This window comes from Coturnix japonica, chromosome Z (assembly GCF_054131305.1).
Source record: "Coturnix japonica strain WE chromosome Z, WE-NBRP24, whole genome shotgun sequence".
NCBI classification, from domain to species: domain Eukaryota; kingdom Metazoa; phylum Chordata; class Aves; order Galliformes; family Phasianidae; genus Coturnix; species Coturnix japonica.
Window position 1 is genome coordinate 51,284,230 of NC_140702.1, and position 126,190 is coordinate 51,410,419.

A 126,190-nucleotide genomic window follows, 5' to 3' on the forward strand; every position below is an offset into this window, starting at 1 on the left:
AAGTCATTGTCAGGAACAGCATTCTCAGTACATGCAGCATGCAAATATAATCCAGTCTTCTACTACTTATGGCTAAGAATCTAGAGCATCAGTGAAACAGAAAACCATTACATTACTGTTAGAATTATTGTTTCTTCTTCCTTTTGAGAGATGAAATACAAATTCAGCCTCGGATTTCACTGTTAAACAAATAGTGAATTAATGACTGAAAGGATATGACAGTTGAAAAAGTTCATTATTCAAACATCTTAATTTCAGATATTTATCTATGAACTATCAACTTACGAACCAGTAACAGCGTGCCACTGTCCCTGCTATCTTTGGAAGGCCAGATAGTATAGGGGAAAGTATGTGCACCAGAGAGCAGTGGACACGGAATGGGCTGCCCAGGGCAGAGATCATGGTCCTGAACTGCCAGAACTCAAGGGGCATTTGGACACTGCTCTGAGGGGCAGAGTTTGAATTTTTGTTGTTGCTGAGTATAGTGAGGGGCTACCTGTGTGTTCCTTTCAGCCCAGGTTATTTTGTGTTTCTGTGATTAAAAACATGAAATGTTGCTTGCAAAATGATGTAACTACAGCAAAACACAAAGTCAGCTGGTGCAGACCAACATTAAATGTTATATTCTGGGTGTCCAACCTTTTGGATTGCTTGGGCCACACTGAATTGTCTTGGGCCACATATATAAAAACATAATATATTCTAATATGCGTAAGTAACGAAACATATTTTTTTTATTTTAATGCTTGTTATTAAAATGTAAAAAAAACAAGAGAGCAACAAAATGCAAAACTAGTGACATATTTGACCTTGTTGTTTTGAAACTAATGTATCAGGCTGGTTTGATGGCAGTGGCTGCACTTCTCTGTGAGTTCTCAAGGTGATCATCAAAGAGTTCTGATGAAAATTTATTTTCACTGTGCTTCATCCTTGAAATCAGCTGCTCACAAATGTACATACTGCCAAGAAGAAGTGACATGAATTTTGCCCTGACTGGGAAGTGAGGGGTATTTCTCTCTGCAAAAGAGATGTGATGAAGTGTTTGAGCTGAGTATCTGATTGCAGCCCTGTACATTCCATTTGAAAATGCACAGGTGATACATTCATGTCAAGTGAAAATGCAGGTGCAAATACGTAAAAAAAAGATAATATTTTTAGCAATCTCTGAACATATTCTCAAATCTCTTTATCAAAACAGATAAAAAGTATTTATATAATAGCAAAAATATTTTATAATAACAATATATTCCTTGCTTTAACTTGAGTTAGCACTTCACTGTGCCTTCCCTGTGTCCTGGTTTCAGCCCAGACAGTGCCAACCACAAACAGATGTTTGGTTGTTGCTGACTGATGAGTGCATGCCCAGGGCTGGGATGGGCCTCTCAGCAGGGCAGAGCTGCCACCATAATGGAGTAGGACAGGGAGCAGCTGCAAGACAGACCAAGCTGGGCCATATGAGGCCTGAGAGTTCAACATGCCTGAGCTGCAGTGTTCTGTGGTGCTCCTAGTTAGGTCAACTCCATTTGATTTAAATAAGCAACTTGTGTGTGAAAGATTTTTTTTTTCTTTTCCCCCTCTTTAGCTGTCCATTTCACTTCATTTTAGGCATCTTCCTAAGTGCTGCTTTTATCTGGAAATGTAACTTTACTCAGTGTTTCTACTCATAATACTGAAGATCTGTAAATAAAGTCAGTAATGTTCAGTGATTCCACACTCCAGCTCCACTATTTCAAGCAAGGAGACACAGGGAGCTGTAGAGATTTAGGTGAGAAAAGGGAGAGAGCTGCTTAAGGACAAAAGGCTTCAGTATGTGTGAATAACTAAGGACTTACATTGACAGCATCAAAATGATTTAGGTATTTAAACACAGCACTTTGCATCATCTACAGGATTTCCTTTTATCACAGTAAGAATTCAGTTTTAGACTCCATCCCTCATTTAAAAACCCTTCAGTGTTTTCCCCAGAATACTTTTGAAAATCTTTTCCTCACACATTTTTCTCCCACTTTTATTTTTATTTTATGCATGACCATGTTTTTTGCATCCTCCACAGCACTTTGACATTTCTTTTAGCTCCAGAAGACTGACCAGTCTGATAACAGCAGGTCCTACTTTAATAGTTATATGTGAACCTTTGGAAGTTAAATAATCTCTTCCAGTGTCATTAGAAATGCCCCAGGAGTCCTGATAAACCTTTCTCACTTTTGCAACACAATTCTGAGGAGAAAAAAGAGCAGTTCTTCTCATTCCAGCCATTGCGTATACAGCAGACAGTGGGATGCAAAAAAAAAGTCATTGTGCTGTGAGCTCATTTCTTTGTGTCCTGAGAGCACTGCACTGTCAGCCAAACTCCTTGAATCATCCGCAGTGCTCAGAGGAACAGAAGTGTAAGAGTGCAGGAGGGAGCGCTGTGAAGCACAGTCAAGCAACCTCCATTTACCAACAGGTAATCATGTCCATTTTCAGTCCTGCTGCCCACAGTCCCAAACCAAGTATCATGCTGTGTCCCTGAACAGTTGAACTGAAGTTTATGAAGTGCTGATCCTTCTGGTGCCAAGCAACACTGAAAATGCCTTGCCTTTGTGAGCCATTTATTTGTGTGCCTGTGTTCAGTTTTGTGTGTCTCACTCAGATATGAACATTTTACTCTATTAATTCCTCCCCTCCCTCTCCTCTCCCCCTGGATGATATGTGTTTAGGCTGACATTTAATGGTACGTTCACAGAGAAGAACAGACAAGCTGTCTGAAGCACGTAGAGAGCAGTTAATCTCTGCAGTAAACTCTTTAAGTATATAGAATCATGCCTCCCTTTGCTGGAAGGAACAGAGTAAAAGGGTGCTTTGTATCTAAATCTTATTGAGTGTAGTATTTGTTTTAATTATGTTTTTATGTGGAGTGCCTTGGGACATATGCACTGCAGACACTATAAAATAGAGATTGGGTTAGACTAGCAAGGAAATGACAGTAGTGTCATATAGCAGCTGTCTGGACTCAAATAAGTGCAGAAGATGGCTGGGACAGTTCAGTTCTGTTACTGCCTCTTTTATCTCTGTTAACATGGGAGAAATATGACAAAGTTCCTTTCTTTTACAGAGAGTGTCATACAGAGGAGTTTTATCCATGATCCAGTGGTGATTTCTCATTTGGTGCCTAATACAGATCATTTCACTAATATGAATAGGTGCAGTGAGATTTCCCATTCTGCAATTTGAGCTTGTCACTGGGAACAGGATGAGCATTAACAAACTCAGATTGTAAAGAAGCAGACTTTTGTTAGACATTGGAAAGAACCTTTTAACTGTCCAGAATTAATTGTATGAGGAAAACATGGCAATTCTGAAAATGTAGTCAAGACAGACATGCTGTCAGCTATGATGTAGAAATGCTTTGGTTTGGGGTGGTGAAAGGGATGATCTACTGATACTCACTGAATTTTAATTCTTCTTTCTAAGTAGGTTCTTTAGGAATATTTTTGGAACAGGATATTTAGGGATTGATCTCCTGTCTGTTGAAGTTTCTATTTGAAGCTATTGTGCCATGCCACAGAAGCTAGGAGCTGCAACTGGAAATCAGAATGAATAAATCACCTCTGTAAAACAATACATCAATGCCAGATTCTGCTGTTCATTCTCTGGATGTTTTTTTCCTCTCTAATCTCACTCGAGAGGACACTCAGTTTTAAAGCCATCAAGACTTCCCTCAAAGAGCAGCATCAGCCAGAGCCATGTCTTAGGGGTGAATTCTAACTTTGATACATCTGCAGCTGAGGCCTCAGACTGTACAGGACTATTCTTCTGCACAGCACACTGGAATATTTTGTCAACCAATGTAAGTTAATTGTCAGATAATTAAAGAATTCTGAATTTGCTATGTGGCAATGAGAGAGAAGAGTTTATTCTGTTCATCTGTTCCATTGTGAACATTATAATTTCCTCCTTAATGAGATAGAAAAAAGTATTATTTTTATTTAATATTTATTTAATTATATGTTTTAACATTAGTAGAAGCCTGCCTGGGACAAGTTTATTTTCACACAGTGAATCTGTTTGTATAAATTCTTCCAGTGGCTTACTTTAGTACCACTTTTCTAATAATTCACAGGAACTGGTCACCTCTTGAACACTGCCAGGGATGGCAACTCCACCACCTCCCTGGGCAGCCATTCCAGTGGATCATGGCCCTTGTGACCATACATAGATGTCTAGTTCTTCCAGTTTATTAGATATTATTATTTTTTGATATTTATTTGGTTTATTAGATGTTGTTTGAATTGATTGCATTAGAAATTTATTAGATATTATTTGCATTGCAGCAAGACAATTTTTTCCCCTTGATATACTTGAAATACTGTTTCAAAATCAAATCCTTTAACAAGAAAAAAAACACATATCAATGCAACAGTATAATACAATCATTCCAGCCACTCCACTAGAAGACAGGACAAAGAGAACTTACATTATGTTTGAAATAAAAGCAAATATCAGCAGTAAATCCTTCCCCTCCCCACTTCTCCCCCCGCAGTTTCAAATAATCTGAGAATGTTAAAAATACCAGCAGTTTTGCAGGAAAATGCAAATGAGTTTCTGTTTTAGTTTATCTCCTTTAAGTCTCTGTCTACAGGACCAGAGGAATTTTTATAGCTCCAGTGTTGTGAATTCCATAAGCTAAGCAGTATTATTTCTGTCAAGTATTGCAAAAGACTCACACATCTCCTTATGAGGTTCACAAAATCCATGCTTAGGAGCAGTTTTATCTTGGTGTGGGCTTCCCTCACACATAGTGATTAGTGATTCTTATACATTCTTTCCCAATCTGGCTTCTCACAGAGGCAGGGTTATTTCAGTGATGACTCATAATCAGTTTTGCCTTGTCAATTCCTCACTGTGTTAGTGCAGAGGGAGATATTTTTGGTAACTTTTTTCCCCCCCACTTAGCTAAAAATGCTGGGCTTTTAATATTTTTTTCTCCTTACATTTTTGTGTGCAGCATACGGTATGTGAATTTTACCTGCCACAAAATGCTCTGGACTATAATCCATAAAACACTTGGGACATTTTCTGATATTCTTGTTTGCTAAGGTTTCTTTTCCTTGGCTAAATGGTTTATTATTATTATTATTATTTAGAGTAATTACAATAATTGTGTCCTATAAATGAATTTTCTCAGGCTGAAACCAACTGTTCCTTTTGCAAACTTGGACATGGGACAGTAGCATAACTATTTTAGTTCAGACTTGATTCCTTCATTTTTGCTTAATATATCTGTGTTAAAGATCCCAGTGGCACTGCTCATTAACACTTCCTCCCCAAGCAGTTGTTCAGAAGAGGCCATATTCTGTTGCTATGTACAAGGGAATAAGTCAGTTGAAGCTTACTAGTCTGAGGCAAATTAAAAGAAATGATGACACAGAATTTGGATGACAGAGGATTAGAATACAATTATCTCCATAATTTTAATTTAATGAAAATAAATCTTGTTAGCAGGATTTATTTATTTATTTTCCTGAGAACGCTGTAAGTTAAGTGGCATAGTTTTAATAACTCGGCTTTTATTAAAGGTTAATTCACAACTACATAATATTCATTTTTAAAGTGTTAACATCAATAGATTAAATGTCAAAGAACATCAGGAACTGATTGACAGATCTTCAAAAATTTAGTGAGATTCAGTACCAAAAGGGTTCATTTCCTTTCAGTGTTTGTGACAGTAACCTAGAAATAGGTTATAGACGTCATAAAATTGACATTATGGTATTATTTAAAGTAAGTGGAAGAATAAATAATGAGAATAGAGTCAACTTCAACATTAGGTATTGCAGGCTCCTTAAAAGAAAATATCATGTCACGCACCCAATCACAGTGTTATTGAGCTGGACATAAACAATGGTTTTTCATACAATACACTCTACTGGAAGATTTGTGGAAATCTGGAGACAATACCTTTATATGAGCTCCTAGGATGATACCGTGGCAGCAAATACAAAACAAAGTTTTGGTTATTGAGTACCAGAAAAAGGGCAATGACTGTGTCTGTACATGTTATTGTTGAGAATGATGCTGAAACATTACAGTACTTTCCTCCATAGATTTAAGAGATTGAAAGCTTCACAAAAATAACTTATGAGTTGAATGACAGCTTTCAAATGCAGATGTATTATAGGACACAACCTATAATACACAGAGTCAGAAGAAATTACCTGGCCCTGTCAGACTAAATTGTAAGTTGTGACTTCTTCTTTGGAGTAAGATATAGTTTAGGTACGGATTAATTTCTCTTTAAAGTCATTTGTTTGTACTGAACATCCTTTTGATGCGAAGAAGTGTATGTAAGAATGCCAAAACAAACTGCTCTGCTTTTCCTTTGCCTAACTACTGGTGATTTCAGCGGAGGTGGAGGCCTTAGCTTCAGGTCTGAGGTCTTTGGAGGCTTGTATTGGGTCAGAGGACAGAGAGGGCATCATGCCAAACCAGTGGGATGTTCAAAACCTCTTCTTTCATTACAACAGATGAGGTTATAGATTTTCCTCCAGTTGGCACTGTAGATCATTATATGAATAACAACAATAATATTTGTTACTTCTGAGCTCTGCCTCCTTGAATTTAAACACTGTCCCTGAGCAAAATAAAGTTCTTTTTATATATTTTCATTTTCAAATGCAGTTTTAATTTTGTTCTGCATCACTTAAGCAGTACAGATGCTAATATTTAAATTCAGCTCTCTGGCTGCCAGCCTATTGAATCACCTTTATATTAGGACAGGTTATTATACTGTCCTATAAAGTACAATCTGCAGTCTGTTGTCAGTCGCTTATATCAGTGAATCTAGTAACTCTAATTCAGGTTCTTTAGTCTGAAGTCAGTCATGCTCCTTAATCTTTTAGAACAGCTACACAATGAAACCTTCTCAGCCTAATGGATTCAGGCATATCTTTCCTTGGCTGATACCCAGAAACTGATTCTTTATTCTTTTCTTCTCCAGTTAAATGAGAGAACTGACTTAGAGCAAAAACCCCTTTTCCAACCTCAGGGAATGCTGACTTTATCCATTCAAGACCAGATTCCCCAGCTTTAGGTACTGACTGTACTAGCAACGGTAAGAGGGAGATAGCTCTCCCTTATACTGATGAGCATCCTTTAATTCTGCAGCCTGCAATGCCCAGAAAAATCATGCCTATTTTTGTCAGTCCCCAGTGAGGTTCTGTGGCTAGGAACACTTTCCATAGTGAAACGAATACTTTTTAAAAGGAAACCAGGCTCTTCTTCCTAACAATTAGTATGAGCTAATGTAAGTCTGTTCAAAGCCAGAACTGTTAGAAATTCAGATTTCTTGTTCCAAAGCTTCTGGGGAAAGGCAATACTGTTTTTTAAAAGTCAGAGGTATGCAGAAATTATTGCAGATTTTGACTGAACATTAATTCAATAAAGTCAAGTGTGTGTTTCTCACCTCTCCTGCACTGAAAAGCTGTGTCTTTGGCCTTTGTTCTGCTTTCCACTGGGAGCTATTTCTCCTTCATTAAAGAGAAAGCACTTTCCTGTATTAAAATCACCCTCTCACCACTATCAAAGTGACTGATGGATTTTTCCTCCCTCTAGCATGCCTTCATAACTGATGCCAGATTCATGCTAATTCTTTCTATATATATAGCCCTACTTTGAGTACTGATGCTTAGATCCAAACACAAAACTTAAGTGCTGAAGGGCAAAGGTGATTCCCCATTCTCCATATGGTTCTGAAATCATGAGCATTTTGTGGACTGGGTCACAAATTTCTTCCTCTAAAAGAGTATGTGTTAATAAACATGCACAAAACTGTGTCAGCCAGACCCAGTTCACCAGACAGGCTATAGGGATGGGTGGAGAGAAAATACACAACATAAACTTCAACAAAGAAAACTACTTTATTATTATTATTAATATTTACTTTTGTTTTTCGTGTTCTTTTGTGGCTGTTACTCTTACAACACACACGGTATCTGCATAGGTTGCTCTGAAAGTAATATCTCCTATTTATTTTAATGGAAACTGTAACAGATACAAAGGGCACAATAACACTATTTGATAGAAAAAGTTCACGGCTACACTTTGCTATTTTTCAACAGAATCACCACTTTTACCTATGCATTTTCACCCGCAAGGAACAAGAGCCTGTGATGAAATACTGGTGGTAAGGTTCCACTTCTACTCCCATGCCTTACCATCAAAATCTGATGTTGTGGACCAACAGAATAAAATAAGAGGGATTACTTTTGGAGCATCCCTCTTATCTCATATCTCAGATTTCAATCACCTACAGAAAAGTAATTCAGTACTCTGCACAATGCAAATATTGTAACAGATAGAGATTATATAATCTGAGTTATGTTAATTCCCAGAGTCATCCTTTTACTTATTTTACATTTTTGGTGGCTTTCAGCATTTCAGTTTTTTTTTAACACCCCACAGTCATTAAGGTTGATGTCTTCATTCACTGCAGGAAGGAAGATAAGCAATATTATCTCTAAGTCTCTACCAGTTCTCTGGCAGCTGAGATGCAGGTTTGGGACATCTGAAGTCTAATAAGGATTTGGTGAGAAAATACAACCAACATCTGAATTGTCTCTTGCATTTAGAACTTTAAAACCATATGGATTTGAGTTGCATCTCTTGGGGTGTAACATTCAGAGAGAGCAGAGGAGGCACTCAAATCTTGTTCCTTGTTCGGTTTGTTTCATATAAATATTCTGAGTTCAAGGAATGCTGTTATGAATTTTCCTAAGACTTGCTGTAGTTGGAATTAGGTCCAGTATTACTTGAGTACCTCGTCTTGCAATGAAGTGTTGGATTGAGCAATCTTGGATTGATAGCAGCAAAAAACTTGTTAAGTACTGGTCAGTAATAAAGACAGTTAGTGTTATTACCATAGGATAGATTTAGTAGGATATTATTTATATTAAAAGGCACCGACTGAAATCACTTCTAAGCCTTATTTAGTTACACAATTGCACTGTATGCGTAATAATATTCCTCATATTCACTGTTTTTAAAATGAGGTTGCTAAAATATGTTTAATTGAAGTTAAACGATTTGATACTTCTAAAAATAATTGAATACATATTCATGGAAAATAATACGGCTTTGAGCTGATTGAACCCACGTTTTGAGTGAGTACATGCTGTTCTCCATTAGCCAGATACAGTATGACCTACTCTTGGGCAATACGAATTTTAACACTGGGAGAAAATTTACTGGAAATTGAAGTCAGGAGTGATGCTGCAGTGTGTCAACTACTCTATGACAAATCTGTTTGTACTCAATCTTATCCTGAAGTAAATGGAGGTAGCTTACCCCTCAGTGTGCATGACTGACTGAAAAACAGTTTTTAATGGTGTTAAAAGCCACCTAATCTGAAGCTTTTGTGAGGGAGTTTTGCTCGAAGTGATTGAAATGGACAATGGGAAAATAATGAAAACTACAAATAGAGATACTTTCAAGTAGTTTGTTTAGTCCAGTAAAAACTTTAAGTATATCCCATTAGTTCCTTTTAGTCTTTTCACATTTTAATTTTTTAGAATTTTTCTTAAGTTTTATCGCTTGGCATTTACTTGTTTCTTCCTTAATGATACCATGTTCTGCCAAAAGCCACAGGGCAACAAGAAGTTTAGAAGAGCACATGAATAGAAATCATCTCACAGAACTTTGAGAAATTCAAATTCACTGTGATCTCAAAGTCCTTAATTACTACAAGTGCTACCGCAGTCAAGAGTCAAGTAACTGTGTAATTACATTTGTTTCAAGTAAATGAAGGTCAAGATTTAATGTCTTACTTAAAGCAGAGAAAACATCAAAGTGAGATAGAGTTTTACAGGGTTTTCAGGTATCCCAAGGATTCCACAAATAGCCCGTGGACGGCATATAGCCTTCTTGTGAAGAATATGTTCTTATGTGAAGTACGTGTTTGTTAATTTACAGTCTGATATAAAATTAAGATTTTGTGGAAGAGGTACTTCTTTCTTAAACATGGTGATAACACCAAGCATTCTCTTATTTAAATTCTATAATTTACTAAAAAATAACCTCATGAATCAAGTACAGGTGATTACACCAAGAGATGAATCGAGAAATAACAAAGACGTTATTGTTTATTTAAAATAAATAGACAAACAGGCAAACAAAATAACAACAGTGAGCCTCCAGGCTGAACAGCCCCAGCTCTCATAGCCCCTCCTTGCAGGAGAGGTGCTCCAGTCCCTTCTTCATCTGGTGATATTTTGCCTAATACAGTCAAGAATACCATTTTCATGCTTAGTGTCAAGAGCACCCTGCTGACCCATGTTCATCCTTATGGCCAACAAGACTCCCAAGCCCTTTCTACAGACCTGTTTTCTACCTGGTTGGTAGAAAAGCATGTTGGTGATGCTAGGGATGCAAGAGAAGAGGAAACATCCACTTAAGGTCACAAAGAGTTTAAGATGTTGTGGTCACAGTGAGTATAATACTGTTCTCTCAGATCCTACCTGATCAATTTTAGGCAACAGCTACGCAGAAAAATCCTCAAAATAAGCAGGGAAACATCACAACTGCATAATGAGTTTGTATTTCTGTATGTTACTCACTTAATTAGGAATTTTCTACACACACACACACACACACACACACAGATTCTGTAAGTTTAAATCCAAAGCATCTAAAATCAGAGGTTTGTGAAACTACTTATGTAGAAGGCAGAATCAAAGCTAACCATGCTAATGGTTCATAGCACCAGTGAACATTTTAGTCATAGTGCTGCAATTCATCTTAAAAGACTTTATCATCTTCATCATCTTTATCACAAGATCTCAAAAGGAGACAAAATACTCCTTTACTCTCTCACCACTTCTCATGAATTTCCTGACGTACATCTATCTGTGTATTCCGCCCAGTGTAACAAGACACTGTATTACGTCTTCACATATAAGAGCCATTTGTCCCACCACACTCTTTACCCACTGTTAACTTGAACAGACACAGTAAGTTACTAAGCTCCTACAGTTATAAGAAGATTTAACAAGTACCTGTTCTTGGGATAAGGATTACATGAGTTTCCAAAAATGTATTCCAAGATACACACAATCTTTAAGTCGCGGTATTAAAAGTGTTACTGTACAGATTTCTCCGAGTTACTGTGACAGACAGAGATAGGCATAAGGATGTAATTGCAAAATAAACAAAAATCAGACAGTGCAATACGGAAATTACCTAAGCCCATGCAAATTTTGCATTCAAGGAGCAATTTTCTCTCTGTCCTGAAAAAGGGGATAATTTATTTAAAAGAGAAATCCTGCAATACATGCGGAAGCTACTAAGTCTGATGGAACACTGGAACAAGTTGGCCAGGGAACTTGTGGAGTGTCTGGACATATTTAAGATCTGTCTGCACTCCTACCAGTGCAATCTATTGCAGGGTACCAGCTTTGGCTGGGGAGTCGGACTCGATGATCTGTTGAGGTCCCTTCCAACCTCTGTGATTCTAGAATTCTGTGATTCATGGGAAAACCTCGAAGGAATAAAACATTCTAAGCTAGCAAGTTTCAATGGAACTGTAGCCTATTTAATGAAGATGCAGCTTTTTCTTCCTCCACTGTGAGATTAAAAGAATTAATAATCATTTCCACTAAAGTATCTCACTGTATATCATTCAGACAATCAATTCTTATCTATCTGGAAGAAACTTGGTTTAGTTCATTACTGTCAAAACCTACTTTTCTTAAACCTGTGATAAGGAGCCTGAAGTCATTTCCAAGCTCTTTGATATACAGAAGGTGTCCTAGACCTGGCACGGTCTAGGTTTAGGTGAAAATATGGAACAGGAACACCGTTCACTCAGTGTCAGATGTTATAAAGCACACAGACCTCCATGAATCAGTCAGTTATTCCTGAGCCGTCTCTCATAAAATGTTTGAGGATGATTGAGGAATTCTAGACAAAAAAAGCGTGAAACTTTCTTAGTTTCCTTCTCTCAGTTGTGCTGAGAAACTTTATCTCACTCACCTCTGAAGTCCCATCAAGATTAATTTTCTCTCTGGCTCTGTTAACCATGTGTGTGTGTGTATATATATATATATATATATATACGCACAAAAATTACTGACTCAGCACTGTAGTTTGAGTGTGCAGTTGCATGCTATTTTCTCTCTACTATAAAATGGACAATACCATGTCATTCATACACCTTTAAACCATGCAAAAAATATGAATATATGAATCAACTGGTTAAAATAAAAGGCACAAAAAACAGGCTGTGCTGATTGCCAGAAGAAAGGGCTCAATATTTGGATTCCTTTGGACTGGAGAGCCATCATTAACTTCTTGATTTCTAGCTTGCCAGTAGATGTTGTTCTGTTGACCTTAGTGTAGCATGATCTATCAGTGGTGAACAGTGTGAATACTATCTTGAAAAATAATAACTAGTTATATGGTGCATATAACTTTTCTGTTTCCCAACTAAATTTTAGCAATATAGTAGGAAGTTGCCAGGCCTTGTGACATGCAGGGCAATATTTCACTTTAACAGCTGTAGCACATCATGTCTGATCTACATTCTCCCTGCTGATTCTCCACAGTATACTGAGAAATCACTCGAATGTTAACTAAACCTTGTCCTTACCTTCAAGACATCCTTTTACCTACCTTTTTGTGATATGCAGATTACGAGGCATGTGAATTGACAGAAACTATTCTCCTTAGAAATAATGGGATAGGCATCAGCAGATATAATGTCCTTAACGTCCCTGCATGCAGAAATAAGAAAGTCCTCAGTGAAAACATTGGAATGACTACAGAGGTTTACCTGCTCTTGCTTGGAGTACAAGTGGCTATGCAGATGTAGAGAAATAAAAGAACTGTTAAAGGTTAAGATCAGAAAATTTCTTATAACCCTAATTGCATTGTAACAACCCACACTGCACTGCAACAACAGGAAGATTTCTTCTTTGTACCATAACATATTTCTCGCGTAAGTCAGCAGATGGTAATCTGAAATAATTTCACATAATAATAAAAATACATAATGTATAAAATATTTAATATCATCTAAGTACAGTATACAACATAGAAGATGTAATACATATCACCTATATGTATATATATATAACACATACATATGAGTTTCACGAAGTGTGAATTAGTTCAGTAAGAGATGGAAAATAACAGAGACCCAGAACATATGATACACACATAGAATCAGTAAGGTTGGAAAAGACCACTAAGATAATCTAGTCCAACCATCACTACCATGTCCACTAATCATGTTTCTCAGTGCCAGATCTATACATTTCTTAAACACCTCCAGGGATGCTGACTCCACAACCTCCATGGGCAACCTGTTCCAATACCTCAGCACTCCTTCTAAGAAGATTTCTTCTCCAGACAGAACAATCTCAGTTCCCTCAGCTGCTCCCTTTAAGGCTTGCACTCTAGACCCTTCACAGTTTTGTTGCCCTTTTCTGGGCATGCTCTAGAGCCTCAGTGTCCTTCTTGTACTGAGGGGCCCCAAACTGAACACAGTACTCAAGGTGCAGCCTCACCAGAGCTGAGTTCAGAGGGATGATCACTTCCCTGCTCCGGCAGGCAACACAATTTCTGATATAAACCAGGATGCCATTGGCCTTTTAGCCACCTTCCTTCTCTGCACAGCTTTCCATCCACACTGCCCCAAACTCGTAGCATTGCATGGGGTTGTTGTGAACAAAGTACAGGACCTGTCATTTGGTCTTGTTAAAACTCATACAACTGGCCTCAGCCCATCCATCTAGCCTGTCCACATCCCTTTGTAGGGCCTTCCTACCCTCAGGCAGGTCAACACTTCTACTCAACTTGATGTCATTTGCATATGTACTGACAATGCACTCAATCCCCCCATCCAGATCATTAATAAAGAAATTAAACACGATGGACTGCACTACTGACCCCTGAGGGTCAGAAATAAAAAGGAAACTTTACTGTTCTCCTAATTTTTAGCATATGGAAACAATAATTTTCCCACATCGTAAGGGCTATTTGGATAGATTAGCATATTTGTCACATATATAAGCTTCTTATATTTATACAAAGTTTAAACAAATCCATGCAAGATCTAAGCTTTCTGAATGTGTATAAGAAATGCTGAAGGTTTAATGCTAACATAAAAGGTTCTGCCCATTTTGATAAGTAAATAGAATGCAGAATGTTGATTCTTATATTTATAAATTTATTCTCTTATAAAAAAGATAAAATACAGTTAACTAAGTACTAAAATATAGATAAAGTTAGTGAAAATACCTTTGCTACAAGGAATTATTGACTTGATTTTAGTATTCATAGTTAGGCACAGATATTACACAATATATACCTCCAACTGTTGGAGGAAGAAAATTTGGAATTAATTCTTTTCGCATTTTTACAGCACTTCAATAGCTTGTGAAATAGCTTTGAAAAGATTAAATGGCTCCTGGAAGTAAACTCAAGCTATTAACATACATCTTTGCTTTTTCCATTACCAGGCATCTACATAAAGAAGCAACTGGCAAAGACATAATTGAGTTAATTTCAGCTTTAGATTGTACATACTTGTTCAGAAAAGCACACAGGAAAATTCAATTTTAATATTTCATTGTATTCTTCCCCAAAAATTCAATGATAGGACAACACTGGCAGAGTATAAGTTCTCTTTTATTGTGGCTTTCTAGATTTTCTCCAACTCTGCTCCTTTGATATTAGCAAAAATATATCCAGAGCTGTGCTGACGAAATAAGTCATAAATTACATACTCTTGTTGGCCTGAGAGCAATTCCACTTCTGCCTATCTACATGGTCTTCTGTACGATTTCATCTTTAAAAAGATTTTCCTCTTCACAGATCTGAGAAAGAAACACCCATCAGAGCAATTATCCCTAAAGACGTGTTCTATGATTCTATGTGTTATAAGAAAAATCACCACAGATCTGCCTGTTTCTTCCTCCAACACCTGCTCACATAGGGCTACCCGCAGCAAGGTCTCCAGGCCCATGTCCAGGTGGCTTCTGAAGATTCAAAAACATCTCTGGAAAATCTGTTTCTGTGTTCTGTCACCACACAATCTCCTCGAGAGAGTCTTCCAATCTCCTCATTTTTTCATATATTGTGCTGCTTCTTAACCTTGAACATCTGTGAGATTTACAACGGCCGCCTTTTCTCTATTGTATCTGATTTGCAGATAAAATACAGGACAGTTTATCTCTAGGGCTCCTTTGTTTTTGCTTCTTGTTTTTGCTTTTGTTTTGTTTCCAGACTCACTGTGGGTTTATCAGGAATCACATTTTAGAGCAGCTTTTTGGAAAAATCCCAAAGTGTGTTTAATGCTATAATAATCTGATACAGAGGAGAAGATTGTCTAGACTAATAAATCTGAAACTTCCCTGCATAAATTGTACATAGAGTTATACATACATGGAATATTGAGTTGCTCTATTTCTGATAACTATGTAATGTGATTTCACCAGATAAAAGAGACAACAATTTCCTTTATCCCCCTAGAATCTTTTCCTCATAAATAATCATCGCGGTAAACAAAACTCTCAAATGCATGAATATAATGTCCGTTTAATACTGCAGTATATTACAATTCCACTAGTCTTCCAGTGACTAAAATGACAGTTCTGTTTTAAGCATATAGTAACTTTGTCTTAACTGACCAACATTTTAGAGTTAAGATACCATACATTATTATGCATATTTTCAGCACCAACTCTTTCCACTTTAACAGTAAAACATCATTGGCAAGTGCCACATTTCTCAGTTTATGTCACTGGGGAAACCTATCAAAATTTTGTTATTCACGACTCTAATCAGTACTTAAAAGTTCAATGGTAACCAGATGCAGCACTCTGTGATGGACAGCAGCCCTGTTTAATCAGTGCTTTTGTAATACTTTGGGTTAATGCATTATGACTGTACTGCTGTTGCCTAACACTTAAAAGCATAAAAATCCAATTGAAGAGTGACTATGCAGAGTTGGCAGCTTCTTAGCTCATCTAATCTGCCTCTTCTGTATATTCCGAGCTATAACTTCAGGCTTAGATGTGTTTTCTCTCCTTTTTTTTAACCCACTGAAAATAACATAAATAGCATCATTGGGCTTTGCATGGGATTAGGTCTATCCAGAGCATTAACAAAGGACAAAAGAAGAGCAACTGTGCTGTGCTGTCATGAACCTTCCTGCTGCTGCTGCTGCTGCCAGCAGAAAGAAAACAATCTTCAGATGTTCAGCATTTCTGTAGTTGATATTGCCTACACATTATCCTAGGCCTCTTTATTTTGATTCACAGAACATTTATTCAGTGTACTTCGATAAACACAGGAATGACCCAGTCACGTTTTGATGCTTGTACTGTTTTTGAACGCCAGATTTTTGGTACACTCGGGTATTATTGCAGTTTAAGCACAGAAATGTTGTTTATATTCCAGTTTCGAAAGTCCAGCATCAATGACTTTTATTGATCACCTTAAAGTACACATCAGTGCATCAGACCTCATAATAAGGAATTTTGAAAAGACAAGGCTCAATTTTCTTTTCTGAGTTCAATTTATTTCATTTTTATGATTGGCAAGCAGATGTTTATACATCACAATGCATTACTTTTATTTTACGTTATGATTGTTTTCCAGTGTTTGCAGCATGGCAAGATACAAAAGGTGAGTAAATTTCCAAAATTTCATCAAATATTTTTAAAATTGAAGTGTTACAAAGTTTAAACTCTTTTTATATTTGCTTCTGCAAGTACTTGTGTAAGCTTGCTGGCCAGAATATTCTCAAAAACAGCAAATATGAGAAAATATTGGCAAAAAGTAAATTCTGTTTGTTTCAGTTCAGTAACCTTCATAGAAACACAACACTGTGTATGCCCAGCCAGTCGGGAAACTGAAGTTGGTTGTGATGCCTCCTCCCTCCACCACGACACACATTCTAAATGTCAGAAATTGGAAAAAAAAAAAAAATCAAGATAAAAATCTCTAATTAGGATTATTTAGAACTATTTGGGCAAAGTAGTGTAATTTCAAGTAATTAACAAAGAGTGGTAAGCTCAGTGCAGCCTTCTGGGGCTTTAAGATGAGTAACTAGCTTAATAGAAATCACTTTGTGTATTTGCAAAACTAATTGATCAAACCACAGCTCATACAAAATTGCTTTGAATATGTACATACACAAATTTATATGCATATATAAATGTACATAAATTTATGTACAGCAGAAACACAAGACACATAAAGCATCAAGACATTATGCATAATTAAAAACAATGTATTTGGAGTTGCATTAAAAGATTCCATTCTGTACCTGCCATTTTATTTTTTCTTTCTTTAGTTTTTGTTTACCTTATCTTCTTTTTTCTTCTGTATAGCACACCAGCTTGGCTGAGTAATATGTATTAATTCAGACCAAGTTTCATGGTAAAATAATGAAACCCTCCACTAGCTTATGTAGAGACCATAGCATCTCTGTTACTGCTGGTCTTAAAGTACAAGTTAGATTCACATGGGTATTTCTCTAATGAGATAGGTACAACTGATCCTGCTCTATGGTATGCAAGATTAGATGTCCTCTTGATTCCAGAACTGTTTTTCTAGTCATCCAAACTACATCTCAAGCAATCACTGCTTCTCTTTTAGATCTGAGGAAAAGATCTTGGCTGTGTTCGTATGTAATAAATTAGGATCAGACAATATGTAATAACATCAGTAGATACCAGAAATGGGAGCTGTTAGATTCAGAAAATAAACTTAATTGCAGAAAAAAATAAATAAATAGTTTTTGTGATTAGTTTATCATGACCAACCTTGTATGCTGTCTTCTGAAAGACTGTTCAGTCGACTTTTAGTGAGAACAAAATGAAGCGTGATGCAAATTTATGCTCTGAATGTTCCTTAGAGAACAGAAGTTCTGTATTAAAAAGGTACCATTGAAGGTAGGATGTAGAACACAAAGTTTTCCTGTTATATCTGTGCTCAAATTTATCAAAATTCTTTTTTTTAAATTTTTTTTCCCCTGTATTATTTTGTTTATGAATAAATATATTTCAGAACCCTTTGGAAGATGTTCAGGCTGGGGAAGGTTAGTTAAGCCATTTCTGATTTTCAGTGGATTAAGTCACTGCTTATTCTACAAGTATCCTTTGGATGATATCTTAAGTAGCCTCAGCATTAGCCCATTCTTTTGGTTGTTGCTGTTCTTCCCCTCAGAGTGTGAATGTTTCTGACATTTTGAGATCCACCTTATCTTGACACATTAGGTTACCTGAAGTTAATAAAATTAATGAAGTGTGACAGCGCACTGATGAGAAAAGTGCCATGCAAAAGACAGTTCATGGTTATTGAAGGAATACAATCATGTTAATTTATTTTCAGAGCCATCTCAGATATCTGTCAGCTTCTTAGGTAGATCCACCTAATATGCTTTTGCCATTAGGAAAAGGAACTTCTAGGATGAGCTTAATAAATTATGAACAGCTATTATGCTTGTAATTAGAGTCACGTTATCCTGGTCCCATGTTTTTACTGGTCCCTAATGAAAACAGATGTTTTGTTCTAACTGCCTGGTGACACAACAACATTTTAACTATAGTTAAACTGAGATATCATACACCTTGAATGTGATGCTTAGGTTGTGTAGATAATCCTGAATGAGTAATATTACAACAGATGTGTCACCATAGTATATGCATGGTCATACATAAACTTGCTGCTTTACATTAGAATTACATTTGTCTTCTTCCCTGTTTTTGTTTGTTTGTTTGTTTTTTAGATAAAATAATAAACACTGTGTTATCCAGGCATAAACATATTTAACTTAATACATTTTCTGTTTATAGATAGATAGTTCTGCCCATTCTCCCCACAGACTACTTATTCAATATCCACAAGCTCTGCAGCGTTGCCTTAAGGAATTTACTAAAATTTTCTTTTACTGCAATGTTGTTTCTTTTCCTACCATTTTATAGATGTTTCTATAATGCTATTCAGTAACTAATCCTGCAGCATTGTTTGTTTTAAGAATATCTTGGGATGACATACTGTAGCCATTAGAACTAAGTAAAATTAGAAAAATTCTGTTATGTCAACAAGAGTATAAACTGGGAGGTGAGTTAATTACTGTGCTATGCACTGTGCATCATCTTTACAAAAAAAGGGGGCAAAATAAGAGAAGTCCATGATCCACATGTGACTTCCATTCTTTTTACTCCAATATTTTTATATTCTTTATTGATAAATGCAAGGCATAGGAGGATAGTGGTCTTCAGAATTACATAGTATTGAAGCTCCCAATAATAGAAAGAGTAAGAATGAATTTTTATTGAATACAGTGCTTCGAAATGTTCTGAAGTGAGAAGAGAGGTTGACTATTCCTTTCACAATTCATCAATCATTATCATGGTGCCCTATCAATCATCAGCAACCTGCAATGAAGGAATGCAGTCCTTACATCCAGAGCTAGGTCAGAGTTTGTTAGGGTGGTACAAAACAATCAGAATCTGGCATCAAGCTTTCTATGTTTTACAACCTACTCTTTATCAAATCTGGATGTCTCAGCCATTACTGTAGTTATGCTTCCTTACCCTGCTGAAGACTCCATTTTGAAGGCATGAAACAGATGCAAAGACTTACTTGTAAAGTGTCACTGAGAAGTGTGTGGAAAGGGGAATTTTAAATGTGTTTCTGAAACAGGATTACAAATCTCAGTTCTGTAATCCATTATCTTGCAACCCTTCTGTCTAGACAGCATCAGTTCCTCCTTCGTCTTGTGCAGAAATCCTTCTCAGGAAAATGTTGTTCCACCTCCTGGTTTCTGTGTTTCTCAAACATCAGAGTGTACACTTTCTACTAATCTGCAGAGATCACCTTAAAGGATGATAACATTAAGATCTGAGTTAAGGGAAGGAAGTCTCTCTTGGCTAGTATAACCACTGGCAAGCAATAAGTAACGGAGAGACAGACGCTTTGTAGGCTGAGGAAAGGCACACAGAAACATCAGTAATGCATACAACTTACATATATAAGACGTTAGTGGCAGCTGTCTATGAAACTGAGTGTGTCTGAGTTCGGTGCTCTAAGCAGACGTCCAATTGGCTGCAATTTTTTCCTAAATCCTTCCAGACACTTTATTTTTAGTACAGAAAATATTAACAGTGTCTTTTTATTGTAATTAATAATATCTACCACAACTGTTTCCAAGTCTTCCCCTTTGTATCCCTTTCTCTGAATTCAGCTTTGCTCTGAAAATGGCAGGAAAACTGTAACTAAAATTGTATTTCAATAGGAGAGATTCTTTAAATACACGTATTTGTTTTAATCACACGTATTTCTGTCTGTTAAGCTTTTGAATTCTGTAGTATTTTGAAAGCCATTAACAGTGCTTTATTCTGTTTCAGTTTCTCCTCTTCAATTTCCAAACAAAGTACTTTTTTGGGGAAAAAATAAATAGCATTTTCACAAAGCAAACAGTTGGGTTATTTTTGTCATTATTGAGCTGATGTTGTACTTACAGTTATGTAATTTCCACTCTCCTACAATGCTTTACTAATTACACTTAAAGGGCAGCTTTTCCTTTTTGTGATGGCCTATTGATTGTTTCTTCATAACTGTAGTTTTCTGCCAGTACTGCCGGATCCTTCTTCAAACTTCTACTTGCAAAGAACTTAGATTTTCTGTGAAATGTCAAGAAATGCAATTAACCTTGCTCTGACATTTTCCCCTCCTTAAGTGTACTGCTTTGGGTTCTGTCTATAACAAAGTGTCATCTTCTGCACTGTAAAAACATTTAACAATCCCAAATGTTGAGAATAATCCTCAGCACAAATAGGGTGCATGTATTGTTATGCATTGGCATGTGTATGTACAGATCTGTAAGTATAGCATACAAAAACATATATATGTATGCATTTGTATTCATAGGCATATATGTAGAGTGGATTGTTTATTATGATGATGCATGTAATGTATACAAAAGTTGTCAATATACTCCTAGAACCTGTTATTATTTGTTATTATTGCAGGTAAGCTACTGGGAAAAAAAAAAATTTAAAAAATAGTCATTTCTGTGAGCTTTCTAGAAGAAACTGCTGATGTAGAAGGCTATGCAGATAAAGTTAGCAGTGAGTACACCACACAAAGGGAACACATGTGGTTGTAAGTAGATAGAGCATTAGAAACAGAGGCAGCTGGGAGAATAGTTTGTGTGGTGTTGCTCCTAGCAACAAAATACTCTATTTTGAGGCTATGATCATTGTGTGTATTTAGTAAAATGTCAGTAAATGAAGGAAACTTTCTAACTATTTGAAGTATCCCACTGTATTTAGTGTTAGTGCAGCCTCACCATCAATAATGATGTATGCAGTTCTGGGTTCCATCATATGTAGGAGGTGTTAAAGCCCTTGAAAGCCTGCAGAAGAGGGAACAGAGCCGTAGCAGGCATGTCCTGTGAGGAGAGGCTGAGGACACTTGGGTTCCCCAGCCTACAGAAGAGGAGGTGGGAAGGTGACCTCAATGCTACTGTCCTGTTACAAGCTGATTAGGTTTGGTTCTTGAAGCTATGTTACCCTAATGGTAAAATAAATTAGACTTCAGCTGGGCTTTTTATGCGTGTTTTCTCATTCTGGAAACAAAGTATTCTTAACTAAAATAATGTCAGAAAGAAAACTACAAATTGAAGATCAGCAAAGGACAAATGGAAAAGGCACTCAACTCAAAAAAGAATAATCTTAATGCATAAAAAACGTGCACTAAATATTACTAGATTTGTTTAGCAACTTCTTTGATTGTGCGTAGTTTTATAGTATGCAGACAACAACACATCAGCAGGAGTGCAAAATAAACATCAGAAAGCCATAGTGTGAAGTATCTAGTCATGTCAGTGAACAGTTAGTCACATGAATATTTAATTACAGCTCCTTAACTGTTGCCTACAACACTTAACGTGAGTAACTGTTCAATGGTGTTTCAAGTCTGGCCTTCAAAGATTCCATGGTAATTCTGTGCTTGTGAATGTTAATAAGTCAGCAGAATGATATCTCTTTGTGCGTAGGTGTTGTATATAGCTGATTGAGATAATTCTGGGATAGGTGAAAAGAAAGCCAGAGTTTGACTTACGCCTTCTCCAGCTGTGGCCACATTTGCCTCACAGCAGATTATCTGTACATTTTGGACTTATGTTGATGAGTCACCCAGAGTTTTAGACAAGCCATAAGAAACCTTTTTCTTTAAATTAGAAGCTGTTTAATGGAAGGACTGTACAGGCACAAAGAACCTTTCCCTAATTTTGAAATCCTTAATCAGATCACATTTTAAATGAGACAGTCCTTTGGAACACGTTATTTGCACTCACTGACACCCATACACTTCAGCAGATCTACAGCACAAATCTATACTTGCTAGAAAGCAAAAATCTCTGCTCGTTTCAATGCAATGAAGGTTTGGCTCCATACCCTTAAGTATGAAGCAGCTCAAGGGTTGCTCACCATCACAACACTCATACCCTACCCATAATTTAACTTCAAACTGATGTGCCCTTTTTTCTAGCATGCTGTAGTAATAGTAGTTGGAGCTGAAGTTCATGACTGTACACTTAGGATATTCACAAATTAGATGTAACTCACAAAGCAAGGATAGTATGAAATCTACTGGGAATGATGGAAATTGGATGCAGTGACCCCGACTTTCAGCTTTACTGTGATTTCAGTTTTTGCTTATACACATGGATATTCAATGACAATTTGGCTGCTACACTTGATGTACAGATTGTACCACTATGTACAACATTTGCCCCGCAGCACAAGGAAGACAGTCTCACTAGGGCTCAGTGGTGCCAGATATTGTACAAGTATATAAATACATACAGAATCTGTAACACTTTCTATCTTGCTACAGAATTTAGTACTGATTTTCACCCTTTTGCCTCAGGTTTGCATTACTTTTATATCCTTTTGTACCAAGAAAAGAAGAACGATTAAATTCTATGAATACTATCAGTTACAAGACAAGGCTAAATGTCTGTTTAAAAAATCACCTACTCTTACACCTGGAAATCCTAGACCACATCCTACATTCTTCTCTATTGCTTTTGATTGCTAAAGTTTGCTGGAGTACTGTCATTAATTTCAGTGTGAATAGCCATAAGGTCCTAGACTATATGAAACTGCCTCTGGTTCAAGGTGATAGGTAGGTATAATGAGAGCAAGATTTGGTCTCTAATTTTTATTCCTTTGAGCTGAGTGGCCTTTTACAAAAGTAGTATTCAACAAAAGCATGTTCCATTGCAGATATGTTGATCCTAGTTTTCCCTTTGTGAACTGTGGTCAGTCAGCTATTCCATTGGTGCGAGTGGAGATACTCCAGAGGAAAGTGACATCAAGAGAAAATTTCAGCTTCACTTTTAGAAGAAAAAGATTTCCTGTGGACCCTGAGGTGACCAGATCGACCAATTACAACATGCTTGTGGAGCTCACTAACCTCATGAACCCTTTTTGAGTCGTTGTTTTATAGAACTTTTTCACATTATTATTTTGAGAAGTAACGTTTGAGGCTTATAAACAAGTAGAAATGTGTTCTTTTAGTAAATATAGTTTTTGACATTGAAAAACACTGCAATTCAATATATTCTTTCTTAGTGATGTAGTACTAGTGTCAGCCTTTGGTAAGAATAGAGGAGAGACGAGGAAAGAAGCTAGGGAAGGGGAACTGGGAGGGTGAGGTGGGGAGCGAAGGAGAAATAATGAGTTTATTATAAATAAAGAACCAGATAGTCATGAAATAAGCTGTCTTTTAATATAGGTTAGGTGTCAAATGAAAAGACTTCCAAAAATGGGGTTCAAAAAGAGCCTTTATATGAGGTTTTAATAAAAGTTCAAAATCTCCCAAGATGGGTCTGGAAGAAGAAAAGAAGTGGGCCTGGACTCTGAAGTCCTTTATGCTCAGAGTGTTAAATCAGGGAAAGACTCTCAGAGTCACTTGATCAATTTAAAAAATTCCAGGAAAATCAGATTCTTTTGAACCTGATCCAGAATAAATGCTTATGCAAGGCACCCTTGAGGTGTTTACTGATGTTTATTTCCTTCCACTTCTCATAACAAACTTTATTGTAGCCCACAGTCAGCCACCCACTTGCATAACTACATACTTTGTACAGATGTATTTGTTAACTCTTGTTCGCATTCTATTTTCAAAATATGTTTCTTATGACTTGATTCTGATCTCTGATCAGTTTATCTGTGGATTCAAATAATGGAATAATACATGAAATGAAAGACCCCCAAAATCTTCTGTGGAATTTGTATCAGCCCAGAATTTGTTTTGTCTCAGAAATTCAGTAGGAAAAGTATGGTCCTTTTTAAAGATTTCAGAAAGGTAAGAATGAATAAATCATAGAATCATGGAATGGTTTGGGTTGGAAGGGACTTTCAAGATCACCCAGTTCCAACCCTGTGCTATGGGCAGGAACATCTCCCTCTAGACCAGGGTGCTCCAAGCCCCATCCAGCCTGGCCTTGGAAGATTCCAGGGAGAGGGCATCCACAGACTCACTGGGCAACATGGTCCAGTATCTCAACACTCACACAGTAAAGAATTTCTTCCTAGTATCTAGTCTAATCTCCTCACTTCCAGGTCAAAACCATTTCCCCTCATCCTGTCACTACAAGCCCTTATAACATCTCTCCACAGCTTTCCTGTAGAACCCCTTCAGGTACTAGAAAGTATGCCCAGTACCTGACCTATATAAGCCCCATGGAGCCTTCTCTTCTGTCTCCATTCCAGCCCTCTGATCATCTTTAGGGTCCTTCTCTGGACCCACTCCAAATGTTCCATGTCCTTCTGCTGGAGGGTCCAGAACTGGACACAGTACTTCAAGGTGGGGTCTCAGGAGAGTGGAGTGGAGGGGGGCAGAATCATCTCCCCTGACCTACTGGTCACACTTCTCTTGATGGTTCAACACTCTTGGATATTATATACATGATTGCAATACCCCCAGGAGGACTGTGAATTCACCCATGAGTGAATGATCAGATTATTTAAATGATTCATTTACAGGTTTTTAGTTATAAGTGATGGTATTGAGGATACCTTTGTTTAAAAGGTGATCCTAGCATAAAATCTTTATGTTTTCACGTAATTTATCTAGTCCCAAACAACACACCCCTGGGACTGCAAGTGTAATGAGTACTCCTTGAAAACAGGGGTATTTTTGCACAACCTTTAGTATAAATCAGTACTGGCCTCAGATAAGATGAATGCATGTTTTACATTTTTTCTTTAGATTGAAATACAGCATCATTTGTGTGCCATGTCCTAGCTGAAAGAATGACTTTAAAAGGGATTTGCACCAGTCAATCATGTGATAATACAAATTGCTATTTGTTTATGCTTTTGCTTTGTTTTAAAGAAGCAGATAGGTGTAAGATGCAAAACTGATGATATGCATTAAGAGATACTTAATGTAAGACACTAACAAGTTAAGCTATAGCAGTTTTCAGTATTCTGGACTGTATCACTATACCCACAGAAGAAACTGTTCTCTCAAGTCACATTAACTTGTATTTCATAGAATCACAGAATTGCAGAATACTCAGGTTAAAAGGGACCTTAAAGGTCATGTAGTTCCAACTCTCCTGCCCTAGGCAGGACTGACACCCACCAGATCACTGCCCAGGGCTCTATCCAAACAGTCTTTGAACTTCTCTAGGGATAAGTATCCACAGTTTCTTTGGGCAGCCTGTGCTAGTGCCTTACCACTCACTCAGTACAAAAATTCTTCCTAACATCCAACTTAAATCTCCCTTCTTTTAGTTTAAACAGTTCTCCCTTTTCCTATCACTACCAAACCATGTAAAAAAGTTGGTCAACTTCCTGTTCATAAGCTCCCTTCAAGAACTGGAAGGCTGTAGTGAGGTCTCCCTGGAGCCTTCTTTCCTCCAGGCTAAACAAGACAAAATCTCTCAACCCCTGTTCATAGGCAAGGTGCTCCACCCTTCTGATCATTGCAGCCTTCCTCTGGACCTGCGCCTACAGCTCCCCATCTTTCTTGAGCTGGGAGCCCTAGACCTGGATGCAGTACTCCAGACAGGGCCTTACGAGGGCAAAGTGGAGGAGGACAATAATCTCTCTCTCCCTGCTGGCCACTCTTCTTTTGATGCAGCCCACAATATAGTTTGCCTTCCAGGCTGCAAGTGCACACTGCTGGATCATGTCCAACTTTTCTTTCACCAGAACCCTGGGGGGCACAACTATTGACTGGTCTCCATCTGGGCAAAGAGCCATGGACCACAATTAACCCACTCCTTATCGACCGAACAATCCACTCTTGAAACCCACAGTTCTTCAGTTTAGAGATAAGGATGTGGTGCAGGACCACGTCAAAATGGCCTTGCGTAAGTCCAGCTAGACAGTATCATTTGATCTTCCTTCATCCACAAATTCTGCCACTCCGTCACAAGATAAAAAGCCAACAGATAGGTCAGGTGTGAGTTGTCCTTGGGGAAGCTATGCTGACTTTCTTAGATCACCTCCTCATCTCACATGTATCTTAACAAGTCTTCCAGGAGAATCTGTTCCATAACCTTCTCAGGTACAGAGTGGCTCAGCAGCCACATCAGCTAGCTCCTTCATTACCCTGTGATGCATGTAACCTGGCCTCATAGACCTGTACATATATTTATCTACTTTTATGTTCATCTATCTTATTATGAACAAATAACTGAATGTTGTGAGATACACTCTATTTTAACAGCCATCTTTTGCTTCCATGATTTCAGATAACTCAGCCTGGTCTATGTTAAGTTCATGTTTGAGTTCTCTGGTCAGTAACTTTTCTTCCTATTATCTGCATGCTACTTCCAATACTGAAGACAGTACATAGCAGAATGGCCTGTGCTCCAGTGTGATCTCTGCTCCAGCACTGTGAGAACCTAAAAAAATCAGCTTCTTGAAATGACAACATAACAGCATCAACATTCGCTTTTAAAAGAGCAGTGAAAACACATATGCAGTATGGAGTTTGAAAGTAAAGTGAATTTCAAATTAAATAGTTAATATGATTCAGAAGTCATCTCAATTTCATTGAACTGGTACGCACGCATAAAAAACTGCACATATATATACACATATGATCTGTTGGTTAAAAAAAGAAAGGTTTTGTTTCTTCATTGCTGAAAAGAAAAATTCTGTTTCTCTTGCTGTAAATTTAGGCCTTAATTCAGCAGAGATTTACGGCACTGACTGGGACTGTTTTATGTAAGAACTATTCCCCAGGTCTTCAATTGGATACAGTACTTAGTTAGGATGATGCAGTAGTGCAGTAGAAATGTTCTTATTAGACCTAGAGACAGATGCAATTCTAATTATAAGATCTGTTCTACAAGCAGTGCAACAGTATTATTCTTCATGTCTAAAGCTATAACATCCAAGTAAACAAGACCAGCAAAAAAGGAAAGCAGTGGCTTGAGAAATGTTTTCTTCAAGCCACAGCATCAGCTCAGCAGAAGACCCTAAGCTAGCATTTAGGAGGTAAAGGGCTCCTGATACTCTAAGAATCCATTCATTTCTGTCAGTTAGTGTATGCAATTTAGACAGCCCTGAGAAAAAGAAGATAATTCTCTGTCAAGTAGAGAGATTGTTTATTTCAGATCTGTCTCATGACCAAAAGGATTCAGGTATTAATAGTCCTCCTGTTGGTAGACTACTCAGTCAGCTCATAATGTTGCTCACATTATCAGTAAACTTATTTAGTGACTCTTCACCTTTAATTCTAGGAGAGGTAGAGGATCTTTAGATCAGTGGCAGCCTTTATCTGTCAGAGGTTTTTGTTTTTATGAAGCCAAAAGAAAACACATTTTGCATGTGTGCAAGTCAGTACTATATCTGGTGATCTCAAAAGTCATCTTTCATCTCTCAGCAAAGAAGTATCAGATTCTTCTCTTTTGATGCAGCATTTGTTTAACTTGTCTGATACTGCCAATTAAACTGAAGAAACTATTCCTCTTCTCTTAATAGAACAGGAGATTTTTCTCCTGTCTTTGTCACCTAAAACTACAGAGTTCCTTTTTGTATATTTAAGCAGTATTTTCTGGCTGTTATTTATTTGAAATGAAACTGTGCCCAAATGTCTCACTCAGGACTGGGTCCCGCTGTGTAGGTCACTGTGCACAAATGCAGTCTCAACTGTCAGTGCTCTGCATACAGCAGAATACCAAAGAACTTCAGAGGCTGAGGTAGGCTGATTGCCACAGCAGTTCCCGACCCCTTGCTGAGGCTTATCTGCAACATTTCTATTCATTTTCCATATATATGCTGTTCATTTCTCATAGCCTATCTCATTAAGTAGCATAATGTAAGTCTGGGGAAGCATCCTGTAAGACCTTGATTCTATGGAAATCCAACTTTTATTTCAGGGGTAATACTAGAAATCTTTTCCAGTTGCCATATTCATCACAGTTCAGTGGAGAGATAAAGCCAAATTTATACCCCAGAAAGGAAACTGTGAAAGAAGTAAATTAATGTTTCACAGACAAATATTGTCTAGTGAAAGTTGAAATAAAACAATGATTAAGTAAACAAAAACCCCACTTCTCCCCTACCCCCCCCCCCCCCCCAAAAAAAAAACCAAACACCTGAAACCAAAACAATGAAACAAAGAAAGAAAGAAAAAACAGACACAATTATGTTTTAACACAAGCAAATATTTATCCTGTATTTTAAAACTAAAATGGAATGAATAACTGGAAGTGTTGCAGGGTCTGCATTTTCCAATTCTTTTACAAAGGAATAATGAATAGGAATAACATCCTTGTTTTTGTTCTGTTGGCAGAGGAACACAATGCACACACATGGTCACAATTCAGGATCATTTGCTATCAGAACGCCTTGTGTTACTGGGTCTGTGACAACTGCAAGAGAATCTGTCCAGATGTGCTGTGTGCTCACTGCAGAAAGTTGACATAACCACAGATGTCATGAGCTTAACTGAATTTGGATACAGAATATGTTTTATGCGTGGAACTAAAGAGTACTCTTGAGGTAAATTTCAAGAAAGCCTGTGATCCAGGGGCAAGGAAGCTGTGTGAAATTCTAAGATCTGTAAGGCATTACTTCCATCAGAGATGCATGTGTGCAGGCATCCTACCTTGGGATATCTTTCATGGTGGTGGGGATAAGACCTGGTTCCTGCCAGCCTGCAGTTGGTTTGTGGTGGTGGAAGGAATTTTCTCCTATCATACAAAAAAATTACACGTAATGCATAGAAGATAGATTAAGGAAACACTGCACAGCTTTGTTTAAATGACTCCTCACATTCCCAGTGAAACCTTCCGGAGATGACATGGTCATTCTTATTCTGGTACTTCAGGAGGGGCTTAAGAGACAAGTGAGTCGGTCACAGGTCCGGCTGAAACCCACTGGGCTCTGGCATGCATTGTTTGTGTGTCAGGGCTGATCCTTCAGTCAGAGCCATTCATCACACCATCCCACCCCGAGGCCACACAGACAATAGAGCTGATACTGAAAAGTAGCCAGGCAGGCAGACAAGAGGAAGAGCCATTCTCTTCAGCATAGGATTACTTCAGTTTAACCTGGTCATGACACTGTACGCTCCATATTCCAAGTCATGCCATGCTCTCACTGCTCCGCGTTATTCTTCTCCTGAGCATGAGATTTTACTTCTGTAGGTAGAAACCTTGTGCTGATTCTTTAAATTCTGCCTGCCTATTTGCTACAAGAGGCATGCAAATATCTGCTGCAAACTCCCCTCTCAATAACGCAGTGGGTGAGAAAGAAGGTGGCTGCCACTGTAGCCCTCTCTGGGTGGAATCTTAAGGCAAGCCTAAAAACAGCCTTGAGTCTCTCAGTCAGTCCCTTGTAATCTTATTACAGCAATTTCTCTTCCTTAGAATTTTAGTTCTATCTATTAGAATACTAAATATGGATGAGGTTTTGTTCTTGTTGCTGTTTTGGTTTGTTTTCGTTTTTCTTTTTCAGAATAATTTGCTGTTTTTCCATCAAGAAATCACTAGGAGCATGTCATCTGTCCTAATCAATTCATTTCAGTAAAATACAGCTGGGATCCTTTCAAGTTTCACATTTTGTGTAGAAAAATGATGCTGTTTTAATTGGATAGTCAACATTAAATGGATGGTAACAACATTTTACCACTGCTTTTGTTTGGGCAGCACCCATAGCCTTTTATTTTGTCATTGGAAAATGCTGCAATCTTTGTTTTCCATGCCTGTTGTATGCAGCCGGTTTGGTTTACTAACAAGGAGGTGCTCTTCCCCAACACAGTGCAATTTTCTAATATTAGGATTACTGAAAGGGACACAAAAGTAATAGGTATTTCTTTTCTATTCTTCCTTCGTTGTTCCACACTTGACAGAGCTCTCTGCGTAGTTCATCCTGGCTTTCCCCTGGGTTACCTAATCAATAAGTCAGTTTCCTTTGCTGTTTGAGTCTTTCACACAACAACAGAGGAAAATGAAAACATTTTAGAGTGCAGGAAAACAAGTATGTAAACTCACAAATACAGGCAGGATGAGCTGTCAGAAATCACTTCAAGTTCTGCAGAAGCCATGCACCAGGCACGTGTGGAACACAGGGCAGGGGATGGGGGCTGGTAGCATCTGCCCACTACCCCACCTTCCTGCTGCAGGGAACACTCGTAGTGTAATGCATTCTGGAGAGGTAAACCCAAGTTCCCAAGGCTTGTTAACAGAATTGGTGGGACAACTGCTCATTTTGAAAGGCATTTTTAATATGGAGCCCTACCTGCTCTCTTCTCCTTCTTTCCTTTCTTTGCTTTGGTAGTATCACTGCATTGGTGTCCACATGTGAGCTGCTGCAAGAATTATCTGTAACTGTACAAATCCACATAGGAGGAACTCTTCATATTCTTTGTTCATCAGCGGCTATTAGCATCCACTACAACAAAGTAATGGTATAATTCATAGTCTGTGATACCATAGTATTAAAAAACATGGTGATAATAATAAGAAGCACAGTAACCTCCTGCTGTTCACTGACTAGAAGAAAAAAAAGACATCACAGGCTTATTTAGTTTATCTATTTCTCCCCAGACAAAGCAATCATCTTCAAACATATTTTGTTGTTGTTGTTGCTTTGGTTTTTGTTTGTTTCTTTGTTTTGGCCTTTTTTTTGTCAAAAGCCACCAACGACAGGGATTCGGCCAGCACCAAGGCAGTGCTCTTCCCGAGTCTCACCCAGGAGACCTCCAACACCTGCTCTACTTCTTGTCACCATGATTCAACTGGCAGCCTTTGCCTGCGGAGCACACGCAGCTTCACACTGTTGCTGGTAAGTGCTCATGGCACTCTACAGTAGGATAGTGGGGATCCAGTGGTCTTCAGGCAGCCATACGGCCTGTTGCAACCCTTAGGAAACTACCCTTTCCACACATTCACCCCGCTGCTGCCTGTCGCCTTTGAAACCAAGTACGTGCGTGGGCGTACTACCTATATTTTCCCCTTTTACCGCAAAAGGGGGCTCGTTCTCGTCGCCCTCGCAGGGCTTTGGGGGGGGTGGTTCCGTGCCCTGAGGCGGGGATCGCCCTCCCCGCTCTCCCACGTCCTCCATCCCGGGTGGCGGCAGCCGCCCCCGCGCCGCTCCCCCTCTCCTCTCCCCGGCGCTGCCGCAGCGGCTGCACCGCAAGGCGAAGCCCACGCCGCGGCTCCGGCCCGCCCCTCCCGGCCCGTCACGCCTGGCGGCTCCATCGGGAGGCTGTGAGCTCGCTCCCTCCCGCAGCCGGCTTCTGGAGGAGGCGGCGGGGAAGGAGGGAGCGGCAGCAGCTCGCAGCCTGCCCGGGCCCTCCGGTAAGTGATGCTGCAGGCAGCGCCCGCTGTTGCTGCCGGGCAACTTTTCCTTTTTTAATTTTTCCCTTCCTTGTCTCCCCTCCTTTTCCTACTTTCGCCCCCCTCCATTCGCATGCTTGCAGCAGGGGAGGACCTCAACTTTTGCACCGGACTTGGGAGGGGGTTTGTTTGGTGGGGAGGAGGGAGCTCAGCTTCGGGCAAGTCGAGCCTTAAAGGGAGGGCAGGGATTCCCGAGTCTCCGCTGGGCTGCTGCTCACTTCAGTTGCATCCGGCGCCCGCTCGGCTGTTCGCACTCAGACCTGGTGGCACAGATGCCGGGCGGTGTGAGTATCTCATCTCGGCTTGAAAGCTGACTGGCGTACTAAGGCTGGCACAACTTTTGCTCGCTAGAGGAGCAGAAACCCGGGGGAACAGGTTCGCAGAGACTTCAGAGGAAAACAAGCTTGCCAGTGTCCTAGAGGTAAGGATGGAGAAGAAAATCAGGCAGGCGGGAGAGATGTAGGGATTTCATCTCCTTAGGGGACTGACACTTTCTAAAATGTGTTTGAAAACAAGCAGGCTGGGTTTCAGGCTATGCAACAGAAAAGACGAAGGAAAGAAAGAATATAAACAATGTAAGAGCTTTGGAAAACTATATCCCTTTTCTCACTATAGGCTGCCTGCAAGGATCGTGATTCACACTGACTACTCTGGGAGAGCAGTTTAGCGTTCACTGCTCGTAAGGGGGAGGGGGGACTCCCTTGCTTACAGCTGCGGGAGTTTTCCAAAACACACAGTTAGTGCTTTCCTACCACTTTGGGAATTCAGACTGTGAGAGGTGTCTGGGCAGTACTTACAAAGGGAAGCATGGAGTTAGTTTCCTGGGGAAAATCTTTACTGAAATCCAGGTGCGGGTGGTAGAAAGACCCATGGGATGCTGAGTTCTTTAGGGACTGTGGGGCAGAAGAGCCAGAGGGATTCCAGCAGACAGAATAGCTGGTATGAAAGTCTGAGCAGTTGCAGGACTCCAGGGATCTCAGGACTGGGTGACAGGGGGGTAACTGAGCATGGAGGTCACTGATGACTACCTGGCTACCTAAACATGGAAGGACCATGGGTGCATTGAAATGGGAGTGAGGGTGGGAGCTGAGTCATGCCAGGTGGGGTGGTCACTGCACATCTGTGCAGAATGGGAGGGTGAGAAGAGAAGGAAGAGATGAGAAGATTGTCTCATCAAAAGATGCTGAGATCATCCAGAGGCTTCTCAGTGATTCATGGTATCCTGCTCTCCTTCCCGGAAATAGCTAGGAGGCTGATGAGTGTACCTTTGGTGGGGCTGGCAGGGATTGCAGAGGTTAGTACAACACAAGGGAAACCTACCCAGACAAACAATCAGTACTGCTGGTACTTGGTCTGCATTGCACTGCAGTGCAGGGAGCTCACAGCAACTTCTGCCTTAGGAAAGAGGGAGATGCTGAGCTGATTGGCGGAGGTGGCGCAAGCTATGTCAAAGATCATTGCATTGTGAGTTGAACTGTAAGGAGATTTTGGAAGGGACTTCTTGATGAATTTACAATTAACCTACTATGAAAGATTTTAAGAAGAAAAACAAATGCAAACAAATAAACCACCAAATAAAGTTCTCCAGCTAGAATCTTTGGGAACTGTATACTTCTATAAGAAGCGTTTTTCCTGAGTTCCTGATGTGAAAGAGCCTCCTGCTCTACTATGTCATATGTATTATTGAAGTTTTAGAATGGATTTTATTTTCATGCAGGAATGCAAATTATTATTATGCTATTTTGTGTAACATCCATATTCTTCCTTGTCATAAAGGAAGTATTCAGCCTTTTTATAGAGAAGGAAGCACCATGGTAAATTGGAGACACTGGACCTCCCCCCTCAGCTAGCCATTTTCTGAAATTTTATTGAATGATACCTTGCATTAAATCTTATCATTTCAGAGATTATTTTGCATCTTGTTTTCTCTCTCTCTCTTTCTTTCTTTCTTAAATACCTTTATCTGTAATGCAAGAAGAGTAACAATTTATTTTCTGTATTCCACAGAAACATAGAATTTTCTAAAATATAGTCTTAATACATTCCAAGTGGGCTTACGTGCATACATGGGGAGGAAAGCTTCCCACTGGCTGAGTATTGATTTTAAAAGAAAAAAGGGAAAAAGAAATGTAACAATTAACATTATTGACACACACTGTGTCTCCAAACATCTTTAAATAATACCTTAAGCAGAAAAAAAGGAACAAGTAGTAGTCCCATGCCTGTATTTTTCTAGCTGTATTCCTATTGCTAGCTCTACACAGATGACCCTGGGTATCAGTGACACAGACCAAACATAGGCTTTCTCTGATGGCAACTTCATGTAAAATCATGTCATTGCATTCTAGAGGAGCAGATTTGTGTTTGGCCAAATGATATCAAGGCAAGTGTGTTCTGATGAGGTATTTCAGAAATATACTTATTTTTTTTAGTTACAGCAAAACAAGAGTTGTGTGTGTTTTTTTCTTACTTGTTAGCGGCGTTGCAAGAAAGATGTTTGCAACAAAGGAAGATCATGTGAAGCGTTCAGTTATACGTGCAAAACACAGTGTTACTGCAGGTGACAACACGAAATCTATAATTATGATTGTACGTTCCTGATTATATAAGCTTACGTAAGTTGCTCGCAGTAATGGCTGGTGTCAAATGAATTTTTTAATGACGTGTTTCAAAGCACACAGGACAAATGTTTATCCACAGCGGTCCTCATCTTGTCCTCATCTTGCCATTAAAATCTGCGTGAGTCACGCTGTAGATTTCATTGGGAACTCAAATGAATCCCACGGTGTCGTTACATGGTATTTGTAGCACAAAAATAGCATTAATGAAGATATTTGACAATCAGTTGTATAAGAGTTGGTTTAGCCTTGCAGGCAGATCACCTGGGCTGTGTGTTACTGTGAATCCTTGCAACCCGTATGCGTCACAGGATGCATATCAATGCTTGTTTAAACAAAAGTTCATCAATTAGATTAAATGTGTTTGCAAACTTACGATAGGGAACCCACAGCTGCTGCCACTGCCCTTTTATTATGTAGTGCATATCTTCGTCTTAGAGCAGATCAGCATCCTACAGAGGACTGAATTTAGAGCTTGTTTTCTTATAAGTGTTTTTAAGAGGCTAAATGGAGAAGTTAACCGGATGTGTGTATCAGTAAGAAAATAGATATTACAGTTCTTATTTTAAATGTGCGAACTGTTTCAGTCTTGAGTTAAATGTGCTATGTTCTCTGATACCTATGTTGCAAAATGTGGTGGCCCTTTATTTCCATAGAGCACTGGCTTCCAAGTTGCGTCTGACAGGCTTTTGATCTGTATTTGTCTATCACTGTGTGTTTTTGTGTGTTTATTTTGTGTACCACCATGCAATTCTTTCAGAGAAATTCTAAACATGGAGAGTACGTTCTCCTGTACATACGCATGTTGCCAGTCTGTGATGCTCTAGTCAGGCTTGGTCTCTCCCTTTTTTATGTCACTGAGAGATAAATACATGTGCATTCAATACAATTAAAAGCAGATTTCTTAAGCATGATTATCATTGAAACTGCTGTGCCATTACCAAAAGAAAAAAATCAGATAAGGTAAAGCAAGACAAAGCCTGTCCTTTCCTTCTCTATGGCTCAAATTCTCGGTCAGCTTCCCCACCCGGAGAGGCTAATAAATGTTTAAATGCTGCAGGCGTAACAATCGAATTGCTTCAGGTGCAATACGTTTTATTGATTAAGACATACAAATTTCATTTCTAAGACCGGAGTCTTACCTCTATCTGCATTTCCTCTGATCATTTGCTGACTGTAAAGACTTGACACACATCAACAAAACATCAGACTTTTGTGATGAGATGGGCCTTCCTTCTAAGTATTTCTAACTGAACTAAAAATGCACTGTAACAAAAAGCATGAAAAACACCTCATGTGTAATGTAGCTGTTCCAGCACACAGCACATATAGCTTTGTATTGATCCGAGACTCATGAAAAATATAGTATTGCTGCAGCTTCATGTTAGCTTGCCAGAAGCAAGATATATTTAAGATAAAGCAGTATCTCCTTCTCAGCAAACTGTTTCTGCAGTCATGGCCCTATGGGTCTAGTTACGTGCTTTGTTCTAGGGCAGTAGTCTGTGTCTCGCAAGTACGTGTAGGTTGTCAACTAAAAATCCCAGCCACAGAGAGTGCAGTTGCTAGCTGCACTAAAGCATCCTGTAGGCTTTTTTCCCATTAATGGTAATACAAGTTGTGTGTAGGGCAGCGCTCTGGGAAACACATCATGGAAATAGATGGTTTAGAAGTCCAGGTAACCATGGATCTGAGAGCCGGCTTTGCTCTCAGCGTCTTACAGTGCTGCTGGATCTCTTAAGTGCCATCATTTTCATTCCATATTAAGCTGGAGGCTAAACTTCCCTTTCTGTAGGAGTAATGGTGCTAATCCCAAGGAGCAGTTTTTGCAGGCTGCATTCCACCCTTCCCCCTTCTGCTCCTCTAACCCAGGCAGACACTGCCGCAGTCATACAAATGAAGTGGTCCTCCCAGCTGCTCCTGAGGCAGAAATGAGTGGTTTCTCTGAGGTGCACTTCCAGCTGGAAACCACTGCTCTCTGACGTGTGCATTTTGGTTGTTACTTTTTTTTTTTTACCTAGATGGGTTCTGCCTCTTTATCATCTGAGGGTCTTATATCCTTGTGATCTATGAAAATGGAACAAAAGTTATATTTATTTTCATTAAAAAGATCTGTACTTGAAAATTGGATCACAGCAGACATCCAAGCACCACCAACAATACTGATAAGATCAACAGTAAATTCTTCCATTTCCTAATCATCTTGAAAGCTCTCTGCAGGGTATATGTAATCTCCTTCTTGCATAGATATGGAAGTGCCAGATACTATTGGCATCTTCCTTTTTAATTCTCATTCAATGAAGTAAATAGTTTGGATTATGGAAGACTCCATAGCAAAGATCTCTTAGATCTTTTTGACGGAATGTGTGAATCTGTGGGTGATATTGTGGGTGCTTGTAAAAGAAAGGGAAGACCAAGTATTACTGTGGTCTCCTACAACTCTAGAAGAGACAAATTCTTTACAGAGCAAAGATTTCTTTTCTTTACTGAGCTGTATTTGACCCGATTATAATCAACATAATAATAATAATAGCAACAACAACAACTTGGTAGTTGAATACAGCAAACATTAACATTTCATGGGCCACCAGCTCATTGTACCAGCATATAGCTGTGCAGTTGATGACATTTTGGCTTTTGGGTCATATTCCTCTGTGTGCCTAGATGTTACCTCTCATAGGCTGGGCTTGCTATCTCTTTATGTGTAGCTGGCACACAGGGTGCTGCCCATACCAGATTCACTTAACTTTATAATGTTTTTCTCAGTGTGTGAGTAGCATCTTGTTTTCAAATAACAGTTATTTCCTTGCAGTTTTATTAAACAAATCAAGTTCTGACAACAGAAAGGGTGTCAAAGAAAAAAGTGCATAATGATTTTGGACGGGTGACCAATAAACTCATTACTGTGTTAAGTAATTGTGTAAGAATGATCTGCTCAGGAAAAAAAGAAAAAAAGAAAAAAAAAAAAAGAAAAAGAAAGAAAAGGGGGGAAAAAAGACAAGATGTATTAAGGCTTGAGGGAGTCTCTGCTATGCAGATGTCTGCAAGACAGTTTCTGCACAATACAGATGAATAGTGGAGTAATTCCTATTTGAAGGGACTCCGTGGTGAGGCTATTTCATCCATACAACTTCCAAAAGCAGGGCTGACTTTTATAGTTACATCAGCTTTCTTATGGCTATGTCCAGTTGAGGTTTGAGAATCCAGAGATGAGGATTTCAGAGCTCTGTGCTCCCATTCTTCAGCACCCTTATTATGACTTACATTGATACAGCTAGGTGGCAAAGTCAGTCATACTGATCTTAGTGTGCTTTCACATCAGAAGGGAATAGTCACTGCGGGCAAAACTTGCTCATACATCATGGTGTGTGTATATCTTTCATCACTACAGAGAATATGGTAGAAGCACGAGTTAAAATGGCATCCATTTTGTCATAACACAGGCATTACGAGAGGCCCTGTTTTTACATGAAGACGGTATTTCCTCTCTTACAAATCATGTTGTTGTGCATGATTTTTGAAATGCATTATTTCATGGAAAATATTTTGAGCCATGTAATGCTGAATGTCTGTAAGCAGCTTGAAGTTAAGCATGTAACTGAGTATGTGTAGGGGATGGAATATCTGCAAACAAAGCTGTGCTCTGCAGGTGGCAGCGTCTCAGTTGTAAGAGGAGGGAAACCACCTGAAATTATTACACTTCTGTACACATGTATCACTAACTTATGCCACAGTACACACCCCTGTAATTTGAACGATGAGAATGGAATCATGTTCCTTGTGAGTCTGTCAGCAGAGAATTATTATTATTATTATTATTTTTTTTTTTTAAAGCATAAGAAAATGATATTTTTTTTAATAACTATTTTCTCTTTGGGTTTACATAGTGTTGTAACTACTTGGAAAATAAGGAAGCATATGACCAGAAAGTATGTGTCTTCATACCTCCTCCATATATTTGGATTACTGCATTTGAACAGAATCTACTTAGGTTACTCTGAAAGCAATGCTCCTGTTTATTTCTATGGAAAGTACAACAGACACAGAGAGCACAATAACACAGATAGAGCAAATTCTCAACTACAGCACACTGATTTTCTACTTAGCCACAACCATTTTCACCATCAATTTCTGTGCACCAGCAGAGGTGACCCAACATTGTCACCACTGCTGAAACGCACCACCCTCTGCCTTACTGTGATCATATCCAGCTGTTGGTCTCCATAAACACTTCCACGTGAGACGCCATTTTGTTAGAGTATCCCCCTGCTGCCATCTGTCACGTGGCAACCACATATAATGGGATACTGGTGGAGAGGTTCAGCCTCTACTGCCATATCATTAACATCTGCCTCTCATGTCAACGACCAACATCATAACGTTGGAGGCTGCACTTTTGCAGCAGGCCTCATACGTGTATACATAAGTAGCCATGGAAGATATATTCATGTTAATTAACATGGAAAAACTCAGATGGATGTGTTTCTCAGCACCATAAATAAAAAATGACATTTTTTTCTTTTACTTTCTGTTGTTTCATACTTATCTCAGAGAATCTCATTAAGACTGTGAAAGCATACATTCAGCTTTAAAGACAAAACAGTATGCTTTCTGAGCCTGCATTTTTATCCTTTTATAGTTGAATATTACCAGAGAAAAAACAACTGCCAGAGTAATTAAAAGCCTTTTCCTATATATTTTGCACTGTACACACTGTTAATAAATATCTGTTTTGACAGATTTCACAGATACGCTGAGCTGAAATAAAAAATAAAAAATTAAAAAAAAAAAAAAAGGTGGTATGTATGCAATCACTTTTAAACAGATTTAAAAAGAGAATACTGCTCCAGCTGTTGGCAGCCCCTTTGTCCTCATAAATGTCTAAGATGTGGGTTAGGAGAATAAAACATGATGTAGCAGAGGAACATCATTTATGTCTGTATATGTGTGCATACACTTAACTGTTAAAAAACAAGGAAAAATATCAAGACTCTGTGATGTAAAGCATGTACATCTCATATAAGTGAACAAATTTCTTTGTGATGTCTTCTAACTGAAGTGACTAAGGATCACATCAAGAGTAACACATGTCAGGCTCCTTCCTTCTACTGTATCAAAGCCTTTCTTTGGCTTATGAATCATGCTAGAAAATATTAGGGAATTTGTACCTTTGACTTCTCAGAATCTGAAGTTTCAGGAAATCTTGCTCAAATCCCTGTTGGGGACTGACATTCATTAAAAACTTTGTGTAATGGCTATTTCTTGTATTTTTCTCTCTCGCTTGCCACACTGCCACTTGTGTGATGTTCCTTCTCCAACATAGTATGACAAACCTTCTGTAACTTAATAACAACTTATAAATGATATATATAATCCATCTGAAACTGTAATGATCTTGCCATCTGAGATAGTGAGGATTTTTATAGAAATCATACATTACATCTTAGTACTACTGATGACAAGTTTTGCACTCGGTGTTTTTGTTCAACTTCGATTTAGATTTATTTCATCTGCAGCTTCATGGCAGAGCACTACCAAAAGCCAGAAAATTACTTTGAATTCCTTTTTTTTCTCCTTCTATATTTAGTAAACATTTACCCTTCATGTGTTCTTGCAGCACAACATTGAAGATTCCTTGCTATGTCAATTAAGGATAATGGGACTCTGAATAGAGAAAATGTGTTTTCCTGGGAAATCAGGCGTCTCTAGGAAGAACAAATGCTTGCTGATTTTTCTATTTATAGTAACAAATAAGTTTGGTGAATCCCTAGGCAAAACTATTTCCAGTATTTGAGAAACTGTTGTTCAGCATCTTTCAATCTGTCCATGATGGGGCTTTTTTCTACTGAATAATTTCATGCTTTATATTTGCTGACATATGAGTAGCTCAAGGTACAACCTGAAATGTACTTAACATTCCACTTAGTGATTTAAGGTGTTATTTTGGTAGTGACTGAAAGAAAATGTTTGTCAGCTGTTCCTGGTTCTTCTAGATCTAGGTCCACATACTGTCTTTTGAACAGAATTGAAAGTTCCACCCAGAGAAGAAATACACTGACAGACTTAACAGTACAGCAGGGGGCTGGGATATGTCGTGCTCAAGGAAGGGCTGTGGCTTTGCACAGCTGGGAAGAGAGCAGCAGAGAGAGGGGCCTAAGTGCTGTCTGCCATTATCTAATGAGTGATTATAAAGAAGATGAATTCAGGAAAAGGAATAGCAATTCCACTGAGACAGAAGGAAGATATTGTTCACTGTGGGGATGGTGATGCACCAGAGCAGGCTTATATAGATGCCAGGGCATCACACTAGAAAACCTGATCCAATTTTGAAGTTAACCTGGCCTTCAGCAGTAGTATGGAGTCATTAAGTCCCTTCACTTCATACCTTCCTTACACTGTGATTTTAGTATTATGAAGGGTTACTGGCATAAAGACTGTGCTTAAATCTAAGTTAGTAAATTATGGAATTTGGTGTCACTCTCCTGTGAGCACTTCTACCCCATCAAGAATAATTTCTGGTTAAGACTATGGGTTCTTTTCATATTTGCTTGCAAAATGTAGACTTAAAGATGCTCAGAGAGAATTTACTTACAGCAAAATACTCTGTCCTGTTAAACTGCATTCCATAAAATGTCCCTTATATGGCTAGAAACTATTGCACTGGTACAGACCAAGAAACAAAAACAAGATAATTACATTGATCAAAAATTTGTTTTTTGCTGAGAAATAATATTATTGTTTCTCTTCTAAACGAGCCCAATTGCAGAAGTGCTGAATCACTTAATTTTGTATTTATTTATGGAAATTCTACAGAATTTCCTTATACTCAGCTTATAAGCTGAGCTTAGAGATGGACAGGAACTGACCTCAAGTCCACATTTCAATTCCTAGGAGGCTATTCTTTGGAGTACACAAAGAAGATTTGACTAAAACTTACTGCACTTTTAGTTAGAATATTTATTACAAGTTATTACAAGTGAGGACCCAAATGACTAGAAAAACAGAAATTAACACTCCCAATTTTTTCAGAAATGTAGGAAAGAATATCTGGATAACTACAGGCCAGTGAGCATCACGTCTGTGCCTGGAAAGTTTGCAGAACAGATCTTCCAGCAGTAGATCATGCCCCACCAATCTGGTGGCTCTCTATTATGGAGTGATACCATCAGTAGATGAAGAAAGAGCAGCTGGTGTCACCCACCTGGGAGTCTGTGAGGCACACATGGTCCCACATGACATTCTTATCTCTAAATTCTCACCAGATTTGAAATATATGGATTTGAAGGGTAGACTACTCCGTGGATCAGGAATTGATTGGATGGCTGCAGCTAGAGGGTTGTTGTCAGTGGCACAGTGTACAGGAGGAGGCAGAGGGGATCTGTCATAGGTCTAGTACTCTTCAGCATCACCATCAATGATGTGTGACCATCAATGAGTGTGATCAACATCACCATCAATGAGAGTGACTTATAACTCTCAGCAAGTATCTGCAGAAGATACCAAGCTGAATGGTTCCATGGATACAAAAGAGGGAAGGGACATCATCTGGATCTGGAAAGGTTTGGAAAATGGGCCCAGCTAATGAGGTTCAACAAGGCTAAGTGGAAGGTATTGCACTTGGGTCAGCGCAGTCGCCGATAGGAGTACAGACTGGGAAAAGAACTCTGAAAGCAGCCCCTCAGAGAAGGAATTGGGTATTCTGATGGATGAATGGATATGACCAAGCAGCGTGTATCTGCAGCTGGAAAGCTGAATCCTATCTTGAGCCGCATCAAAAGAGAGGTGGCCAGGGGGACGAGCAAGGTAATTGTGCTCCTCTGCCCTCCTGAGGCCTCACTTGGGACCCCCAACACAAGGAAGGCATTTAGCTGTTCTAGTGGGTTTAGAAGTTTACTTTACTTGTATGTCTGTGATACTCGCTAATGAATATGGGACGCGTGCATTTATCAGATTCTAGAGGAGGGCCATGAAGATGATCAGAGCAAAAAGAGGGGAAATTTAGATTAGATGTTAGGACGAAATTTTTCATTCAGAGGGCAGTAAGGTACTGGCACAGATGTCCAGAGAAGCTGCGGATATCCCATATGTAGAGGCATTCAAAACCAGGTTGTGTGAGGCCCTAGGCAGACTGATCTCATGGTTGGCTGCCTTATATGTGGCAGAGGGGTTGGAACTGGATGATCTTCAAGGTCCCTTACAACCCAAGCCATTCTGTGTTTCCATAAGGCTAAAATAATAAAATAATTTGAATTAGTAGTAGTTCTTGTTTAAAAGATACAATGTTTAATTGAAAGATCCAACTCCCCTTCTCACAGGCATAGGTAATTCTTTCACTTCCTAGGAATGATGTAAGAGTTTGGGTGTGCTGGGCTGCTCTGTTTTTTCAGACTCATAGGGGCACAAGTTAGATTTTCTTGTGCGGTTTATCTTAAAACTAATGCAGTCAGATAAATTGTTTCATTTTCACCAGATGACCAAGGCGTTGCAGAAGAAGCCTGTGAGAATTCTAAACAATTCTAATCTCATTCCTGAGAAACAACTGGTGGAGAGCCCATTGCCCTTCCCTCTGGGTTACTCCTGGCATGAAAGTATGCATGCTCTCTTCTAGCTTGTACTCCTATGTTCTGTCCCAGATGAAGTCAGAGGAATACATCCGTGCTTACCAATCTTTATACACACACACACACAAATCATCTAATTTATTGCAGTAGGGTTGTTTATATGAATTATTTTACTCAAGGGCATAAGTTCTTGCAGAATAAGATCACTTGGTTGATAAAGTAGAAATCTTGTGGCAAATGAATTTTGACAGTACAATTTCCTGCCTGGAGAGACAGGTAGGAAATGGAACTGAATTACTGATTAAACTTATTCAGTCAAATGTTGATGACTCTTTATTAAATACGCAATCTACTTTTAGGTTCATTTTATTTCTGATTATTGGTTAAAACTATATGTTCTTCCAAGCTTGGAGCATTTGTTTTATGTTGTACTTGTTACAAATAAAATGAAAGGAAGCCATTATTAAAATCTCTATTTCAGTGTATAGAGGCAGGAATGACATATAGGTTCAATGCATTACTTTCGTCAGTTCCTCTGACTAGGAAAACTAATTTCTGTAAGAAGAAGAGTTCTGGCATTGTAACCTCATTCCAGCAGTTTCCTTTATCTTGCTGCATTTTTTCAACTAATAAACCAAATTTTGTTTGATATTCTAATAGAATTGGAATAAAAAAATCTGTGATGCCATTGATTTTTAGTACTTTGGTAATGTGCACTTTTTTTTTATTATTATTATTTTAATTATGAAGACCTTTCAGTTCAATTAAACTTCACAAGAATGTCTATGTCATAATTGGAACAGGGTTGATGCAAAAGGAACTGCTGTACTTCATAAGGGCTAGATAAACATGTAGAGGTTTTTAAAAAAATGCAGTTAAGTGTAAGAAGTTCAAAGCGCTCTTTGCCTGTTGGCTTAATAGCTCTGTAGCAACACGGACTGTGAGGGTTAAATACTATGGCTGTGAATTTTGTTGTTGAAATGTGGAGGTCAGGAAAAAAGTATACAGATTCCTGCAAAATTTTGGACTGAATTAAAAGCTGCCTTTCTTTTGCAGGAATTCCCCTTGCTCTCAGGCTTCAAGCAGTGAACACTGACCCAGCTCTACAGTCTGCATTACTGTGCTTTTTTTCTTTTCAATGCAAGCTGATACACACACATACAAGGAACTGAGCACTTAATCAATGTGATATATATCCCGAGGCTAACATTAGATGGTGGTTTTTAAAAGTGAATTGTAGGCTAAAATAAAGATCTGGATTGTGAAGCAAGAATTTATATTTTAATCGCTTTACTTATTAAATCTAAATATTTTTGACATCAGAATGCTGTTTTGGGTTTTTTTTGGGGGGGGTTGGGGGGGAGATTGGTTGTTTTTTGTGTGTGGTTTTTATTTTGTTTTGTTTTGCATGGATGTTTTCTTTTGCTCGTGGAAAGAAAAAGAAAAAATGAGTTTAGAGCTTGGTTGCTGTCTTTCACTAGGACTTAGTCTGCTTGTTTTACCTCCTTCGAAATTATGTCTCTATACAGATACAAGTGAGTTGTTCCTCCTTGTATGCTCTTAAGACTTATGCAGCCGTGGAGTAGGCTATTATTAGTGAGGTGGCACTGATAGCGTACACATCGTTTTCTGTCCATGAATAAAATATATTATCTGATATGAGTCATCCAGGTGTCCTCTTGAGGATGGCTGAGGGAAATCTTAATCTCTCATTTGAACAATGAAAGTGTTAATAATAGATCAAGCCCAAAGAGATGATAGATGGAAATACATATAAATGCCCATTAGTAACCTGGAATATTTTGCATACCTTACTGCACAAGTGCCAGAGTAAATGGCATGATGCTGGACACCCCAGCAAAGTGTGACTAGTGGTGCTTCAGTGTGCTTTTGAGAGTGTGTGTAATTGAGGTATTGATAAAGCAGATGGTCCACCTTATCTGTGGCATTCAGGGGATGTAATTGATGTGGCAGTGCTTCCCTGATTTATTGATACCAGCGCTGCCTTTAGTTACACAAAAAGTGAGAGTGGTACCATCACACAGGCTTTTGTATTTGAATCACTGAATCATTTGAATGTATTTGAACTACTCAAGCTTCAACTGGTTTTATTCAAGGCCAATAATAGTTAAAGGTTTAGGTTGTAAGGCAGCCTAGACTAGACTTGCTACTAGTGCCAAGAGTGAGCTTTCTATTAGCCATTCTGGTATGAACTACAGTCAGTGATTATTAACGAAAAATAATGCAACATTTGCCAACATGTGTCTTTCTTTGGCTGTTGCTGGAGATATTCTAAATTGTAGCTTTGGTCACAACAAGCTTCTAGTTCTTGGATGAATGGATCTGTATATATAAAGTGTTCTTCAGTCTTCTGGAGCTTTTTCAGATTTTCTTCTGTGGATATGGAGCCGCTTGCAGACCATTTCAGCCTTCAGGCAGTAGTCATACTTGATCTTAGCTTTTACTGCCCAAAGGATAGCCTGCACATCTCTGTGGGGATCCTGAATGTCTGAGCAAACTGTTTACCCTGCTGAGCTTCACCCAAGCTGCTGAGGCATTATCTGCCTGGTGGTCCTGAAGCTCCTTGGGCTTTAGGGGATGTGGGAGCCATGAGAAAGGAGCAGCCATGAGGAGGCTCCAAGGGGGAAGAGGAGGTGGCGGTGGGGGGAACCATAGTGTAGGTTGGGCAGCACTGTCACTGGTGGGGCATGGTCCCTGGGCAGGGGGAGGGGAGATGGTAAGAACAAGTTTCCCATCTACAGATTGGTGCATGCTGGGCAAGGTGTTGTGGTGTTATGCCCAAGATCAGTCGTGGAAAGCCAGTATGAGATTCAGGAACGGCAAGGGACTGAAGTAAAGTACCCTGAGTTTAGCTCAGTCACAGCTGGGGTGCACAGCTCTGAGAGTAAAGGGACTCCTGGGACCACAGTTGAGGCTGATCAGGGTCATTAAGACCTATGGTGCTCATAAAGTACACACAGAGAAAAATGGCTGTCATGATGTTTTAGAATGAAATAAAAATGGTTCAGAATGGCAAATTTCCTTTCTGAGATGCTTCAGCTTACCACTCATTGTTGCTGCATGGAGTTAAATACAAGGAACAGAACATTTTTCAGGTTGGTATGCTGACTGCTTTCAAAATAAGCCGAAGGAAGCTTACTGAAATTGAAAAAAGAATTGACCAGCCCTTGTATCTTCATTTGCTGCCTAGTCTGTGCTTTAAGTGGTGGAGCTCTGTGTTTGTTCAGTGGTGCTATCCACTGCTACATATTCTACCCAAGGGAAGAAAGCCACACTGAGGCAGCGTTCAGATTGCATAATGAAGATAAATTATGTTTTAACAGAGACCTAGGTTGCAGAACCTATAAACTAGAGACTGCTGCTTTTTCAGTACAGTCTGTTCCTCGGTCCTTTATCTTACTCTTTCTGTCCTCCTTTCTCACTCAGCTTTTTGAGCCTACAAAATAAAGCCTCATGAAGTTCAGTGAACCAGATAGGGATATGAAATGTAAGCCTCTAAAATATTAAATTTGTGAGTTAATGGAAGCCATGCACCTGCAGTCACTTGGATTTACTATTTACTTCAGGGCTTAGGTTTCCTTGCAGTTGCTGAAAAATTGGATGTGCTATGGCACATGTGCACTATGCAAGTTGCAATAACAGTGTAATTCAGTTTAACAAGATGAAGAGCCTTAATTAAGCATGTGCTTAGCAAATGATGCATTTTGAATATGGAAAAAGACTGAGTTTGATGGAATCTTTAGAAAATCTTTGTTTTCTATTGAGGATTGAAGCAGTGTAAACATTTTGTATAATTATAAGTCAGTACAGCCTTAAAAAAACACAGCAGGATTTTTAGTAGCAGCACTCTTAGTTGCTGGGGTTAGGTGGCTTGATTTCCTGTCTAAAGGTTATGAATTGTAAGCTAGTGGGTCAGATTTAATTGTAAAAATTCTCCACCCGAAACTCTTAATTTTTCCTCCAGGGAGAGGTAAGACTTTATGAGTGTAGGAAGTCACCTTTGTGAGTACAGCAGAACTAGCACTCCATTTGGATAGCACATTCCATAATCTTTAATATCTGAGATGCATCTGAAGCGGAGGGCTAAGTTGCCACCATCACCAAAGTTTAGTATAGTATTCACTGGATTTCTTTAACTTGTAAACAAAAGGTAACTTTTAAAAATATGTTGTTTTCCTCACAAGGGTTTTATGATAATGAGATTAGTGAGACAGATTCTGAATTTTAATCTGAGTCTTTGGAAACACAAGTCTTCAAACCTCATCCAACCTGGCCTTGAGTACCTCCAGAGCTGGAGCATCCACAGCTTCTCCAGGCAGCCTGTGCCAGCACCTCACCACCCTTTGGGGAGAGACTGTCCTCCTAATGTCTAAACTCAATTTAGTTTGAAGTCATTCTCCCTTCTGTCCTCTTAGATCACTGTTAGAACATATACAAAGTCAGTTTCCCTAATGTTTATAAGTTCCCTTCAGCTACTGGAAAGCCACAGTGAGATCTCCCTGGAGTCTTCTCTAAGCTAAACATGCCCTGCTTCTGCAGTTTTTCTTCATAAGAGGGGTGCTCCAGCCCTCTGATCATCTTAGTGGCGCTCCTCTGGACCCCTTCTAAGAGCTCCACATTCTTCCTGTACTGAGGACCCCAAGCTTGGGTGTAGTACTCCAGGATGAGGCCTCACAAGGACAGAGTAGAGTCACCTCCCTTGTCTTGCTGGGTTATGTTTAGGTGAATTATTCATTCACCAAGACCCCCAGGTCCTTTTCAGCAGGGCTGCTCTCAATGAGTTCTTCTCCCAGTCCACATTCATATCTGGAATTGCCTTAACCCAAGTGCAGCACCTTGCACCTGGCCTTGGTAAACCTCATTAGATTCTTGTGTGACCGCTTTACAAAGCCTGCCCAGGTGCCTCTGGATGGCATCCCTCCAGATGGCATCCCTCCCTTCTATTGTGTCAGTTGCTCCACAGAGCTGGCTGTGATCAGCAAGCTTACTGAGGGTACACTCAACTCCACTGTCTGAGTCATTGATTAAGATGCTAAAGAGCACTGGTCTCCAGGCCCCTGGGCGGCACCATTTGTCACCAGCCTCCACCTAGACATCGATCTGTTGACCACAACCCTCTCACTAGTTTATGCACAGAATATGTGTCATTTACAGTAATCTGTAAATGTTTTCCTACCACAACAGTTAAATACATTACATAGAGATTTCCTGAGAGCATGAGTATTGCAGATAGTACACAGACCTTGGAATTAAATTTTAAAATGACTGATGCTTTCATATTTTGCTTTACATTATGAAACAAACTAATCACATCCATTTCTCATTATTTGCTGTCTTTCATTGCTTCTTTTGCTTTGGGAATTGCATTGCTAGCCACTTCCACTTAGTCTGTTGCTTAGTTTCTTTTCTGAAATTTGAATATATGTTCCAGTAAAAACACTGCATCTGCCAGAGTATCCAGACAAAACAGAGAAAACAGGCCTAGGAAAATCCTGAAACAAACAAGATGAAATATAAAAGATTACTGCATGTTATCTTGTACAGCACAGATTTTCAGTCAAGAAATTCACAAAATACCCTATAAGAGAAAGAGACAAACGAAAGTGGTGTGAAACCAAATTTCTTGCAATATGTCTTTAGCAGACCTGGTTGTACTTGCACAAAATGTTTGAGAACTTAGCTGTGCAGTGATCTGTTCATTAAGTTCCTTCCTCTTCTAAGTGATGTATATTTGTCCATTTGGATCAGTTAACAAGAATCTTAGCAAATGAGGTAAGTATGAAGTTTGTAATTTTCCCATCAGCACGTTAGAATTAAAATAGAAAATGATATGAAAATAGTGACGCCAGTATCTTTGAAGACAGATCATCAACTTTTAATTACTTCAGAATTAATATTAAAGTCAAAGTGTACAAAGTTTTGAAGTTCTTCATTAAATGTGCAGGAAAAAAACGAGCTATTTAAGTATCTATTTTGAAAACACTGAAAATCCAATTTGCACCAGTATCTGATAATGTGAAATGACAAATACCTGGTACATACTTAATTACTATTTAGATCTGATATATTTGCCAAATGTTTCTCCAAGACCAAATTTGTATGCAAATTGGAGATTGTTTTCCTTTTCTTATATGGATAATGGCTGTTTAAGGAGTTTTAGCTAACCATTTATGTTTTGTTACTTCTAATATGAATGTGCTACCTGTCCTCCAGAGACTTCTGAGGTATTATTCACTTTCTAGGCTGGATTTAGAAGTCTCAGTTATTCTGTGAGAGATGTTCACATATTCAGTGTTTGCCATTTGATTTTCTTTTATAACAGATAGCTCATTTAATGGCAGATAATTGATTTTTTTTTTAACATGTTATAATTATACAATATTTTGTGTTTGAACATCTTAGAATAATAGAATAGTTTATGTTGGAAAGAACTTCTGTAGATCATCTAGTCTAAAATTTGCAGTTATCTCAACACTCAGATCAGGTTGCTTAGGATTTTTTCTAGGTAAGTGCTGATTACCTCTAAGGGTGATGCCTCCAAGCAGCCTTTTCAATGATTCACCACCTCATCATGCAGAGCATGATTAGAAATAGATGGAGTTTCCCTTGCTGCAATCTGTGATGTTCATTCTTTCTTCTTTGTTCTGCATACTTGAGAAGAGCCCAACACCATCTTCTTCATAATTCCTCTTCAAGTGATGGGTAATACAGTGATTCATTTCCTCCCTAAGCCTTCTCCTCTGGAGACCTAGCAAGCCTTGCTACCTCCATCTCTCCATGCAGGCTTCCTCCATTAGGACTCTAAACATTTTACTGGTCCTCTTATTTGTCATTGGCTGTTTTAAATTCTGGTGGCATTAAGGGGATAAAACAGGACATGGTAGTCCAAAATTGGCACACAAGCAGAGAGAATATATTCCCTTCAGCCAGCCAGCAGCACACTTGTTGGTGCAACCCAGAATGCAGCCTGTCTGCCAGGGCAAAACCAGCACTGTGCAGGTTGCTGTTCAGTTTCCACCTAGACCTTCACAGACTACACTTCAGCCTAACTCATGCAAGTATTTATTTAATTCAGGGAATGCATTCCCCATCTCAACTTTTCATTTTGTGTAACCAGCTTAATGAGATACAGCAATCGTACCCCTCTGTTTTAATGTTTGTTAGAGTGCACTGTTTGCTTTACCAGCAGCATTTCCTTCTTTACTATCTAGCACTGTTAAGATAAACTGCAAACAAACCAGTTCCTTCTGCCAGCAAGCAGAGGTGTTTCTTTTTTTGACTGAACTTTGCATTCAAAGTTTTTCTTATTGTTTGTCTTCAGTGAACTGTTTGATTATGGATATAAGCATGTAAACATACACATTATATATAAAATTCCAGGTATCTAATAGAGGTATACATACCTATGCATATATATGCATGATGGCTCTTGTTTGTTTGTTTGTTTGTTTTTGTTTTTGTTAGATTTGTTGCATTTCATCTTCTCTAGTCAGACTCATTTCAGTTTACAGCACACCTGGAAATCTTTCTCTCCTTCCTCTTTGTTATCTAGGTCAAGCTGATGAATGCTTACTTTCTCCCACAGCTGAACCAGAGAAGCTTAGGATGTCATTCTTGGTTTTATTATTTCCCTGTTTTAGAAAGACTTTTTGGCAAAGGTGCTAGATGAATAGTAATAAATAAATGGGTTCACAATCACAGAGAGATCTGTATCTAGCTTGTCACCTCTTCCTTTTTATTTTTCCCCCAACACAAACAATACAAACACATTTCACTGGAGGAGGAGCTGGCTAATGAGAGCACTCTCAGAGCTAGCATCAGTCTGAGGTTCAGCTTGTGAAAAAAAGTAAATATGAAGCAGTAAACTCAATAGCTGCTGTGCTAAAAATGTGGTAAAATGAAATATTTAAGAAGAACTGTGAAACTATAGAAAGGGTCTTATTTTCTGTCTTCTTATGTTCTAATTCAAACAATAGTAAGTAATAGGTACTAAAGATGAAAAAACAAATGCTTTGAGAGAGTGACAAACTGCCTGGAAAGCAGTGGGTTAAAAAACCATGGTGTTGAAATATTTCCTAACATTATGCCAAGGAAGCAGTAACCACCCCCTTACCCACGTTTCATGTCAGCAACAGCTGACAGCCTGTGAGGAGTACAAAATGAACAGTAGAGATGGAAGGAATGGCAGCATCAGCTCAGGAGGGAGTCTGGGGCCTCAAATTTGGCATTCTCAGGGATGATGCACTCCTGCAGTGTGAACCAGTACTATGACACTTCATTTTCTACTGAAACATAAAGAACTGTTTCCTGTCTGATTCCAGGAAGGAAGGAAAGGCACTTAAATCCAGTGTGTAATACAGTTTGCCCTACAAGATGCTATTTAATCTTGCCATGTATTCCCTGGGCTGCAGTGTTGTTCTATGACATCTGCCAGGCCAGTATTTGTATGTTTGCTGTTTTGCAGCACCTGTGCAATACAGAGTGCTGCAGTGTAAATCTAGAATGTGAGTCACTGGGACTAATTCTGTTGCATTTGCCAATTTTATTTCCTGACAGGTTTCTACAATGAATTACTTTTTATTTTTCTTTTTGGGTAGGATTTCTTGACTTGCTCTTAGAATTTCCTATCATATCAGTCTCAGTGCTTTTAAAATGAATTCTTCTCAATAACTACCCCTAGACTCTTTAATCTTTTGCCTCCACTGTAAGGGCAATCTCCTTTCTTCTTTCCACTTGGAGCAGTTCTAGGGAGCTTCTGGGTATCTATGGTCAGAGCAGTGTGTTGTCCTCTTTCAATTGAGCAGGAAGCATGACCATAGGGATGCTAGAAAGTGCTAGTATTTTATTTTACTTGTTTTTATCTTGTTTTAATTTTCTTTGTTTGTTTTGAATGGCAGTACTTCTATACCTGCTTTCTGCTTTTCTCTGTTGGTGGCATTGCAGCCATGCCGTGGCTTATACTGCTTTGGCAGCTACAGCCCAAGACTACAAGACTCACAGCCTGGGTGTGTGTCTCATGGTTGCTGGAACTGGCCAACAACATCTGCTTGGGCTATAAATGCCCCTCTTATAATCAACTAATATCTGCTGAAAAGAATTCTATACCCACCAGCTTTTGTGCCGGTGCTTATATAAGTGTTGAAGTTTATGTTCTTTATTCAGTCATAATGAATCAAGTACTGCTAATAAAAGAGCATCTCTTCTGAGACAGTTTTGCACATGGAAAGAGAGAGAGGAAGTTCACAGATATCCCCATAAACTAAATGATTGGAGGTACTTCTGTGTACCATGCAGGTCTGTGGTGGCTTGTGTGATTGCATCCAGTGTCAGATTTGAACTGTACCATGTGAGAATTGCTGGCGAGCTTCAGTAAAATTTGAGTCCTTTGCTAAAAATGAAGAGGCATTGATTAAAACATGAAATGTTTCTAATATTTTCTTTCTATTTGAAGAATATTCATGAATTCAAAAGAAACACAGAACAGATGCTATACTAGGACCCCAAGTGTATCGTAAATGTTCTAACTCCATTTGAGTGTAGCTTCCAGTTCTATTCTGGTAATTTATTATATGAAGATGAGAATATAGTTAATACCACGTCCCTGTTACATAACCCAGAGCATTCACTGTGTCTTCCTATAGCTTTCATTTAGCAAAGATGCAAGTGTTTGTGGGAATAGGATTTATGATACCTCCCAGATTTAAAACTTCCCGGGACTTCACCTATTTATTTTGCAGTGTCCCACTATCACTTAAGGTGTAGCAAAATACTTACAATACAGAAACATGGCAGAATGAAATAAATATAATAATATAATAGATTGAAAAAGAATAAACATTAGAGCAAACAGATAATATAATTGTTTTGAATCTTTGTATTTTTGAATGTTTTGAAAGATATGTATTTTTAATATTACTTGAAACAACATTTTTTATTTCAAGTGAAAACACTGTATTCCCAGGGAAATAATAATAAATTTATATTTTTATGTTGTTGTTTTTATTTGGAAGACTTGGACAGGAATCTGGCGTTTATTAGTATCGAATAGGCTTGTTGGGTAACACTAGCAGGAGTGACTGGACTTCCAGCTGCTTTAGCTGCTTTATGCTACTCAGGTAGCTGCTAATCCTCATTCTTTCAGAGTTTCCAATTGCTTACTTGCAGTCAGTCAGTTTGACATAATTAAAAGGGTGGGAATCTATCATGCATGGGCTATAAATAATTGCTCTTTCTACTTCTCACCCTTAAGGCAGGGATTTCAGTTCATTGAGAAGGAAAAGTTGTTTAAAAGAATAGTGGTTCAATGAAGGATGTTGCTTGGAAACCTAGGCAAGATAAAAGAGACATTTATGTTTTTACACACAGTACATCTTTCTGGTCTGCCTAGACAGAAGTTTAATTTAGTCTGTGTGCAGATTTTTTTGCTGGCGTAGTTACATTGCTAATTATTTGAGCAGGTATAATTCCTTATTGACATATTTGGTGTATTATAAACTACACTATAAGCTCAGTTGCTTCTGAAGATTTATTGTTAGAGTGTAGCTCACTGAACTCATGAGGTAGGTGAGCCATAGAAGTGCAATCACTGCTTTGCCACTTTTGACATTTGCACTTTCACTCAATATTCGTAAACTCCTACTGTCTTCTCTCCATTGACAAACTGTACAGTAAACTGAATTTGACAAAATCAATATGAGCTGAAAAGCTTTAAAAGAAGGCTGTAATTTCTGAAAGGAAAATATTAAGAATCGTGGCATTTGAGACTTCAGTTCAAATGCACTGGGCATGTATAACTGGAAATACTCTAAAATGATCAAAATGATCAGAAATGATCAGAAAAACAGTGATGAGGAACCTGTGAAGATCTTGGTAGCATCTGTAGGTTTGGTGAGCGTTTCTGTGTAGTTCAGTAACAGACAGTAGACACTGCAGTCCACACATAGGATGAGATGCCCAATTCAGTACAGACAGTAACTTTGGAGGAGCACCTGAAAGGCTGCAATTAGAGAAATTGCCTTAGCATAAAAGATTCAGCAAGATGACCTACTTAGAAGGATCATCATGTACCTAAAAGCAGGCTACAGTTTTCAGTCATAAATATTACATGATATTTTTTTCACTAAGGCTGCATTTCTTTTCCAGTAAATGTTTCAGTTTGCACTGAAAAGCTGAATAATGACATCACGCCTGATTTCTTTGAGAAACATCCAGAGTGGTTGAAGTCAATTTAGAGGAAGGGACTGAAAACAAATAATAGGTGAATTTCTATAATCATTACAAAAGCAATCAAACAAGCAGATTTAGAGAAATATCTTTGGGCTTCTTTTCCCTGCATATTTTGTGATTTTCAGGCTGGTTTTCTTTTATCAAAAGTGCATCATGCCCTTAGTTAATATGATGAAGTTTATAACTCTTTCTGTCCCTCAAAGCAGTATTAGTCTGAAAATCAATACCTGAAATATACTTCTGGAAGGCATTTGTAACAGACTGAATAAATGTCAGCTTCTGAGCTCCTTTGGACCTCAGAAGACAGATCCACAGCACCTTAGGTATAGAATTTTATCCAGAAATTTGCAGCCATTTATTCTTACTCCTGTTTTACATCCCACTGTGTCCTCAGTATTGCAAATTCAGCTTTTTGTGAACTTGGAAAAAATGGATCATTAAAATGATCGTGGTTAAAAATAACTTCTTCCCCAAGCTGGAAGCAGGCAGTGTTTTCTTGGAAGCACTGATAGAGAAATTTAAGTCTGCTTTCTCCCAGATGTGGGGTTTCTGCAACCCTGACAGAGCTCCCAGTTTCATCCCCTGCCCCTTCAGAGACACGAGTAACGGTGCCATTCTGTAATCAGTTTCAGCTGCTCTAACTATGGACTGTTGCCAAAGAAAAAGCCTGATTTTCTTCCTTACTTTGGCTTGCACTCAGCCACCACTGCTTTCTACTAACCATAGTGATTGTGTAAACACCCCCAGTTACTGTGCAAGATGAGATGAGCCAAATTACCTTGCTGATATACCTGGTGTTTTCACATGGGTAGATCAGCATGAGCTCATACTTGGACTAAAGCTCTGGGGTATATGCTGAGGATATGCAATTGCTCCAGCCTGCCTGTCACTATGGGCAAGTAAGAAAGGGATGCTCTCTGTCTGATTTAGGGACTGGAAATTGCCAAAGTGTGGAACAGTTACCATTTCAACCCACTCATCTCTCTGCACTGATTACAGCATGAGGCTGCACCAAAATCATTGCTGAGCATTGCTCTTTGTGAATGCATTGACCAGGTTCAGTCAACTAGTACAGAGCTCAGAAGTATTATCTCCTTACTAGATTTATCCATTCTGGGGATGGAAGTATTACTGAAACTGGAAAATCTTTACTGCATAGCAGTTCAAATGGGAAAGGGCAGTGGAAACAGAGCTACTGAAAACTTGTAGATGCTAGATTTTTCTCTAGAATATTTTCCTTGTAACACAAAATATTACAGCTGAAGTCCTCAACTGTGGTATCCAGTGTTGATTCTGTACTACATAATGTGGGGAAGCAAATTGAAAATAAACTTTTGTTTCTTTTCCTCTAAATTTTGCAGGTTCTTTGCATCTTCCTGCTGGTGTCCAACACCGAGTAGATTTTCCAAACAGTGTTCAGCAACTGACTCTGCAGTAGAACAGATACAAGATGGAGGAATCATACAAAGACAGGACTTCATTAGTGAAAGGGGCAAAAGATATTGCCAAAGAGGTAAAGAGGCAAGCAGTGAAAAAAGTCAATAAAGCTGTTGACAAAGCTCAGGATGGCTACACACAGAGGTCCTACAGTCGATTCCAGGATGAGGAAGATGATGATGATTACTATGTCCAAGGAGGTAATTATGGTGTGGAAGCTAATGATGATGAAGGATCAAGTGAAGCAACTGAAGGGCATGATGAAGATGATGAAATTTATGAAGGGGAGTATCAGGGAATCCCCAGCATGGGGCAGGGCAAAGATGGCATGGTGGCCTTAGGGCAGCCTGTGCGTGATGAATATAAAGATCGTCATGAACTGGAAACAGAAAGGAAAGCTGATGAAGAAGAACTAGCACAGCAGTACGAACTGATAATTCAAGAATGTGGCCATGGTCGATTCCAATGGGCCCTCTTCTTTGTTTTGGGAATGGCTCTAATGGCTGATGGGGTGGAAGTTTTTGTGGTTGGATTTGTGTTGCCCAGTGCTGAGACAGATATGTGTATACCCAATTCTGGATCAGGATGGCTTGGTGAGTGAAGACTTCTTTATGTCTTTTTGCTATTACAGATGTCACTTACATCATGCCTAAATTTTGTTAACACTAATGATAGCATACAAATATTTTTGTATTGTATATAAAGAAGCAAACTACATTAAGTGCTAATTTTAATTTAATGAAATTTGTAATTATGTTGTATGTAGTTGTTATATTTTCAGTCTCTTAAGTATAAATACACCAATAAGGTGGAAGATTGCATAGTAAGATTTAACAAGAGAGGGATATGCTTTTCCTTGCTTACAGGAGTAGGTATCCAGATATTAAGAGGAAATAAAGAAATAAAGATTAAATTTTTTTAACTCTTCAAGATTTATACAGATGTGATAGAGAATAAATTACATATTACACACAGCTGTCCAGCAGCAGTTACCATGCTGAGCGAGAGCACTCCCAAGGGTTGGGTGCAACACAGAATGGGAATGCAGGAAATCCAGGGAAAATACTGTCTATCTTTTTTTCTCACTTTCATCTCTTTTTCTCTCACTGACTATTCTCTAGCCATCTGAAAAGTATAATGTTCATTTTGAGTCAGGGGGACAGAAGCCACAGGGGAGGATGGCTGAAGATGCTCACAAGTTGTGCTTTTTGTGTCTGGCTGGTTGGTAGGGAAGAGCTGCATTCTGTCCCATTGGCATTCCCTCTGATGGTGCAAAGAGGCAAGCTGAAGCAGCCTTTTGTGCCTAGGTGAGAGTGCAGCAAGACAGCCTGTGCTTGTGCTTCCTGGGTATGCCTGACATTCTGATACTACTAGTCTGGATCTGTTTGTTTCAGTACATTTAAAACCCTTCTGCATCAGAAGGTGATGATTGGAAAGAGGGGCTGAGTTCTCACTGGGTGCTTTGAGAAATTCCTTTCCATTTGATGATCAGTTTGTTAGAAACAAACTGCTCCAGCTCTCTGTACAGTGCAGTGATTTCTACTAAAATAATTTATCTAAATTTTTATGGCTAAAGAGGGTGAATGCAAGTACTGCTTTTTTACATAAATGTGGGGTTTTTTGGTTTGTTTTTTTTTTTGTCATTTAATTTGTCATGCTTGAATCTGCAAGTTTTCAGATCTACTTTTCACAGAAAGAATGTGCATAAACATATCTATATATAGCCATTTTGGAGCTTTACAAGCAGTTCAAAGAGTAGAGAGAATGAAGAGAAACAAAAACAACCTGAAAAGGAATGTTACCTTGATGTTACTTTGCCAGTGTTGATAATACCATAGAATACATAACATGTAGGAAAATAGTTGATGCTTTCAAAAAACAGTGTTTCATTTAAACAACTGTTTTGAGCACTGTGGAGGTGTCTGTGATTGAGAGCAGGAGGTGTTGTCCCCACAGTTGCAGCTGTCTCTGAAGAATTCACATCCGTCTGTTACAATATGACCTATGTCAGGATAAGGGCTAAGGGTTCCTCAGTCACTGTATTTTTTATGGTGTTGTCTTGAGATATATTGGAATGACTCCATCAGTTATTAAATACAGTTCAGTACAGAAGCTATTAAACCCCTCGTATTATATATGTATCGACAAAAGTATTGCTTGACAATAAAATTAAGGGAGGGCTTAGTTGTGCAAGCAATACATTACCATGTCTACAATATAGGATCTGTGATGGCTGTTCCCGTATCTTCCTTTTGTAATACTAGAACACTAGCTGCTGTGTTATTGACAAAAGATAATCTTATGTTAAAAGATTAAGGTGCTGAAAACAAAAATAAAACAAACAAAAAACCCACTGGAACTAACCACTTTTTTTTTTTCCATGCAGTGTAGTGAGGCATTGTAATGTGGTTGTTTAATCAGCAGTTGCATAAAAATGATACTACTTGCCCACTACTAATAGAAATACACTGCAGATTGCAATCCTTCTGTACAGCGATGCCTATAATACTTATAACCAATATAGACATGCAGCCTTTGCAGACAGCATAACCATAATTCCAGTAATACAAAATATTCATCAGGACAGTGAGTGCTTAGTGAAAATGTTTCAATATGATCATAACTAGATTCTCAGAGCTATGCATTTCAATTACTTCACTGCTGTGATTTCACATCATAATTATGGCCTGACAGGGGTCTTTTAGACAGGCATTTTTTATTTCATTATTTTATCTCCATAATCAAGAGGACTTGGATGTTAGAATACTAAGGTCATGAGACCAGTGCTAGGAGTTATGAAGAGGAATTCTTACACATACATAACATTTATTTCTAAGGCATTTTGCTGGACTATTTAGAAATAACCCAAGAGCACCCTATTTTGTCATTACAAAGCACTCATTGACTCAACTAATTGTAAAACCCGATTTCTTATACCTCATCCATACCTCATGCCACGATAGTTTATCAGAAGACATGAGCCAATTAAAAGTATTTGTCAGTATCCATAAAACCACTATGTCACACTTTTGTTTTACTTGCATCAGGATAAATTCCCAAATTTGTTCTGCATTCTCTCCCCTGTGAGCTTCTGCCTGCTATTGATTAATCATCAGCAGTATTTCAAAGCCCATAAACTTACAAGCAGGAAGTTTTTATTAGGATTAAGAACTCGTTTCTTGATGCCTTTGGGGTTAAATAAAAACAACGTGTATCTTTTTTTCCTCTCTAAATTGATGTTTCTTTCAAAACAAGGAAGCTGATGTGATTAAATTCTTACAAGCTCAAAGTAACTTGTCACCAAGTGTGTGGGTCTGTTTACGGTATGTCCATGACTCTTTGATACTGGGAGGCGCAGAACTCAGCATAGCACTCCAGATCTGGCCTTGTAAACTGTGGTTAGAGGGGAAGGATCTTCTCTTCTGAGCTACTGGCAATACTGGCCAAGAATACTGTTAGCCTTCTTTATGCTGAGGGCACATTGCTGACTTATGTTCAAGTTGGCGTCCAACAGAACTCCCAGATCTCTTCCCGCAGAGCTGTTTTTCAGCTGGGTGGACCCTATGTGTGCTGATGCCTGGGGTTGTTCCTTCCTCTCTGAATGTGGAACTCTTCACTTCTTGTTGAACTCAGTAAGATTTCTGTCAGCCAGCCTACCCAAGCTGTTGAGCTCTGGATGGCTGCCATGGCATTCTGGTGAGTAGGCAACTCCTCCCAGTGTCACATTATCTGCATGTTTAATGAGGATGCACTCTCACTACTGTATAGATCATTAATGAAGATGTTAAACGGGTCTGGATCCTCTGATCTAATCCTGCTCCACCGAGGTGGAAGCTTTTCACACAAAAGATCAATATGAAAGTCACAGGGCTAAGTGATTATTTGTTTATTTATTTTGCATTCCTGCTAAGAAAACCTGACAACAGGTAAGCCACTTGTATTATAACCATCTTTTTCAGAGGCCAGTATCTTAAATGGAATTCTGGACTCATGAGTTGTATAGAGCTGCTGGTTCATACAAAGAATAGGGCCCAAACACCTTTAGGCAAGATCACATAGCTTGAGCCATTTGCTCTCTTCCTGAGCCTGTGTGTGTTCTCCATGGCTTTGGCAGAAATCTGGAAATGCACAGTTACAGAGAATATTGAGCAAAGGGCTGAAAGAGCTGGGTTTGGACTATTTTGTAAGTATTCATGCATCTATATGTCTGATGGGGTTCTCCAAATTGTCTAGATGCCTAACTAAATCTCTTGTGCAAATCCTTAGAAACTTAAGCACATGTACAAATCTAGAATTCTGTTGTTATTCTAAGACCGTGGTTCCCCTGGGTATCCTTCATGTAATTTGTTGAGCAAAATTCGTTTTTGGAGAGGCTTCTCCGGTTGTGGAGATTCAGGCCAAGATGACTTCAAGAAGATTTTTATATTTTCTTCAATGTTATGGAGAGCATGTTAAAAATCATTACTCTTTTGGAAAAAAAAAAAAATTAAAATTTGGCTTCATTTTAAATGTGAAGTGTTGGCCGTGGTATAATTTTTGTGAATGTTTCACAGATGTTGAAATGTTAAGTATTTAAATGTGGTTCTGAAAGTTACTGTATTCACAAGAAATGCATACAGGTTAAGAGCAATTACTGTAACCATTGCCGACTTTAGAGCGTGGGGAATCTTGCTAAAATAACAGAGTTAATTGCATTTACTGTTAATAGTAGTAATAAATCTTTTGTAGCAGTAGGAATATTTGAAAATAGCCCTGCAGTAATTTAAATGTGTACTAAATATTGCAGAACAGGATGAAAACTGGTTTGTAGGATTAATGCTTGCTTCTTCAGAAGATGTGAGAAACACAAATGCCATCATGCATGCTTGTCACCTCTGGTATAGTACAGCTCTCTTACAGTGACATCAATAGGTACACCTCTAACTGCACTTTTTCTGCATACCATCCAACCTCAATTGTTTGAGGGGGAAAATTAAGAGACAGATCCTCCTCTGTTCTAACCAGCTATACTGTTTGGAGCTGTGAGTTGTGTTTCTTTTTCTTTCCTGAGGGTAAAAAAATAAGACACATTGTCGTGTATGTGATGTGATTTTTGCCTGCTAAGAGGCAGACTGAACATGTCCCAGGGAATGGGAGCATGAATTCAAAACATTAATAAAATGCAGTGTGTTCTGCTAGCAGAGAGGCTACAGGCTTCTGGTGGTTACCAGCTGCCCTCCTTCTCAGAGTGTGATTTTCTCACTGCAAAACACTTGTGTTATTAGGGAGAACAACACCATCAGGTCAGCTGTTTTTTCTCTTTCACATGGTTCCTGCATACAGCTTTAATGAGGACTACAAGCTGAGCATCAACCTACATGTTCGCTCTTCAACCTTAACGGGTTCACTGTTAATCCCACAGTGTGCAGTTAAACACAGTATTTGCTCAGTACCCCTTCCAGTCATGCAGATTCAACCTGAGTAACAAATCTAGTAAAAAACAACTCACAGTGGCTGCATTGCAGAGCCACTTGCTGTTTTATCCAACTTATTTTTTGAAAATTCTGCAAGTAGCATTGTCTTTTTTCCTTTTTTTTTTTTTTTTTTTTTTTTTCCTTTTCATTACAGGACACTACTATACTAGCATACCTTGGAATAATGCCATAGAGATAAAAGCCACTGTATGTTGAGCTAGTAAATTACTGAGCAACTCTCTGAGCCAACCACTCATTGCCAGAATGTAACATTTTTCAAGATATAAGCTGTGCTTACTGCAGCTGAATTCCACAAGTACAGTCGATACTGGAAACTCGCTTTTATTTTGATGATGAAAATTACAGCCTGTAATTAGGATAATGTATGTACTTGTGAAGATTGTATAAGTAGCCGTTAAGTTACTTCTGCATCGAATGAGTCTGTCACAAGCATGTTTTAGCAACGTGTGCAAATATGCCTGTGTCATTTATCTGCATACACAAATAAAGATAAATAATTTTGTTTGCAGTTATCTTACAATCTTTGTCTCAGTGATTGATTATGTCTAAAACTTAAAAATTACTGGACTGTTCTTTTAGGCAGTACAGGTTATTTTCTGCCTGTCCAATCTCATATCAGTGATTTTACCATTCATGTCACGTACAAGTGCATAATCTTACAAAAATGGCAGAAAGAAGGAAATGCCTCCCAAAGGAAAAGCCTGAGGGCCATGGTGATTTCCCACGTTTAATTTGGCTGTCACCATCACTCTTTCTTCCCTCCTTCAACTGGCACAGCATCTCTGGCTGATGATATATCACTTCTTAAATCAGTGACTCAAATCCAGTCTTTTAACTAAACTGAACATTTTGGATATGGTGGTGTATTCTTTTTTTTAAGGTTCTGTTCTAGATGATTCTGCAACACAGTTACCTTTCAACCCAGAGCTTTCATTTCTTCAAATGCATAATTATCTGAGTATTTGTAGCTCTGAATCACAGGGTGACAGAATTGTAAGGCTGAACAGACCCAGCTCACCCAACTTTTCTTCATAGGGGAGATGCTCTAGGCCCTTTATCGCCTTTGTGGCCCTCCACTGGACTCTCTCCAGGAGATCCCTGTCTTTTTTGTACCTAGAACTGGACACAGTATTCCAGATGAGGCCTTACCAGGGCAGAGTAGAGAGGGAGGATCACCTCCCTTGACCTGCTGGCCACTGTCCTTTCAATGCACCCCAGGATCTCACTGGCCTTCTTGGCTCATGGCCAGCCTGTTGTCCACCAGGACCTGTTGGTCCCTTTCTGCAGAGCTCCTGCACTGACACTTGCAGTTATTCCTTCCTAGATGCAAGACTCTACACTTGCTTTTGTTAAATCTCATCTGCTTTCTTGCTGCCCAGCTCTTCAGTCTGTCCTGGTCTTGCTGAATGGTTGCACAGCCTTCTGGTGTGTCAGAACTTTGTATCCTCCCAGCTTTGTATCATTGGTGTAGTTTGTGAGGGTGGCCACTATCCACTCATTGAGGTCGTCAGTGAAGATATTGAACAAAACCAGACCCAGCACTGACCCCTGTCACTGATCCCTGGGAGCACCACTAGTCGCAGGTCTTCGACCAGACTCTGCACCACCAAACACCACTCTCTGAGCTCAGCTGGTCATCCAGTTCTCAGCCCACCTCACTATCCACCCATCTATCCATATGTTTCTAAGCTTCATTATCAGGATGTCATGGGAGACAGTATCAAAAGCCTTGCTGAAGTCAAGGTAGACAACAACCACTGCTCTCCCTCCATGGTCATGGAGTTGTTCCCCAGCTCTCTTAAACTGATCACCTTTATAACCAGTGGAATATATAAGAGGTTTATAAGATGTGGATATATAAGATGTTTTGATGGCACATTTTATATGTTAGATTCTTCTAGATTATCTTAACAAGTAAACTTTTCTAGGATAAACGTGATGAATGAAGTGTCTTAAAGATCCACAGAAACCTGTTTATGAGGCTGACAGAGCTTGTCTTTTTCAGGATGGTAGAACTTTAGGATGGCAATACAAACTAAGGAAGTTAAGATATGGTGATGCATTAGTACTTTCCTGATCTACTGGAGCTCAGGGTGTCAGGGTTGGTTTTGAGGTTACCATGAACAAGTCTTCTTAAATGGAGATTGTGAACTGACGTATACAATCACCCAAACAGTTTTCCATGCACAAAATATAACTTTGTCCACTGGCACCACTGTGAATTAGTAATTAAAAAGCCTGTTAATGAAAAAGTACCAGCTTTTCCACAGTACACCAGTACTGTGGGTGTCCCACAGGGAATTATACTAATCTGTTATTTATTGGTGTGGTTAATCTATTTATCTGACTGTGTGTGGGAAAGCAGAAAGAAGTGTGATTATTAGCAAAGGGAGTTCCCTTTCTCACTCTTGTGCTGGTGTATAGGGTGAGGGAAATCTGTTTTTCATGTCAGAGGCTGAGACACTTGCTAATTCTGGCTCCTGACAAAAATGAGTCTAATTCAAGTATCTAATTTGGTGTCTTGGTTGTTTTCTATTGTTTTGTTTTGCTTTTTAAAGCCAGTGGAAGTCAGAAATTTCCAGGTCTATGGAATTTGTTTGTCAGCTTTGTGTCCCTTCCCTTCACCTCTTTGCAGCATTGTAAAAAAAGAGATGATAACAGCCACTACAAGATGGAGGAAAATAAACAAAGTTGGTTTGTCCCATTTACAAGGAAAAACATTTGCACAGTACTGTAATACAGTTGTCGATTAAGCACTGAAGAAATAAACATATATTAGTTTTATTGTTGTATAGATCTCCTTGCGAGAAGTGTAATCTTACTGATTAGTTCTTCAACCCGCTGTATTAAATTCTGCTAGAAATATAGAGATATATACACATTTTGTAGTTTGTTATTTTTTGTTATAGTTAAGCACAAACTAAAATTAGTGATATTTATAGACTCTGCTCTGAGTCAGAGGCAGGACTAGGCAAATAAGGAATTAACATTCAGGCAATAAAACTTGTAGCCAAAATGGACGTTTTTGATATGAAATTAGATTATTAATGCAGATGACTGTGTGGGCAATTTAAAGCATTAAAATTAAATTAATCTTTTTTTTTTTTTTTTTAAACTTTGAAATTTAATTAATCCTGGCACTGTGCACCATTCAATCACATGCAGCATTTATAATCATTCTGATTCTCAGGATTTCCATGGAAGTGCATTTCGAATTGCAAAGTCACAGTAATTCCTGGCATGACAGGGTCAGTTCAGAGCTGGGTGACGAGTGCACTGAATTTAGCATCTAAATCTGAGAAGAGCAAAATCCAGAGGAACCTCTGTAATCGCAAGGGAAGACAACCAGGAATTAGGGGTATTAGGATAGCTTAGCTTAACTAGGTGTGTTTTATCTGAGGTTTGTCTATTAGGATTTTCTTCCTAATGCCAGAGGGAATGATTGGATCAAAGGAGAATATAGCATGAAAATCACATGCTCAGTTATAGCACCTAGAGAATCTGTCAACAGTCTCACATCAACATGTGGAATTACCTGAGTTTTTGATAGAACTGTGTTCTACATATTGATATTGGTAACATCCATTTAAAAATGCTGTGTATATGGGGAGAAAAATATCAAATATTGTCTGGTTCTTACAGCCCCGTGTTGCTAAATTTAAGTGCTGATTCATTATTTATGCTGTGAGTACCAAGGAGGTACTGCATCAGTCTTTTTATCTGTAATGCATTATTGATCTATCTAGCCAAGCAGTAGTATAACATAGCAGTGTGCACTGCTGTTTGCTGCAGTGATCACTGCTAGTACTGTCTGAAAACGATTCTAACGAAAAAAAAAAAAAAAAGGAATAACTTTGACCTACTTTTTGTTCTGTGAAAATTGTTACAGAATAAATTAAATCATACTGACAGCAGGTAGCAGTTTGTAATTTTTTAAATAATTCATTACTGATATGACAACATTCATGAAACAGAAGTGATAAAGAAAATCTAATGCAAAGGCATTGGATTACCATGTTCTCAGTTTTGCTTCCTTATCAGAAAATACAGCTGTGAAGAAAATTCTCTGTTCACTGAATAATCTTACCTGTCACAACATCTGTAACTACTAAGCTTCTATGCATTTGTTGGTGTATCTAATTTAGATCTGAGGAAATATAGGCATAGTTATTCTTCTAGTCTTTGCTTTGTTTTAATTAAAATAATATATGAGTACATAGGAAACTCACCTGTAAAGACACTGCATATATATATATATGCACATATATATATATACTTACCTATACATATATAAAACAGCACACTTGCTTCTGCAGATTTCTGGTGTACAATAAAGTAACAGTCCCTAGAACTGCATGGAGAGATAATAGCATACAGAGTCTTTAACCAATGTAAACAATGCAGAAGAATACAAATGTAAGCTAACAGATGACATAAAGGCTCAGAGCTAAATCTTATTATTTGCACTTACCACACTAATAAACAAGCAAACAAACAAATTTTAAAAAATTTTTTAAAAAATGGAACGAAATGGAACAGAATGGAACAGAACGGAATGGAATGGAATGGAATGGAATGGAACAGAATGGAACGGAACGGAATGGAATGGAATGGAATGGAACGGAATGAAACGGAACAGAACGGAATGGAATGGAATGGAACGGAACAGAATGGAACAGAACAAAACAGAACAGAATGGAATGGAACAGAATGGAATGGAACAGAACGGAACGGAACGGAACGGAACGGAACGGAACGGAATGGAATGGAATGGAATGGAATGGAATGGAATGGAATGGAATGGAATAAAACGGAGCAGAATGGAATGGAATGGAACAGAATGGAATGTAATGTAATGGAACAGAACAGAACGGAACGGAACAGAACGGAACGGAACGGAATGGAATGGAATGGAATGGAGCAGAATAGAATGGAATGGTCTAACTGCCTGACCACTTCAGGGTGAACCAAAAGCTACAGCATGTTACTGAAGGCATTCTACAAATGCCTCTTGAACACAGACAAGCATGGAACATCACCCACATTTCTTGAGACTCTGTTCCTGTGTTTGACCAAAATTCTAGATCAAATTTGACCCAAAATTTTCTATCATCAGATTTTGTCTTCTGTAACATGTTTTCTGCCTTCTGAGTATGCCATGAGTCCCATTCACTTATAGTCAATCGCCTTCATATGCTCTGAGGCTTCTTAGTGTGTTACTGACTACGTTTTCAGTTTAGTATTATGGCAAATATGAAGCTGATCCTTTTGAAAACGGAAATATATATATATATGGAAACAATGTCACTTTTCTTGGTTTTGTTTTGCTTTGATTGTTTGTTTTAAATTTCTATTTAATACGTTGTATTTTTTTTCACTTCCATATCTTTGTTCATTATTCACGAAGCTTCTCTTCTTCTTCTCTTTAATGTTATAGTGTTGGGTATCTCATGACAGTTTTCCTTTGATTAAATTGCTCACCAAACTATGACTGTCATAGCATTACAGACCTCTGTGCTCTGAGTTTTCTGTTTTCCTCATCATGTTTCTTTTTTCCCCTTGTATCTTAGAGACTACAAATAGCTTTGCAAATAGAATTACTGAGATACTTGTTCTTTTTTTTTTTTTTTTCCCCATTTGCTCTGGTCAGCTGAATGTGCTCTTTCCTTTACTCAGATTTGCTTTCAGTTCCATTTTCCTGACTTTCATGGTTGAGTTCCTGTATCAAATATTGCAATTCGTCTTTACAGGCTGAGGACAGGTTCATTTTGTCTGTGAACCAGATACGTTTCAGATATGGTTCACTTGATTCCTATTTATGTGAAATTTCTGGGTTGGTACCAAACTGAGTGCTTCAGATGATTGTAGGTATGTTCAAAAATGGCATAAAAGGATGCTCTGTACTTGCTTTCCTCTTTTTTGTTGATACAGTGAAGAGACAATTTGTCTTGTAAGTATGAGTTGTTTTCCTATATAAACACTACAGAAACAGACTTTTGGAAATTAGTAAACAACTTTATGAATTATTTGGATGAAATAGTATTTCTTAGTTTTCTTGTTTAGTGAAAACTTTGAAGTTTTTACATCGACCAAAATGTTTCAGAAGAGAAGATGAAGTTGACTTTTTTTTTAATGTCACTGGCATTCAGCATCTTCCTTTCCCTCAGTGAGAGCGAAATTGTTCTTTTTTTATAGACTGTGAAGAATATCCATCATTTTTTCTGGATTAAATGATAAAACAAATAAACAAAAAAACATAAGTGTTGTATGTTCTGTTCTGCAATGTTTTGCCACCATTGAAAATTAATCATATAGGTTACTCAGCTGCAAATCACACTCAAAGTTTCAAGAATCACTGCAGTGTCACCAGTGTTTCATAAACTTTTATAAAGAGACTGAAGAGATTCAGTGTTCATTTTATACCTTTCATGTCTCTAGACAAACTGTGTTACTACAGTCATTACTGAAATCGAATAGTGGTGAATTGACTGTAGATGCATATTAAGCAGAATAGCAGAGAGCTTCAAAATGAATATGTAATTTAGAATCTGCACCAGACAGTAAGAAACTGCAGAATCCACAAGAAGGGTGAAGAATGAGCAGATGAGACAGCAGACGAGTAATAGAGGTGAGCTTGATATGCTGTGGCATTTGGGGATTTGCATATGTTGCATACTGTCGGATAAGAGAAATAATTTAGCAGATGAAGTTAAGACAAAATGTTTCCTGTGGCATACAGCTAGCATTTAGATAAAGGAAATTATGGCTTCAGGAGATTAGAAATTGCAAAAGTTAACGTAATATGTAGTTTTAGTTAGCATGATCTGCTAGCTCACATGTTTCTGAATGCAGTACCTGACACCTGTTTTCAAATGTCTAAGCAATAAATGTTTGAGTCCCTTGTTCATTTAGACCTTAAAAAAGTACCAATCCATAAACATACTCCTTGTTATTACGTTACTTCCAGCCCTGTTCAGAGAAAAGGATGCTTGATGCAGGCTACTGCTTCTGTATACAAAACTCATTTATACATACATAAATATATGTGGGTTTGCATTACTGTTGGAAGCACTGCTTAGAAGATATTTGACTTATGCAGAGAATGAAAAAATACAAAGGATAGAAATTTGGTCTTTCTTTTTAAGAATTAATTCTGTTAGTATTTTGATACATAATGAATGTTTCATGACTACTCCTATTTCTGAATTACTATGCCTACCTGCTACTCAGAATAGCATTCCATGCGCTTTGTTGACTGGACAGACTGCACGAACCTCTTACAGATTAAATTTAGAAGAATTTTCTCTGTGTGGTCTTTACAAATCCTTCACAGTAACTTATAGATCAAAATGTAAAATTAGGGCTCAGAGACAGCATCAGAAGTTGCTTACTCTGTAGAGACTGTGAATTTACAAGAAACTAATGGATACTAATCATCTTTATACTACTGTTTATCTATGTACTGCTTGAAATAAAAATAACATTATTACCAAAAATTTTACAGGAAAATGTAAGAAATTGTGGTTCAACGTTTCTATTCTACTGAAGTAGCCACTGTGAATGCTATACATGGGTTTATAGTTGTCGTAGATGTAGTAGAAACAACACACTAACCTACTGAAATACAACTGCATCATGCCAATGTAAAAATAACAACGTGTGTCACATCAAGTGTTTTAAAATGATGCCTCATAAGGAAGCAGCACAGTTTTTACCCTGTGCATACAAAACATGAGGAGGTAAAGGCACGTTTTGGAATACCTGAGACCCTTCAGCTGTTAGCACTTTGGATGCAATATGTGGAATTACAAGCATCAAAATACCAACAAGAAACCTCTATGTTAATACTCAGCTTAAAAAGACCAGAGATTTATTTTTTTCCATTTTCCTTCCCTTCTAGCTACTTCCTGCAGGGCAGAAGTGATTCTTTTGGACTCCAGAATTTTACACAACAGCAACTGAAGCCAAACAGAGCAGCTGGGGAATCTGTCAGTTCTTATGGCTGACTGAAAAGAGACATGAAACAAGGCATCCCCATTGCTTTAGCTGCTTCCAACAACTATACAATTAAATTCTTCTCACAAGATGGTAGCAACCATTTGATAGATAAAACACTATCTGGAAAGCTCAGCAAAAAAAAAGTAGGTAGAATAAGAAATAGTACATGTATCTAGCAAAATACAAATCTGGTTGGATCCCCAGAAATTTTGGGAACTACTTCCAACACGCTGCTCGGTGTGCTGTGCTTTCTCTTCCACTGCGCCATAGAAAGTTCATCTCTTGAAATTAAATAATGTTTACATTACATGCTAAGAAATTGATGGTCAGATGGTTCAGGTTTTTATTTTATATGGGAAACAAGTTTTCTTTGAAAATCACATCAGTTAATCATCAGTTAAAATAAAGTTTGCACAGTAATGCAAGAGGGAGAAATAGATCAAGCTGGATATCTTCAGTTCTGTAGATCTCAAATGGAAAGTGTTTGTTTCATAATCAGCTTCTTTTAGACATAGCACGTTTTAGTCCCAGTGATTAATCCCCTACAGAATTATATTCAGGTGTTGTTCTAACAATTTATTTCTTCAGGGGAGGTTTAATTTTTGAATTTTGAATGCAGTTTATTATTGAGGAAATGGTAGCATTCTTTCTCCAACTCACTCTTATTTGACTGTATTTTAATTGTTTTAGCTAGAGGCACCTTATTTAGTAATTAAATCAAGCTTCAGTGTGTCTACTAGCTGATGACGCAGACATAATAGGACACAAATGTACTTAGTTCTTCCTAGGTATATTTGCAAAGCTATGTATACAATTTCTACCCACTGAAAATGGATAAATTAATTTCTGTGATACTTAATTGGTAAACGCAGGAGGCTGCTGAAAGCGAATCATTCAAATACGTGTAACTATTTTGGTGTGGTCAATTGTGGTCAGTTATGCAGCTCACAAAACAACATTTTGTTTTCTTCTTCTTGTTTTTCCTTTTTTTTTGTCTTTTTCTTTTGTGTGTATTGCAGGTAGCATAGTGTACCTTGGGATGATGGTGGGGGCATTCTTCTGGGGAGGCTTGGCAGACAAGGTGGGAAGGAGACAGTCACTCCTGATATGCATGTCTGTCAATGGATTCTTTGCCTTCCTTTCATCATTTGTCCAGGGGTATGGCTTCTTCCTCTTCTGTCGTTTGTTTTCTGGATTTGGGTAAGCTCCTCTGGTTTTGTTCATTTCTACAATTGTGTGTGTTGATAAAACTTTCCTGTTTACAAAATTTCATTATTTAATGCAGGAATAGAGTCTATATCAGGAGAAAGAGAATTAATCAATGTGGCTATTACAACTCTAAATAAACCCAAAGGGATAGGATAATTATTTCAGAGGAAAGTCATAATATGAAAAAAAAAAAGTAAAATTGAGTTCTGTTCTTATTTTGCAACAGACTTACTTCGTGAACTTGATGAACTTGGTTAAATGTTTTGTGCCCCAGCTTCTCTATGTACTGCCTGCTCAGTATGCAATATAGCACACTTCTCACAAATGTACTTTAAGTTTTCTCTAGTATTTGCAATGCTGCTAAAGTTCTTACATGCATAATGTTGTTTATAACACCACTGCAGTCAGGACCATCAAATTAATATCAAGATCTTGAAGCATGTCAAACTTTGTTATTCTTCCCATAAAAAATAAAATAAAAGGTTTGTGGGTCTGTATTTGCTTTACCTTTAATTTAGATAATTTCTCCATTGGTGAAAATTCTTGTTCACAGTCCATAAAGTGTATAATTTTAAGCTTACACAAGGTGAGATTGAGGTGCCAAAGTATGTTAGTATAGGGCTTCCACTTTAATTGTTCAATTGCACTCTGAATAAAAAATTCATTCCTTAAAAAGTGGTAGAAAAAAAATAAAATTCCCTCCTGCTTTCCTATGTTTTCCCTTTCATAAATCACTAAGAAAGATGAGAAAGATTCATGGGACTTCCCATTTGCTATTTTCTTTGAAGAAAATGTTTCTATCCAAAAGAAAACTCTTCCTCTCCTTAAGTTCCATTTTATCCTAGGTGTTGGCCACCATAAAAGCCATAAGATTTCTTGAATCTGTCCTTCAGGATGAGAGAGTTTCCTTTTTGTTCTATGAGAACATAGTTACTCTATCAGTTTACATTTCTGGAGCTCATCTTTTTCAGAATGTTCATCTGCTCACTTAATTTAAGAAGGAAACTTACTTTTCACTTACCAGAGTGAAATACCAGCTACTCAAGCTGATATTTGTGTCACATCTGGCTTTCATAGAAACATCATACAATCATAGAATGGCTTGGGTTGGAAGAAACCTCAAGAATTATCAAGTTTCAAAACTCCTGCCACAGGCAGGGCTGCCAGCAGCTTGGTCAAGTACTAGATCAAATTGCCCAGAGTTCCATCCAGTCTCACCTTAAACACTCCAGAGATGCAGCATACACAACCTCTCTGGGCAGCCTGTGCCAGCACCTCATCACCCTCTCAGGGAAAAACTTCCCCCAACGTCTAATCTAAATCTCCCTTCCTTTAGTTAAAAACCATTCCCCCTCGTCCTATCACTATCTACCCTTACAAAAAGTTGATTTCCCTCATGTTTATCAACTCTTTTTAAATACTGGAAGGACACAATGAGGTCTCCCTGCAGTCTTCTCTTTTCCAGGCTAAAAAGGACCAGTGTCTTCTTAGGAGATGTGCTCCAGCCCTTGGATCATCCTCAAAGCCCACCTCTGGACCTTCTCCAGCAGCTCCACATCCTTGATGTGCTGGGGGCTCCTGACCTGAATGCAGTACTCCAGATGGGGCCTAACAGGGACAGAATACAGGCAGACAACCACCTCCCTCTCCCTGCTGCCCACCCCTCTTTGGATGCAGCCCAGGATATCATTGGTCTTGAAGGCTGCAAGTGCACACTGCTTCCTCCTGTTAAGTTTTTCATGTACCAGGACCCCTAAGACCTTCTCAGCAAGGCTACTCTCAAGTTCTTCTCCTAGTTTGTATACATACTTGGGATTACACCAACCTAAGCACAAAACCTTGCACTTTGCCTTTTTAAACCTCATCATGTTTCCCTCTTCCTTCCTTCCTTCCTTCCTTCCTTCCTTCCTTCCTTCCTTCCTTCCTTCCTTCCTTCCTTCCTTCCTTCCTTCCTTCCTTCCTTCCTTCCTTCCTTCCTTCCTTCCTTCCTTCCTTCCTTCCTTCCTTCCTTCCTTCCTTCCTTCCTTCCTTCCAGACAGCAAGGCATAAATATACTCACTTATAGTGAGTATATTTATTTATAGTGAGTATATTTAACTTACTTACAGTTTTCTGTTTCCAGATACTTGGCATCAATCATTGCATAAGAAGGCAAGATTTTTTCAGTATCACTCATCGAAGAACTTCCAGTTTTTATGCCATATCTTCTTCTAGCACAGTACGAATTTACTTGTAGTGTCTGAATTAAATTAAAAATCAACTCCCATTACATTCCTCACTATAAACCACTTCTTGCCTGCATGGAAAGAAAGCTTTGACAGTTGAACAGGAATATAAATTCAACTTCAGTTCTCTTAATAACCTCTTATTTCCAAATGTCCTGCCTTTGGAACATAGATGTCAGTTCCTTTCCTAATAAAAAACATTAAACATATATCACAGTTCTCAATGGAAGGGGCTTTGTTCCAGCCATGTATTAAGTAACCCAAATATGAAATCTGGATAACTTTAAGCAAAGAACGGGATGTTATGTTTTAGAGGCAAAAGAATATTGGTTCACAGACAGGGGACAACAGTTACAAAAAATAAAAAACTGTGGATGAAGATTATTTTAACTAGCATATTGGAGGTGACTGGCCACGTGAATCCAACCAAATGGTTATTTACTGCCATTTATGTTTATTGTGTATAGTGGCAAGAAACTCTCATACTTTTCTATATCCTCATTTTCTGAATGACCAAGACAGGAAGGACAGGTCTACACACACAAGATCTTCCAAAGTTTTCCAGCAGATTTATGGACCATGTGAACACAACACAGTTGCACAGCACAACTACACAAGCTGTTGCCTTCAAGAACCTCAGATCTTAACCAACAGGCTGCTTTTATAATTGTGTGCCATCACTATTCATTATTACGTTGTAGCTATCTTTTGTATCTTCATGCTCATTTGCTCTATTTCTTTCTTGCATCTCCTTCCCTCTTACAATCTTCCTGCCTCTAATTTCTTTGCAACCTCCAGCTGCCTCCTATGGCTATCAGAAGTTGTACACTGAGAGCTAATGAACAGCTCGGCAGGTGACTGGCTTCGGAGTTGATAGCGTGTGCCAAAAGGGCTGATATGCTTCTCAGGCAAGCCAAGAAAGCAGCTGGCCAGGTCTGATGTTTTCAAATAGCTTTGGTCCCAGGCCTTCCTTTTCCAGATGTGGGTAAAGGCTGACTGATGTAAACCTGACCCAGCAGGTTTTTGTTGTGTGAGGAGAAGACAAGATTGTAATGGGAAAGGAAATTCATACAAAAGGGAGAGAAAGACTGGAAGACTGGTACACATAACCAAGGTAGAGAACCTATTCAACATATAATCCTAAAGAGAAAGCAGAAATCTGAAAAGAGGAGTGAAAAAGCTTGAGAATCAGGTTTGCAAAAGACTTCATAAACTCATAGAACAAACCAGGTTGGAAGAGTCCTTGAAATGAAAGGTCTTTGAAAGAACATGACATCCAACCTTTCATTGGAAAATTGAGACTAGATGATATGCACCCTGTCCAACCACATTTTGAAGGTCTCTGTTGAAAGGAATTCTATCACACCAGTAGGGAAATTGCACTATTTGTTTCATTGTAAAAAAATGTCTTCTTTACATCATGTTGAAACCTTTCCCAGTGCAGCTTGTACTCATCGCCTGTTGTGTTCTCCATGTGAAGGGAGAGTCTCTTTTATTAGTCACCCTTCAGTAGTGGAAACACTGTGATAAGGTCATGCCTGAACCAGTTTTTCTCCAGAGCAAAATAACTGCTTCAGCCTATCTACATAGAGCTGATTCTCCAGGTCTTTGATCATCTTTATGGCCCTCCTCTAGCCACTCTCCAGACTGTCTGTGTCCGGGGACCAGAACTCCAGTTGTGGCCTGTGGGCTGAACACATTTCTATCTCTGCTTTTGTGCTTGTCAATGCTGTCAGCTTATCTAACGTGTCTAACTGATGAAGTACTGCAAGAAAACTCTTTGTAGTTATATGCTTTCATTTGACATCAAATTTGTCTTATCCCTTTTTACTGATGTTGAAAAAATCGAGGAATTAATTATTTACTCATCAGTTTCCATCAGAACTGACTGTATTTTAGAGTTCTGTAAATAATCAGGTGAAACTATCTCAGAGACTCTTGCTATTATTAACATATGGACCATATGTGTACCTGGAAGACATCTTCTCTGGTATACTTAGTCCAAAGAAGCACTTTGTAAAATGATCAACAATCTATGATCTACACCATGCTGCTGTTTTATAGGGCATTATCCATCAGTTCATAAGGTGAACAAATTGATCTGGCTGCTTAATCTCACATATTTTGATGATCTGATGGATGTTCTAGAAGGAGAACAAAAACCATGTTTTTAGTTGAATTTGTGCAAGTAGGAATAAAAAACTATTAAGAAGAGGAAAAAGTAGGTGCGAGTGGAGAAAAGATGATAGGCTGCATCCAAGTATTGGAAACAGAATAGTGAATGTGTTTTGAACTTTTTGGACATAGTAAGTCATTGGTAATAAGGTGAAAACTTGCAAAATACCAGCATACACAGAAACAGTCTTTGAGCATGAATCTTCTCCAGATTTGGATGTGCAGAAGCCAAGATACCTCAGGAGAAGAACACCATCCTGCTTTATGCATTTAGTATTTTTTAATGTTTTTGTTGTTGTTGTTGTTTTGGCGTGTTGTTTGCTTTTTCCTAGTTATCTCTATTCCTATGTGCCTGTATTGCCTCTATTCAAAGAGGCATTTCAAGCCTCTTTGGCTAGCGAATCTGCAAATTAAAAAAGGTTCCCTGAAGCCAGAGGCTCCTGAATGCCTTGCCTAAATGTTGTTTTCATTTATCCTAACTCTCACTCTGAGCAGTTGCCAAAATCTGTTGTGACAAATCACAGCTATGAAGATAGGCTAGCAGGCATTTATCACCTTTGCTTGTGACAACAAAAAATGCAGATGTACCTTAGTTTAGTGTTTGTTTCACTAAATTGTACTCTCCTGTGGTGTGTCAATTAAATCTCCTATTGATTACCTCCTCCTGATAATCTCACAGAAAATTATGAACAGAAAGCATTCCAAAATAACACTCTGAAGGCATCGCTTTCAGTTTGGATGCTCTTTTTCTGAGATCAGAAATTGAATTAATTTAGTTTCTTATTCATGTATTGTCATTTCCACCTGGATAACTGTTAAGTTTTTTGAAATTAAAAAAAAACTAACAATAAAACTTACAAACAAATAAACAAAAACAACAAGAAAGAACCCACACCCTGGTCAAAATGTTGGATGCTGAGGAAGGAATACTGTGGGAATACAATTCAGTGCTGGGCTGAGCCCTGGAGAGTAAGAAGTTACTGCTATAAGATGTTTAAACCTCGGGAAAAGGAGAGCCCACAGGCTCTAGAACAACACTGAGGTGGCAGGGCATACCCAGTTACAGCAAAATGAACCACGGTTCTTCTCTCCACCATGTTGCTTCCATCATTCCTCATCCCAAGCCTCCAGGATAACCTCCTAGGGCAATCTCCCCCAAAACCTGCGAGATGGCAGTACCCTGGCAAAATATTTTAAATGTTTTTAACCATGAACATAATATGAGATACTGCCTACCTTTTTGCAGTATTTGCAAAGAATGTTAGAGCTAACAGGCCCAGCAATGGTACATTAATTTTAAAGGTAAGAGTTGTCTGTCAGTACTTTGTCAAAAGCTACCCAGACGAAAATGATAGAATAGCATGTAACTGCTCAATGCAGTATTCCATTGCTATACCAGAAGACATCTTAAAGTAAACAGCATTGACATGGAACTGATTTTTATTAGGACTGAAATTCTATTTCTGTATTCATGTGTTCCTTTCTGATACTTGTTTTAATCTGTTGTAAGATCCTTGGTTTTGCTCCCAGTTTACCCATCATCGAAAAGATAGCATAAATACACATTTATCTCTAAAGTTGAGTTAAAAAGTGAACAATGCAAGACACTGCTTCCTGTAAGGATGTGATCTGTTATGTAAAAGTATCTCTTCAAACTTTATAGGTATTTCCTTCAGCAGGAAAGTACAGTCCACAAGGACTTGTTCTGTGTATTGAAGAGGTAAAAACAGTGAAAGATTGCCTGGAACTTGGTACTGAATATGGTACATATTTGTGTTACACTAAGTTTTGCAAAACCAAATTGAGATCTTTTTATTTTCCCAGCTGACCTTTAGATGCTGTTTATTCATACTGTATTAAAGACTGTGAATATGATATGAATGCATAGACTTTTCCATTACAAAAGTTATGTATAAAGCAAGCATGAGCTTAGCAAATTACATCTTTTTAAATAGGAATGTAATAAGATGTGTTAGTAATGTAGTCGTCATTTAGTCACTTCCTGTTTGCGTAAATCATGGATTGAAGATTAAGAGAAATACCTATTATTCTCTGGGAAAATTACTAACAGTTTTCAGTAAAACAGAGCGTGTTTTGACGCTTGACAGTAGATGGCCACGATTTGCGTGAATCTGCTTGTAATTTAGGTTTTAAATGACATTAACTATGACCTAGCTCTCACTATAACTAGCTGTTACTCTCTCCCTTAATGCATGGTATGTCTCTCCTTTTAGGATTGGCGGAGTGATGCCAACAGTCTTCTCCTATTTTTCGGAAGTGCTTGCTCGGGAGAAACGAGGCGAACACCTGAGTTGGCTCTGTATGTTTTGGATGATTGGTGGTATCTATGCTTCTGCAATGGCTTGGGCAATCATTCCTCATTATGGTAAGGAAAACATCTCCTTATGAGTTCTCTCTCTCCTATTAAAATAGTAAAATTTTTAAAGTATAGCTTAAACATATCAGTTCTCAAAATTTTTCTGCTGCTAAAAGAAAACAACTTTCTTTTGCGGGAGGTGAGGAGAATAGGTCATACCCTAAGTAACAATACATTACAGAGTAAAAATTAGCATATATCCATGCTTAGTCATATTCTTTAGATTTCTGGAAATTTGGACAAATAGAAATGTAGCCAGTATTACCATTGAAACCAGAGAGAACAGCTGATTTGGAGACTTGCTTCAGAGAAAATATCTTTTGAAATGCCAAGTGTCAAATTTCTGCTAATTTTTTTTTTGGTTTTGCTTGGAACAGACAGAATCTCAGTTACACTCTCTTGCGAAAGAAGAGTTAAGATTGTCTTAATGTTTGTGATGGTAGTTGTGAATGTAAAGCTGTGTTGGATGTTTTGTTCTTAGTATACCTATATGGTGATGTAGAAATAAGAGATATCAAATAGAGAGCACTTAAATATGGTCATGATGAGTGAAGGGAAATATGACAGGAAGCTTGCAGTAGCTGACATTATGTGAACATGCAGTATAAACTACTCTGTGAAAGAACTCTTTACTACCTTGACATCATTAAACATTAAGTGGAGGTAGAGGATCTACTCAGTCTCCTGGTTCTGCCTTTCAGAGGAGCTAAGTTCTCACAGGTCTTCAGGGTTGTTGGGAAGTCTCAGCTGTTTTTAAAAATCAGGCTCTGTAAGGACTTCTAGCTGGCATTCTGCAGGACAAGTAGAGGAACTCTGTGAGCTAGATAGCATACTAAGCAGTTTTCTTAAGCCAAGCAGCGACATTTATCAGAATTGGATTGTGCAGGGGAGGAAAAAATTTAGGAGATTTGCCCAGAGTGATTGGAGCATTTAGCAGGCAGTAGGGCCCAGAAATAAGTTATAACCATGCAGACCAATCTAATACGTGAGCTTGTGCACTAAAATTAATTTTAGACTGTACATTCAGCCAGAATCTCTGTCCTTAACCTTGGCTTTTGGCTTTGGATTGCTGAAATTAGAGTAGAATCTTTGCTGGCAAGACACAGTGCTTATATATAGAGGTTTATTTATTTATTTATTTATTTCAATTAGTAAATTGCTCTGAGTACCTCTTTTTTTTTTTTTTCTTTCCATTTTTATTTCCCTTACCATTCAATGAAAAATGAAAGTGCTGCTTTAAATAGACTGACTAATTTCACTGTAGATTTCATTACTTGATAACCTTCACTGAAACGCTTTAAAATATGTTACATGGCAGGGCATATGTTATCAATGAATAACAATACACATCCCAGTACTAAAGCAATGGCACTGGAGGGAATTGTTTTCTTCTTCCTAGCAGTAGAAGAATACCAATAACAAAAAGCCATGCTGCTCTCTTTTTCAGTGTTGTGTGTGGTAGATTTCTGCAAAAGTATATAGGAAATCACTTAAGACAGAAGAATGTAAAAACCATTTTTAAAAGACGGTGTTCTTCAGCTATAGCCGTGCAAATTACTCTCTTTGCAGTCTAGTAAGGAAAGTCATAATAGCCAAAGGGAGGGCTAATAAGGAAGTTGCAAACAGCAGGTGCAATTGTTTCTCGTAGGGAAAGAAGTAGATTTACACACCATTTTGGAGAATTTAAGCAAAATTCATCCCCAGTTTGGATGAGGTCTTCCAAGTGTCTTTACTGCAAGTTAGACTTTGCACTATCTTGTCAAGTTTAAAGCCTTTGTTTTACTGCCTGGAGCTACTCTGCTGAGTATCGGATTGAAGATGCTTCAGTTTTGTGATCGTGATGTGCTGAGCTCATAGGCACTGCAGAGTACACCCAGGTCAAATACTGCTCTGAAACTGAGGAAGGTGTGTTCATACAGTGCTGTATCCTTCTGCAAACACTCCTGGTCAGGTTAATGCTGTCTGTAATCTCCACATCACTTGTGTAACTTGCATGCTTGAGGACTCCCATAGAGCAGCTTTGTCTTTTAGGATTTCTGTGTGGTTTCCCTTGAATATTTTTGATAGAATTAAGCAAAGATAGATCTTTTTCTCCAAATCAGCTTCAGTCCTTCTCATTAATCATATCTCCACCAACCAGTAAGCAAAATGTAATTATAAGCAAAGCATTCACTTCTAAGTCCTATTGATCTAGTTCTCATCTGCTTCTCATCTGAGGAATAAACAATGTCCATTTTTCCTATATGAACACTGAAATTACTCAAAGGCAGGGCATGAAGTTGTAGATACTGAAAAGCAATAAACTGTCATTGAGCATAGTAAAGTTATTCTTAAATGGATAGAAGAATAGCAGACCAGCAGCACTGAGTCATCTTCTTGATATATTTTTTTCTCAGTTTTACAGCTGTATTCCTTTCTTTCCCACTGATTCTTATATAAGACATTTTAAAAGGTCCTAGATTCACAGTTGATATATATTATCTATCTGCCTCTAAGACAACAGTGAGCCTATACCACTTCACCTGTTCAAGATTTAGCTCTATCTTTTCTTGATAAAATGAAATCTAAGCTCAGTGTATGTAACAGTTTATCTGTTTCTGCTCAGGCCGCTCAGGAATGTCTGAAACCAGAGAGAGATTTTAAAAGATGAAATATAGGGAAGCTAACAGTTGCCTTGGCATCAGAGTGTTGTTAAGAGAGGAATCAGGGTGATGTTGTGCTGCAGAGACCACATACTGAAAGATTAATTTCATCTGGAAGGCAAGCAAGTTCCAAGCATTCTTTAAGTCGAGCTGTTGGCTTCTGTTTAAAATTTGAAAATGGATGCAAATTTGTTCAGAGTTCCTTACAGAGGAGTTGAGGTCATGGAGAAGCTATTAGAAGAAACATCTGCAGACAAATGCTTCTAATTGCAGTCAATTAACAAAATCCCAGACCAGGCTGCTGTGAATAAATGGCTTTATGCAGTACTTCAGTCAGGCTCCATAGGAAGGATAATTACCATTTTATAAACCATTTTGTGAGTGCAACTTTAAATTTAGCATAATATTTCAAGGTGGATTACTTCAAAGACAGTCAAATGCATCAAATGTGTATCTCAGTATTCTTTAAAAGACTCATTTCTCAAACAATGAAAAACCTTAACAGTGAGAAATTACATTTCAGTGTAAAATCTTGATAGTGATGTATTACCTTTTTATTACACTAAATTTATGTCTTTGTTCAAGGATAGGAATGAAAAGGACTCACCCAACTTTTTTAGCCATTTTACACCTTTGTTTTAAAAAGTTGCAAAGTTATCGATTATACAAAATACTGCCTTCTATACGCTGTGTTATTTTTTATAAAAACCTAAAATTTTATTGCTGCAGGTCTCAAAACCAAAAATCAAGGAGCGCTAGTTAAAGATTTCCATTTATTAATACTTTCTGTTTTGGTATTGAGGTATTCAGTTGTTTTCAGGCTGCATAGACAGCAGAAACATTCCCTGGGTTCTTTCTGCTTAACAACAAACAGATATTAACATTACTGATTTACCAGTCTTATTGATCTTATGAGAAGTTGAATATGGGGTGGAAAAGAAGTTAGACTGCTAAGGAAGAGAACTGGAGATGACTGGAAGTCTAATCAGGATGGTGCAAATATTGAGGCTTCTACATGTAAACTGCAGTTGAATCTTAGCTTAGTTGGATGCAGCTGCAATGCAGATCTGGAGATGGAGATCTAAAGACTCAGAGTTAAACTCAGAGCATGCTCAGCACCAGGTAGTGTTAATGGAAGAGTTAATCTCAGCTTGCAGTAGACTAAACTGAGGACACAATGGACTAGAATTATTTAGTGGCATTTCAGGAAAAAAAATGAATGAAAATTTTATCTCCCATTTTCTATCTTTCTGTTGGGATTAAAGGTTCCTTAGTAAAAAATGACTGCAACAATATTGGGATTAAAAATCATATTCCAGTGTTGTGCAGTATTCAAGGGTCTATAGGACATGATGATTCTCCAAGAAGCTAAAAAGCAGAAGGATCTTAGTGACCATACATCTTGCAGTTCTGATGAGCAGATCTGGATCCTTCTGAGAGGCAGCAGCTGTGAGGGATTTCAGACACAGAGATTTCAGTCTGGCCTATTTAGGGGATGTCTCAAAATGAAGCCAAGAGGTTGCACTCTTCTGTATGAATGCCATGTAACAATAATTACCCAGTATTAAATATGACATGATATATACTTTAGATAATATAATAAAAGGCAGATTTTTCTGTCATTCAGCATTTATTTTTGTGGAAATTGAAAAGTTAGTGGTGGGCAGTTTTACAGAGACTAGAAGCCAGATCTTTTGCTAAACCATATATATATGGTTTAGCAAATATGCATATATTTATATATATACATAAATATTTTCTCTTTTCCAGAAGTAATCCATCTCAAATCATCTTTTGGATTCTTCTCTAGTTATCAGTTCAGTACTGCATGTTAATATAAAAAATTCTGTGATGATGGTGGAAAAGTTTGAGTCTTAACTTTATTATTAACAGTCTGTAAGAATAGCTGTTACTTACCACATTGCACAGAATAATATCTGTAAAACATGCTTAGTTAGAATTTGTTCAAATCTATACAATTCAAAGTGTCAAAGCTGATAGTGATGCTGTAAATAAGCAGCTGCTACTTAACAGATACTGGTGTTTTCAGATATTTCATGCAGCACTTCTAAGTTCCAAAATGTCCATCAGAGTGGGTCTAAGCACCAGACAAAAAGCTCAATTTCTCTCACACCTATTTCATCAGCTCTTCCCACCATTTCATCAGCAGCAAAGATCCCAAAAGCTTATAAATGTGTTATAAATCATCACTTTGTCTTAGGCAAAGGATCACTGAGTTTCTTCTTCCACTTTTCCTTTGCTGTAGTCCCTAAAGGGGAATTTGATAATCTCCACTGCTGTGCACCCATCCAATCTAAAATACGGGTTGCACTTACATGATTTATAATAAAAAGAGCCATGCTTGACTGATTTCATATTGCTGCATCACTGCAGTGTCTACACCCTAAAGAACTAAGGGGAAAAAAATTCTTTTGTATCTATAGAGATAATTTACTGTGGTTGCTTTTACGTCAACATCTAATCAACATAAACTGAAAACAGGAAGAATGGTTACGTTTGTTCAAAGTTGGAACATCTTGAAATAGGATGCCATCACTAATTTAGATATGCACGAGGGCCATCAATGATGTCTTTCCTAATCTTGCAGAAAGAAAAGAAGAGAAAGACATGATTAGCTGCAAAGGGAAAAGGAACAAATAGCTCATGGGTGATAAGACAAAAAGTAATGACCTGAAATTTTATGCAAGGAGAGGTAGTATGGAAAGGAAGAGCCACTTCCTAATAGTCTGTTAGTTAAACATCTGACTGAAACTCCTATGGAAGTAGTAAAATCTCAGTCACTGAATGTCTTTAAAAAAGAGCAGCTAAATATACTTCGAGAATAACATAGGGGTAATCACTGCTTCTGTCTCGGATCAAGTGGCTGCACTTTGCAGGGGGCAACCTGCATAGACCCCTCCATCCCTGTTTTCAAAGAGCTATTAAATGAATGTGGTTGCTCCAGACAGTAATGGTGAAGGGCAGATAAAGGCAGGAAAAAGAAAGCAAAGACAAAACAAGGAGATAACCTCAGAACATAAAAGAAAGAGAAGACAATCAAAACTAATAATTAAAGAGCAGTATTTGTTATTTCCAAAACACGTGGGAAAATGCTTGTCTATCAGACATTTCTTACTGGCAGCTCCAAAAGAGAGAGAGATTATTCTGTTGAGTGTTCTGGCAGAAAAATTAGTGAAAAGGCATTTTGAAAATCCTGCACTCCTAATTAAAAGGAATATTTATTTATTTTTTCCATTTTTCTAAGACTTTTCCTCCTCCTGTGCCTTTTCATTGAAGCTCAGAACAAACCCAAGCCATAGCAGCAGCCAATTAGTAAAAATCTGAGTCCAAGGCTCCATTTTCTGTTATGCAGTAATTTCTCTGCAGAAGATTTGTTCTCTGCAGATGTCTCACTTTTATTAGTAGTCAAGAACAAAGAGATATGCCAAAGAAAATGTGCAAGGGAATAGCTTCTTGTGTCTTTTCTCAGTAATAAAGAGCCTATTAATGCAAAAAATGTATCTGCAGAATTTTAAAGCAATCTTCTTGGAGGAAACATTTTATGCCCATTTTAAAAGCAGAAGCAGCTCTTTAATTTTACCTTCTTTATACATACTTTTCCTTTGTGATACAACTTCTGGTTTAAGAATCCATTAATCTGTGGGTGCCATAGCCAGTGGAAAATACTGTTGGTCATATAAAAGATGTTGGAGTTTTGTTAATGTTGAATCTGAATTAACTATAATGCTGTAATGCTGCACAAATCGAATAGACCAGACATAAGGGTATCTCCTTTATAATATATAATGCAACACATATACTATATTATGCAATGTCTGTTGGTCTGTTCAGTATTCCACTAAGAGGGAAAATGATCCCCAGTGTGCTGTACTCCTCCATACTTAGTGCATTGTCATTAATTCTGTATCCTGAGGGATGAAACTTTAAAAATCTAAGTTAATTAAAGTGGGTACAAGATAGTTTTAGTGTTAACTTGATTTATCAACTCCTACTCATGTACAGCTCTCATTCTGAAAAAAAAAATTAAAAAAAAATCCTAAGAAATAAGATTATGTTAAATGTGTGTACTTTAAAAAAATAATCTTCATCTTTAGAAACAAGAATGACAGAACACAGCAGAATTTAAAGCAGCCGCTTATGCAAATCCAGCTGGGAAAGCAAAACAGATCTCTTTGTTTATCAGTTTGTTGTTTTCTGTGCCCTAATACATTGTTTGATATGGTCATTTAGATGTTTATATTTGCAAGCCTTAGAAGTTTAAGTAGCTTTTAGCACATCTACTTACTGATCACTAAGGATGCTTATTAGTGAGTTTCAAGTATAACCTTCTGCAGGGCTCGTTAGTTTGACTGTGAAAGAGAAAATTTGTTTATCTGCAGGTTCAGTAAAAGCCTAACAAGATATTCTGTGAGAAAAGAAATTACAGAGCCTTGTTTCTTAAGGGTTTCTGGCCATCCCTAAGTGATCCTTATTAGTTCCTTTCTCTGTACCCCTCATTTGTGAGGAATATCACAGAATCACAGACTGGCTGAGGTTGACAGGGACTTCTGGGTCCATCTGGTGCAACTCCTGCTCAGATGGAGCTACACAGAGCCCTCATCCATGCATCTTCTAAAGATCTCTGAAGGGGTGACCCCCCAGCCTCTGGGCAACCTTTGTCAGTGTTCCTACATCTGCACAGCACATAGTTCCTGACATTAACAGGGAATCTCCTGTGTTCCAGTTTGTGCTCATTACCTCTTGCCCTGGCCATCACTGAAAAAAGCCTGCCACCATCTTCCTAGAACCCTCCCTTCAGATATTTACAGTTATCCCCCTGAGCCTCCTCTTCTCAAGGAAGAACAGTCCTAGCTCTCTGAGCCTTTCATCATAGGAGAGGTACTCCGTTGCCTTCATCATCTTGTTGGCCCTGTGTAGGATTCTCACCAGTAGTTCCACATCTATCTTCTGCCAAGGAGCTTGGAACTGGGACACAATAGTCTTGGTCTCATAAGTGCTGAGTAGAGTTGCAGCTTTCCATATCCTCCCCCCAGTGACTTGTGCATTATAGCCTCCTATAGGGCTGCACTGAAAGTAACGCCTCCTATTTTATTATGTCAACCCACAATATCAGAGGCAGGTGTTGATTGGTATGGCAGTAGAGGTTGAGCCTTCCCACCAATATCCCATTACATTTTGTTGCCACATGACAGTTGGCAGCAGAGGGGCAGTCTCACAAAACAGCATCTGACATGGAAGTGTGTATGAAGTAAAGGTGTGGCACTGAATTCCTCCAAGCAGGGAAAATGGCACCCACTGACATTCACTGACACCGAGTCTTTCTGAAAACTAGTCAAACTATAAACTGATGTATAATATGATGTATCACATAGTGTTATTGAGTTCTTTGTTGTAGATTCCACAGCAATACATGGGAGGCATTACTTTCATGGTAACTTATGTATTATTCATTGTTTATTTAATCATGGAATCACCAAGGCTGGAAAAAGCCTCCAAGATCATCAAGTCCAACCAATATACTGTAGTGTTCTTGATCCCTTTTGTAGTTACATTTGAAACACTTCAACTGCCTCTTGTAAGCAAAAATCTCTTCCTCACTGTGGACAAACAGGACAGATTGCAACTGGAAGTCACTATTATTGATTTTGTGTTGGCAAATAATAATGTATTGAAAGACACTGAGCAAAGTTTGAACTTGGGTCCTCTGACACGTAGTATAGTAGGTACAGAAATATCCATGTATTCAGTTGATCAGGTTAGAAGATGTGAGCATGTGCATTTGGTCACATCATTAAATTACATAAACTGACTACATAGTCTGTCTGTCTCTCTTAGCAATATGATATTGTTCCTTATTTATTTGCTTGAAATTAAGATTTAAAAAGATAGTAAAAGATAAATAGCAAAATAGGAAATCAGACTACAGTCACAGCACTGAAATGGCTGTGGAAACAACCAACACACAAGGATGTTTTTGTGCAGTAAATTCCAAAACAAATGAAATTTAACAAGGTTACATTTTGAAAGATCTCCCTGAATTGTGTGGATGCTGTGTTATTACACTGCGGCAGAATGCAGAAGATGAAAGGCGCATCACTGGTAAATGATCCATCCTTTCCCTGTTCTTCAGAAAATGCTGCAGCATTTCAATGATTGCTTTGTTTGTAAAAGTTAGACTAGATAAATAGGCCCCATTGTCTTTTCATGAACTGCAGTGTTTTATTGTGCCTTTTTTTCTGACTGTCCTTTTTGATTAATTGCTTCTCTTTTCTTGTTCACCATGAGCCCATCGTTTAAATATCCTTAGTCCAGATGCACATAAATCACTGGAAGTCCCAGACCAGGACAGGAGCACTTACATTTTCAATTAGCTTCTGCACTTAACAGCTGTTATTAACAGTGTCTGCAACAACTTCTCACACCAAATGCTTAGCTTTATGACAGTTCTTACAACTCCACAGTAAAATAATCCCATGGTTTGAACCATATTTTTCTCTGATTGCATATATATCAAATGTGTATTTGAAACCATTGTGGCTTTGCCCTCATTTTGTGAGATAGGGTGCAGATGGCACCATAGAAAAGCGCAAAGAGATTATCAAATGTGTTTTCCCTATTGGTAGGGCAAAGTCACCATTCATCAACAGTGTAAACAGATTTTGTCACAGGCAAAAATTTCAGACTACTTCACAGGGCATTTAGCCATTTTACACTGTTAGATTTTATCATCTGTTGGCAATTTGCTCTATCAGTACTCACAGGTACCATGTATCAAATTTCATATGCAATCTGTTTATCAATTATTAATTGGGTATAGTAAAATAAAGGAATGGAAAATACTAATGTAGAAATGTAGAGGTAGAAATCAACAAGAAATCAAAAGTGAGATCCTACAAACAAAATCTGAAAGCTCTTCCTAGTGCCATATGATTTCACGGGCTCAGGATGCATACTGACCACAGTGTTCTTAAACTCTGACAGCAGCTTCTTGTAAATGTGCACTCATTGTTTTTCCTTTTAACATCAGTTGAATCTGCTTGATCTGTGGTCTCTGGAAAACATGACAGAGCTCTTTCTTTTTAGACAGACAAGCATACAAGTTACAGGGGTGATTGAATACTGTGGTTGCCAAAGCTGTTCTCAGAGTTGTCTCTAGCAGATTTTACCTCTTTGTTCTGAGGGTTGTAAAGTTCTGTAAGTGAGCAGCTGCACAGAGCCACACTCAAGCAAGGACTTTGCAGAATTACATGAGTGCATAAATCTCCCGGGCCACAGACTCAGTCAGCCAAACAGCCAGATCAATTATGTGCCACAGTGCTTGTGATGAGATTTCTGATGGTATCAGCACAACATTAACCCTTAGTGGCCTAGAACTCTGTGTTGTGTTTTATTTTCTATTCATTGTTTCTTTTCATGTTTTGGTTGTTGTTTGTTTGTTTATGTGAAGTGTGTGACTATTTAGAAGATACTGGAGGGAAATCAACCTTTTATGCAGACAGACAGTGATAGGACAGGAGAGAATGGTTTTAAACTAAAGGAGGAAAAGTGTGGATTAGATGTCAGGGGGAAGTTCTTCTCTGAGAGGGTAGTGAGGCAATGATACTGGCTGCCTAGAGAAGTTGTAGATGCCCCAACCCTGGAGGTGTTTAAGGCCAGGTTGGATGGGGCCCTGGGCAATCTGATCTAGCACTTGATCTAGTGCTTGGCAACCCTTGGATTTTACTGATCCTTGAAGTCTCTTCCAACCCATCTTTAAGTAAAAAAAAAAAAAAAGCCAATTCAGATGTAGAAATTTAACAACAAAAATTAACAAAAGCAACCATCTATAGGAAAATTCAGCTCTTTAGTTTTTGATGGAACATCACAGCTCTTTTCTTGCCTTGCATCTGAACAGTGGGCAAAGTTTGACCAGTGTCAATCTACATTAATTCTCTGAATTTCCCTTAATAGGAGTTGTTACTTAATTCTCTAGTATCATATCCAGCAATCTCTGCCATTTCAGAGATTAATTTTTTGCCTGTATTTTCTCTTGTGAGTCACAGCACCTTGATCCACCTAGGCCATGGGATTACTGCAGTCCATACTCCCAGTGATTTATCAGCTTCCTTCTGCTCTTCCTTCTCTTCCCATCCACCTGGCCCCACCCCAACCTTGTTAGGTGTTCTAATAAAAGCTACTTTTTATGCATTTTGTATCAAGCTTATCACAGCTGTGTTTGTATTTCCATGGCAAGGAAACAGAAACCTTTTCTGTTCATAGCTTTGGATTCTACACAGACTATATGGATTCAAGTGAAAGGCTGACTTATCATGAAAAAACTTCAATTAACTTTAGGCATGTATCTCATTTTTGTATGAAGTATACACTAACATTCTCCTCAGAGAAAAGTAATTGACTAAGCAGCATTAGAGCAGGTATTAAAATCATTAAAAATTGAGTTATTGATGTCACTATTTAGAAGTACGGAATCTGGAAGCCTGCAGCACCATGCGCTGGATAGAGGTGTCTGATGTTATTAGATAGCAGGTGATTTTCTAGGTGAGGTCAGCACTGCTTGCAGCTGACCTAGTGCTTATTTAAATGGCAGATAATGTAGCCAAAGAGATTGGAGACCTAATAATCTCAGGTCTGCAGATGCCAATGCAGGCAAATGATGAGTGTCAGGAGCTGACAACTGCCTGCTCTGTGGGAGAAGGAATGTGTAATTAAAAAAATGCCTTGTTCCTTTTAATCACAGCTTCAATTGTAAGCAGAAGAAGTCTGAGTTTAATATATGGCAAAATACATCCATTTAACAACATTACTTTCTTCTTTCATTGAACTGTTGATCCTTATGTCTGTAAGGGACTAATAGCATTAGCTTGAAAGACAGATGTGAGTGACAATTATAGTCTTTCAGATACAGCTCTGTCAAGGTAACTCAATCATGGCCTGACACACTTTGGTTATTTTATTTCCTGAATTCTTCTGCAAAAATTAACTGCTGAGTCAGTGGGTTTAACAAATATCTGTCAATAGAGGCTAAAAATATCACTGCATTTCCCGAGGGATATTAATAATCTAATCACATGAAAGACAAGAGTTCTACTTTGTGCTGCTGGAATTTCACATCAATACAATTAAAGAATAATTATGAAAACATTATTTCTGCTTTAGTTAGAGACAGTGTATTTCACTCAGGCTTGTGAAGGTATCTAGAAGATTCCTCAGGTATGTCACTTAGATGAACTCACTTTTTTTTTTTCACTTTCAGCGATGTTCTTACCATTATTCCAATCAGTACCACTAAAATATTTGTGTTCAAATTCTGGGTATCACTCACAGCTAAGTTTAGCAGTATCACGACACACTAAATTTAAGTTCAGCGGTAGAGCATTTCAGTTCTGCCAGATGTAGAAAATCCAGTCATTTTTGTTAGGTTGATTTAACTTAGATGTTGGAAATGCTCAGTAAGCAAGCAAATAAACAAACAAACAAACAAATGAGCATTTATGCATTTTTAATTACTGTATTGTGTGCAGTAACACTGCCGCCAAGTGGCACTTCAGATCAATCACACACTTACTGGAAATGTTTCCACTTTTAAAAATATTAAAATTCAACCCATATGACCTGGCTGTGGAGAATAAGCGTGTTTGAAAACAGAAACAAGCTGTAAGATCTCTACATTCATTTAGGTTTTCTTTGCCCATGGAAGTATTTTTGAAAGGTGCTTTACAGCTTTGTTCCTCTGGCATTCTGAAACTCTTTGCTAGACATTATTTATTCAGTCTGTAAGCACACGTTTCTTTGTTGGTTTGTTTTTTCATTGCTCACATTGCACTTAAATGATTTGCTTGGTTAACAAGTTCCCTTTCAGCCCTCATTTTGGAAAGTTAAGTAGACTATGTCCTTTTATCTGCCCTCATTATGTACAGTACATCATCACCTAACCACTGTAGAAAACTACACCTAGAAGACAATACTAGCAATATAAATTGAAAAAAATCAACATAACACAGACAAGCTTATTCCTATGTTTATGCAAAGTATCCATGACAAAAATGCCTCTTTCTTTTGGAGCAAGAACTGATTTACAATATCCTTTTAACTTATTAATATTATGAAGCAGATGAAATACTGTTAGGAAAAAGGTTTTGTTGAAATTCAACTTCAGACAGAAACCAGTGACTGTAATTGATAGCAGCTTGTACATTTTGCTTTTGCTCTGCTGTATTCTGCTGTGGCTCTGTAATCAGTAATTGCCATGTCTGTGATTCACTCCATCCCTTTCAGTAATCAGTACAGCAAGAACACAGTATTCAGCAAGAAGGCTGGTGCAGTGGCTTCATATTTCATCACTGCAGATTTTACATTGCTCTACAGCAAACTTTTCCCAAGATGCATCTGGGCCAAGAGTTTCAGCAATTCATAAAATATTGGAACTTGGCACTGTTTTTAAGATTAATGGCCTTGGAACACAGCATAGCCAGGGAGCAAAGGTGAAGCTGAGCTCTGGGCTGCCGTGCAGAGCTCTGAATGCAGCTGACTAGAGCTCCTCCATCTTTGCTATTCTATCTCAAATCAGGGAAGGGGAAGGCAAATTGAGTTACAGTTACTCATATTCTTTTTGTTTCAAGACTCATAGACAGTGGTTATAAGAGCCATGTTGAGAGCTGAATTCAGAATTACTATAATGGCTCCATTTTCCTTATTAGCTCATGACCCCAGAAAATGGTATGGTCGACATAAGAATAAATCTGTGCTTGCTCTGCATTTACAATTCATGTTTGTTCTGCTCTTTTACCAGGTGGTGGAGGAATAAGTAGGAGGACAGTTCAAGATAGATGTGTTGCAGGAGTTTTTCTACCAATTCTTGTAATTCTCACGTTCACTGTTACCACTAGTTCTGCAGACAAAATAAATCTTGAGATTAACTGCAGCATCTAATAGAAAGAGAAGAAGATGTAATAAGAGCAACAGAAACTATGATTAACATTTCACTTAAGCACTCAGACATTTCAAGGAGTAAAAATATGTCTTGCAAGTGGTGAAGATGACAGCGGCATACACAGTGCAGCCGTTGTTTTTAATTAAAGACAATGCAGCTCACTTACTTTAAGAAATCACACCTTGAAATATAATAGGACTGGCTACAGAGATACTGCTGTTGTTTTACAACATGTTTAAAACCAGCATAAAATTTTTTACATGGAATTTCTATTTAGGAAGTTAAATCTCTCAAAATATAAACCAGAGTGGTAAAAAGCAGACAGGGAAATTATTGTACTATCTGTGAGTATTGTGGGGTGGTCTAAATGACAATAGACATTATTTTAACTGTGTTTCTCTAAGAGATGAAAATCCCACTTCTGTTGTCTCTTTTCTAGAAGTTGCACTGCTGCCTGACTTGTCTGGCTGAAAATTAACAAAACCAAAGGAAATAGTTTTAAAATCAGAGGGTTTTGTAATTTAGCTTGACATATATAATTAACATAATTCTAAAGACCATAATAGAAGATGGAACTTTGGTGGAGGAAAGCTATGTCAGTCTGGAGCCTTCCTTATAAAAAAAGTAAAATGGCAGCCAGTGGTCATCACCAATATTGTTGCTGATTTCACTTCTGTCTTCTGGGGCTAAATGAGGCTGCAAATAAATCTTTTGAGACTCATAAAATTTGTAATAAATAAGAAAAAATATGTTCACAACTTTACAGCTCAGTTTCATTGAGCTGTTGATAAAGGGCAAAAATACACTATGGGTACAAGTACTTCAATCAGAGAACTGATCTTTTTCTAAGAATGAATTTATGATCCAGAACATGAGATCTTTAAATCCCAAAATATACTGTGTTCATTGCAGATTAATACTTCATTTAAAGAAGTATTTAATAAGACATTTTGTACTATGTTGTACCAGTTGTTTACTGATATCCAGTCTGATGTAATTTACTGTGTACTTCCTTCAGAAAGAATCAGTTAGCAAATAAGTATATCAGATAAATCCATCATTAGGACCTTCATTAGCCAGTATTCCATTTTCTTCTGGTAACCACTTCAATCACTATAATTATTCTTATCTTCCACTCTACTTTTAATAAGCTTTTCTTCAATATTTTGCCTGAAATAATCTACAGTATTGAACCCAGACTGAAGATAATTACCTAAATAATGTTTTTATTTTTCTTAAGATATGCATTTTTTTATTTCTTAAAATTCTACCATTTCAATAGTCCAGTTCATGCAATTAGATGTTTTATTAAAAAGCTGAACTATAAATCCTGAGGTTTCATGCGTTTTTCTTGTATTTCTTTTTTGCTTTCTTAGTAGTCCACACTCATGTCTATTTCAAGATCCATTTCTCAGATGAGATGTTCTCTCATGTCATCATTTTTTTTTCTTAAGCTCTTTACATAAATTACAGATTGTCTTCTTTGCTGTTAAGTTCATTGATGTTGCATAGAAGTTTAAATAATAATTTATTATTTTTATTCCTGTACATCCAGTTAAGAGGTGGAGGACATTTTACTTGCAGCAGAGTTGGAGGAATTGTCTAGAGCTCTGGGAAAAAAAAAAAAAAAAAGGATTAGAAATTAGGCATTAAAAATGTCTTATATTTTGCACTATATTACATTCCGTGACAGTGTTATAAAGAGCACTGAAATTGGCTCTTTGTAGAGAATAGCCACTAAAATAGATACAGTTGCAAAGGTTAAAATTTCACTTGCTGTGTCTTGTTTTGCAAGGTTTAAAAACTATTCCCATGGTATTCATCTTTATAGAATAGCATAGTGAGTACCACAACAAAAGTAACTCTCAAAACTCCAAATTCTGATCATCCACACCTAAGGGAACCAGTGGCCTCAACCATATGTACAACTCAAAAAATGGAAACATTAATTCAGAAATAGATTCACACACACACTGACAAAATAAATAAAAGAAATCAGATATAAACATATGCCAGTATTTCTGTACTGAGTTAGTACTGAATTACAAGATACCAATCTGAAGGTCCCAGAGCATAAATTTTGTGAGCAATTTACTCTGATTTAGAGCTTCTGCTTCTAGCAGCCTAAAGTCATACTGCTGTAGATTTTTTTTGCACTGTTTCTTGAATACTTTTCACACATTTATGCTGTTCTTTCTTTTTTCACTGATTCCTAATGACTTACTATGAGAATTCAGTGCCCAATATTCATTAATATTTATAATGGCTTCAAAGAGGAAGATTTTAAGAAGCCAAATAGGTTTTGATTTTGTCAGTAAAAGATAATAATTTTTTTAAGTGTCTCATTTAGTAGACACACTGATGAAACATTCAGAGTTACAAAAATCAATAAAATATATCCTCTTAGTATTTTTAAGAGATTTTTAATTCTCCCTTATTCCACTATTCAAGCAAAACTACTTGTCTGTATGTTAAGTCTTACTTATGATCACGGCATCCCTTTTTCCTTACCATGACTACTTCCATACAGGTTTTACCAAGAAACATAACATAGACTACCTCATCCTCATTCTGCATTGCATGGATGTTTTCCATGTTGACATGGAAAAGATTGAAATTCAAAGTGTAAGATTACTTGTGAAATCATTTATATGTGTGAAAATAGAATATTCTTGAATTTCTTCTTTCTTAGGATGGAGTTTCAGCATGGGATCTGCTTATCAGTTTCACAGCTGGCGAGTATTTGTGATCGTCTGTGCATTGCCCTGTGTCTCTTCGGTGGTAGCCCTCACCTTTATGCCAGAAAGTCCACGGTTCTTGTTGGAGGTATAACTTTCAACATGGTTTTTTTGGGCTTCAATGAAAACTATTTCTGTGTTTACATTTGGCAAGAGACACAAAAGAAAAGCATCTTTAATTATATCAGTAGCAAAAGGAAGATTAGGCAAAACCTGGGCCTGCTGCTGAGTGAGATGCATTGGTAACAGAGGACACTGAAAAGGCAGAGTTACTGAAGGACTTCGTTGCTTTAGTTAAGACTGCCTAGCAGGAATCCCAGTAGCCTGGAGGTAAGAGAGAGTCTGAGAAAAGGAAGAATTCCCCTTGGTCTCAGAGAATTTGGTTTTAGGTTGTCTAGGCAAACTCAATGCACACAAATCCATGGGACTCAATGGAATCTAACCATGACTGCAGTGTGACCTGTTTACCAAACCACTGTCTAGCATCTATGGAGAACAGGATGTGTTCTTAAAGACTGGAGGAATGCCAGTGTCACTCCAGTCTTCAAAAAGGGTAAGAAGGAGGAGGTGGAATTCTACAGGCCATTTAGCCTCACTTCTGTTCCTGGAAAGGTATTGGAGCAGCTAATTCTGGGTGTCACCTCCAAGTAAGTGGAAGTAAAGGAGGTTATCAGGAGTAGTCAGCATGGATTCATCAAGGGAAAATCATGCACCATCAATCAGATAGCTTTCTATGAAGTCATGAGTGTCTCTCCCTTCAAGGAGAGCAGTGGGTGTTGTGTACCTTGACTTCAGCAAGGCTTTTAACACTACCTCCCATAATATCCTTGTACATAAGCTTAGAAAGTGTGGGATAGGTGAGCAGATAGTGAGGTGGATTGAGAACTGCCTGACTGGCAGAGCTCAGAGGGTTGTGATCAGTGGCACATAGTCTAGTTGGAGGCTTGTAGTTAGCAGTGTTCTGCAGGTGTTGATACTGGCTCTGGTGCTGTGTAACATCTTCGTCAGTGACATGGATGAAGGGACAGAGCGCAGCCACAGCACATTTCGTGATGATGCAAAGCTGGGAGGAGTGACTGACACACCAGAAGGCTGTGCTGCCATTCAGTGAGATATGGGCAGGCTGGAATGTTGGGTAAAGAGGAACCTTTTGAGGTTCAACAATGACAGCTGAGGGCCACGAGATGACGAGTAGCCTGAGGCATCTCCCTTCTGTGGAGAGGATGAGTGAGCTGGGAATGCTCAGCCTGGAGGAGACTGAGAGGGGATCTTATCAATGCTTAGATATATCTGAAGGATGGGTATCAAGTGGATGGGGCCACATTCTTTTCAGTAGTGCCCAGGAACAGGACAATGTACAGTGGGCACAAACTGGAAAACAGGAATTTGCCTCTGAATATGAGAAAAGTTTCTTTACTTTGAAGGTGACAGAGCACTGTGAGAGGCTGCCCAGAGAGGCTGTGGAGTCTCGTCTAGAAAGACTCTAAACCCACCTGGATGCTTTCCTATTCAAACTAATTTAGGGAAACTGCTTTAGCAGGCAGTTGTACTAGATAATCTCCAGAGATCTTTTCAAGCCCGTACTATTCTGTTATTCTCTGATTCTCTGGTTGTGTTTATACATTAACATCTGTATAACAAGCAATAAGATTGTTCAGTGGCTATCTGAATGTATGTTTTATTTAAATGCTTTCATCCAATGTTTAGATTGGAAAACATGATGAGGCTTGGATGATTCTCAAGCAGATACATGACACAAACATGCGAGCTCGTGGTCAGCCTGAGAAAGTCTTCACAGTGAGTATTATTACACTTAATGTTCACCACCGAGCATATCAACTGGTGAGATCTTGAGTGCTTAAGCAATCAACATTATTACACTGCATGGCAAAGCAAATAATTTTCACTGTAAATATCTAAGTATAGGAAATGAGTTCCTATGAAATTGTTACACATTCAGCAGATTTTAAGATCTCAGCCTTTGGCCAGCATTTTCTTGAGCATGCGAACTCATAGTTGGATAGATTTCTCTGTTGCATGGGGATAATAAATAGACTTCAGTTGTAATGTCTATCATGTTTAATAATAACAGTAGAAAAATGTGGAAGTCTAAATCAGCTAGTACTTCTTTTTCTGAGATTCTTTTTTTTTTTTTTCATTTTTACCAGCTAAAATATATATTTTTTTAATTTACTGTCATTATTTTGAGATACTGTTTTTACAGATGTTTAATTTTCTCAAAATATCTTTTTATTCCTTTATATTTCATTCCTCTTCCAGGGGCTTTATTCTTACATTAATGCACATACAATTCAATTAAGAAATCCTATTATAGGTTCTGCATTTGCAGGCAGTCTGAGGAATGACCATGTGGCCACATGATTTTACTCCACTAACACTTGCAATTTATTGTCTCAGATGTAGTTACATTTAATTATTATTTTTTTTCCCACAAGGAAACTCAAGAATTCCACCTGAAGGAATGCTAGTTAGCATATCTATCATGTTACAACAGCATTTACTGGTACACCAGTGACCTAGCCCTAATACTATCCAACATATTATTTGTCTTTACTCTTATTGTACACTTAGGGTGTAATTTCACATTTGATTTGTGCTGATCTGAGGTGCTTTTGAAGGTATTTCTGCTCTCAAGTCACCTTTTCAGTTTCTTCTGCCAGCATGGCTATTCACTGATTCATTGCCAAGCCTGTCAGTCATAGCTTAAATCCTATCCACCACTCAGAGTATTAGTTTAGGCACAGGGAAGAAGACAGCAATGTGCTGGGACAAAAAATGTGAGAAACGATCAGCTGTAGCATCACATCACTATTGGGATTTTTGCCAGTTTCTGCCATGACCATAGAGAAAACACAATAACAAAGAGCTGATTAGAAACCACGCAAAGCATGTCAGGGTTACACACTGACAGAAGTCCCTACACACCCTAATGTAGGCTTATAATATGATTAGAAAATGCATCATTGTTTCCTCATTGAACAATTATTAGCACCTTATCATGTTAAGCCCACAGCACAAAGAACTTCAGATATCCTTTTAGTGTATCTCTCTCTTTCCCTTTCTCTCTTTGATTTAAATAAGAACTGGCTACTGTGACATTTTATGTTGTAAATTTTTTCTCTAAGCTCCCCTGAGCTCCACAGCTTCATCCAGTTTAGGTAAATATCAGTGTATAACTTAATTGTTAGCTTTTTCCTCTGATTTCTGACAACAGTTACACCAAGCAGATAAACTTTGATTGTATGCTTTCTACTCCAACAGCAGGTGTAACTTGAACATTACTGTAATTTTAGGGTGCTTTTGTTTGACTTGTTTTCCTGCATCATATTGATATAATCTTTTTTGAGAAGCTTTATTTTTTCCCCACAAGTCTTGTTTATTCTTGTTACTTATCCTATTGAGGAATTTACCTTCAAGCCTTTAGAACAGAAATGCATCAGTTGACGAGCAATTGGTTTAAGAGTTAGAAATTCCAAATTAGATACAGTCTAATGATAAATCGTGAAAGTTGTGGAAATGGTAGCTCAAAATACTTTCAAAAATGCATTCTGAGAAGAAACAAAGTTCAAGTAAGTTGTTAAGCCTTCATATAGATGCTAAAACTCCTCCCTGTGTCCATAAAATATATGATACTTAGTTAATTGCTTTAAAGGGTAAAGTAAAAACAAATAAATAAATGAATAAATAAAAATCCTTCTACCTCAGAAACAAAAATTCTCTCCATTCTTTCACTGCTGTGTATAAAAAATCTTTCAGTTTTCCTGTGAATATTTTCCTTCTCAGGAATTTTAAACATTTTGTATTTCTACTCATTGCTATTGAACAGAGGATCTCTTTTCATTTAAATAGGTATTCACACCCACCCTTTCCTCCCCCTTCTCCCCCCACATTCTTCATCCCTCATATACTGACAGCTAAATTTGCATGGTCCAGATGGACCATTGTCCAGATTCTATAGAAGCTTTTTTGTGTGTTAAAGGACCGTCAAGGCCATGGGCTTTTTGTTCCTAATCACACGTAGTGGTCCTGGACATGTATAATTTCCCCAGCCTTTACTGCTTCAAACAAATCAGGTGGCCTGGATGCTGAAAAGGCTGAAGCTCAGCTGCTTGCTCATGAAGTATTCTCACTCAGAGAGTATTATTCAAAATGCTTTTTCTACTCACAGAGATGTAGCATGAAAATGTTTGAGGAAGTCTGTTTGCACAAGGGTTTTGATAATATTAAAGGACTCAACTCTAAATCTAGTCTAATCCTTTTGCATAAAATATTTAATAAAAACTCTAAAAATCTAAGATCAAATATATGATAGAGACAGAATTATTGCTATTGAAAAGGGCATGATGAGAAGGTTACAGGTTTTGGATATCATAGGTCAGCAAGACAGTAAACTTTTTTATTTCAGAAATTAGGTTGGTTACAGGTAAAATTGCTTAGCAAGCTTTGTTTTGTATCCGTTAATGGGATGAGGCTGCTGGTCCTTCTTAAACATAGTATATCTGTAAAACAGTAGGCTGAAAACTAGACCCTTACCATCAATGCCACTATACCTTGGTTCCCTGTAGCCCACTCTGATACATCTGTGGGTGGTGTCCTCATTTTGTTAAGAAACAGGATCTGTTTTGGCTGCCAGAAACAGCAGCTGAAAATTGAATATCGCATCTGTTGGTCCTTCCTTTCTCATATGTCTGTCACTTTCCCCATTTTATGGATTTTCTTTCTATCCTCTTTCTGTTCATCTTTATTTTAAATAAACTATGGATGAATACACTGTTTTGCTATTACTGGGATGACAGAGGAAACTAAAACTATACAATAATATATTTATTAGGTCAAGGAGGAGATAAGACTATATTAAACTTTTTTATTCTCCTACACTTCATTATGCAAGAGAAAATTAGCATTGTAAGCAGCATTACATTCTCGGTCACTGGTATTTCTATATTTTTCCTTTATGTTTGCTAATTTCAATTTAGGTGTAGGAGATGATTGTTCATAAAAGGAATAATATGCACAGTTCCAGCCCATTACATCTAATTTTTTCTTTCCTCCTTAAAAAAGGATCATTGAAGCCTACACCCGAAAGACAAAGAGAGTTCCCTGTCTGCTGCTACAGGAAATAAGAACAAAAGAAAAACACTATTGAACTATTAATTCTTGATATTTTAAAGCTTCTTTAGTCATTACTGCATAGTTAATCAATAGACTTTCAGTGATGTGTTAATGGCAAGTCAGAAAATGTATCAAACTCTGGATGTGCTCAGTTGAAGGTTTAAATAATGTTTTATCCTTCATGGCATATATAGATAAATGCAGCAAAACTTGAGCAAAGCCTCACAGTAATATGTTGTTTCAGTCAAAGGAAAAGGATTTCCTGCATGGTTTGAAAGTAGAGCGTTTTCAATGTAGTTCCCTTCATAATGAATTTTGTTATTAAAGTGTGCATGCTCTTTCATATTTCTAAAACATTCCTAATCTAAACACTGGCTTAATACCTGTTCATTTTTAGTTTATGGGATTTATTAAAACCCTCTAATACTCCTCAATATTCAGTTCAGTGCTTCAAGAAAATGCAAATATTTGCTGTTCTTCTTCTATTTCTAGGTTAACAGAATTAAAACTCCAAAGCAGATAGATGAGCTCATAGAAATAGAGAGTGATACAGGAACTTGGTACAGGAGGTGTTTTGTTAGAATTCGCACAGAGCTATATGGTGTAAGTAACAACATCTTTATTTATTATGAAATTACCTTTTATAATTAGCATTCGGAAATGCAAAAAGAATTTGAACTAATGCTTCCAATAACTGCAATTCTATGTTTTCCACGCAAGTCAGTAACTAGTGTAAGATTCTAGCTTCCTGGGCCAGAAAAGGCATAGATGAACCACAGGTGGTGGTGGAGAAAAAAATGAGAGGACAAAAATGTTGCACTGGCCTTTACAGAAGTGATGGCTGACATTTGCTCAGTCTCCACAATATAATTTTTGCTGAAAATAAATATCTACATGTGTGAAGAGGTGAAATGTGATGAAATTAACAGTCTCTACCTACAAATGGTAAAGTCACAAATAACCTGTGTAAATGGATGTCCATAAGGCCTTATAAGCAACAGAATATGCATATATTTTAAATACATCCCATATTTTTCAAGAAAACTACATTAGAGGTAATTCAAAGAGATTAATACATACCCATTGAGATTGTGCTCCACTTTTTTCTCATTAAAAAAACAAAAACAAAAAACAACAACAACAACAAAAAAACCACATAATAAAATTAAAAATCCTCATCATTGAAAAAGTTTAAAAAGTTTTTCACAGCTGTTAAAATCTGGCATCCTAAAGCTTCCAAGAGCTCTAGTGAAGCATTGTAAACTAAGTTTTGTTATATATTTCAAATCAAGCTGCTTTGCTTGGAAAAGATGACATTTTCCATATGAATAACAATGTAAAACTACATGGGAAGTATCTACTTTTAAACTTACTTGTTCAGGAATTTAATATTTCTATATAGAAATATTTTGTTTTGTTTAGTTTTACTAAAACAGCTTTAAAGGAATTGCGCCTTTACTGTTTCACATCCTTGTTATATTATTGCACTAGCCCCTGGGCAAGAGTGTCTTCCCTGGTGTGTGATATATACTAAAAATTCCTAAAATAAAGTGCCTCTTGTCTTGAAGAGGGTGACATTTTTGGGAGAGGAAGAGGAAAACACCGTTATCAGTCAGCCCTATTGTAATGTTTCTGACCTTGTGGTACTCCTAGCTTTTCCTCATATGATTAAAATACCATTTTCTATCTGTGGTAGGTTATGACAGATCATACTTGAGCTGAGTCCCTGTTGAACTACTGAAGATAGTTTCTCTCAACTTAAAGCTGGGAAATGAGAAGGAAACATTCCTAAGACACACTTCGGCTAGTTTATTTAAGATAGTGAATGAAGCTACCTAAAGGATAGCTAAGTTCTACATAGTCAGAGAATAACTGAATCAATGGACAAGGTGAAAAGAAACCAGAATGGCATAGAATGTACACAGCCTGGTAATAGCCAGAGGACAGTGTGCTTGTAACAGAAGTACAGCTATCAGTTCTGTATCAAGGTCATCTGCTCTCACTGATTCCCTGAGAAAGCAAGCAAATCAGAATAAAAAACTTGTACTATTTAACAAAACTACTCAAAATACAATTTAAAATGAGTGGATATCCTACTGCTTTTCAGATCTGGTTGACTTTCATGAGATGCTTCAACTACCCAGTAAAGGATAATACGATCAAGCTCACAATTGTATGGTTCACCCTCTCTTTTGGGTAAGAATGGTTGAGATCCTGAATCATTATTTATGGACTTGACAGAAGAATTGTCATCTGTATGCAAATCTCTTCAGATTACTATTATTGTTTGAAAAACCCTTATTCAGTAACTTTACAAAAAATGTTATTATGTAGTCTATTCCTGATAATAAACCAGACTCAGAGAATATCTGTCTTAGAACACTGGCATCTTCTGGCATTTGAGATCTTTCAGTATTTTTATTCAGGTAATCAGCAAGCACAGAAGAACTGTGATTGTTTCAACATTTTAAAAATATGAACCTGGTGCCCTAACTTGAAAATAAGTTCATATTCTTTAGGTTAGTTTTCAGGGATTCTTCAGGTTAGGTCTGCAGTTTACAAAGGGTGGGGGTTTCACTCGATGATCTCCAGAGGTCCTTTCAACCTTCAGTTCTGTGAAGAGCTTTATTCTTCATGTTTGGATGCCCATAGGACTTCCTGGTCTTTTCCATGGCAGTGCCTAGCATCTGAGCTCTTCTTACCTCCCCAGCAAGAAGCAGGACAAGTGGTGACACCACCCACTGGGACAGAAACAGATAGAGGGATACGGATGGGAACAGGGAAAAGCCAAAATGGGAGGACGGTGGCAGATTAGAGCTCTGGGAGCACAGCCGTACTGTGGTCCCACTGGAGCAGACCCCAGGGCATAACAGAGCATTTTCTGTTTTTCACAGCTACTATGGCTTATCTGTCTGGTTTCCCGATGTCATTAAACACCTTCAGTCAGATGAATACGCGGCCCGAGTGAAACTCTTCCGGAACGAGGAAGTTTCAAATTTCGTCTTCAACTTTACGCTGGAAAATCAAATTCACAGCAGCGGAGAATACATCAATGACAGGTTTATAGTTGTCCTAATGCATGTATTCTAGGAAGTCTGATTAATATAACATTTTCCCCAGTCTACTGATAATTGTTCTGTTTTGTTTTAATGTCTCTACTCTCAGTCTGATACAATTTACCATAATCCAGTTTTGAATGGTGCATTTCTGCATGAGGAAAAGTGCTACTGTGTATGCCTTGCTCTCTTTAGTGTTGGATCCCTCATGCCAACACTGCTTCCCTGACCTCTTGAAAACAGACTGCAAAGTGGACCGGAATGCTCATATTAACAATCTTTCTTTCCACAGTGGGATTCAAAGTGTTTGTGGCAGAACATTGCAGAGAGAAGAGGAAGGATGTACTTTCATTTACATTGCTATTTTTTACTTGTATTGATTTAAGATGCTTCTTTGAAAATGTGAAACTTTGAGAGGATAAGATCTTAGCACAGGAAAACAGAAATTAATTACTAGTCCAAAGCAACACAACCATGAACAGCTCTAAAATGGGAGGACAACACTTTGGCAATGTCTTTTTTTCTTTTAAGCTGAATGTATACTTAATAAGGCTCTAGCTAGGCTTTTACAGATAGCAGATACCTCAGAAGAAAATTAAATACAGCTGTTTTAAGTGCCTGGTTTCTCTTAAGAGATAAAGAAAACCACTTTTTGAGCAGTCTCCTAGATAACATGGTGATAAGCAATTATTATTTCCACATGAAAAGATACATCTAAGTAAATAAAAATAATGATTTTATTAATTCAGGGCTTTTCCTCTTCTCTAATAAGAACTTGAATTTTGACACAGCTTATGCATTGCAGACAAAAATAAGCAGTTATCTCATTTTTAAACTAGCAATTACATCCCTGTTCATTTGCTTTCCAAGAGGCATCTGTTCTCCTAAAAGCAAGGAACCACTTATAGTCAGTAAGTTTTAGATGTTTTGTACTCTGTCAACCAAGATCTTATTAATCTGAACTAAAAATTACTGTAAAACATTAAGTCTAATACTAATCTACTCAAAAGCACTTTCAAGTGTGCAAATTCAATAGGCATCTGACAGTTATTTGAGATTCACAAGCTATTTTGAGCAGTAAGGCAAACTCTTTTGATACAAAATTTTTTATCCACAAATGTTTCAGTATTCCTGTCACTCTTCATTTCAGTGTTTCCTTCATCTGAAAGAAGCTGCAGTGCTTCACTTTTTTACTGCATTACATTTCTGTTTGGTTCAAATTCAGATCACTGCAATTCCATTTTTAATAGAGTACAATGTATTTCCTGTCAAAACTTGATGTGTGCATCAGGAGCTTCTAGGACATATAATCTGTCTTTCCTATTACATCTGACTAATCTAATTGCTAAATGCTCTTTGTTCTCCTCTGATATTAAGTTAATTTTCAAAATGGAAAGTGTTATATGTAAAATGATAATGAGCTGACACTGAACGCCAACATGATTTTAATCAGTGTCAGAAATGAGCAATGACAGGGTAAGTAAAACTAATGGGCTGAGAACACCTGCTTTTCTGACCAATACAGAAAGATAATCATGAGCCAGTAATTCTTCTATGATAATCATAATTCATTTTTGCTATATTATCTCATCAATACGCAGTTCTAAAGACATCATTGCTGAGTGTATAATTCCTACTGTTTAAAATGTAACATGTTTTCTGTGCTGCTGTTCCTACCATTAGACTTTTAGTAAGACAAACACTTAGCTAAGCACACTGGGCTTAATTAGAATAGAATCATATCTGTGTTTGGGAGGGTTTTTAACAGTTCTTAAACAACAGTTAAAGCATTGTTTTTGAAGTACATTAGAAAAATACTCCTTAATTACTGCATCTGTCTTATTTTTATTTATTTACTTATTTTGTTTAATTACCTTAATAGTAGTATTAAGAGTACAGTGGAAAAATCTTACAAGTCTTACAGTTTTGTTTTAAGCCTAATAAGGTTCAGTTAGGAAGTAACTACTAGTAACATTCTTTGCCTTAACTTTTTCTACTGATAACTTGATTGAAAGTCATGATCAAAGACCAAAGATTTAAATGAAGGTCAGTAGGAACAAGGTTGTTCAGAAATAGAAAAAGTGACTGACCATACATTTGTGCATGTCTTATTCAGAAAGTACTTTCAATTATATTCACAGGCACAGAGCTAGGAAGCCCATCCTTTCAGCTAGATATCTAGCTGTATAAACTACCAACATAATTGTTGAGATAATGGTCTGTAAAACCATTTTTAAAATCTTGAACCAGTACATTTTGGATTTGAGCCTCACACACTACTCAGTGTATTTTTGTGGAGAAATAAAGGTTCTTTTAAAAATCCTTTCTTTCAACTCTTCGGTAACAGCAGGTGCTTGTTTGTTCCAAGAGACTGGGTTTCTGGTGTTTGAGATCTTGATTTTTGACTGTAATGCTAAACTGCAAGTACTGTTCCTTTTACAAGACCGTCACGACACAACTGAGATATTCTCATAGAAATACTTGCGCTTTGTTGCAGCCAGCAGCTATGTGCAGCTATGTACTTTATTAGTGCTTTTTCTGAAGGAGGGTATTCCAAAGTCAGCTAATCATTTATTGCATCTCCCGAGTCTCATTAAGTAATCATTGTTCCTGGAGGTGAGACTTTTTAGAAGGCAGCCATTAAATCTGTGTAACTGCCTCAACTTGACCTGTTGTTGTTTCTAACCTGTGAAATTAATCTGATACAAATTATTTGTACTGGACAGGTTTGTCATGATGAAGTTTAAATCAGTAACCTTTGAAGATTCACTTTTTAAGAACTGTGTGTTTGAAGACATAACTTCTCTGAATACATACTTCAGGAACTGCACTTTTGTGAATACCACCTTCTACAACACAGGTATTACCTGAAAAAACTGCATTGTTTATCTGCATATTCTCATTTAATTGTTATGGTGTGATTATAAATTCTGAATTTCTAATAAAGCAAACAGAGCTATAAAATCAATGGGCCTCACTAAAATAATACCAGAATAGAAACGATCACATTTCCCTTTGAAATACTGCAGGCCTAACATGGACTCAGATAATAAACTTTTCTTTGATTTTCAACATTTCTAAAGATATCCAATCAAGAAGAGAAAATGGCTGCTTTAATCTGGTATATTTTATTCCGGCCTGGAAAGATTTGTGGAAGAATATTCTGCCTGCTATAGCATGCCTGCTATCCCATCATTTTCAGGTGTACTAAACACTCTACAAAAATTATGTATGTGTGTTTTTACATTTTAAGCGAACGACTTCTGGGTTTTGTTTTTCTTAGCTGTTGTTGGATTTTTGTGTAGTATTTATTTATTTATTTTGTACATTGAAAGTAAAAGCAGGATCTTGCCACATAAGCTTGTGTTCAGAGATAGAGAGCAATTCTAATGCTTTTCTGTGACTCTTGTAATCTTATTAGCAACAGAGTTAGGCTTCAGGACAAGCAATGCCCAGCTTTCTTCATCTGGAAGAAATGTACTCTTGAGAAAAGGATTTTAAGGCTGATGGAAGGAAAAGAAATGAAGGAGGAAATATAAGGAGAATCATCTGAAATGTTATTTGAAAAGAGACTGATAGCTTTCAAAATAATTAGCTAAATGCAGAACTATTAAAAAATGGAAGTCAGAAGTATCTGTGGTTATTTGTGCTTTAATTAGGAATATTTGAACAGTCTCAACTTAGGCTAAGATTGCAGAGCTCACAATTAGTGAAACAGTTTGATAAAGAATGAACTAATTGCATCACTGTGTCAGACACATTTTTAGTACATATTCTTCAGACCAGAATTGAGCTGAATACCAAGCTGTCCTCTCAGAAATGAAAACAAGTTTAATCTGAAGTCTGCATGAACACTTCTTTTTAAGAGAACTCAAACTAAGTATGATCAGCTGTTTTATCTGAAAGTTTCTCTCTGAAAGGTATGGAAATCACAGGTCTGATACCAAGCAAGACTGTGGAACAGTTGCAATGATGACTGATAAAAACCTGCAGAAATCTAGTGCATTTTATGCAAAACCATTCTGTTAAGAGAGACCCGAACCAAATATAATCCAAACAGGATTTAAATATGTTGATATAATTGACCTAATTCAGGGTCTCCATTGACCTCTTTATGAACTTTGCATATTTTTCTATTAAGATAAAAGGCTATCAAAATTAACAGTGGTAACTAGTGCCATTTTATGAAGCAGTAAAATCTCCTAGTTGTCATTAAGTTTGTCTAAACTTGCAACTTTTTAATCAAAAGGTGCACATGGAGGCAACTGTTCGCTGAAAACTTTTTCTTCTTCTTTCCACAGATCTGGAGCAATATAAATTTGTTGACAGTGATTTTATAAATTGCACATTTTTTCACATCAGGACAGGATGCCAGATTTCCTTTGATGATGACTACAGTGCCTACTGGATTTATTTTGTTAATTTTCTGGGAACGTTGGCAGTGTTACCAGGGAACATTGTGTCTGCTCTTCTGATGGATAGAATTGGACGTTTAACAATGCTAGGTATGGACTTGACTTTAAAACAGGAAAAATCCCCATACCCAAAGCTTTTCTCACAAAGTGACATTTTCTCTTTTTAAAGGGCATTTCTTTAGTTTTGAACTCAAATATACGAGACATTTATTTTGCTGTATTGTGTGAATAAAATCTTAGACAAAGTGAAGAAGAATCATTCTTTCATGTACGGTTCTACTTTGAATTCTTTTTTTTTTTTTTTTTTCCATCTCCCACATAGGTGGTTCCATGGTTCTCTCTGGCATAAGCTGTTTTTTCCTGTGGTTTGGGACCAGTGAATCCATGATGATAGGTATGCTGTGCCTCTACAATGGCCTCACCATCTCAGCCTGGAACTCTCTTGATGTCATTACTGTGGAGCTGTATCCTACAGACAGAAGGTATGTAAAGATACATCTCCTTTAACCTTGCTATCAGCAGGTATGGTAAATATAAATGGTTAAGTCTGAGTTTTACAGCAAAAATGATGTTTTGAATGAACTAAAATCATAGTTTGTCTTAAGAATAATAAGAAAAAGAAAACGATTTTTTAGCTATTTGGTATGTCTTTCACATCATATACCATCTAATCAGGAAAATACTACAAATAGGCTGGGATATTTTCCCTGTTTTTCCTTGGTGAGGGGTTTGGGAGAAGCTTTCCAGTTTTCTGCCACATCACAAAGTGTCTCTTATCACTGTGCTATTTCTTCTGTCTTTCAATGGAAGTTTCAAATACAGTGAAATACATTTCCATAAGTATATAAATGCTGGGTGACTTTGTCAACACTGATGTAACTGACGCTGACACTATCTTTTAAGGGAGGAAAACTGTAGACTGGTTAAATATGTTTTCTTCTCATTTCTATTTTTAAAGAATATGTGCCTCTCTATAGAAGAAATTAATATCCACTGGTGTTGTTGTCTCAAAACAACTACACTGGGCTACTTGTGAATCTGAAACACTATGATTTAATAGTAAACACTACTGGTTTTATTACCTCAGGGAATCTCCTTCTGCAAGAGCTATTTAATCAGTTGAATACTAAGGTATAATTCTAATAAATATCTTTTATAAGGAGTTATTTTGTTGGCATTCCTGAACATCACAGACACAAGCATTTTCTTAAAATGAAATAAGTGTAAAAGCCATTGTTATTCATCGAAGAAAGAAAATTCATCATTACTAGGAATGATTAGAACCATGTTACTGGCTTTTATCCTGAGGCACCTGTATTAGTAGCCAGTGGTTGTTTTTAACAGTTTCTGCAGAATATGGGATTGCAGTGATTTTTTCCATGTTTTTCTTTTTTAATAACCTTAAATGTGCAGTAATGCCTGTGTGGAACCCTAATTAAAAAATACACTGGTAGCCAGATTGTTTGGATATTTTTTGCAACAGATCAGATAGAAAGTTTATCACTCCATGTTATCAGTGTAAACAGACTAATAGGCCTAGTCTACCTGATCCAGGAAAATCATTGCTGACATGAACTGAAGATGAGTTTTCTAAAAGTTCTGGTTCCATCACAGCCATTTTTTTCCTAATGGAATTACAAGGAAATCAGCGATTCTGGAAGTCTCTTCCTATCCATGACTTTTCAAACTGGGGCAAAGATGCTCACTGCATTGCTTTTTTTAATATTCCAGTATGTACTTTTTCTTTACACTCAACCAATGGAATGATCACAAAGCAATTGTAGACTGCAACTGGAAGATGGTCTAGAAGAAAAATGTGTGTAAGGAAGCCAGTTCAAGTTAACATGCATAGCTTGCACAGCTGACAAGCTACTGAGGCTTTGCCAGTGTCATGCAGGCTATTACAAAAAGGTGTTTTACTCCAAATAATCTACAAGAGATTACTGGCTTTCTAACAGATAGGGATTTGGTGAGCAATTTGGAAATACATGGTGTCTGTGATATACAGAAAACACTTTTGTTTCCTCTTCATCATCTGCCCGCAAAGCAGATTTAAGGTTGCTTCAGAATCTTAAGGGATTTGAATTCCATATGCATTCAGAATCACCTGTATCTATATTTATTTTAAATATGTCGGAATACAAAGCAATTCAGTTGATTGTCCTAAGTTCCTGATAAGCATGTAGTTGGAGACAGGATAGAAAACAAGACTTGTGAAGAGTGGCTGAGGGGATTATGACTATTAAGTCTGAAGAAGAGAGGGGAGATGTTGCTTGCCACAGCTGTCTGAGAGGAGGTTGCAGCAAGGTGGGTGTAGGCCTCTTTTCTCAAGTGACAAGTGATATAATGCAAGGAAAAGGCCTCAGGTTGTGCTGGGGAAAGTTTAGATTGGACATTAGGAAGAATTACTTCACAGACAAGGTGGTTAAGCATGGTAACAGGCTGCCCAGAAAAGTGGTGGAGTATTTAAGAGTGTAATTAATGAAGTATTTAAGAGATGTGCAGACATGACACTCAGGGAACATGGTTTAGTAGTGAGACTTCATATATCTGGCTAAGGGTTGGACCTAATGCTCTTGAAGGTAGTTTCCAGGTTCTATTTATTTTTAATATTTTATGACACTGTAGTATAATTTGAGCTTGTATGTTCTTTATAAACCCTGAGTTGATTTCCACATTGTCTAAAATAAGAGACTTTGAGAATGTAAACATGTTGAGTGGTTTTCAGACAGATGAAGAAGTTATGTTAGAAGGTAGGAGATGTATTACAAGTATTAGTCAAAGGTAGGTTTCACTTTTCCAGTTAGAAAACACATGGTAGTATTTGAAGATTAATATATGTTAATTAATATATATTAGGTACTTTTCAATACACAAATTTTAAAGCACAACAGTGATGAGAAGCCATAAATAAACACATTTCTAGTAAGCAAGAAATTTAGTCAACCTGCAGTATTATCTCATACTTTGTCTCAACTTTTGTTTCATCTTTTGTCTTCTCCTCTTAATGGGCGATGATTTTCTGGATTGATCGTCAACAGATTCTGAAGTCTTTGATCTGTTATAGCCCTCTTGAGAGCCAAACTATATTGTTCCATAGCTCTGAAAGCCCTGCTCTAAAGCAGAAATATTAAACTTCTTGTGAACAGTTTTGTGTATAGTGACTTTCTTCTCTTTGGCAATGGAGTGATTTTCTACTCTGTTTTAAGCGTTCTGTATTTTCAGAGTGCTCCTTTGAAAGGAGAGGGTGCAGAAGTTATGGCACTGAGGAGAAAGATAATGCTGCCAAAACTGACTTTAGGTGCCAGGTTTGTCACTTGTGGGACCTGGTATCACAATCACTTAGCATTTTAGAAGAGGGAATGGGCTCATTGTAGCTCTAAGTATTCAGCACTTCAGCAACACGAACTTGAAGGTGTTAAGCTGAGCAGCCAGAAAATGTTAAAAGCATATTAATGACTATTTTGTTAGCTTGCATGATTTGCTAGCATCATATAGAAATTCTGTGGCAGAAACAGGGATTGTGTGCTTTCTCCTGAGAGCGCTCAGCTACCTTATCCTTGAGACTGTTTTTTCATCATACAGACCCAACCCAACAGTGCCTCTTCAACTTCTGTAACACGTGAGGAAAATCAAGTGTCTTTCACAATATGATTCATGTTTTATTCCTCAAGCTATCTTTGTTCTGCACACTGGCAGAATGATGTGGAAAAAAAAATATTGTATGATGAGGTAATTATAGATTGTGCTGTAACGTGTGTGTGCCCAAGGGGCTTGAAGTAACATTGCATAATTTCCTAGCTCTGCTCGTAATGCAAATATGAGTAGAAGGGAGTTAAAATTTTCTGAAGAGGTAACATTTAGGAGATTGTTATCACTTTAAAATGCAATCATTTTATTCATATGAATATTCAATGCTTTCTTGTGAACTAATTTGGGAAGCAGTCACTTTATAAGCCAAGACTCTGATCCAGGAATGGACACAACAAATAAAATGAAATCTTGTATCTCCCACAAAGTAAACCGAGGTCAGATTCCATCAGATAACCAACAATTCATCAGTTTTGTTAAGGCTGCCAGACATCTGGGTTTGAATCATGGCCAGGAGTATTTAGAATTCAAGATGTGCTATAGAATGATTTCATCCTGTTTTGCCTGCTTTGATACCTCTAAAAGAAGTTCATAAGGGTTTGGTCATGATTAAGAATGAAGTCAGCTATCTTCAGTTCATTATATTTAGCTTTTTCTTCTCTTCTGAAGCCCTGAGAATCTATCCCAAGAGAAATCAACCCTATTCTCAGAATGTCTTAAGTCCAACTTTTTATTGTTGTGGTTGTTAGAAGAGAAGTTTTCTATTCATTTGAGTCATAACAGCAGTCATTAATCTACTGTAGATTGTTTGGCAGCTATTTTCTGCTGCCATCCTGTGGAAGTGGTTCAACTGCACTTTTCTGGAATTGAAAGGTGGTGTTTTTAAGGTAAGCACTGCTGCACCAATGCAGTTCCTTAGGTAACTGTAAGGGAAGAAGGTACATTACATTGTTTTACTTGCACACTAAATGATGTAATTGGTAAGTCAATGGTATACATCTGTGTACTGATTTTTAAAAGATACAAAAATGTTCTAGCAATAGAAAACTGTCAATAGCACATTCAGAAACTCAGTGTTTTCATAACATTAATGTATAATTAACCCCCACAAAAATGCTATTCTGAGTCTATTGTAAAGTGATGGGTTGATTGAGCACTAGCTTTGGCAAGAAGGATATCAAATGTCTATGTTATGTATATTCAGTAGTACTTTATTGCAGGAAAATAAAGTTTTGAGGTGCACCATAAGCAATGGAAAAGCGATTTCGAGCTATTTTATTTAGATATGCAAGCACCTAGTCTAGGAAGGAGCATACATGGCAACTAGGAAGCAATCTCCTTTAATCCAAAGGCTTGGATAATCCTTCTATTTTTAACTTTGGATTTGTGCCATTTGTTATATGGGGCTTGGGTGAAAGGAAGCTCAGTGTTTTTATTTGTCACAGCTTTCCCACCACCTGACATAAGATACATTTGGTAAAATTCTTTTTCTCTAACACTTAGCTTTCTACCAGACCTGACGTTTTTACAGACCTCTCATAGACCTTCCTTCAGCACATCTCCCAGTGCTCCTTTGAAATATTTCTACAAAAGTCTTAATCATTCCTCCTCTGAGGAAAGCCTTTTCAAGGAATTGCTGCAAAGGTGCAGGAAGTTTCTCAAGCAAGTCTTAAAGAAGTAGTGTGCTTTTAGACAGATCTCACTCGGTTGCACTGCCCTGCAGCAGAGCACATCAGTTTGAAGATGATGATGACCTCTAGGTGAAGTTTAGTTTTTTTGGCACTAAATATTGTATAAGTACTGCAAGTCTAATAAAATCTTTAAAAAAAAAAAAAAAGAAAAAGAAAAAAAAAGGCAGTGAAGGCTCTCTCTGTCACTGTTCAGAAGGTTTATTTGAGGCCCTTCTGCTTCTTTTCTTTATTTGTTGTTTTTAGAGAGACCAAAACACTGTTGTCTATTGCAGGAGACATGTAGCCAAAGTTCTAGTAAATGAGAAAATATGCAATATACAGAGCTGACAGTCAAATGCCAAGTATGGACTTCTGTGATTTCACTTCCTTAAAAAATGCTTTAAATAAAGAAATTGACTTTGTCATGATAAAATGGACAAATGAGTATTTAATCTTAATTAATAAAAACTTTTGGAAGGTATATTAACTAGTCTTCATTAATATGTTCTTAATAATTAATATTCTACTCTATGAACATCTTTCTAACTAAATCAAGAATCTGAGAAAGTGCTGTTACTTAAAATGATTCCGAAGTTGAAGAAAAGACAAACTAGTGACATGATGGCTGCAGACACATGCGTTGTTTGCTTGAGGAAGTTTTCTCCCTTGCTAGGTTTACTTTAAAAAAAAAAAAAAAAAGAAAGAAAAGAAAAAAAAAAATGTTTCTGTAAAGAATCTTGGTAAACCTCTCAGTTGTAACCTTGCTCTCAGTTGGGAGCAAGTCTGCTTGCTTCCAGTTGATTCTCTGGGATGGTCTCAAGGGTTTGGTGGCAGCAGACATTTGTCATATGTACTTCCTAAGAGTACACAGCATGTAAGTAGAGGATTTACATTTCTTTATATAGAGTCTCAGTATAACTAGGTAACCATTTAGTCACTCAGTCCATTAGTATTAATGTAAATTTTTCTGTTTAGACTAGAGGCATCTTTCCTTCTAATATTCTTAACATTGCCAATGTAGAAACATACTTTTCTAAATAAAAACTTATCTCTTCCTGAGTACTACTGCTTTGTCCCAGTGAGCAAAGTGTGAACTCCATGTATTCCTTCTCCCTTTCACTTCTTGAGATTTGAGTAATGTGATTCTACCATTGTACGGATTCTAACATTGTTCTTGTTAGAACATTTTTGTTAGGACAAGATTATTCTTGCAGCTATGAATCACATAGTCATGTCATAACATATTTTATTAAAATGATAGAAGTTTGTGTAATACATTTACATACTGGTGACCAAATATTATTAAAATCACACTCTACAAAGCGAAAGCCCTGCTGAGTTGCCCATACCATACTTTCTGCTAACAACCTATTTCCTTCCCCTTTTTTCATAAGATTCTCAGGGTCTTCTCTACCGAACAAGGCTTTTTTTAAGCCTCATGCTCCTTGCTCCTAAGAGATAGCCAATCATTATTATTACAGGTCTCATTAGATTAGCCTTTTGAAAAAGTACTCACTGAATGTGCGTACCACCTATAAGACATCCATTTTTATTCAGTACCCCATGATGCTCATCCTTCTGTTTTAGTAACCTCCTTCCAAATAGTTCTTGAAAGGCTTCCAACCTTCTGTCTACCAGCCCAGCATGATAGATGTTACTGAATTTCCAGCTGCACGTTTTGTTGTTGTGTAAAAGTACAAAGTAATTATTTCAACATCTTGATTTCTGGAGGGCAGAATAAATCTGTCTCCATAAAACTCTGCTGCAGTAGAAACAAAATTTCACATAAAAAAAGACCAGGTACAGAATCCTTGTTGGCATTACTTCTATGTAAGGTATTGGGCCTATACTGATTCATTCCACTGAAGATTTGTTCACAAGCTTTTATTGTATATGCACATTTAATTTGATTTTATTTTTATTTTTTTCTTTTAGGGCAACTGGCTTTGGCTTCTTGAATGCACTATGCAAAGCAGCAGCCGTCCTTGGAAACTTGATATTTGGTTCTCTTGTTGGTATCACCAAAGCAATCCCTATTCTCCTTGCTTCTACTGTTCTAGTGTGCGGAGGTCTGGTAGGACTTCGACTTCCCGACACGAGAACCCAGGTGTTGATGTAACAGGAAAAAGCCATTTAGTGTTTCTTTCTTTCTTTGTACAAATGTCAGCTCTCCTGTTTGGTGGTGCAGAGGCTTCAGATTATTAATGCTTGGTTGAGTGTCTGGATGGCAGAAACCAAACACAGGTGTGTGGAGTGGCAGAAATCTAAAAACAACTCTGAAAATTTTAGATTTCTCTTCCATTTGCTTTCATTCTTTGCTATTTAAAGCCATTTCACTTAACTTCAAACAGCAAGGCTACCTCCAAAAAGGCTTTCAATGACATGTCCAGGAAGATAAAAACCATAGTTAAAATGCAAGCAGTATATTTCTTAAAAACACAAGCTAAATTTGGCCATGGCTTTATGAGCTCTTGTAGTAGTGCAAGTCAATTACTTAGCAGAGAATTTTGTATGTATCAGTGCATGCATCAGTAATCAGGAATCTGTGCAGACTGCTTTTGTACTGAAAATACCAACTTTCCATAGCAAAGCTTATTAATAAAAACTTCTAAATTTTAAGCCAGAGGCCTGGACAAAAGTATCAGTGCCTCTTCATTGGGAAGTGGCTTTAGGTAGATTCATCTAAAGCAAAGCTTACCATCTACACATATTAGTTGAGAAGAAGGGAGATGAAAGGCCCAATATGAGTTAGGATAATAAGATTACTAAAATAAACACTTTCACTCTTCAGTGCTAGTCATTCAGAAGAAAAAAAAAATTTAAAAATTTCCTCTAATTTGTGGCATCTGGAGTATTTTTGCCTGTTTAAAACAGAGAACACATCTTATGCCAGATGTGTGTCAATGCAAAAAACAATATTTATGCTCTTGCAAATATGAATCAGAGAAAAATCAAGCCAATGAACTGTATAAAGAGTGAGATGCTGTCAGAAAAGTTTCTTTGGCATTTACATTTCTGTTTGATATTTACACTTCAAATACAAGTTTATTTGTCAGAGGATACCACCTACTAAATTTAGTCAGGTCATAACTTCAGCATAATCTGATTAAAATCTCTCCAGACTTTTTTTTTTAAAAAAAAAAATAAAATATTAAAACGAAGAAAAGCAATAATAAAAACACCTGAATTGATTTCATAGCTTATACCCTCATTCATATAACCATTTTCTCATTATTTTTAATAACCTAGAGAGGCATTAGTGTATAATGTATCTGAAAAGCCATTAAGAAAAAAAGTGTTGAGGCTGCAGGATTGGTCATAAGACCAAATGTAAGTGTGGCAGGTAAATGGTAGTAAATAACTTTCTTATAAGCCATATGCTATGAATTGTTTCAGATCGCAATAAAACCATCCCCACCAGTTCTACTGCCCTGTAAAATGCTATCAGATCTCTTTAAAATGTTAGCATTCAAACTTAAATGTAGATACAGTGAACAAAGGGAGCAGATTCCCCTGATGACAGAAACTGGCTTTGCTTTCAGTGAAGCTATGACCATTTTTTCAGCTGATGACCTAGCTATATTTTCACTTTTCAAATAATAACTTTCATATAAATCATAAGGCAAAATTCAGCAGTGCTGTTTAAAATTATGTCTCACTACTTTTATTAGGTGACCAAATAATTGCCAAAGAAGATAGGCTATCAGATAAGGTCTGCAGAGTAGGATAGATGTTTCTTTTTGGTTTTTTTTAATCTTTCTCCTATGTGGGAAGTAGTAGTATCTATCCCTGCATTTTGTCAATTGTCATCTTAGTTATTTTGAAAAAGTAAGTAGAAGACGGTCCAAACAAAAACAACCATTACATTTAAAGTTCACTGCTTGATTTAGTGAATATAGAAGTCTCAGTTTTGAACAAATTCTTGTGCATTGTAACACCAGAAGATGAGCCCAAGTTGGGCTTTCTGCTGTTAACAAATGAGTAAACTGGCTAAATTAAAAACAACAAAACAACAGTAACAACAACTAGTGGCCATTTTTTGGATGCTGATAACTAGAATATTGTATAGCAAAAATTTAGTAAGTTTATTTTACAATATAAACAGTCCAAATGTCCAAGGTAAAATATTTTATAACTAAGTTTTATTTTAACATGTCTTAAATTTCTAAAATATATTTCAAAAAGAGGAAGAAGAATTATTTTTCACCCAGTTCCAGGGTAAGAATAAAATTCTGGCCTTAGATTAGCATCTGTGGCTTTTGTCGACTAGTCAGAATCCTTACAGTATTTCAAGTCTATCTTTCCTCATTAGAATTGTATTTGCTTTTGGCTGTATTTCTCTGTGCCATTCATTAGTTACATATCCCAACTCCTTGTAGTTACTACACATCTTATTTGAAATCTGAAGCCTCTGTACGTGTTTGGAGTGAGCCTCAACAGCAGTGATAACTAAAAATTACATTGTCTTGTGATGCACTATAGTCTTCAACTTCTGTCCAACCCTGTATGTAACACTGAAGAACATACAGACTGTACTATATGATCACTGTGGAGGAAATGGGTCATAGGACAATAAGATTCAACTTTTGAGGGCTCTGGTTAAACATTAATACACTAAAATCTCATCACTTTAGAAATCATGCTGTTTGCAGTGCTGGTTCTTGTCCTAAATTTTGGCCACATCATAAGTATATAATTAGGTCTGAATTTAGCAAAGTGGGCAGCCTGAGATCCTGTTTGGAACATAGTAATAGCAGGGATGAGTAAAGACGAAGACTTTACCTTGCTTGGTCTGGGATTAGAGTGAAAGATCTGAAGTAGGAAAATGAAAAAGGAGAACAGTATGTAGAAGAAAGGTGAAAAAGTAAGCAGAAGAGAAGAATAATGCAAAAGTCCACAAATATTTCCAACATACTAAACAAAACCTAAAGCTAGAATCTTCCTAGCTGGTGAGCCAGATGGCTCAACATACTTGAAACTGCGTGTGAGCCAGCATAACAGCTGTTCGCACAATCAAGTGGTTTGGTCTTGAATGCAGTGAAGATCTATCCCATGAAGACAAAGGGAGTGAATGCAATTTCAATCTATGAGTACTTGGTTACATACTTATAATCCACAGCTTGGAATGGAAAAAAAAAAATGATCTGGACACAAATGTTACTTAGGTTATACACAGAAATGTTTTGTCTCATCTTTAGTGAATTTGTCTTTTTTGCAGCTTCCAACGTGATCTCAGGTAATAAATATTGGACAGTATGAATTTTGCTTCCTTTCTAATCCCATTCATTTATATCTCACACAAAGAGTCACATAGTGGTCTCTGTAGAATCCTGATAAACCTATAATTAAGAGGTCATTAGCATATACTTTCAAAAGAGAATAGAATACCATAATGGTCATTGTTTCAAAATGTGAAAACGGCCAGCAAAACAGACCACATGCGTTGATTTGTGCTGAATACATTTTATTTATGTTATTTTACTCATGACAAGTTGTTTGACAGAAAAGCTTGACTTAGCAGACTCCTTTTTCTTGAAAGCATATTATTCATTATGTTTGTACGTTTTAACCAGGCTGGCTATAGTCATGTCATTTAGAAGCAAGAACCACAATATGTTGCATTGATTGCTGAGTACAGACTCCTAAGAATGGAACTAGGAGTACGTTCTTACTGTCTTTTTCCTTCCTGCTTGAATTTTGCTGGTGACCTTCCAAAGGTGTGTACTACAATTCTAGCCAGAGTTAATGCATTAGACCTCCTTCCTGATGGGTACACTGGTCTGCTATCATCTTAGAAAAGTACGGCATCCTATGACTGCGAAGTCAGTTTTTGCTCTTTCTTCTCATATCATTCTATTCCTTTCATCCCAAATTATCTTTCTTACCAGAGCACCAACTTTAAAGAATTAAAACCCACTGCTTGCGCTCTCACTTGCTTCTGACTTTATGGTAACCTTCAGTAACATGGTTTGACACGCAGTTTTGGAACCTTAAACCAAGATGGAAAACAAAGTCTTTCAGACAATCTCACTTTTTTGAAGAAAAAAGACTACGCATTTCTCTATGTATCTATCTGAGGCCTACACTTATGGTTACTTATTGCAGGCCAGCATCTCCAGAGATGATTCAACCCAGCATCAAATTGAAAAAACAGTCAGCCAGGCTCACTTTGCCTTTTTTTCTTGTTTCTGATGTGCTAAGTCACTGCACTAAAGCATGAACGTTCCTGAAGATCTGTGTAATAATCTCATGGTACCAGAGTACTTTCAAATACTGAAGTATCCTTCCTTTGCAGGAAGGAGCAGGATATTCACCATGGCAACAACAGTAAGGAATGCAGGTAACAGTAATCGATTCTTAAAAATTTAGCATTTGGTTAAGCATTAGAAGAAATCATTTGAGGTTGATTTCAGTATACAGGCTAATTGCAGACTGAGTGAGAGTAAGTGGAGGCAAAAGAGACTCGCAGGCAGCTTTACCAGTAGGTGTTTTCTGTTTAATTCAAGTCCTGAGCAGAGTTTCAGATTTACTGACTGTGCTAAATCCACGTCACCACTTGATCCCTTTCTTACCTCCAAACTGTATGCAAAAGCCTGCTTTTTCATGCTGTGTTTTCTGAACTAGGAGCAATGAAGAGTATTAATTCAGGCAAATACTCTATATTTTACAACGAGGTTAATGAACAAGAAGGCAGGAAATGCAGAGGAAAAACAGTCTTTCAAACTTATTTGATTCTGGAGTATGATTACTGAACATATGTTTTCTTTCAAGACTCAGGAGGAAATGGAGCATTTCTGTTTTCACTTCTTGTGTCTTTAACCCCCTGAGTGCAAGGATTCATTTTTAATCTTCTGATTGAATTTTCAATTCCATTTCCAGTTTACCAAGTAGGAGACATGGCTTGTAGTAGCATGGTAATGTCTTGTTTAGGTAAAAAGGTATGACTGGATATAAACATCTCTCTCTGACTAATGAAGGTCTTTTTAAAACTTAATGATGGGAAAGAAAGCTCAAGTCCAGCACACATGGACTGTCTATATGGGGAACTGAGGGCTATGCTATATTTCTAAGAACTGGAATCAGAAGTAGTGCCTCAAGAGTAGGCGTAGACTCCATCACTGTAGAAAAAGAAAAAATCAAAGCATAACATTTCCTCCAAGTGGAGCTTAGGCTAAGTGCACAAATAAGAAGATTCTTCTGTATTTCCACCCACTGCACTGGAAGAACAGCTGGAGGTAAGCAAGGTCCATTTTGAGAGCACACGCTTCTTTCTGTTAGTTCATCCTCCAGTTATCTGTGAATTTTGCTTAAGTCTGGTTTACACGTTTGAAAGCTGATACTTCAGAAGAAGATGGAGCAGAAAGATAATGGAATGAAATTAAATGCCAAGGGAGATTTAAAGTCTTGGGGTTCAATTATTTTTATTTTTGGCAGATGTTTTCTTTAATGCCTACCCTGTAGCTTGTTGTTCTGAATTATTACACCACCAGAGGTGGACACATACACAGACGCACATTCATCTGTGAGAGGATACATGCATACACATACACGCAACACAGGCTGATGTAGGATCTAAGTGTTACTTTCTGCATTATGCATTATTCTTGGAGCACAAATACTGTTCTGTTCATTTCCTTGTGCAAAACCCTTTACTTATCCATGCACAGCATTCATCGTAGATGTCAAGATTCATCTCAGTTGGGCTTTAGCTTTCTGCCACTGGAGGAGAAATGGTCTGAAAAGTAAGATCTGACTTAGCTGTAGCCTTCCACCAGCCACACTGTGCCAAACAGCGAGACAGTACACCGTACAGAGGCACTGGTCTTGTTCCAGTGACTAGGAGAAACTCTCGGATATTTAAGAGCTTTGAGTTTTGTCTTATTCAAATAAAAGTCTTAACAAACTTAATGGGGATCTTAACATGTTAACTTCTGTGTAACATATGAGAAAATGTCTGTGTCTTCCTGTAGAGTATGCTTTTCATTGTTCCTGCATACATGCCTGATGTCGTTATAGTAATGTGGTTATTCTATTGTTTACTGTTGTTCTTATCAGCAATCTTTGACCAGCCTGGAACAGAGCCATTGCCAGGGTGTCTTTCATTTAATGATTAACATCCCCAGAGATCTACTACAATAGTATTGCAGTATAAATTAATTCCAGCTACAACCTGAGTAAATCCAGGCTGAAAACTGCAGCATATGCGCACACACACTGACACAGAGCAGTGAGAGTGGGGAGGGCTCTGTCAAAAGCTCAGTCATACACTGCATTACTCATTCCCTGTTTTCAGAACTCTCACTTTGCCTTCTGCTTCTATGCACATGTTCTGTAGAACTAAAATACCATTAGAGGAAAATGAATATTCCTTTCAGAGGACTTAAAAATGTGTAGTTGCCATAGGGAAGCTAGCTGCTTTAATAGTAAGACAAAAACAGCACTGTTTCAAAAAGTGAACATATTAAATAATTGTGTATATTGGCATGTGGGAGTTTGTGTTGATGTAAGAGAAATTAGTTCATCTGGCCCTTTTTAATAAACATGCATAAAACTATTCATGTTTTAAAAGCCTAGCTTTTCCCTGTGAGTGCAATGTTTCCCCCAAAATAACAGTATTTTTAATAGCATCCAATGGTGCATGTCTAATGTGTCAAACAACTTATTTCAGCCATTTTTGCAAGAATGTTATAGTAAAATTTCTCATTAAATCTTTCCAGTAATGGATATATTGCTCTCAAATGCCTAAAATTGTGACATTTAAATTACATTCCTTACTTGGTCTCAAACATAAGCGTCATTTTACTTTGCATCTTCTTTTGAGAGCACAGATTTCTCTGCAGTACAATAATACTGCAAAAGTCGGGCATTAAAGAAGAGCTCCTTCACACTGATGTAAGGTGTTGGCACTGTGAGGTTACTGATTTTCTTTAAAACTTGTCAGCATCCCCTAATGCTGAGCAACAGAAGGGAAAAATGTACTTTTTCTTTTTGTGAGCTACTTCTTTCTCCCAATTTCTCCTACCAGCCTTTTACCCAAATTGCCAACTGGGAATACAGTTTTTCAAGCTATCTCTAACGTACAAAAGTTCAGGTGTTCCAGTGTGCATATGTTGTCAAGAAATTCATAACCATTTCTGACATTCTCAATTTCTTTACGTGAGAAAACATGTAGATATTGTATATAAGGTAGTGGGGTATTTTGAAGTTGAATTCCCATTTATATGTGTTTAATTTCAGATGTACTGATTAACAACAAGATCTTGGCAATGGTCCTGGCTTCCCTGGTTTTCAGTTTCTTTTTTCTTTCCTTCTATGTGTGATCTTCTGTGATGCAGGTTACAGTCATCACTATTGTATATATGTGTTTGCATGTGTGCGCATTGATAAACTCTGTTTTGGAGTTCCAAATTTTTCCTTTTAAGTCCAGCTGGTACACTTGTGAACTCATCTTTCCAGTATACTCCTCTGTGTCAGATCGCCAACTACCAAAATGTTTGACCAAGTGTTTTTATTAAGTACACTGAGGAAAGTTGTATGTATACTTGTGAAAGGGCATGCTGTGTAGCATGACTGTGTACAGTATAAATCTATAAAACGTGGAAGTGTTTATAAATCTATTTGCCAAATATTTATCATCCATGTAACAAATGCAAAGTTATTTAGTGTACATCAGATTAATAAAGGGGCATTTTTTGCTCTACTATATTCAAATAAAGATTTGTTCTCTGCAGTGAATGCACATCAGGTGTGATAATAGCCAGAACATCGTTCTTCACTACTCCCAAAATACTGGAAACAGTTGTTTTACTTCAGTTCACACTCCTATGGCTCTCTGTTATGTTCTCTTTAGTGCTTGTAATAGAGGCAGAACATGCAAACAAAGAAGTATGGAACAAGTTAATAAAGTTAAATTAATCTAAATGATAATAAAAAAAGACAGATTTCAGGTTACTATGGTTGCAAGAGACAAAGTTCTACAGTTAGCCATCTGGGGTTCACATTTTTATGATATATAATTGCACAAAATAAACATCTGGTCACAACATAGCTGCACTGCAAGGCTTTGTTATCACCCCAAGAATCTAATCTAAGTCTGTGTGGTGAGCTTACAGCTGCAAGGTATGATAATCTCTGCATCCAAAAGGCCAGCTGGAATTTATACAATCAAGATACTTGGTATCCAACAACAGAAAGACAAACAAGCAACCCCCTCCAACCCTATGCCCTACCCCAAATCTACACATCAACATTAGTTCTTCATTGTATTTGTGCGCTAAGGGCCTCAGAAAAACTTAGGTTGTATGGTAGCTTTTCAATAAGAAAATTCTGTCATCTCCATGGTTGGATCAGGAATATATTTGCAAAATGACAATAAACATAATAAAACACATGAGTTTCTTCATCTGTGTCACCATAGGACAACATTAAGCTACATGTGAATTACGTATTTTTCAGCTCATGTACTGCGCTGTCTACAAAACCCAACACTGAAGAACACGTGATTTTGTAACTGTACTTTGGTACAATATAGAAAGAGCTGTCTTAGTTTACTAAGTATAACCAACAGAAGAACTAATTCATATATTAGGTCTGATTAGTTCTATACCATAATCAATCTGCTTTTGAAGCAGATTGGTAGTGTACTTGTTTCTTTCTCTAACTGAGGAAGGAAAAAAGCATTAACATCAGTCTCATTCTAGGAAAATAAAACACAAAGAACACACAAAAAACAGTCTTTTATGCAGAAGATGGCAATACAAAAGGGAGTAGGGAAGAAAAATTGCACATATTCTTAATAGATACCTTTCAAAAACTTATCTGATCTTCTGAGAACTTTCTTAGCAAGGAAATCTTCTGTCAGCAGAGCTTAGAGCAGTAATGCAAACTGAGGCAATCATCCTCAGCAAAGACTTTTCTACCTGTATATATATAAATCCAAATGAAGTCAAGAAATATATGTAGTATATTATGTTCCCTCCCTGAAAGTAATGTTTTCTATTTATTTCCATGGAAATTACAACAGATACAAAGAGCACAATAACGCTATTTGATAGGGCAAATTCTCAGCTACAGAACACTATTTCTCAGCGTAGTCACCAGTATTATTTTCACAGCTGCTATGATGATGTTACTTGGAGAATATTGCCCATGCAGCTCTCATTGATTTGAACATTTGATAGAAATTCAAGCCTTCAGCTTTGTCAGCATAGTGATGCAGCAGTCAGAGCTACTGGTTTGTTCAAGTTTCAGGGAATCCATAAAAATTACTCCTTTCCCATCCCAAAAAACAGTGCACATCACTTTACCCACCAAGGGCTACATCTTGAATTTTTTCTTCAATGGGGAATTCACATGTCACTTCTCCACGGACTGTTGTTCTCACTGTCTCATAGTGATGACACCACATTTCATCGCTGGTAATGACATGATCTAGGATACAGTCACCTTCAGCCTTTTATTGACTCAGTAGGTCCAGATGAAGTTACAACCCCGTTCTTTCTGTTTCTGTGTGATCATTCACCAGTCCAGACAATGTTTCCAGTCTGAAAAAGAAGACAAACCTGTGTCAGCCTTATCAACTCTTGAGTCATTTTTATTATCCATCAAAGGAGACAGGCTGTGTCACTGCCACTACAGAGTGAGAATTTGCAAAGTATCCCTTGATCATACTGTCCTCTGCTTGAAAAAATACATACATATGAATTATTAACTACAAGAATGAAGTATAATATCCCTGCTGAAACCACTTTCAAAGTTAGCTGGGCTTCTGATTGGTTTGAGTTCTGATCACGTATAGTTCAGGCTACAGATCTAACCTTAATTTTCCCACAGGACTGAACAGTCAAATGACATTTTATTTTGAAAGACTAATGATAGCACACAGAGTTGCATTATTGCAGAACAACAGCAATTTTGCAAGTGGCTAAAATAAGTCTGAATTGTGGGCTTTACAACAGAATGCAACATTTTTAGTTGTGTGTTTTTTCTTATTCAATCTCTGATGCTGAGATGTTAACAATTCACTAAATAAGAATGGAAATCCACTTAGTAAAGGAACAAACATAACAGCTCACAGAGAAAAAAGACAACATTGGAGGATGGAAATTATTCATCTTTACACTCATTTCCTTTTGGCCTTCTTTCTTCTCACTCAAGGAACTCAAAGATGAGACTGGAATCATGTAATATCCACCTGACTATTCTGAGCTCTGTAACTAAGACCATGAGTTCTCTTCAGGTTATTGCCTACTCCCTACTGCCTATAGCCTTCCACAGCAGCCACAAATTCTGTCAAAGAAGGAAGATGCTTCTCTTCAGGGACTGTCTGCAAGGGGGTCCATACAAATTACAAACCACTTAACCACAAGGATGTTGGGGAGCTCCTGGCTTTAAATAAAAACACCCCTGGCTTTGCAATCAGACCAGCTGGTGGACTGTAAAGAATGTAGGAACAAGAAAACAGATAAAATTGAAAATAATTCACCTTCTCCAGCATCCTGGAAGTGAAACCAGTAGTGGATACATTCGTATCTGTCCCATTTAGCTTTATTTGTATATACTATCTCAAGGGCTCCCTTGTGAACTTCAGACTCTGCCTACATGATAGAGCTAGATTATGTGAAAGGAAATCCTCTTTCTATTCAGGATTACATAGCAGTCTGAATCTTTTTTAACATGTTTATTTCCCACCAGTCAGATCTGGAGTCTTGGTGGATTGTTACTTATGAGTTACAGAAAGTACCCCCCAAAAATGCTCAGGCCCTTTGAGTGTAAGTGTTAAACAGAGGCCTAATCCTCAGGGTGTGGGAGGAGCTTACCTTCTGAGTCTTCAGACAGAATCACAACTTTTAGAATTTGAATAAAACCTGTTGAGGAAAATACATAAATGAGAGGCCACTGGCTGTTAGCAAACATATTGAAGCAAGACCAGAGAACAATTGGATCTTGCTATACTCTTGAGTTACAGGAATGTTGCTATTAGAGAAGTGTGGTGTGGACTTTAACCTGTCTTCGGTAGACATATTGCACTGTATGCTTTGTGAACTACAATACACACAAAATACGTAACTGCTGAAGACTGGAATTTGTGGGCATATGGAATCCATGTGTCAGGGAAAAGCTCTGGGTTTTGCCTGGCAGAAGTGTAACAGAACTGGAGACTGACCACACACCAGGAGAAAGGTGGATAATAGCACACATCTGTTCAAAAAGTCACCTGAAATTCAATATATTACTTTGCATTGTTGTTGCTAAATGAACGTTGAAAGCAAGGAAAAATATCTTCAATACAATATAGGGCCCTCCCTATGTGGAAGCATTACTGCTAGCAATGAGAGGACTGTATTTTCCTGCAGAAGCCACTACCTGTTTAGTGAAAATAAACAGACCCATGTCAATATATTGCAATTTCCAATCTGACCTACAGATGGTGGAGGAAAAATACCTAATGAGAAAGATCTGTAAAGTTGTTGTGAACATTGTTCTTGCAGTTTCAGTTACCATTGCAAGCTGAGATCAGCCACATGCAAGTAAGCATGGTGCCCGGCAGACCCACACTTTGCAAGCAAACTATCCTGAGCCAGGGACTAGTTTACCTTTGCTCAAAATCAGTCAGCCCTTTGCAAGAGGGTAACATGGTGCAGTCATCAACAGTGAAGCCACTTCAGGAAAGGAATCCAAACTAAAGCTATTTTGATTTAAATAAGAGGAGGCTGCTGACACTGTGCTTTCTGTGAAGGGCCCTGGATGCTGTAATGAACTTTCCTCACTTTGCCTCCACGAGCCTGAGTTGGTCAGTCTTTCAGACACGTTTTTCGTTTTTACACTAATGTGAATAATGAGGAGCTTTTCAAAAGGCTGGAGCTGTGCCAGTGGAAAAGTGGTGGAAATAAGAAGACACGAACCAGTCTAGTGGAAATCCATGAGAGTTCAGATTCTGTGTTATCTGTAGGGCAACTGTTGGCAGGCAGGAAAGTAGTTGTAGGGTTGCCCTGGCTGTCAGTAGGTTTCCCTGTAAATGCAGAGCTCCCTGCTTAGAGAGTAATAAATAAATAATACATTAATGAGTGAATAATGCACAGACTTTTGGCGGAGTGGAAACATTGCTAAGCACATGCAATCACAAAGAAGCACACAGATGCTGCATTACAGAAAACAACAGCAACAGAGACCACTGCCAAGAAGACCACCTCTATCGTGGATAATGTGAGGAAACAATCAAGATTTTAGTTTTGCTACATCCAACCCAGTCAAGAATGCTTTTTGCTGAATATGCGAGCTGCAGCCGGGCACAGATGTTCCCTGCTTTCAAACAGTTCTGAATTCGTTTTTATGGCCATTCATTATGTCTAGACAAGGAGGGTCACTTCACTCCGAAGTATTCTGTTAAATGAATAAATATTTATTCCAACAGACAAATGGAAAAAGCTCTTTTCTGGCAGAGTTCTTGCAGAACGATTTCAATCTCTGTCTTGCAAAACTCGTGCCATTTTTGCAGGATCCAGGGCATTTGTCCAACACATTTTGAACAAATGCTTCTTTTTGTTTTTTTAAACCTGTTCAAGCAGAGAAACTGGTTTCTTAGGTAGCTGGGCAGGCAGGATTTAACCAAGCCCTGCCAGGATTCTAACTTCAGTGAGGAAAGAAGAGGGACATTTCAGCTGACAGGAATGAACATACACTTTAGATATGCACCTTAGGAAGTGCTGTGATGCATAAGATGAAGTAATTAGCAAGGTATGGGATAGTATGGTATTGCTGCGCCATGTCTGCTTCTCACTTTCACCACAAGACACACCACTCACCCTCA

At 37.7% G+C, this 126,190-nt stretch overlaps 1 protein-coding gene across 3 annotated transcripts; it reads left to right on the forward strand.

The window, feature by feature from the left end:
• The first annotated feature begins 31,582 nt into the window (after positions 1-31,582).
• On the forward strand, positions 31,583-121,096 carry SV2C (synaptic vesicle glycoprotein 2C). 3 transcript variants are annotated; one of them, XM_015848876.3, is made up of 13 exons: positions 31,583-31,828; positions 55,652-56,320; positions 70,219-70,399; positions 77,043-77,194; positions 93,471-93,604; positions 95,224-95,313; positions 99,142-99,252; positions 100,757-100,845; positions 101,544-101,708; positions 104,432-104,565; positions 106,007-106,210; positions 106,443-106,602; positions 113,317-121,096. In XM_015848876.3, exons 2-13 carry the CDS (start codon positions 55,741-55,743, stop codon positions 113,498-113,500), a joined length of 2,184 nt encoding a protein of 727 aa, XP_015704362.1. In that variant the 5' UTR covers positions 31,583-31,828; positions 55,652-55,740; the 3' UTR covers positions 113,501-121,096. The 3 variants fall into 3 exon arrangements, with proteins under 3 accessions (XP_015704362.1, XP_085385582.1, XP_015704363.1); XM_015848877.3 differs by having other exon boundaries at positions 31,815-32,288; XM_085529456.1 differs by lacking the exon at positions 70,219-70,399 and having other exon boundaries at positions 31,734-31,828.
• Positions 121,097-126,190: the final 5,094 nt, after the last annotated feature.

Bases quoted from the DNA above. Each gene is read 5' to 3' on its own strand.
- SV2C (XM_015848876.3), top strand. From the start codon at position 55,741: ATGGAGGAATCATACAAAGACAGGACTTCATTAGTGAAAGGGGCAAAA. The intron at 93,605-95,223 runs GTATAACTTTCA...TCCAATGTTTAG, and splicing joins GTCCACGGTTCTTGTTGGAG to ATTGGAAAACATGATGAGGC. The intron at 101,709-104,431 runs GTTTATAGTTGT...TGTACTGGACAG, and splicing joins GGAGAATACATCAATGACAG to GTTTGTCATGATGAAGTTTA.